At 43.4% G+C, this 129,548-nt stretch overlaps 7 protein-coding genes across 16 annotated transcripts in view; 5 read left to right on the top strand and 2 right to left on the bottom strand.

Moving 5' to 3' along the window:
• Nucleotides 1-11,182: 11,182 nt before the first annotated feature.
• On the top strand, nucleotides 11,183-15,105 carry agt (angiotensinogen). The gene is made up of 5 exons (XM_061228472.1): nucleotides 11,183-11,309; nucleotides 12,423-13,234; nucleotides 13,341-13,611; nucleotides 13,790-13,937; nucleotides 14,219-15,105. The coding sequence occupies exons 2-5, from the start codon at nucleotides 12,487-12,489 to the stop codon at nucleotides 14,393-14,395; spliced, it is 1,344 nt and encodes a 447-aa protein (XP_061084456.1). The 5' UTR covers nucleotides 11,183-11,309; nucleotides 12,423-12,486; the 3' UTR covers nucleotides 14,396-15,105.
• Nucleotides 15,106-17,852: 2,747 nt separating this feature from the next.
• LOC133118144 (piggyBac transposable element-derived protein 5-like) lies at nucleotides 17,853-29,544 on the top strand. Its single transcript, XM_061227931.1, has 7 exons — nucleotides 17,853-18,524; nucleotides 22,838-23,265; nucleotides 24,608-24,742; nucleotides 26,585-26,765; nucleotides 27,078-27,275; nucleotides 28,223-28,328; nucleotides 29,138-29,544. Exons 1-7 carry the CDS (start codon nucleotides 18,209-18,211, stop codon nucleotides 29,331-29,333), a joined length of 1,560 nt encoding a protein of 519 aa, XP_061083915.1. The 5' UTR covers nucleotides 17,853-18,208; the 3' UTR covers nucleotides 29,334-29,544.
• Nucleotides 29,545-34,509: 4,965 nt separating this feature from the next.
• galnt2 (UDP-N-acetyl-alpha-D-galactosamine:polypeptide N-acetylgalactosaminyltransferase 2) lies at nucleotides 34,510-86,794 on the bottom strand. 2 transcript variants are annotated; one of them, XM_061228187.1, is made up of 16 exons: nucleotides 86,584-86,794; nucleotides 60,203-60,293; nucleotides 57,294-57,447; nucleotides 47,472-47,570; nucleotides 46,246-46,313; nucleotides 45,365-45,430; nucleotides 44,909-45,030; nucleotides 44,151-44,238; nucleotides 43,041-43,128; nucleotides 41,085-41,188; nucleotides 40,787-40,913; nucleotides 40,058-40,150; nucleotides 38,768-38,851; nucleotides 38,412-38,556; nucleotides 37,913-38,032; nucleotides 34,510-37,470 (listed from the first exon to the last, which is right to left on the bottom strand). In XM_061228187.1, the coding sequence occupies exons 1-16, from the start codon at nucleotides 86,677-86,679 to the stop codon at nucleotides 37,315-37,317; spliced, it is 1,701 nt and encodes a 566-aa protein (XP_061084171.1). In that variant the 5' UTR covers nucleotides 86,680-86,794; the 3' UTR covers nucleotides 34,510-37,314. The 2 variants fall into 2 exon arrangements, with proteins under 2 accessions (XP_061084171.1, XP_061084172.1); XM_061228188.1 differs by having other exon boundaries at nucleotides 38,430-38,556.
• Nucleotides 86,795-90,211: 3,417 nt separating this feature from the next.
• urb2 (URB2 ribosome biogenesis homolog) lies at nucleotides 90,212-109,966 on the bottom strand. 5 transcript variants are annotated; one of them, XM_061228405.1, is made up of 12 exons: nucleotides 108,710-109,966; nucleotides 107,317-107,632; nucleotides 106,846-106,989; nucleotides 102,559-102,738; nucleotides 101,957-102,133; nucleotides 98,308-101,611; nucleotides 97,798-97,958; nucleotides 96,382-96,492; nucleotides 95,815-96,057; nucleotides 94,462-94,558; nucleotides 92,775-92,914; nucleotides 90,212-92,261 (listed from the first exon to the last, which is right to left on the bottom strand). In XM_061228405.1, exons 4-12 carry the CDS (start codon nucleotides 102,682-102,684, stop codon nucleotides 92,064-92,066), a joined length of 4,557 nt encoding a protein of 1,518 aa, XP_061084389.1. In that variant the 5' UTR covers nucleotides 102,685-102,738; nucleotides 106,846-106,989; nucleotides 107,317-107,632; nucleotides 108,710-109,966; the 3' UTR covers nucleotides 90,212-92,063. The 5 variants fall into 5 exon arrangements, with proteins under 5 accessions (XP_061084389.1, XP_061084387.1, XP_061084388.1 ...); XM_061228403.1 differs by having other exon boundaries at nucleotides 107,527-107,632; XM_061228404.1 differs by having other exon boundaries at nucleotides 106,911-106,989; nucleotides 107,527-107,632.
• Nucleotides 104,400-115,763, top strand: abcb10 (ATP-binding cassette, sub-family B (MDR/TAP), member 10). Of its 3 annotated transcripts, XM_061228408.1 has the most exons (13): nucleotides 104,400-105,360; nucleotides 107,409-107,609; nucleotides 108,686-108,888; nucleotides 110,500-110,634; nucleotides 110,803-110,949; nucleotides 111,034-111,169; nucleotides 111,498-111,593; nucleotides 111,764-111,973; nucleotides 112,066-112,145; nucleotides 112,338-112,518; nucleotides 112,829-112,872; nucleotides 113,008-113,042; nucleotides 113,332-115,763. In XM_061228408.1, the coding sequence occupies exons 1-13, from the start codon at nucleotides 104,835-104,837 to the stop codon at nucleotides 113,585-113,587; spliced, it is 2,250 nt and encodes a 749-aa protein (XP_061084392.1). In that variant the 5' UTR covers nucleotides 104,400-104,834; the 3' UTR covers nucleotides 113,588-115,763. The 3 variants fall into 3 exon arrangements, with proteins under 3 accessions (XP_061084392.1, XP_061084393.1, XP_061084394.1); XM_061228409.1 differs by lacking the exon at nucleotides 104,400-105,360 and having other exon boundaries at nucleotides 107,472-107,609; nucleotides 108,742-108,888; XM_061228410.1 differs by lacking the exon at nucleotides 104,400-105,360 and having other exon boundaries at nucleotides 107,472-107,609; nucleotides 108,738-108,888.
• A 6,054-nt stretch (nucleotides 115,764-121,817) lies between these two features.
• acta1b (actin alpha 1, skeletal muscle b) lies at nucleotides 121,818-125,323 on the top strand. Of its 2 annotated transcripts, none has more exons than XM_061227571.1 (8): nucleotides 121,818-121,975; nucleotides 122,912-123,051; nucleotides 123,245-123,484; nucleotides 123,594-123,678; nucleotides 123,965-124,126; nucleotides 124,357-124,548; nucleotides 124,645-124,826; nucleotides 124,957-125,323. In XM_061227571.1, the coding sequence occupies exons 2-8, from the start codon at nucleotides 122,923-122,925 to the stop codon at nucleotides 125,098-125,100; spliced, it is 1,134 nt and encodes a 377-aa protein (XP_061083555.1). In that variant the 5' UTR covers nucleotides 121,818-121,975; nucleotides 122,912-122,922; the 3' UTR covers nucleotides 125,101-125,323. The 2 variants fall into 2 exon arrangements, with proteins under 2 accessions (XP_061083555.1, XP_061083556.1); XM_061227572.1 differs by lacking the exon at nucleotides 121,818-121,975 and adding an exon at nucleotides 122,235-122,238.
• A 1,690-nt stretch (nucleotides 125,324-127,013) lies between these two features.
• ccsapb (centriole, cilia and spindle-associated protein b) overlaps nucleotides 127,014-129,548 on the top strand; it is a 5,036-nt gene continuing 2,501 nt past the window's right edge. The window contains exons 1-3 of one of the 2 annotated variants that reach the window (XM_061227575.1): nucleotides 127,014-127,141; nucleotides 127,856-128,225; nucleotides 129,546-129,548. The exon at nucleotides 129,546-129,548 is cut by the window's right edge and continues 263 nt beyond it. In XM_061227575.1, coding sequence (XP_061083559.1) covers nucleotides 127,892-128,225; nucleotides 129,546-129,548 — 337 coding nt within the window. In that variant the 5' untranslated portion in view covers nucleotides 127,014-127,141; nucleotides 127,856-127,891. Of the gene's footprint in view, nucleotides 127,142-127,711; nucleotides 128,226-129,545 lie in introns of those variants that run through there. The other variant, XM_061227574.1, reaches the window with a different exon arrangement.

Raw genomic sequence — 129,548 nt, 5'->3', positions numbered from 1 at the left:
ACAGAAAATGTACCAGTACTCATTTCCTTACACTAACTGTGGTGACAATGCTGAAGGCTGAACTTTTTAAACAGAGGAACACGAACACGTGTCAATCAGAAAATGAAGACCAAGCCCTAATTCCTGAGAGGGAACATGTTCAGAGCGCAGTGTTTCCTTGGTAACCAGCAGCAGGACTCTCACAGTGATGACAAAGCCAGTAAGCTGAATAGGGGGGGGGGGGATGCATATGGTTACCAACTATGACAAGTATCTTTTGTTCACAGATTGGCTTTCGGAATGGAAACTCGTTAATACATCATGGGGAGCCTTATGAAGCAAGACCTACCCATCCCTCGCTCGTATCACAGTTGCTGAATGCATAGACAATCATAGCACTGTTGGATCGGTCAGGCTTCTCACTCAGAGGTGTTCCCCCCCCCAACTGGAGCACTGCTGACCATGGAACACCAATGCCCTGTATGCATTGATAACACTTGAGGGAAATAAATCTACCACCTTTGCTCAACAGGACACTCATTAATATTCCGAAAGACGCGTTTCCCCAGTCCACCGCATCATGGGATTAATGGATTCTTCTCTGACATGGTTTAGAGCACCAGCGCTCTGTCGTTGTACACAAATTAATTCCACCGAGCTTGTTTAAAATATGGCTGTCATGATGCGTCTGAGCACAATTCCACCAATCTTTAAGAAGGATATACTAACAAAGCAACACCAGAGCAATATAACATGCAGAATGTAACAGGATGCAAAATTATGCCATCAAGTGAAATTATGTTATGATGTGTCAGGGGATGATCTTAAATCTAAATTACGCTACATGTTTGATTATAAAGGATGCCATTAACTGTTTACATATCAGACAGCCTCCTCTAGGATAGGTGCCCACAACAGAAGCTGCTGATGAGCTACAGAACTCAAAACCAGCCGATGTTGGGGTCCAGAACTCAAAACCAGCTGATGTTGGGGTACAGAACTCGAAAACAGCTCATGTTGGGGTAAAGAACTAAAAAACAGTTGATGTTGGGGTACAGAACTCAAAACCAGCTGACTACAGCGTACAGAGCTCAAAACCAGCCAATAAAAACACTGAGTTCTAGAACAGTTTAGAATCCAATTATTTTCACGCAGACATTGCACTTTTCACTACGCAAGTCACAAAAAATTTGGAACAAACAGCAAATTTGCATAGATTTACATAAAGGAAATGTGAGCACTGTTTTTTGCAGTGATTTTGTGCTGACAGAGGGAGAACTCTGCCAGACCCAATGCTGTTGAATGATCTCACAAGAGTAACGGCTTGACGGTCCCCTGGTGAGTCTGTTTATTTATGCTAAACCTTCCCAACAGAGGGAGAAGAGAAACACGCGTAATTCCATGATGAATAAAGAGATTAGGTTTCGGCGCCCCCTGTTGCTTGGAAAGGCCCCTGTGAAGACGAGGGGCAGATTGGCGGATATTTGGGCACGAGGACATGCGTCGAGCCCGGTCCTGACAGCTGCCCCCACAGTGGGGATTTCTGGTGCTGGGGGGGGGGGGGGGGGGTGAGTGCTGCGTCAGGGCCGGGACAGTCTGCTGGCACCATGGTAACGCTGACACATGTAATGCCACGCCCAAGGCAGCCCTCAGCCTCACTGGCGTCCTGCGTCCTGGTCCAGCCCCCTCCTTTGGGCCAGTTTATCACAGGACAGAAAGCAGCCCCATTACAGGCATCGTGTTGTTTTGCAGGGATATCAATCAACTGGAGTGTGCAGTTAAACACTAAAAGCCAAGGAGAAACTAATACACGGGCGTACTGTCCTCCTGAGGAAAAGATCTAATTAAATATACAATATAAAATAAAATAGGATCAGAGAATAAATTCAGGGAAATGAAAGTGGTGCCCAATTCAAACACTGAAATAAATAACCTGCCCTAGGTCTACCATTCAGCAGAAGCACAACGGCTTATAGTCATAAGAATCTACAGTAGAAACGAACAAACTAACCACCCACAATAGTACCAGCTGTCCCAAACTAACCACCCTATCAGTGCTCTAACTCTCCCAAACTAACCACCCTATCAGAGCCCCAACTCTCCCAAACTAACCACCCTATCAGAGCCCTATTTTATTATTAAGAATTAGAGTGATAGAGTCAACCCACTTGTTCAATCCACCCTCAGAATCAAGGTTTAGAATCAGAGGCCCACATAAAATTGTGAGAGCTTGACTGGAGCTAGTTTCCAGTCCTTGCAATTTTCCAGGCTTTGCAATTAAATCACACTTAAAATAAACTGTTCAGGGCCACAGACAGATGGCTGCTGAATAATTAGGTCTGGAATGCTCTGAATTCAAGTCATGCTGCTGCACCTAGTAGAGACCAAAGGTTCCTGCTTAGATATACGACACTGTAGAGGCCAATTAAAATGCCCTCTGTCCATAACAGCAAGCAGTTCAAGAAACTCAAAAGTTAAATAAAAAATAAAAAATGACAATGCTAAAGGTCATTTCTGGCTACTGTCTCCGACACAGAAGCACGCAGAGAACAACAGTGCAGTCCATAAGTATTTGGACAATGACAAAATTTTAGTTGTTTTGGCTCTGTACACTAGCACATTGGATTTGAAACGAAACAATGAAACTGTTAAAGTTCAGATTGCCAGCTTTAAATTAAGGGTATACATCCATACCATGCAAACCCTGGAGGAATTACTTTACTTTATACAGAAGCACACAGGGATTTTCAACAAATAGCTAGCACCAAAAATAAATATTGGAGGAGAATAAAAGATCAGTAACTCAGCAAGATATTTTGGAGCTAAACCACTTACACTTCTTATACTTCAGGAGTAGTCCATTCCAAATTTAACAGGCTAAAATTTAAGAGATGCAAGCACAGGATAGATATAGTCACATTTTTTAGTTCTCATAAAAACCCTACCAGTCACATTCTGTACAGTTTAGCGATGTTTCATGGCCAAGTAGTGCAACCAGACAATAAAGCATCACAGTAATCCAACCTAGAGGCCACAAAAGCATGAACCATTTAGACCCCTACAGGGACATCTTAGTTAATGACATGTGAAAGAAGGCTACTCTTGTGATAGTATTATTGTACCTGAAAGGAGACATCAAAATCAAAAGTCTGGCCAAGGTGTTTAAACAACTCCATTGGTACAGGCAGACAAGCTATTTAAATCAGGAAGGTTAGAATTTCTCTCTCAGAGACTTGGGGCCTATTACTAATCTCAGTTTTATCTGATTTCAATAAGCAGCCTTTCATACAGGCCTTTATGTCTTTTCAGTCAGGCCTGTAATTTATTGGGTTAATCGATTGTACAGTATACAGTAGCTGGGGTAGTTAACGGCACATCTACTTATAATGACCCCAGGAGGAAATATGCTCAAAGAAAAGAGCAAAGGCACTAGAACAGATCATCATGGTCCTCCACAGTTGAAAACCCAGACAACTCATTGTTTACTCTTACAAACAGAAATCTATTAGAGAGAGGATTTAAACCACAAAAGAGCTTGCCCAGTGACACAAACTAATTCCAGTCTGCAGACAAGAATATGGCGGTCTACAGTTTCAAAATCAGTACTTCTAGTCAAGTTGGACAAGTATAAAGATACACCCACAATCCAGGGAGAGAAACAAATCGATCATTATTAAGGCCATATCTATCACAGTGGTTTTTTAAACTCAGACTGCACATTGTTTGCCTGTATATACGAAGAAAGGTGTTGAGCCAGACATATCTCAAGGATCTTTTAATGGAAGGTTTGAAATGAACCTATAGTTAGACAGGTCAGTAGACTTTATTTTTGGAATAGTTGGCTTGATTTCTGCCATCTTAAAGGATGTAGGAACATAGCCTGACAACAATTAAGAAGAATTAAGGCAGGAAGATGATTTTGAGGAAGACACCAATTTGATCAGCTCACTAAGTTCATTGAGCAAACTGTTCAGGGTATTTTCTAGCCTCAATATTGTCAATATACAGTCAGGTCCATAAATATTGGGACATCGACACAATTCTCATCTTTTTGGCTCTATACACCACCACAATGGAAATGAATTGAAATGAAACGAACAAGATGTGCTTTAACTGCAGACTTTCAGCTTTAATTTGAGGGTATTTACATCCAAATCAGGTGAACGGTGTAGGAATTACAACAGTTTGTATTTGTGCCTCCCACTTTTTAATGGGACAAACTAACAATCATAAATCAAACTTTCACTTTTTAATACTTGGTTGCAAATCCTTTGCAGTCAATTACAGCCAGAAGTCTGGAACGCATAGACATCACCAGACGCTGGGTTTCATCCCTGGTGATGCTCTGCCAGGCCTCTACTGCAACTGTCTTCAGTTCCTGCTTGTTCTTGAGCATTTTCCCTTCAGTTTTGTCTTCAGCAAGTGAAATGCATGTTCAATCGGATTCAGGTCAGGTGATTGACTTGGCCATTGCATAACATTCCACTTCTTTGCCTTAAAAAACTCTTTGGTTGCTTTCGCAATATGCTTCGGGTCATTGTCCATCTGCACTGTGAAGCGCCGTCCAATGAGTTCTGAAGCATTTGGCTGAATATGAGCAGATAATATTGGCCGAAACACTTCAGAATTCATCCTGCTGCTTTTGTCAGCAGTCACGTCATCAATAAATACAAGGGAACCAGTTCCATTGGCAGCCATACATGCCCATGCCATGACACTACCACCACCATGCTTCACTGATGAGGTGGTATGTTTTGGATCATGAGCAGTTCCTTTCCTTCTCCGTACTCTTCTGTTCCCATCATTCTGGCACAAGTTGATCTTTGTCTCATCTGTCCATAGGATGTTGTTCCAGAACTGTAAAGGCTATTTTAGATGTTGTTTGGCAAACTCTAATCTGGTCTTCCTGTTTTTGAGGCTCACCAATGGTTTACATCTTGTGGTGAACCCTCTGTATTCACTCTGGTGAAGTCTTCTCTTGATTGTTGACTTTGACACACATACACCTACCTCCTGGAGAGTGTTCTTGATCTGGCCAACTGTTGTTAAGGGGTTTTTCTTCACCAGGGAAATAATTCTTCTGTCATCCACCACAGTTGTTTTCCATGTTCTTCTGGGTATTTTGGTGTTGCTGAGCTCACCGGTGCGTTCTTTCTTTTTCAGAATGTTCCAAACAGTTGATTTGGCCACAACTAATGTTTTTGCTATCTCTCTGATGGGTTTGTTTTGATTTTTCAGCCTAATGATGGCTTGCTTCACTGATAGTGACAGGTCTTTGGATCTCATATTGAGAGTTGACAGCAACAGATTCCAAATGCAAATAGCACACTTGAAATGAACTCTAGACCTTTTATCTGCTCCTTGTAAATAAGATAATGAGGGAATAACACACACCTGGCCATGGAACAGTTGAGCAGCCAATTGTCCCATTACTTTTGATCCCTTAAAAAGTGGGAGGCACAAATAGAAACTGTTGTAATTCCTACACCGTTCACCTGATTAAATTAAAGCTGAAAGTCTGCAGTTAAAGCATATCTTGTTTGTTTCATTTCATAATCCATTGTGGTGGTGTATAGAGCCAAAAAGAGGAGAATTGTGTCGATGTCCCAATATTTATGGCCCTGACTGTAGGTATTGTCTGAGGTTGGCGCTAGCCTTCCAAGCAGTTAAGGGGTCTTCCCCAGCTTATCTACAAAACATCATCAGACCCTACACCCCTGCCAGACCTCTTCGTTCAGCCTCCACAGGCCGCGTGGCACCTCCCCCTCTCCGAACCTCCACCTCACGCTCACGACTACTGTCTGTTCTGGCTCCACGGTGGTGGAACGAACTCCCCGTTGAGGTCAGAACTGTAGAATCTCTCCCCACCTTCAAGCGCAAGCTGAAGGCACACCTCTTCAAGCAGCACCTCTCCCCATCTCTACCTCCCTGTGAACCTTAATTGTTGTCTCTGTGACTTGCTTTGTGTATCGGTATTTTTAGTTGGCTAGGTAAGCAGTGTTTGGATAGTTAACTTTGGTCACTTTTGCTCTGTTTGTTTGTTTCTTCGTTCAAAAAAAATAAAATAAAAAATAAAATAAAATTTGGCCCTTGTCCTTCTCTTTGTTGTACAGATAGCAGTTGAAATTGTACTTCCCTCTAGGGTCTTTCAGCGAACTTATCCCTGGTTATGGGTATGCACTTTGTTGTACGTCGCTCTGGATAAAAGCGTCTGTCAAATGCCAATAATGTAATGTAATGTAAAAGGTAGTAGCCTGTATTTTCCCCAAATTCCCATTATTTTACCACTATTTGAGGAATTTAAGTTTGTCAAATCTTTATTTGTTAGTTCAGCCATTGTTTTCAAAAGAAACTGGGAATTATTCTTCTTTTCTTGTATAAGCTTGGGGAACTGAGAAGATCAATAGCTTTGGAAACTGCATGTTTGTAAGCAAAGACTCTCTTTCCAGGCCAAGTGGAATATCTGTTGTCATGGAGTGATATCATGATCTGTGGATATTTACAGCTTAAGCATGCGCGTATGGTTAAAAGTACATGAAAACCCCTGTTCATGTACTTTTATTTGCGCGCAATTTGACAACTTTATAAAGTAACGTGAAAATGAGGGGAATGTACTTACCATTGTTTGCGTGTGTTACAGACGCAAACTGTGAATGAATATGAACTGAACTCTAGTGAAAATGCGGGAAAAGAACGAAGTGCGTTTAAAATAGTCCGCAATTTCACAGAAGAAATTGGTGCGGTACATTTGGTTTTTGTGAACAACTCGTTGTAATTTGTTGAAAAAAGGGAGAAAATGTTCAATGCAGACGGCGACACTTGTGTTGAACATTATTTTATTCCTAACAAAAGCCAACCAATCCTTCAGCCGGTTTTTTCTGGGGCCAAACCAAAGGGTTTTTCATGAGGGGGGGGCCTAAATGTTTTGCTACTGTTTTGCATAATATGCAATTCATTATTCTAGTTTATTTGTGTAATTGGTTTTTTTTTTAAATATATTGACAAAGAAATAAGAAATATTGATAAAGGAATCTTTAATGGGATCTTCTCGGGAGGGGCTTTGGCTATATAAGCCTTCTGGGGGTTGTTACATTTGGTCTGTGCTGAGTGGACACGCTAGATATATTTGTAGTGTCACTTCTAGTTCACCTGTACTTATTCTGCATTGGTGCTGGGTTTGCTTGCATGATGTCTGTAAATAAACCTGGGTGAACTGCAGTCTTGTCTCCTGCCACTTGTCACTGCACCAACAGCCGCCGGGCTTCCTCACACCTGTAATATAGAGGAATGCCATTGCTTCCTCATTGATGGGTTCAAGATCAAGAGTTACACAGAGCAGTAGCTAATCCACCTGCCAGTTGACATCGCGCTAGCTGACCATGATTATATGAAGTATACTCTAGAATTGTCCTAAGTGAAATAAGAGACAGATTTATGGCAACTATATGGAGTTCAGCAGGGCAGGACTCAACAGACTTTAACATAACTGGTTGAGAAATCCATTCAAGAGTGGTATCAAAGTATTTGGGCAGGACATCAGCATGATATATAATTGTGTCCTATCATTTCCAAACACAATTGATGAATATATTTGACTGCATGTAGAAAGGTGGCTCTATTTGGGCAAATGGTTCTCGATTGGATGTACCAACCCTCGCCTAGTTCAAGTCCACACCATGACACAATGTGGAGCCCAAGAGTGTCACCTCAGTCTTCTGACCTGCATAACAGCACACAATTATTTTCCTGGACAGTCTATTTCACCACGTTAGTTCAATACCTCAGGCTATAGTCTGCCTAGACACTGTGCGTATTTGCTCTGATAGATTCTCCCATTACCTCCCAATTACCATTTGTCTTAACTATAACTACTGACAAGAGGCCGTTTCAGGCAACTATGGAGCAAGATGCAACCGTTTATGGTAGGGTTTATAGTAAACAAGACTAAATTTAGGTTGAATATACACTCAGCATTTTATTATGTATTTATTAGACTTATTTATTAGGCTTAATGGTCTTCTGCTGCTGTACCCTATCCACTTTTGATGCGTTGTGTGTTCAGAGATGCTCTTCTGCATACCAATGTTGTGGCATGTCACAGTATGTGTTACAGTCACCTTCCTGTCAGCTTTAACCAGTCTGACCCTTCTCCTCTGACCTCTCTCATTAACAAGGCATTCTTGCCTGCAGAACTGCTGCTTGTTTTTCCGCACCATTCTCTGCAAACTCTAGAGACTGTTGTGTGTGAAAATCCCAGGAGGTCAGCAGCTTCTGAGATATTCAAACCACCACTACTGGCACCAACAATCATTCCACAGTCAAGATCACTTATATCACATTTCTTCCCCATTCTGACATCTGGTCTGAAAAACAGCTGAACCTCTTGACCATGTCTTGTATGCATTTACTTGCTGCCACATGATTGGCTGATTAAATATTTGCATTAACAATCTGGTGTACAGGTCTACCTAATAAAGTGCTGAGCGACTGTATTATTCAATTGTGAGAATTAAATGTGTTGAAGACAAATTGGTAGATTAATGTAGTGTTATGCATTTAGTTTGTCTCTTTTATTATGCATCCCTTCACAAAGACTGCCGTCAAATAATAAATGTCACAACTACAGATTTACAGCTACAGGGAATATTCCTACAGGGATTAATCAGTGCTGATGGCTGCTTACCAGCTAGCCACTGCATGGCAGAATGCAAGTCTCCAGTCTCCCAAAGGGAAATCAGTGACAGCGATTTAAGCTGTAAACTCATTAAGCCCTTATTTAAAATGCATATGGATAAAATCAGTTTCCTGTTGTTTAAACAGACTGTGTGCTGGGAGTCTGTTTCTATCCCAATGTCTATACACCCAGCATTACTGAAAAAGGTCTTACTGCAGGTGGAATTGTAACACGTAGTTTTTGAAAGGTAAGAGGCTTTGCTATAGGATGGTGAGCCTGTTCAACTTTTTCAGCTGCGGTCTGAGAGGTGTGTTTGTGGCAGACAATAAATGCATAAATATATTCTGTTTCCATGTCTGCAATGGCACAATCAACCACACTGCTTCCCAACAGTGACTTATACATGTATTTATCCAAAAGGTCCCTCCTGGTCCTTCCATTAAAATGATGAAAATGGTTAAATAAATAATATACAGACCAAGGCCTGTACAGAGGTGCAGGATCTGCCTGCAATTTTTATTCACCACACTGTCATAGCTCTGCCTTTGTGTGGTTACCAGAGTGGGGTACAGTACAAAAATGGATATTCCCTTCTGCACTGATAGTCAATCTCTCTGCCTATTCTGGCATTGAGATCTCCCATTATCAGTACAGAGCCTAGTGATTGGAAATTTCATACAAGAGACAGCTATCTTCTATGTATTATTGAGATTCTAACGCTCACTCTCAATCTCTATTGAGGAGATACTGTGCTATATTTCTTTTGAAAATTGACTTGTTGCAAACTTGCCAGGAAGAAGATGCAAGTGAACGTTGTACCCACGGACAGTGAGGAAGATGGTGAGGGAGAACATAAAGAACTTAAGGATCACAGTTTAAGAAATGCAGTGAGTGGTTGCATCTTGGGGACACCAAGTCTCAAAAATAACCATAAAATCACTCCATATCAACTCTTTGGAAGGGTGGCACAAAGACAGCCCTTACTGAGCACCATAAACAAAACCAAGCATTTTAGGTTTGCCAAACCTCATTGGAATTATAACATACATGAAAATCCAACGGCTACTGAAGAAGTTAAGATAGACTAAAATGAAAACAAATCATCCCAAATAGGAGCATAATTCAAAGGTTCAGTTTTCATAGCATTCACTAGATGGCATTGTGTCCACAAAAGCATTTCTCCTGGAAATTGAGCACTGCTGCTTATTGTCAGTCAGATATCTTTGCTCAGCACGTATTGTTCTGAAAGGGCAAGGATTCATAGCACACTCCAGATTAAAAGGCCTCTGATCCATCTGGAGTGTAATTACAGTCTATGACTCAGGGAGAACCAGAACCAGAACACACTGACACTACAGGATCCACAAGCCCATCAATTAACAAAAACAGGGGACAACCTCATCCACTTCAACATTTTAATTTGGTAAAAAAAGAAGTTGAAACATCGGTTACAATAAATATGAATTGGAACTAGGCTATTAAATCTGGTTCTATTCTGCTGATTATGGCTGATATCTCTGTCCGTGCCAGTGTTACTCCTCATTAATGTCATAAATAAGAATCCATTTTCCCACTCATGTAGTAACATAGAAAAATCCAATAAAACACAAACATTGCACCACAGAATAATCCAATATTAAACAAACATTGTAGCACAGAATTCAAAATGAGACCAACATTGCATAGAATAATCTAATGTTTAACATCAGCATGATAGGCCAGTAAATAAGGTACTATTGGACAATAGTGTCTTTTAACAAATCTTTTAATAATTCACTTTAACAAATATTTTTACACATAAATGCTTAAAATAGTGGTAAAGCAGTTGATGCTCAGGGCTTAACCTTACAGAACAGAGCTTGGCTGCCCTCTACTGGGAACTGTTAAAACTGTCATCTATGGATCCCCGACCTCATTAAACTTTATTATAATTTAGCTATGAAACATTAAGCAGTTTCTAGGAAACAGTATTTTTATGGTCAGCATTTGTTAGTTCCCAAAGTGATGTCACAAAAATGTTCAGATTAGAGTATCCTGTATTATCACAGTCACAGGCTATGAGACGAGACTGGAAGAAGGCGTGGTGTTCTCAGGATCGCCACATCCATCTTGGCGCCGAGGGATGGGTTCGTAAGTGGTGTATCCCCTGCTAAAACCAGTTGGATCAGATAGGGTACAATTAGCTACCAAATTGGGAGAGAAATAAAAAAAAAAAATCTGATTTTAAGTGACGGATGGATTACAATAATTGCTTAGTTATATTTTTGGTGTTTGAACACAGCAGCTTCCCCTTTTGAAATGAATTTGCATCATGGATGGAAAATCTGGCAGTAACAGGTTGCCTCCAAAACTCAGTTTGCTGGAACTCGGACTGATGGAAGCCCACAGGAACGCCCTGAAAAAGGCAACGCAAGACCAGCCAGTCTCAAACCCCAGTTCTTTCCATCTCATGCCTACACTTCCTCACATCGCACATTCCCTACGGGATTCAGGACAGAAGCCCACCCACAGCCCGTAACTATCCATTTATCTTCCCACACAAAGCCCCCTCCAGGCTTGCCTACAGCCGTCACAGTCAGTGTTAATGACTAACCGCAGAGCTGTCCCCCTCAGCTCACAGCACACCACACAACACAATGAAACTGCTCGTCTGAAGGTAAGTTCACTCATCACAAAATGGAGGCATATAACATATATAACCTACAATAATAGTCACAGTACTAAAAGAAAATGTATTTAATTCAGCACTAAAGAAATGAGATCAATATAGTATTAAATGAAAGCAAATCAATACAGTACTAAAGAAAGAAAAGAAGAAGATACTAAAGAAATGGTACTCAGTCAAATTACAAAAGTATTTTCTTTTTAAAAAAAAGTTTAATGACAAGATGTGTCGCTTTATGACATTTCTGAGAAATGTACTTTTATAATGTGATTACAACTGAATGACAATAATCCTGCTATTATTCAGCATTATTTTACAAATAATTTATTTTCTACTTTGTAATAACAGGACCAATTTCATTAGGCCAGCCTATATGAAGTTGTTAAATGTTTAATTTTAAATATAAATCTAATTGTTAATAGCAATACTTTGTTGTTTTTCCTCACTTAATTGTATTCAGCGATTCTTGTAATATTAGGAGAACATTATTATAATACTGTTGAAAATGACTCCATTCTTTTGTGAGCTCAGTGTGCCCCAGATCTTGTCCCTTGCTCTGTAATCATTAAACCTGCTGTGTGTCTCCAGCGAGCGTAGGCACTGTTTGCTCTGTGCGTGGGGGTCTCATCTGTTGATTAGGTTCCAAACCAAAGAATAAAGTACATGTTCGTTAGCACAGGGAAAACACTACGCAACAACCTGACTGGAAAACTGCTGATTGCCACTGGATCATTTTGCATGTGTTTCTCCTCAGATTAAACTGTGACAGCTTGCGAAAAAGGTTGTGCTGCTCTAATTTCCAGTGTAGTTTCTCATTTTTCCAATTTGAGTCTCGCTTCGTTAAGTGGCTCTCTGATCTGTGCCAATCATGTTATGTACAGTAATACAACTGGATCCATTATTCCACTGTAGATATTATTGCCATTTCTATTTATGCATTCACCGTCATGGTGACTGAGAGCATCAGATAATGACAGATAATGTTCAGTAAAAATGACAGGATAACTATTGCACACTAGTAGAATGGATTCCGACAGATACTTGCAGAAGAGGATCTGACCATACAAACAGATTAGTTTGATTTGATTAATACATTTCTTACAGAAAACCTGCAATCCAATTGGCCTCTTAGGTTTATCAAGGAGAATCCCAACCAGAGAGACCAATCATGGTTGAGATAAGCAAGCCTCTCCTCCTGCTCGCTCTTCTGACCGCGGCGGCTGCGAACCGCGTGTACGTGCACCCCTTCGGCATGTTCGCCCTGGGGAACGGCAGCTGCGAGAACACGCAGGTCCCGGCCCGAAGGCCGCTGCAGACCGTATCCCTGCCGTCCATCGAAGACGGCATGGTGCCCGACCCTCCGTACACAGACACGGAACAGAAGGGTAACGTCACCCAGACAACCGCAGTCCTGGCGCAACTCCTCAACTTCCTGGGTCAGCGGCTCTACAGCGAGCTGAGAAAGCACGAGGCCCCCAACGCGGTCTTCTCTCCTGTTAACGCCTACGGAACCCTGGTCACCTTCTACCTGGGGGCCTGGGGGGCCACAGCCGGTCAGCTGCAGAAGTTCCTGGGGCTGGAGAAAGAGACGGACCCGGCGGACTGCCTGACGCCGTTCGACGGGCACAAGGTGCTGCGCACTCTCCGCTATATCAACGGCCTGGTCGACGGGACCACGGACGAGTTATGGACCAAGACCTGGGTCCTCAGCGCCGCCAACCTGTCTGAGAGCTTCGTCCGGGGAGTCAGGGAATTGTCAGACACCTCCCACACCCAAGCAGCGGACCTCTCCCAGCCACTGCGCATCCAGTCCCAGCTCAACGCCTTCATGGACATGGCATCGGAAGGGAAAAACAAACTCCAGGGCATAAACTCCACCTCCGACCTCCTGTTCGCCAGCTCTGTGCACTTCAAGGGTAAGCACAGCCTGCATGCTATATGTGTCTGTAAGGAAAGTAATGTGATCAGCCCTACCCTAGTGCATATGCCCAGGAGAGTGAAATGACCATTTGTGTGTTTCAGGGAAGTGGAAGACGATGTTCAGACCAGAGGCAACCTCCCTGCAGGAGTTCTGGATCGATGACAAGACCAGCGTCAAGGTTCCTCTTATGACCCACACAGGAAAGCACAGCCACCTGGATGACAAGCACACAAAGTGCACGGTCCTCAAATTGGCCCTGAGCAGCAATGCCTACATGCTGCTGGTCCTGCCCCACCAGGGGGCCCAGCTGGACTCCATTGAAGATATGATCATAGTCCACATCTCAGAGTGGTCCCAGCACCTGAAGGAAGGGTGAGCCTCACCTACTGAACCTATTACACCTGCTACTATACACAATATACATGTTACACCCCCTACTATACATGATACACCTGCTACATCTGTGTCGGTCCTGAGGACTTTGCTGTGTCGGTGCCGTGGACCGTGTGTGGGTTCTGAGTTCTGTCTCTGTTGTGTCTGTGTTCTGCAGGCTTGTGGAGGTCTCTCTCCCCAAGCTGTCCCTGAATGTAGTGAGTGATCTGCAGGGCATCCTCTCCGGCATGGGTCTTCCCACTCTGCTGGGCACTGGGGCCGACTTTAGCCAGCTCAGCACAAAGGGGAACTTCACTGTGGGCATGGTAAGCAACCCAGCGCTAACCCCCCGAGAGGAGTAACACCATCTCCAAGATAGACTTCACCTATGAAGAGGACACAAAAATCACTCATACAATATACTGACCCTAAAATGTAACTATTCACCGAAATAATCCCAACATTTCTCATCCAAATATCTACATATTTGTTTAATTGTCATGTTTACAGCCAAGCAAAACTAATTTGGTCAATATAGTTTAACTAAAATGAGTATCAGACCTGAACCCTCCCGGCAGAGCTGAGAGCAGATTTGTGCTGTATTCAGGTTTTAAACGAGGTGGTGCTGGACATGTCTGAGGGTGGATCGGAGCAGCAGGACGAGCCCCAAGGCGCTGAAACAGCACTGAAGCTGACGTTCAACAGGCCCTTCAGCTTCGTCGTCATAGAGGGGAGCTCCGGGGCTGTCCTCCTGCTGGGGAGGATAGGGAACCCTGCAAAGTGAGCTTTCTCCGAACCCCCACGCTACGCTGTATGGCTGAAGACACACACACAGGCCGGGGAGGGCAGGACCGACGGAAGACCCTGTTACACTGCTGTCATTCCACTGAGACAGCATGCAGACACCCAAAGACTGGTTAATGTAAGGCCAAGCCATTCATATTACACATCCAGCACTTACTTTGCTCAAAGTATTGGTACAATCCTTCACTCAATGTTGGACAGACTTCAGGAAATATTATGGATTTTTTAAACAGGCTATGAGAGTGAACGTATTTCAATTTGACTGATCATCTTACATTGTATTTTAACCACTCAAGTGTCAAACTCAAGTGTTGTAGCTACGGAGTACTGTCAATAAGCCACTCTTCATAACAGCACATATACAAATGCTTATAATATGGAATAGATAAATGTGTAGGTTATATACAGTATATAGCTAATGCTATGAATTATCTTCACCCAAAAACTAGTCATATTTAAACATTCGGTGCATTACACATTCAAAGTATTGTTCGTTCATACTAATTTAATAAAAAGCAAAGCATTCATTGATTGTGAAATGTTACAGTAAACAATATTATTCTTGCTACAAATTTTTCCTCTTATACTGCATAAATTATGATCAACAGGACAGGATTCTGTGTCCCAATACATTTTGTGCTTTTCTGCATTTTGTATTGCCTTCCAAAAAAATACAAAAACCTGCAGGTTCGCATTGTCAGCAAAATGAAGTCACTCAACATTCACACCTTGTTCACATGTTCATTCTGCCCTTTAAAAAATATATATATTTCTTAAGTTATATTGGATAAAAAGTAATAACCCATCAGCTTGCAATATTTTGAACATATATACATGTATAAGATCTTATTTTGGGATAAAGGAAGCTAACAGATAAAGCTGAATAAAATACAATAAAACCTGAACAGTATATAAATGTGCTAGAGAATAAATGCTGGATTGGACTGGATTCAAACAGGATTCCTTCCTTCACAGCAATAACCTCCTGCCCTTTTGACAAACGGGTAAAGATGTACACAGCCTAAAAACTTAATCATGCCAACTGTACCACAAGTACAGAGGGCCTCTACCTGTCTGAGGCATACCTGCTATACCTTTCAGGATGATAATTTATAAAATGTTATGTTGCTTGAACAGAAATGTGTAAAGGATGGTGAAAAGTGTGTTAAGCGATTAGTTTATTGACAGTTTATGGCACATCTCTACAGCAGTAACTGAAACAGAATCAATATATTTAACAGAGCTCCCTGTAGAGCTGTCCAGTCAATAAAAACATGGACTCTGGCCAGCAAATCTGGCCACCTCCCACAACAAGTTCATACAGTAGGTATCTACATTACAGACCTTTGAACCACTCTATTTTGACATCATGCCCTTTATCCTCATTGCAGTGCATATGCAATGGCATTCTTACAGGCCTAGTTTTTCAAAGAAAACTCTGAAACAAGCTAAACTACATGTGTCTATTATATATATATACTTGTTAAAACTTTTATCTTGGATTATACGTTCCTGTCCTGACTGGGAATTACAGGGAAATTAGGTGGAGCTCGGAACTGATGAGTTGATTTCAAGTTGCAATCTCTTCATTTTTGACTGTGATCATGTAATGCTGGCTTAATTGATTCAAATGACTCATTCAGCCATATACATTAACAGCAGTTATTAGGCACCCTATACTTTATATATATATATATATATATATATATATATATATATATATATATATATATATATATATGTGTGTGTGTGTGTGTGTGTGTGTGTATATATGCTTATTTGTGTGTGTGTGTGTGTGTTAGTATATTACATATTACTGTAAGCAACTGACTACTTTTTACATAAAAACTTGATCAAGGCTGTCGGAGATCAGAAGCAAGGAGCCAACCAAAGTCTGCCGAAGAACTGTTCTCCAACATGCTTGGAACAACCTCCCTGCTGATTGTCATACTAAATGTACTATATTGTACTATATTGTCACGCAAGGTCGGTGGTTCTAATCCCGGTTCTAATCCCGGTGTAGCCACAATAAGATCCGCACAACCGCTGGGCCCTTGAGCAAGGCCCTTAACCCTGCATTGCTCCAGGGGAAGATTGTCTCCTGCTTAGTCTAATCAACTGTACGTCGCTCTGGATAAGAGCGTCTGCCAAATGCCAATAATGTAATATAATGTAATGTCATATAGAACTGCAGGACAGTGTTGGCTATCTCAGAGAAGTAATGCAGTTTTAACACCGGTGGTCACAAAAATATTGATTTGATTCAGTTTTTAACTATTCTGACAAATTACGCAAATGTAGTGTAAAATGTATAGTACTTTTAGTTAGGACCTTTCACTGAATTATTTTTGAAAGAATCTTATCTGTACATAATGTCATACAGGTGCCTAAGACGTGCAAACAGCCATAATTCACCAAATAATTGAAGCAATTGTATAAGATTTTTTTTTTTTAATGAGTTTAAGACCATTGGCGTGAACTAAACAAAACAAATCAAAGCTGAACATTTGATCCGCCCCAGGGTAAGGTAATTTTGTGATAGGATGCCGGCGACAGTTGTTGCCCATTACATAATAATTGGCTAGATATTCATCACGTAGGCACTACATTCCCCCCATCGTGGAAAGCGACGTGATCTACGTCTGCAATATATCGATGTTTCATTACACACACAAAAAAATCGTCGTTGAATGTGAAAACGCATGTTTACATCACTTTGCCTCCGGTACTCATGGTAAACTACTTCCGCCACCAAGGCCCACTCGAGAACACCAACAAGTACCGTGAGCAGAGTGAACATCACGGCAATATAAAAGAAAGCAGAGCACAATGCGCCACCTGTAGTGCTTTTAACAAACTGCAGCCGGTGTTTCGCTGAGGGAGTCACACGTGATTTTAACAATCACGGCATGACAAAACTTTGTAAAACAAAAAAACACAGGATATAATTTAAAATCCACATAAATACTCTCTGGCCACTGAATATCGTTAGCCAAGTATGGCACCATTACTCAGATGAATCATATTAATGCACTAATTTATCAGTAGCAATGGACAAGAGCATCTACTTTCCAGTTTATACTTTATGCATATTCATTTCTCCAGAGAAAAGTAGGTCGAGGTCACACGCTACTGGCAAACATATTTATGAAAATGTATTTTAGGAAGCCTAATGTAGTTCCTGTAACCTTGTCTGTCATTCTCATGCTTATCATATTGCATTATTTATTCAAAATCTCCTTCGTTGTGTGATTATGGCGACTTGGAATTATCCGTCGAACCCAAAAAAAACATATCGTATTGTATTCGCGTATTAAAACAAATCTACCGAATAAGGCAACGAGCCTTCAAGTTAACGGCATTGCCACTGGACCAAAGCATTGGGTTTTTACGTTAAGCTATACACGGACGCCATTGGACAACATTAAAAAAGAGAGGTCAGGTGATATGCAAGGAGCCGGAGATTTATGTAATGTTATAGGCTACTGTGCGAATAGCTCGCCCATTCCGGATGTCGGGCTGTATGATTACTATTGATCATTTCGGTTTCGCTAGCTGCTCGGGGGGAATTCAGTACCCCTTGAACAGAACAGCTCCACTCCCTCAGCAATCGCTTGGATGAGGGTCGTTCTCCGTGACGTTTCTTTAAACCGGCGTCTGTCGTCTTCGCGAGGGTTGTAGAGACGACTGAAGTGAACTGCGCCTAGCTGCGTGCAGCTTCCCCGTTTGCTCGGGCTACAGTCATTGCGTGCTTAGCCCTGCCAAGTTAGCAGGTTAGCAGATATAACGAACGATGGCTGAGTGCGGGAGGAAGGCGCAGTCTCTTCTGCAGGCTGCCCGCTCCCGCTACGAAAGCTTGCAGATTTCGGATGATGTTTTCGGTGAATCTGGAGAGGACAGCAGCGAGAATCCCTTCTATAGCACCTCAGGTGATTCCAACTCGGATAACTACACATCAGAAAGCAACGGGGACGAGCTACGCGGGTCTGAGACTGTGGACAGCCAATCTGGAGATGTCCCCGATTCGGTTTCAAATGCTCCAGCAGAGGAAGAGGGCTGGAGCGACGCCCTCCGAGAAATCACGATCCCTCCGTACAAAGATACCTGTGGTAAGTCACTTTAAAGAAGGCAGTCGCTGTTGTAATTTTATATTTTGCTGTACATACTATAGCAAACGAATGAATAACATAAAACATTAGGTAAAACCTTTAACGTATACAACAGTGAGAGACTTAGTCGATGTCATGAAAAGAAAGCACGGGATTAATGCATCGTGAGATCCAGCTGATTTGTTATGTCAGTTTTATACCATCAACACCAGACTACCTTCCTGACAACAGGTACATGGCCCCACCTATTGCTCGCTTAAAGTTAATATTCTGTTTAATACAAATCGTCGTAACACCTTCACACACGATTAATATGAATAATTCCCAAATTCCTGGCAATACGCCCAGGTTTTAAAAATAAAAAAACTCATTTTTTGCTTGGTTAAACATAAAATTCATCAGGAAGAATAAACTATTATATAAAGAAATCTCCCTACCCAGCTGAGAGAGAGAGAGAGAGAGAGAGAGAGAGAGAGAGAGAGAGAGAAAGAGAGAGAGATGTAAATGGCTCCTGTCAAATATACTACATTGCTTTTTCTATCTACCAGCAGTGCTTAAATACAGAATTGTATTCTTTTCAGGATACTAAATCAAATTGAATCAGCATCTGAATCAGTGCACTTTTGCTCCTGAGAAACTGGAACAAGGTGGAACAATAGACCATTCTGCCACTGAATGATTTAAAAAGTAGATGGGCTTATATTTCTCACACCTTCTGAATGCATCTTCATGCATTACCTTATCTCTTCATTCAGTAAGGTGGGGAAGTAGCAAGCGGAAGGATCCATCTACAACCTGTAAGAGTTCTCCACAGCGTACCACTTACTACCCGAACCCCAAGGAGGACTTTCTTTCAGCTGCCAATACTATACAATACAGGCATGCTTGTGAACACATCTCTTTTTAATCTCTGGCCTCTGCCGTAATGACTAAAGATGGATTAAGTGCTGTGAAACCCCATAGTACCTGCAGTGCTTGGAGAGGGAGCATGTTAGCTCATGTTCCTGTTAGCACATTTGTTGGAGAAGCACAATGCCATGACCCAGTGTACAGAGCTCTTTCTCCTCTTGCAGGTAATATAGATGCATGACCACACAGGCAGACATGCAGGAAAGAGGGCTCTTTTCAATGGGTCACCTGTACACACTCATCAAGCCTTACTATGGTGGTGTACTGTAATTACTTAGTTATATATACTTATATATATATATATAGACACTCACAAATACTATACTGTATATGCAATCAACACATGAGCATCTTGCATTAAAAGTGGTAGCTAATACACATGACACATACACATGCAGGTGAAAATGGCAGGTGTTCAAGTATATTTCCATTTGCGATCAGGCATTGCAAATGGAAATAGATTTGCCTGGACTGCCTTGTACAGAAAAACGTACACAGATTACATTACGAGCGGCCTATTTATACAGCTGGATATTTTGCTGAAAGTATATTGCACATGGGTACTACAGTCAGATGTTCTGTTGTACACAGAGAATGTCTTCCCACTCTGCAGGCTCTAATGTCTGCTTCTGTTCGGAATACATACTCCTTTGAGTGAAACTTGTTGATACGAAATGCCCTGTTGTAATTGAGCAGACATCACACACACCAGCAATAGTTCACCCAGAAGGGATACAGTAAGCTCAGCGTATTAGCCTTCAGGTTAACAGTCTAAATGACTGCTGTATATGATACTATTTAAAGTGCACCAAGACGGAGAGGGTCTGACACAGGGCACAGAGGGGCACTATTATTTACCCCTTAGAAGAGTGGGGCAGACTGGCCACGGAATAAGAGATTGGTCCCCATGTTCTCCTTACAAAATGCATATGTGCAAATATTGTCTGCTCCAAGTTCAATTTGCATGATATGTAAAGTAGTTGGATTGAATGAATCGCTGCATTTTCATACTGCGTTTCATTTTATTTATTGTTTTTGGCCTTCGCAAAACAATCCCATTGTGAAGGCCACTAAAATAAATATACTTGGGTCATTCATCATTCATTCATTGGTTTAATTCATTCATCGGTTTCTTGGCAGAGAACCTACATCAGTGAATAGCCATAAAGAGTGTCAAACTGAAGAATACAGCTCTGCCTTCTGCGGAGTCCCTTGTACCAAGGTGAACCCTGCCATGTGCAGGCAGTGCAGGCTCATTCTCACACTGAGGCTGTGTTGACTTTAGCAGATAAGCGTAAACGGTTGTGAGGGTGTAAATGACATTGCACACTCCACTTCAGTCAAGTTCACGGAGAAATGTTACTATAGCTTCCACCAATCACGCTGCCATTAGCATCTTTCACAGAGCAGCAGTCAGTGATTATCTCTGACTGTTACTATAGCTTCCACCAATCATGCTGCCGTTTGCATCTTTCACAGAGCAGCAGTCATGATGATCTCTCAATGTTACTACAACTTCCACCAATCACGCTGCCGTTCGCATCACAGAGCAGCGGCAGTCAGTGATTATCTCTCCTCTTATTTGATGAGATTGAATGGATCTGGGAAGAACTGCACATGCAAGGATGCTGAGCTTGGTCATTGTGGACAGATTATTTATTGCGTAACGGTTCCCTCCGGTAATCTAGCTGCAGCTGAAGATGAACAGCATTTTCTCTATCCACACTGAGAACATACTCCACCCATGGTTAGTGAGTAGGTACTGCACAGTGAGAACATACTCCACCCACAGTTAGTGAGTAGGTACTGCACAGTCAGAACATTCTCCACCCATAGTTAGTGAGTAGGTACTGCACAGTCAGAACATACTCCACCCATAGTTAGTGAGTAGGTACTCAACAGTCAGAACGTAATCCACCCATAGTTAGTGAGTAGGTACTCCACAGTCAGAACGTACTCCACCCATAGTTAGTGAATAGGTACTCCACAGTGAGAAAATACTCCACCCATAGTTAGTGAGTAGGTACTCAACAGTCAGAACGTAATCCACCCATAGTTAGTGAGTAGGTACTCCATAGTCAGAACGTACTCCACCCATAGTTAGTGAATAGGTACTCCACAGTGAGAAAATACTCCACCCATAGTTAGTGAGTAGGTACTCCACAGTGTGGGGAGAGGGCTGCTCAGGAGTATGCCTGGGCTCTGGTACAGCAGTGGCAGGTGCTGTTCTAAACTGACGCCATCTCTGGCCTGGATCCATTGTAATGCTCTCTGGCTCTGGCAATGCTAGCCTGTGGTGCCCAAGCTCAGCATGGTGGCCCACAATGCACAGCAGCATGAGTTACAGGAAGTCATTATCAGATTCTTTCACACAGCTGCCAAAAAAAATCCCAGTTAGATAGGAGCCAGTAAGAAGTCTGTAAGTGACACTGTTAATCTCACTATCATGACCAGCATCATTATTCCAGTATACAATAATGAACATTTCAATGAACCTCAATATTTGTATCACTGTTGAGCAAGGCTTCAATCATAAACCTAGCCACAACTTGTGAGTTTTCAATCTCAATCACCACTGGCCTGCAAACAAAGGCCCTGGTTTCTCAGTTTCTTAGCCTCTCCACCTCGATTTTATTTGAGGCATTAAAATGCTCCCACCAATAAAATTGTTTCAGTGCTTGCAGTTCTTTGAAGCAGATGATCCTTTGCAGACTTTAGGAACATCTCCCTATCTTCCTTAATGAGAAATTATAAACTGACTAATTGGATCTGAACTCCCAGCAGTTAACTCTGGCCTCCCTTTTAGAAGCAGTGCCTTTTAGCATAACTGAGTTAAGATCCTGGTGCTGTAGAGAGGAGATGGGATGTGTATAATGTGTGTGGGGGAGGGGGGGGATCCAGGTATAAAGGGTTGTATGGGGTCCCCAGAGCCTATTCTGTAGATGCACAGGTACCATTTACAGTACAAGTCAACTCTGGAAACAATGCAAGCTTTCTCTTTTCACTTTTGTTTCTGCTGTATTTGAATGTTTTGTAGTGTTTGCCTTAGGTGGTATTGAGGTATGTATGTATGCATGCAGTCAGTGTTAAAAGAGATAAAAATTAAGTCAGCTGAAAAATTAATGTGACAAGAATGGTTGTTTTACAGGTGTGGCCAGGTAAGCTAACTGCATTACTCAGCTAGTAGTTTTGCAGGTGCAAGCAACACTCTTGGGCCTGGAAAATGATAAAAATCTTGTTGAACCGGTCTAGTGTTGACAGTTTTCACACATTAAACATTGCCACACAGAATCATCCAATAAAAATTAATGCCTGGCTATAGCCTAGGTAGGAATATGCACGTGTGTGACTGTGGTGCTTGTAAAGTGGTCATGGTGTGATATCTATGGATGTTTGTGTTGTAGGTCCCACACAGAAGATGCCAGCCACTGCCACTGCGTTGGACTTCTTCCAGCTCTTTGTGCCAGACAATGCCATCCACAACATGGTGACACAGACCAACATGTACGCCAAGAAGTACCAGGAGCGCTTTGGGAGCGACGAGAGCTGGCAGAGCGTGACGACGGCGGAGATGAAGGCTTTCCTGGGGTTCATGACGTCCACCAGCGTTCAGCGCTGCGAGTCCGTGCTCAGCATCTGGAGCTCTGGCTTCTTCAGCAACAAAAGCATCGCGCCCCAGATGAGCCAGGCCCGCTTCGAGAGGATCCTCAAGTACTTCCACATAGTGGCCTTCCGCTCCAGCCACGGCAGCCAGGGGCTCTACAAGATCCAGCCCTTCCTGGACTCTGTGCAGCAAGCCTTCAGCTGCACCTTCCGACCCTCCCAAACGCAGGTAAGACTCCTCCCAAACACAGATCAGACCACACCTTCCAAACCCAGGTCAGACCCCGCCTTCCAAACCCAGGTCAGACTCCGCCTCCCAAACCCAGGTCAGACCCTGCCTTCCAAACCCAGGTCAGGCCCCGCCTTCCAAACCCAGGTCAGACCCCACCTCCCATCCATACCCTCACATTTACATCACTGTTCCAAAACGGTGTTATCACATCATTGTGTCAAATCATTGTGTCCTTTCTGCTTCATACCGGAAAATGGCTTTGCAGACCGTCACAAAGATCCAGCCATCACCCCACCCTCCCTCCAACTCAAGCCTGAGGGGAGAGTTTCCGCAGATATTTTTGGGGAAACTGTTATCATTGCCACTGAGTCTTAACTTAAGCCCGCCATCTTATCCCTTGTATCCCAATTCACCCCCACTCAGTTACCCACAGTGCCCTAATATCTTTGTGAGTATGGAGGTTCACAATTCTCTCAGTTCTTACTGGCCCAGTGAGGATCCAAAGCTCTGACATAAATACTGTGAGCCTCTTCCTCCAGCTGGCTTATTAGAGGACAGATCAGTGATATTGCTCTTATCACTCGGTGGCAAGGGGCACATATCAAACCAAACTCCTGCAAGAGCTGCTAATGCTCTTTAGCCTTCTGTGCTTCTGATAAGACTGCATATGGATGTAAACTGCCCTGTAAGCTGTTACAGAAAAGAGATTTCTCTCTCTTATCCGTGTTGTGAGTTTACTGCCCGCCCCATAGACTTTTGAGGGCAGTGGAGGATGCTTGGGTATGCTCTTAGTCTTAGCCATTGCACATGTCCCCAGGGTATCTCCCCCTCAACTCTAATTGTCAAATACACAGACTCCCAGGAGGCTAAAGAGGAATGGAGGAGCTGAGATTTAATCTACAGGGACAGACTACAGTGCTGCAGTTCCAGCTGATATTAAAGGAATGGTTTGTAAATTGGTTTGAAACACACTTGGTCTGTGTTGCTCACCAACACCAATCAAGCAGCAGAATGTCCTAATTTTCCCAGTGGGATCCCAGTCTGAGGTGCTAAATGATGCACCAATGTATCCAGGTGAGAGCCTGTTAATCACTCAAGCATATCCCACTTTGAGTTTGTTAATCACTCACTAAAACAGAAATGCAATGGTTTACAGATTTACAGAGGTGTGATGAAGCACAAGCTTTGGCAAGGCTCAGAAAAAGATTTTTACACCTTTTTTTTCTTTTGGAATGACTTCTGGTGTAAAAAATGTGCCTGCAGTTTATAAAATGGCAGATTATAAATTTGTGAACGTTGTGTTCGCTGTGCTGAGGCTCTTAAAATCAATCCCACCCAGGTTCTCCACGAGCCCCTTATTGACGAGGACCCCGTCTTCATCACCTCATGTACGGAGCGAGAGCTGAGGAAGAGGAAGAAGAGGAAGTTCAGCCTCTGGGTGCGGCAGTGCACTGCCACAGGCTTCATCAGCCAGGTAAGGGAGGTCGCCTGAGAGGCCAGGCGTGGAGGGTGGAGGGCCCCTGTGGAACCCCACTGCTGTCGAGCGCCGTCAGAAAGGGACCAGAACGGAGGCTCACAGCGAGACTGAACACAGGGCGCTGTAGCACCATGGGGAGAGGAAGGAAGGACACAGCTGGGGTCTGGAGGCAGGAGAGAACATCTGGCAAATAGGCCATGTTGGGTCCACTAGACAATCAAACTGTTAGAATTGACTAAGATGCTTCACTGCTTGTCACTCAGTATGTGTGATAAAAAACGTCACGTGTTACTTCAAAATCCAGAAATATTTCCAGTCAGGGCTTACTCAGGCTTGTTTGCAAACTGCACAAACAAGTCTTCCATGTTGCGTTCACGGCAGTGCTCAATATCAAAGAGACCAATAAACAACAAGCCATTTTATTGTTTTGTCTGGAGGGCAGCCTAAAAATAAAGTACAGGCGTGGGTCATGCTATCCTTACTTTCTGAAGCCAAGAATAATTGTAACTCCACCAAGTCATAAGTGTCATTTGGAAATATTACGGGTTCTATGCCACTGGAGACAAAATAAAAGCCAAGGAGAAAGTCACAACGTATACATTATGCCATAATTAAAAATGATGCCTAAAATGTTTTATTTTGTAACAGTTTATCAACCGAGTCACTTTATTGCTGTGCAGCATCATTGCCATTGTTAAGGTTTTCCCAGGATTTCTTCTGTTTAATAAAACTTTGATTATTTAGTCATTATTTCTGAGTATAGCACGTTTAAACAATTTAGCTATAGGGAAATTAAATCTGGGCCATAATAATTATACATTTAGGCATCATTTTATTGAAATTTTAACAGCAGAAATTGAACAAATTTCTCTCATGAGATTCATTCAGCCCTAGTCGTTAATCGCAGTGCAAACGCACTTGGCTTAATTGCACTCTGGAGGGATGAGAAATGTATTGATCCTCAGAAAATTGATTCTGGGAGGTCTAAAGAATAATGAATTGTGATGGAAATGCAGTCTTTTCACTCACAAGCACAGGATAATGGATTTCTTACCCAAAGGCTTCTTGTAAAAAACAAACCACACACAAAGTTTAACAGTTAAGCTTCAGTGTTTTTAAGGTTTGTTGCAAACCTGTCTTAGTTATACAATTAAGCTTGCTAACACAGACAGAAAACGGTTGAATGAGTAAACAAGAGTCAACAACCAATAAGCATATTTTAATTGTTAAGAGAGGTGGAGTTGTAATTCCAGGGTTGTTGATTCCAAGGTAGAGTTGGGCTGGCACCATTGTACCTTACCAAATAACATAATTAACCTGAATTTCTTCCGTAGTTATCTGCCTATATAAATGGACTGTATGGAAGCTCTGCTGTAGATAGGTGTGTCTGCTAAAAGCCTAAAATGAAAATGGCAATAAAAATAAATGTAGCACACGTCACAGGATATCATTGGAATGTTACCTTTTTATGCCATTTTAGCTTGCACAATTAAGCCATGCCTTTTATCTCATAAAATCCTGAGCATACCTGAGCACCTGTACCTGTTCTCAGGTGTACAGTATGCGTACCTGAGCACCTGTACCTGTTCTCAGGTGTACAGTATGCGTACCTGAGCACCTGTACCTGTTCTCAGGTGTACAGTATGTGTACCTGAGCACCTGTACCTGTTCTCAGGTGTACAGTATGCGTACCTGAGCACCTGTACCTGTTCCCAGGTGTACAGTATGTGTACCTGAGCACCTGTACCTGTTCTCAGGTGTACACTATGCGTACCTGAGCACCTGTACCTGTTCTCAGGTGTACAGTATGTGTACCTGAACACCTCTACCTGTTCCCAGGTGTATGTGTACCTGAAGGAGGGCCCTGGGCCAGACGGAGTTGACGCTCTGAAGAACAAGCCACAGCTCCACAGCCTGGTGGCCAAACAGCTGTGCCACAACCTGTCCGGCCGCAACGCCATCATCTTCACCGGACCCAGCATCACCAGTCTCAGCCTGTTCACAGAGTTCCAGAAGCAGGGTGAGCTACAATCCTTCTCCCCCATCAGCACCCTACGCCCCTCCCCCACCACCACCACCCTATAGCACCCTACACCCCTCCGCAGCCCCCCACCAGTAAATATTACTGCAGGTTACTGTGGAAAACATTTAAAATCATGTCAGCTTCTTATACACATAACACAAAACTACTGACCAATGAAACACTGCAAGAACCGCACAACCCCATCAAAACAGGAGAAACATTGCAACTCCACCCTCTATCTACAGTATATGCACACATGCACACACACACTGCTGAATCTGAGTGTGTCACCATCCCTCTCTCACACAGATATCTACTGCTGTGGGCTTCTGAGCACCAGGAAGAGCGACTGCACAGGGCTTCCCCCATCCATGCTGTCCAACCCAGAGACGGCTCAGCACCGGGGCCAGTCCCACATCAAGATGAGGGGCACCATGTCCCTGATCTCCTGGCACAACAAAGCCACCTTCCGCTTCCTAACCAACGCCTATCCACCCAGCAAGCAAGGTAAACAGCTCCGCGCAGTCTCTGCAGCGCTGCTCCAAATGATGGACTTTAATGGCTTACAGAGATCACATGCTGCGTAACTCCCAAGTGGGATGCCGTCGATTAGTGGTGCGTAGCCACGATCACTGGCCAACACAGAAATAGCCCCGTATTTGCAGGAATCGGTGGTGCCATGGCGCCTTGTCGCCGAAGACTAATCTCAGTGCACAAAATCAACATCATGATAGCATTAATGTGCTCAGGTGCACCACTTATCATTTTCCAGTTGCTAGGAGACCGGCTTCTTTTTTTAGCTGCGGGTTTTAATGAACAGCTGATGAGGGAACCATGGGGATGCACTTAAGCCGCCATTTCCTTAAGATGGTGCAGGGCGTGCAACTGAACTCCATAATCATTTCCTGCTCCGTAACAAGAGGGGCTCAGAGGTCAAAGAGAAACCTGATGCCTCTTATTTAACACGCTAGGAACTCTGGGATCTTCCTCCAAGTGAAGCAGATATTATTGGAAATGGCTGCAGGTGGCCTTATTTCATAAAAATCCCTCATAATGCTGAACTAAGGGTGCCTGACATTTAAATAGGCGTTGGGGTCATTCACAGGCTGTTGGAGGTAAACGTTTAGGGAGGATTGAACAAATATCAGAGGCAATATATTGAGTTTACATTTTAAAATGAAAAGGATCCCAAAGTGAACCTGTTGCTCTAATCAACTACCACTGACATGTGTTAGGGGTGATCATTAAGAGGAAGAGCGCGCGCGCGCGCGTGTGTGTGTGTGTGTGTGTGTGTGTGTGTGTGTTTGTGTGTGTGTGCGCGTGTGTGTGATATGCTTAGGTGTGTTCATTTAGAGGAAGAGAGTGTGTGTGCGTGTGTGTGTGTTGATATGTGTGTCTGTGTAATGTGTTTACGGGTGTCATTAAGAGGAAGAGTGTGTGTGTGATGTGTTCAGGGGTGATCATTAAGAGGAAGAGTGGGGAGATTGCGTGCCCCCTCGCTGTGGAAGCCTTCGCCGCACACCTGAGCTACATCTGCAAGTACGACGACAAGTACAGCAAGTGAGTGACACTAATTATACACCAACACGCAATTACACGCTTACACACGACACGCTGCTCACATACTCCGCAACATGATTACAGGGACGCCTGCTTCCGTAAGTAGTATGCCCCGGTTCACATGAAAGCACACACAGCGGCAGATGCCTGTGATCTTTGAAGGACACATCCACCCAACCTCCCTGTGTAAGCAGGCTGTGTGCTGCTAATTTCACAAGAGGCACTTTGAGGCAGTTAATGTAGGACTAGCTGGAGATGCACCCAGGCCGTGCATCTGATATCAGTTACACACACGGAAAAACAGCCAAAACAGCCGTCATGCTGAGAGGAACAAAAAACAAATAAAAATCACCATTCATGGCACAGCAGGGGGCCTTTCTATTCCTCAGGCTTCTGTTTCACTCTTTTGATTTGCACGGAGTTGCCAAAGGGAGCCATTTCGTGGACTTCATTTGCTGTCATTTATCATGGTCACATCGTCATGGCAGCCCTCGTAATCACTTCCTGTGCGGGACGTGGCTGGCTTCCTCCCAAGCCGCACTGTGGCCTGACCAGCTCATCAGCATGCAGCTGGAGCAGAGTCCTCTCATAATGAATGACTGTAGAGCGCAGGCATAGCTTACTGTGAGAGCCATCCCCCAGTGACACACAGTGCTACTGCAGCATCCAGGTCCAGGGTATGGAAGCCATGCATATATATATATATAAAAAAAAAAACTCACACAGTCTCTCACTCTCTCTCACACATACACACACACACACGCATGCCTGTGACAGAACTGTCACGGAAGGCCCATCTTGTTCCACAGGTACTTCATTTTCCACAAGCCAAACAAGACATGGCAGCAGGTCTTCTGGCTGACGGTCAGCATCGCCATCAACAACGCCTACATCCTGTACAAGATGTCCGACGCCTACCACGTCAAGCGCTACAGCCGGGCACAGTTTGGAGAGAGACTTGTGAGGGAGTTGCTGGATCTGGAAGACTGCTCTCCCACACAGTGAAGGACTGGACACACACCAGCGCACTCAATCTCTCACTTTCACTTTCTTTCGTTCAATCACACACAGATATGAACTCACTCATACACACACAAGCACTCATGCAACAACTCACTCACACAACTGACAGTCAGTCTCTCACACACGCACACACAAGCCTCTCTGCTGAAGCACCCCTTTCAGAGCACTTGGGTACGATGAGTTTCCTCCTGATATAGAGAGCAGGTCTTTGTGTCCAAGGGCTCATTCCAATCACTCATTTTATCCGTCCTCGTCTCTCCGGTCCTCGCCTGACCTGATAATTGATTACAACCGCAATCTTTAAGGACATTTCAACCCATTAAGTGCTCTTTGAAGGAGCTATGGAAGCTCCCAATGGATTCTCGCCACCTGCCAATTGATGTGGCATCAAAGTGACGCTTGGAAGAGTAAGGACATTCCATTTTCCTAAAATATATTTCCTCGATTCATGCGTCCTCGCTTGCTTTCCTTGCGTTCTCTGATGAGTGGAGCTAGGAGAGAGGAGAGGACATGTGGAAAGGAAGGTAAAAGGAGGTAAAAATAGCGATTGGAAAGAGCCCACAGTGTGGGAGGATGTACTGAAGAAGCGAGGGCCTTAAAAGCTGAAGGCCTGTGTGTATAACACATACACACCATCTGAATAATGCCGTTTTCTCTTTGTTTGAATTTTCAATAGTTTCAATGAAAAAAAGAAAACATTGTGAACTCTGTTGTTTGGAAGGTCACAAGTGCATTATGTAACCATGTGAAATAATGTCTTTAGTGTGAGATTTTAATGATGAATTTATGCAGAATAAACGCAACAGGTGGAAGCCTATTGTTCATAGCCTCTTCACACAGCCGTTCTGTGTCCCCATGATTCCCAGGAAATGCTAATACTACCAGCCAGACCCACATCAATGGAGATGAACACATTAATTCAGCAGGGATCTGAGGGATCTGTTGGCCAGTCCAATATCAGCTGAGGAAACGGCACATTTGCTGGGTTTAAGCCACAATTGTCAAGACTACTGTCATCATACAATTATAAGTTACAATCCTTACAATTTTATGAGCCTAACCAGGTTAACACTCTGAAGTCCACCAATCTCTAGAATTGTAGCACCTGGGGTTGACTTGTGCTAGTTTCCACTTGTGGACTGAACCTGTATGAAGACAGAGTCTGATAGTCAGCCTTTCCTATGCATCAGAGCCAGTGACAATTAAGAGGGAGATATACACCCACAGTCCCACAGAGCTGCATTAGCATACCAGCCACCAACATTCATAAGAATCTCTGTCAGAGGCCACGCTGAATTTTGGGATGAAATGAGTGAATGTTCGGCTGAGGTAAATCATTGAGTAAATGTGGATTAATCTGGAAGCAGCCATGGGGGAAGGGCAGACCGTGGGATGCTCATCAGTTAGGATAAGCTGGTTCGGCAGCAGCCTTACTGGATGTTGATCTATGACAGAACAGTACCTAATAATTGATGATAAAGAGGAAAGCTGGCAGTCCAATCCACAGCAATGTCTGTTCTGCACTCATAATCACAAAAGAAAAACAGATGACATCCACTGAACCTTGTTAGGATGAGATGTTTTGGTGCATTTAAATAATTACATGAGAAAATAACATTTTGGTTGACGAAATGGACAACAGACTTTCCATGAGTTATAGACTACTCAAAACAAATTATGTCATGTTGTTCAGTAACTCAGTATATTAACACAGCAAATTGAATCAAAACAAAACTGTCTGGCTACCTAGCTAGTTGGCAAACTAGTTTTGACTGCTACATCTTCATACCAGGCTTGATTTCTGTTGTAACCTAGCAGAATTGTTCATGGCTATAATCTGTAACCAACGTCATTAGAACAGGCGTCAGGAAATAGAGCTAGCTACATCAAAAATGCTTGTTTATGGCACATATGGTCATTTAGCTAGTCTAGTCCCACAGTTGTTGAAATATGAACTGAATAAAACATTACTTTTTATTATAGAAATGGTAACATACACTAAAACGTGCTCAGTTTTGAACTATAGTTACGTTACTTGAAAACAAACACTTAAACCAACGTGATTGCAGTGACTAGCACAAAGACAACACGAACATTTGTGGTAAGATCTAGTTCATCAACAAAATTGAAGCAAAGTAAACCATTTCCAATCGAGTCGGATTTTTACCTTGGCTGTGGTATCATTCGTCGACTGTAATTACGACTGCAGTGCTGCTAGTGCTAGCTGAGGGGATGGCAATGGGAGATGGCTAGCTACGTTTTTAATCGTATATTCTGCATTTGTAAGTTCAGCATTTGATTTATTGATCTTGATTTCGTGACTTGGAAAAAGTTGCTTATTTTGGCGGCAATGTATATTCATTTTTCACATTTAAGTTAGCATCACAGAACTGTGGTTAGCATACATAGGCCTACACGTTCGATACAGTGACGTCATGTCCGGAAAAAAAGTCATTTTGGATTGTGAATGGAAAGTTTTCGGCTATTACCGGAATTACACGTTTAAACTTACTGTGTGTTTCGTTCAGAACAGAAGATAAATGTTCAATTATCTATTTATTTATCGGGTTGTGTGGGTTATGGGTTATTGCCCTACAGTAAACGCCCCCTTTAGCCAGCAAGGGGTCCGTGTTGCCTAAACACGCCACGCTATGTCTCAGATTTGTAAATAAGAGGACGTGTGAGAATTGTGTTGTTGTTTCTATCCGTGAGTGCTCTTTGTTCATAAACTTTCTGGTGTAGTTTTTTTTTTTTTTTTTTTTGGCTATGTCCAGAAGTAAAAAATGCAGTAGTAGGCTACAGCCGAGAAGACTTCACAAAAATAAACAATGTATGCATTCAGAAGAGCTGCATAAAACTAATCTAATCAGATTGACAATCTTAAAAGGGTAAATATTTTATATTAAGTTAATTTAAAATAATACCTGGAATCTTTGCACAGGTCTAAATTTGGTTAGCAATATTGTGAAAATTGTATTATATAGGTAGTTATAGTTATATGTAGTATATCGGTATAAATAATGTATAGCTATAACAACTTTTTGAATGTTCTTAATCGAACTCTTAGCCCTACACAAGTTTTATGAACAGATGGAGGAAGAAACCATTGTCTGGAAAATGCTTTGAGGAAAAAATTGGGTTAAAATGCTAGAGGCTGCAGCTCAAGGTCATTATCCAACAACAACATGGATACCAGACTTTGATGCATGCATCGGCCATAAAAGCTTTGAATCCCTCCTGGGATTAGTCTGGGCAATCTATAAATATACATTTGTATCTTTTGTAAAAACAATTTGGAGAAAGGGGTAGTCTGTGCAGTGATGCTGCACACTTGTACAGAATGTGCCCTTTCTCTTTCATGAATCAATTTATAAATACTCTTAACAAGGTCCAGCACTCTAAAATAAAATGTGTATGTTGCACACACTGCCTACTTCGTTCTTGGAGGTGATGTGTTCATTATTCCCTTATATTTATCTTCTCTCCTGGCTACAGGAACAGATGGTCAACAGGTGGCAGTCACATCATGATTTCAAACCATTAACTTTAATAGAGTCACAGCCAATGGCACTCATAAATTATTACTGGAGTTATGGTTCTTCACGGTTTTCAAAAAATCGATGAGACACCTGTTAAAATTTCTACAAACAGTGGCAGATTCATATGTTTGTATATCACATATTCTGGGTGAAGAATAAGATGTTCATATACAAATAATTATTATTGGAAAATTGTAAATAAATAAATGTAAGATGTTTCTGTAAAGATAATGATTTCAGTTTATTGTTGTGGTGGAAACTATTGGTTAGCAGTGGGTTGCTCATGTCACTGAAAATAATTTTTGATGTCAGGGCTCTTCCAACATAGCATAGAAATCAGCCTGTGTCGCAGAAAGTAAGATGGTGTGTCACATGGTCTATAACCAGGAGGGGGTGTGTGCATAGTCTGGGAGGAATGTTGTCAGGGATATTGAAGTTATGGCTATTGTATTGTAATATTATTCTGTACATAATCGGTGGAAACTAAACCAGAATTTGGGGTTTGATAATATCAATACTGTAAAAACAAATCATCAATTCTAACTGAAACTGAAAAAGATGTAATCAAATGTTGTGACGTGCTGTATAAATTCCTGTCTTGTGCTATAGAAGAAATGAGTGACTGTGTGTCAGGTAGTTTGCAAGCATGCAAGTCTCAACTTTATGTAGCCATCAAATATTTGGCTTCACTGTTCTCTACATGATTGATTGATTTCTACACTACATTTGTGCTCCAATTGCACAAAATTTGTATATTTGAAATAAAATAATAAATGTCATTTTTTACACCAGGATGAGAGTTTCTGTGAATGAGAGTGAGAGAGCGAGAGCTACAGCAGAACACACAAAGCTGCAACATTTCCCCCCCTTTACTGGTGCTTTTGGTCAGTCATAGTAGGCCTAAAAATGCATCCTTCTTTTTCCCACTCATGTCCTCCCATCATCCTCCCAAATAGGTGAAGATGAGTGGAAGAAAGGAGGGTACGTATTTATTGGGACACATCCACGCAGTCTGCTAGAGGGTGGGATGTCATAGCAGACAGATGGCCTGGCTAACATCACAGCTCTGTTATACTGCAGAGAACAGATGGTGTGTGCAGCATTTCAGTACCATTATAATCCTCCTCTACATAGTGAATATAGAGGTTTGGGACTGTCATTGCACCCTGGGCTTCCGGATTAAACAACTTTTCCAGCTGGGAATGCATAGAGCTTCCATTTTCTGGTTTATTTTTTATGTTTCCTATACATCTGTGTTATCGGATTGGAATGCATTGTAGCCAGCTTATTATGCATATGGTGTTCTGCTGAAGTACAAGCCACCATGTTTCAAACATGGAATATCACTGGAACTGGGGTCTGGACTAGAAAAGATATTAGAGGTACAGGTTAAACTGGGTTGATGTAATTATATTTTTGCATACTTGCATTTGTTTTTTTGCATTTAAGAAAATTAAGTTGAATAGGAAAAAAGTGTTAAACATAGTAATTCAATATAAACTGATAAAACTGTTTAATTAGGAGTGTGTCAGAATGTGATTTCATTTATTTGAACAAATCCAACAACCTGAGTGCTACATCTTGAAGCTCACAAAAAAATCGAAACCCAACAAGGTCAGTAATGTACAAATGCATTTATTTAAGTTAATCGTTTCTCCTCATTCAAACTTGATCTTTCATCACAACTATAAAACAATGAACAATGACAAGCTCTGTACAGTAGACCAGGTGACTATGAACCCAGTGTGAGTGTGTGCGTGAGGATTTCTGTGTGGAGTCTGCCTCACCTCTTCCTCCATTATACACTTAATGCACATTGTTTTTCCTTCTGTGCAATGAAGGAATATTTTTTTCTTTTCAGAATAACCAAAAGATTAATAAAACATCATCTCATGAATATAGCATTTGGCTCACATATTCCACACCATCCAGAAATAGTTGCACTTTCCTCATCTCTAATATGTACTATGTCAATAAAATAGTAAATAGTTTTGGCACATTTTACCAAGTAAACATGTTTACCAATTAAGAACTACCAAACTACTCATAGTTCATGAATTCAGTTTTATTTTTGAGTTCTCCATTTACCTTAAAATGAACAATATACTTATGTGCACCTTATAAAAAAGACTTTATTCAAAATGCTTTAACACAATGATATCATTATGTAGATGTTAACCACACAAACTTCTTTCAAAGCTTGCATCTTTGTTTACATTTGCATTGATCTCACAACAACACACAAAGTTCTTACCTTATCCTTATTGAACACTGTGATTCCTTACATCTGACAAGCCCCATTTCTTCTGCAGAGTCATTTTCATTAAGCTTAAGTCAGATGAATCCTTTGACTGAGGAGCATTCTCTCAGAGGGGCTAGCACAAAGGAGCCGCGACTGCCTTCTGACCTCTGACACCTTGTTTGAGCCAATCAGGGGAGACATGAGTCCCTTTATACACACTGTACAGGCTGGTGGCAGGGAGAGATCTGGGACTTTTTATGTGTGAATAGAAAATATATTTATATAATACGGCTAACAAAATACAGTCATACAATATGAAAAATATGCAATCATCTCTTCATGAATAAATTAATTGCTGTGATAATGAAACTCCCCTCACCCTAAGAGAAAAGTAATGATAACACAGACTCCTTGTCCATCCCAGAGCAAACCGTAAGACACCATCTTAAACCAGAGATGACAGAGCGAGGCTTCATGAAATCCAAAATGGAAGGTGCTGTCGCATGTGCACTGATACAGACCAATCATTGCATTTTGCTGTGGCATGAAAATGGTTTTGATTGATTTAAATACATCAGTGATCGACAGCTCACTATAGTTCCACCTCACTCTCCCATCACCCCTTGAAATCAAAGCAAGATGCTTCAAGTTGAAGCAGCTACACAGAAAACTGCAAACAGGAAGTCTTATTGCTTTTTCTCCCCATGTACAGTTCTTCCTTTCAGTCTTTCACAGCATTATCCTGCTGTAGCACAAACTCACTTACATTCTCACTTACAGTATGAAAGATATCAAAAGAGGCAATCGTATATGTGGCTGAAGAACTGGTCAACAACAAGAAATGAAGAATAGACTACAATTGATGCTCAAGTTTCAGTTCAACATGCAACACAAACACAGTCCTCTAGTTCACTGCTTTCTGTGGATTTCAAATGTTTGACTTAAAATGATTGCTTTGTTCAACAGACAAAACTGGCAGATCCAGACAAAATGGCAAAATGATGTACATTATTTGACAATATTTCCCCAAATCTTTTTCTCTGAATGCTCAGTTATGTCTTTACCCTGTAATACGCAACAACCAGAGGTCACTTTATTCACGGTTATAAACAATAAGATTAATGGGCCACATAACCAGAGAAGGGGGAAAATGAACCAAAGGTAGATATCTCCACACTCACACAGAGCATAAGGAGAGACCAGAAACAGAAACATCTGCCCATTTGGTCTGGAGCTTGTTATTCTACACAGGGAATCAAACTAAAACATTTCTCTAGAGGAAAAACAACAGCCACAGTCTAATAGATAAGGTAATGGTTTCTGTCCTTTTGATTAAAAAAAAAAAGCGTTGAATATTTCCTGTACAACACTGAAGCGATTGTGGAGTTTAAGCCTGAACAGAGTAGCAGCCAGTGCCTCTTTTCACAGCCTCTGGCAGTACGGTGTCTGTCTGTCCGTCTGTCTGTAGTTTTGGCAGTTCCTCTGACATAGAAGTCCTCAGTAAAAGGCAGTTTTTGGTTCACATTCTGCTCCCTTCAGTACAAACGACTGAAGAGAGGGGCCGGGTGCACACTGCAAAAAAGGAAGCAGGTCTTCTCATTTCCCCAGCACGTTTTATGAACTCCGGAGAAACGAGGCTGAGCACCGCCTGCATCTCAGAGCGCACGGTCCGTAGAGGAGTCCGTTCACTTCCGCCACCAGCAGCTTTCCGTAAACAATTCCAACCAATGTGACCCAAAACCCAGCGATGCTCCCACCAAATCCTGCGGAATCCAAAACTAAAACAGATGCGGTCTGGAGGGGGCTTATCACATTCCACTCAACCAGACATCCCAGAATTTCTCACAGGGAGAGAGATCCCAGAACTTCCAATGAATCTGTTTCAGGATCGCGCAAAAAAACAAAAAAACAAAAAAAACCCACAGAGAAGAAACATTAACAAAAATAAAAGGAAGTTATTTCATTTCACTTGAATCAGAAAAACAAGGATTCACTATGCAAAAGCTGGACCAAGATGAAACACTGAGGTATATAGTTGGATGGAAATCATCTCCATCTCATCATCATCGTCACACCGTTGATAAGTATCCCAGATCTCTTTCTCTCGAGTCTCGTCGGCCGTGTGGCCCAGGGTTGTGGGGCCCGTGGCTCTGCCGTGCTGGGGCCAGCAGGGCGTGGGGCTCTAGGACTGCAGATTCAGTGTGAACTTCCACTGCTGGCTGAGGGAGGGGTTGCACACCTCCACGGTGAGGCCCCCGGACCGCGCGCTCCGGCTGTCCAAACACAGGTTACTGCCCAGGTGCCGCAGCTTGGAGTTACTCTCGATCTGTTCCCACTTCTGTAGCACAGGCAGAATGCAGCGATGAGGCACAGCCACAGTACAGCACTGTACTAAACCCACTCTTACTCTCATTATTTTTTGTTATGGTAAATCTTTTCTCCCCTCTGACAATTTTACAAAAGTAGAAGATAAAAAGCCATAATGTTTTCTCCATCTACTCACACTATCTCAGAGACTAATTTTGTGTTGCACCCAGTTTTGAAAATCAAACACTTGAAGTGATTTAACATCCCAGTTCCACCGTCCCAGGAGGAAAGTTACAGTAGAGAAACAGAAACACTCAAAGCGCTTGCCGCTGTTTTTCTTCAGGGTTTCTCTGAGAGACAGACAAATGAAGGGATGCAGGATCTTTTATCCCTTTCTGCAGATTTCAGCCCTCAGTCTGACACAGTTCCACTGGCAGGGCTTCAGGCGAGAGCTGTGATCCTGGATCACTCACCTGTCTGCTGTCGTTGTCCCTGCAGCCCTGGAGTTTGATCAGAGAGGCAGCGACCCGGTCCACCACGGTCAGGCACAGGTCCATATGCTTCACCGACTTATCCTTGGTTAGAGCCCACTCCTACGAGGGACAGAACCAGCAATGCAATGAGCACACTTCTGACGCTACTGGTGGGCACAAACATCACAGGCATTCCCCTCGCCTGTCAACACCCAGAGTGAGTTCTCACCTACCCAGAGACGCACAGACATGCCTAATTTGGGAATTAGGGTGTGTTCTGTAGCCAGTGTCCAGCAGCAGGCTGAGATGCCGATGACTCTGTTTAACACGCTTTGGTAACGCGCACACACAAGGCTAGTTCACCGTGCCCAAACGAGCCAGAGTGTGTGTCCCATGATGACCAGGTGTGTCGTCGCTATGGCCATCGCCCAGGTGTGCAGTTGCCACAGTTATCGCCCAGGTGCACACCTCAGACCATAGAAACTAAGCCGTACAGTACCTGAGCTCGGAAAGGTACCTGGTTGCCCCCGGCGTTGTGGCACTCGTACACCCCCACTACCCCGTCGGCAAAGTGTCCCAGCGTGTCTAAACAGTTGGCCCCCTGCTGCAGCGCACCAAAGGCGATGTCCTGGTGGTCCGGGACCCTGTGGGATACGAAAGGGTGATCACAAGGGAGGAGAGGAACTGCTGCAGCTCTGTCAGGTGGGTGAGGAACGTGGCCACACCTTCGGAAGGCACTTGGGGACAGTACCTGTCCAGACTAAACCGTGATGACCACACCTTCACCCTAAAAGGACCAGGAGTCTAACTGGTCACACGACCCACATATTAATGAAGGAAGGAGCCCGTTCTTACCTGAGCTCGGGGTAGACGTTATCCAGGTACCACTTGAAAGGTTTGCAGGCCAGATTCTTTTTCATCTCCAGGCGGCTCTGAACGCTGACGGTCACAGAGCAAAACGCACCAATCAAAATGTGCCCCTTTTAAATGCACCAATCAAAAATCTGTGTGCTTGATTTATCTTATGGCTCATACTGTCTAAAGTGACCATTTACGTATGGTCACTACAACTGTGAAACTAAGATAGACTGGAACAATTCATGAGCACACGTTCCTTCCACTGGTGTAAAAACTGTACACTCTAAGAGGGCATTTCACTAAAGAAGGACGTGAAAAAAACTGAGGGGTGTTTCTAAAAAACGATGAATCATGCACAAGTGTCACTGGAACAGATGGGGTGTGAAAATTAAAGGAAGAAGCTGAGGTTTATATGTTGAGGAGTGTTCGTGAAGAGTGACTGATAAGATATACTCTATTGAACCCCGTGGGGTAATTCGTCCTCTACATTTGACCCATCCTAGTTACTTAAGAGCAGTGGGCAGCCAGTGTAGCCCAGGGACCAATTCCAGTTCTGAGGTCAGTGCCTTGGTCAAGGGCAATTGCAGGAGCACACCTAATCTCACACACGTCATGCCTGATACAGCACAAGTAATATGATCATTCCCATCCAATTTCATCTTCTCACTAAAAAACTAAAAAGGGACACAGAAGCCCTGGGGCAATGCACCTATTTTTGTAAGTGGTTCAGTGAACACACAAGGGAAATATCCTACAGAAGATTCTCTGTACCCAGAGCTCAGAGCCGACTGCAGAAGATCTCCCGCAGCATGTGGGCATGGTGAATTCGTAACTATGTGGTTCAACTCGGAAGTGAGGGTCAGAGGTCATTCATATCACTGGGTTAGGTATGCACAGCCTCAGGCTGTAGGCTTACAGCGCTGAACCGGCATGCTTTAACAGGCCTGAGTCCTGCTGTGTCCCAGTATGGCCTGGTCTCCACCCATCTGACGGGTTTTGCTTGGCCAAATTTGGCTAAAGGAAAGATTGTGAGATTTGTAGAGCAGGGAATAAACAGTTTGGTTGTAGTTTCCCTCTCGTAATGCTGCATATTTGCAGGAATTCAAAAGGAAAGCAAAACTAGCATTTTGATTGGCCCCAAGGAACGACCTTGCACACTACTCACAGGGCCTGTGGGAAAAGGGAACGTTCTGGAAGGTAATGTGGTCGCAGCTGAGCTTATGAGGGGTGGTGCACAGGTGTGTGGAAGGGTGACATGAGGGCTGCACGTGTGGGGGTGACACCTACTTGCCATAGGGGACGTTTCGGGCCGAGGGGACAGCAGCGTAGTAGAAGTTCTTATACTCGTCCATCCAAACCTCCGCAGCGCGGCGCGTGTTCCTGCACACACACACGCACGCACGCACGCACACACACACACACACACACACACACACACACACACACACACACACACACACACACACACACACACACACACACATACACTTGCAATTACACACAGAACAAGTGCTACAGCAATCACAGGTGTGGAACACATATGTCACAAGCCATTTAGCATCTCAGTAAAGTGCAACAATCAAAGCCACTACACAATGTTCATGCCAGTTCCCCTAAAAACCATCTTACTTCTGAGAGAGAGTGAGATCGAAAGAGAGAGAGATACAAGTGTCAGAACATGAGAAGCAGTAGCAGTGTGAAGCCACCAGATGGTAGCAGTGGATAACTGCAGAGTCTGTTGAATCCTGCACACATCCAGCTTCATCATGGCCGCCGAGGCCAGACAGGTCTGCTCTCCCCATGAGCAACAGCTCCTCAGAGGCACCCTGCCACACAACTGGATGTCCTCATGTTCTCTTGCATTGTAAAGGGCTCTGGACAAGAGCATCTGCTTAATGAATGTAATGCAATGTCCTTAGAGATCGAGTTGGAAGTGTAGGCAGTGTGAAGCTTGTAGAGTATGTAGGTGGCATTAGGGCTGGTAGAGTATGTAGATGTTGGAGAGGAGAATTTTACCTGGCGAAGACAGTGCCGCTGCCCCCTGGGAAGGTGTAGGGGTGCTGTTTTCGGAAAACATGCCCCACCCTGCTACAGGGGATAATCTCCAGACTCCCTCCACACTGCCAGACCCGGAATGAGATCTCTGCGTACACACATACACTTATATTACAACAGCTATGGCCACATTTGTATGACCCAACAAACATGCAAGTTGGGGTTATTCCTTTCTGTCCTGTAGTTCTTCAGGTCCTTCCACACTGCAAGCACTGCAGCAGTCTATAATTCTTAATATGGAAAAGATTATTTTGCTCACCTAAATTTTCTCCCCCCCAGACATCCATCATCATGTCATATTTTCCCAGCTTTTCGAAATTGTCCTTGTCCATGACGAAGAGGCCTCCCGCAATCATGGGTGTCCTGAGGGCAGAGGAGAGCAGGTGAGCCACACCATACACTGTCCCCTGTGCCCCTGTAGCCTCATGTCATCAAATTTCACTTCAGACTGAACCAACATATCTCTATAGTATCCGATGAGATCACGCTTCATAAATTATTTTCCAGCTCAATTTCATTTCAATCTCCAACCTCCGTCATCTCCATGAGGGATATTCACTTGGATGTCTACATTCATACATATATGAAAAAAACATTAACATGGAAAAAATTATTAATTTTTAAAATAATATTTTCTTACATTTTACCATTTGTCCCACATTTGCTACAGTTACATTCATAAGCAGACAAGCATGCACTCTCCTCTGAAGCACACACTGTCAGCCGCTGCTCTGCAGTTCTCCACTGAAAGTCAACAACCCTTGAAATACAGCTTGTCCTGGCAGTGTGCCTGACTGACCACAGGGGGGTGCAAATTGGCAGTGCAGTGTGCTTAGGGTTAGGGGACTGGGCCTGTAACTGCTAGTTCTCAGGCTCAATTCCCAGGTTAGGCACTGCTGTTGTACCCTTGAGCAGCATACTTAACCAGAGGTGTTGCAGTAAATATATACGTGGATTGTATGTAGAGACTATGTGTAAGTCGCTCTGGATAAGACAGCCTGCTAAATGTAACTCATAAAATGCAGGTCCGGTATAAAACGAAGGCTCCCTCCCTGCACAGCTGCAGTTGTGGATAACACTGCGCTTCCCTCTGGGACTGCAGGCCAGTCAGCACCGCTGCGAGCACCTTGACAGCAGCCATTTTAGAATAAAATATAAAAGCAGTAGATTACAGGAAGAGCTGCTGAAGTTAATCCCTTTTCAATATGTTATTACGGTGGGGGGATTGGAGTTAATACACGTCTTAGTTCTGATCTGGTGCTGCCTGCCAGTAATCACGTTACTCCAGTCGAATTTAATCTCTGCACTCGGGCAGCAGAAGAATAGAAGTGAAATGAAGGAGGAGATTGGGAGAACTGGCAGAGACTTTAGAGCAGAAGGGAGGAGCAGGCCCGACCAGTGAGGTGGCATTTTACTACAGCAACTCACAGCCAGGTGGAGTCTACACCCTCAGCCACATCAGGCTCCACTCGGACTCGCTGCCGTGAATGTGGGCCTATGAGTGGGTCGTGTATCAGGCAGAGAGAGGAGTTCATAGGTACTTTATGAGAGAGGCGTGGATACGTACTTCATGAGAGAGGAGTGCATATGTACTTTATGAGAGAGGCGTGGATACGTACTTCATGAGAGAGGAGTGCATATGTACTTTATGAGAGAGGCGTGGATACGTACTTTATGAGAGAGGTGTGGATAGGTACTTTATGAGAGAGGCGTGGATAGGTACTTTATGAGAGAGGTGTTGATAGGTGCTTTATGAGAGAGGTGTGGTTGCAAACTTCATGGGAGAGAGGTGTAGATATGTACTTTATGAGAGAGGTGTGGATAGGTACTTTATGAGAGAGGTGTGGATAGGTACTTTATGAGAGAGGTGTGGATCGGTACTTTATGAGAGAGGTGTGGATAGGTACTTTATGAGAGAGGTGAATACGTACTTTATGGGAGAGGTGTGGATAGGTACTTTATGAGAGAGGTGTGGATAGGTACTTTATGAGAGAGGTGTGGATAGGTACTTTATGAGAGAGGTGTGGATATGTACTTTATGAGAGAGGTGTGGATATGGACTTTATGAGAGAGGTGTGGATAGGTACTTTATGAGAGAGGTGTGGATAGGTACTTTATGAGAGAGGTGTGCATATGGACTTTATGAGAGAGGTGTGGATAGGTACTTTATGAGAGAGGTGTGGATAGGTACTTTATGAGAGAGGTGAATACGTACTTTATGGGAGCGATGGGGTTGCTTTGTCGGGCCCGTCTCTGTTCTACTGTCATGTAGTCCCACTTGAACACCAAATTCCAGTCGAAACCTGCAGGGAAAGGTTTTACAATCCATAGGTGCACAGCTCCAACAGGAAAATGGTTTCCTTGAGACTTTCAAAGCAGCCTAATTAACAAAAACTAAATCCAAATCCTATGAACAAGTCAATGAAACTAAGACATGCTGATGCCTTAAACCCTGTTATCTGATCGGAGTTGTCATTATATTTGGCACCAGTCATTAAGCACCTTTACGTTTGCTTGGCTATTGGCATGTGTATTAGCCACATGTCTGTCTGAAGTGGAGTGGGTTCAGGGAGTTGACTGAGCACAGGCCGGCGCTGGGTCTGATCCTGAACACACCCTGAACTCTGGGGAGAACACGGACAACATCACACCACAGGGTGGAATTTCCCATCACACATTTTCTCAGAGGAATCTAACGGATGAAACGGGGCCACTTTAACACCAGTAACCCCAGCACACAGTGCTGCCCTGCTGTCAGACAGGGAGCCCTGCTGTGCTTATCAGCTGGGATTCATGTGCACGGCCCTCACCGCCCCACAGAGCAGCAGCAGGTCAGACAGCGTCCACAACCAGCAGCCTTTCCAGTTCACTGCGTCAGCCACAATCCCCGGGACAATCAATTAAACAGCACAAAAGGCCTTCTCATTTCTGCCTGATCTCTCTCACTCTCTCACTCTCTCACTCTCTCACTCTCTCACTCTCTCACTCTCTCACTCTCTCACTCTCTCACTCTCTCACTCTCTCACTCTCTCACTCACACACTCACACACTCACACACTCACACACTCACACACTCACACACTCACACACACACACATAGACATGCACACAGGCACAGACACGCTCACGCAGGCACACAAACACACTCACACACGCACACACACAGACACACACACTCACACACAAACACAGATACACAGACACACGCACACAGGCACAAACACGCTCACACAGGCTCACTCAGGAATTTGGGAGTTTGTTTGATTTGCGAGTGCGGAGAGCAGGGCTAAAACAGTGCAAAGAGAGGGGGAGGGGGGGGTCTTACCTCCTTTGAGGTCAGCTGACGCACCCACATACTGGAAGTTGTCCATGTTGATGACATCAATGATGGGAGACACAACACGACTTTTATCCTGAGAGATGAATCAGAGACATGAGCCAGGCCAGTGCCACCACAGACACGCACACAGAGAAGGCACTGTTTCAGGACTCTCGCAGTGGCGCATGTTTGTCCTGGGGAAAGAACTGCCTGAATAACAGCTCAATATCAGCCAGAATTACCGCTAAGGGCAATGAGGAAATATAATTACATCTAAACAGACAGAAGGCCAACAATCTATTTTTCCAACTCTGGAGTTTAAAGAGGGATTATTCAGCGTAAGCACTATTGGATTTCTCACAGCAAGGGCAGTCAGTGGCATAATCAGTGGATTGCATAACATTATAAGTTCACAGCAAATGTAAAACTCCTCCGATGAAGCTGTGAAAAAAACGGTGACTGAGCCGTCTGTGGAAGGGGCTGGAGCTTCTGGGATAACTGAGTTTACACAGAGTGCTCTGCCAGGAACTACATCACCCAATCACCCATATGCCTGTGTGCAGGGGGGCAGACCCGCATGGACAATGTGAGCCGCAGGGCAGAGCCCTGACGTTCACAGGCAACGCTATAAAAAGTGTGGGATGTTGTCGCGGTGAACGTCTGTAAAATGGAGGTCGAGTCTCTCGGGCTGTCGGACAGGAGTTCACGCGGTGCACAGGAAGGGGCGGAGCTCGCACAGGAAGCGGCGGGTGCACGGGGCTGACCTCCGCCACCCGCTCCAGCAGTGGCTCCAGCCAGTGCTCGTTGCACTCGCAGTGGCTGTCCAGGAAGGTCAGCACGCCGGCCGTGGCTGCGTCCGCCCCTCGAACCCGGGACCGCATCAGACCTGCGGGAGAGGGACCGCCGTCTTAGTGTCTGCACCACTGAGCCTCATGTGGGTAAATGAGCTGTTTAAGCCCTGATATGATCTTGCATATTTAAAGCACAAGATTAATTCAGCTAAATTTCCAGCTGCAAACCGTAAACATTATATTCAGTATTTTATTGCTGAATTTCATTTGCTTCCCAAATTCACTTAATAAATGTCCCAACCAATTATATGGCTGTGTCAGCAGACATTTCTGGTAACAGTGAAATATATACTAAACTGTATGCTATATAAGCCACAAGTTTAGTTTTATTAACATAATTAAAGCTTCTGTAAAAATCAGCACACTCACCTTCTCGACGATCATTCCGAAGAACTCGTACCTTCTCGATTTTGCCTAATAGAGAGCCATCTTCAGCTGGAAACACAAAGCAGAGTGCTGTAATCAGATTTCGCTGGGGAAAGAAACACTCACTGAATGCTCTAAATACAGCCCATGGACATCCTTATTTTCCTCTGTTGCATTAACCCTTTAAAGAGTAGGTTTTTAGGATTTTCTTTCAGTGTTGTAGAACTCAGCAAGAATGCGCAGGTAAAAACCTTCTAAAGTTGAAATAACAATCGCTACTGGTAATAGAAAGCAATTAAGTTCAAGAACACAGACGTGGAATAAAAAATGTAAAATAAAACATTCCAGAATGTTACAGAATACACTTCAATGGGTTAAACAGGCCCCAGTAACCAGAACAGCATGCAGTCTGGGACGAGCTGGCGGTGGAGCTTCATTGAGTTGTTCCATCGTCATTGGGCCTTGCAGTTAGTAATAAAAGATACAGAATTGCAGTGGACAGAAATCCACAGGAGCTACACCAAGGGGCCCAGGCTATTCGGCCTGTGAGGTAGAACCCAGAATCCGTTTGAGTGAATGTACATGGTCTGAGAATGTGTGCGATTAATGACCTGTCCGAGATGAATGCCGTGTGTGTGAGTGCATGTGTGAGTAATGCTATGTGCGGAAGACCTACTATTATTAATATATTGTAAATAATAATATATTATTACGCTATATGCAGGGGAGTAGTGGACATGTTTATAGTTGAAGGCAGTGAACTAAGAGAAGCAGAAGGAAGAGAAAGGAGCCAGACCCCAGTAGGGTACTGTGTGTGAGCTTCAGTCAGAGACAGGCTGACACTAATGGGCACAGGGATATACAGTACATTATACAACACTTACAGTTGTCACTGTAATCGTCCACCAGGATAATCTCTTTGACCAGGTGGGGTGGGCTCTTCTTCAGGACACTATAAAAACAAGAGGGTTACCCGACAGTGACTGACAGCGCACACTCATGTGTATGTGACTACATCACAGTGACTGACAGTGCACGCTGGTGTGTATGTGACTACATCACAGTGACTGACAGTGCACGCTGGTGTGTATGTGACTACATCAGTGACTGACAGCACACACTCATGTGTATGTGACTACATCACAGTGACTGACAGCGCACGCTGGTGTGTATGTGACTACATCACAGTGACTGACAGCGCACGCTGGTGTGTATGTGACTACATCACAGTGACTGACAGCGCACACTCATGTGTATGTGACTACATCACAGTGACTGACAGCGCACACTCATGTGTATGTGACTACATCACAGTGACTGACAGCGCACGCTGGTGTGTATGTGACTACATCAGTGACTGACAGCGCACACTCATGTGTATGTGACTACATCACAGTGACTGACAGCGCACGCTGGTGTGTATGTGACTACATCACAGTGACTGACAGCGCACACTCATGTGTATGTGACTACATCACAGTGACTGACAGCGCACGCTGGTGTGTATGTGACTACATCACAGTGACTGACAGCGCACACTCATGTGTATGTGACTACATCACAGTGACTGACAGCGCACGCTGGTGTGTATGTGACTACATCACAGTGACTGACAGCACACGCTGGTGTGCATGTGACTACATCACAGTGACTGACAGCACACACTCATATGTATGTGACTACATCACAGTGACTGACAGCGCACGCTGCTGTGTATGTGACGACATCACAGTGACTGACAGTGCACGCTGGTGTGTATGTGACTACATCACAGTGACTGACAGCACACGCTGGTGTGCATGTGACTACATCACAGTGACTGACAGCACACACTCATATGTATGTGACTACATCACAGTGACTGACAGCGCACGCTGCTGTGTATGTGACGACATCACAGTGACTGACAGCGCACGCTGGTGTGTATGTGACTACATCACAGTGACTGACAGCGCACACTCATGTGTATGTGACTACATCACAGTGACTGACAGCGCACACTCATGTGTATGTGACTACATCACAGTGACTGACAGCGCACGCTCATGTGTATGCGACTACATCACAGTGACTGTAAGTATGTTCTGTGGTGCGCTGGTGAGGGTCTCACCTGACCACAGTGCGCAGAAGGGCGGATCGAGCCTCGTTGTGGAAGGTAATGACCACGCTGGCGGCCGGCAGGTCTGTCCTCCACTGCTTGTGTCGGCAGCTGAATGAGACAGAGATTGTAATTACTCAGCGGTGATGTGTGGCGCTTTCTGATCAGTTCTTCCGGTGAGATGAATTCAGACAAAGGCCGGTGTGTTTCACCAATGTGTAGCCCGCTGGTTTCGCAAATGCGCAGCCTGGTGGTTTCACAAATGCACAACCTAGTGGTTAGAAATGTGCAGCCTGCTGGTTTCACGAACACATAGCCTGCCAGTTTGGCAAACTGCACAGCACACAAGCACAGCATTCACTCAGAGCACAGTGGGTGGCACAGAGCGAATACAATCACCGCATTCTGGTCCTACAGGAGTCATAAGCTCCTATATTATTAGCACTATATCATATGACCTGGTATTCCAGTGACAGAGCAGTTATGGGGGACAGAATTAAACAGAGTTCTATACTTAAATATAAGTAATACAAATTAATAAATGTACCTTATAACTTCACCATAAGAACAGAACTGCTATTTTCTCCTGCAGAAGGGTCAAACGCTTACCTTCAAAATGCAATTCCTTATGTTCACAATGTGGGGCATTCTGGGAAATGAGTGTGTCCCTGTCTTTTAAAGTGATCTGGGAGAGGCAAACACTAGTGGCATTGACGGAGCTCTAGTGGTGTGCATGTCACAAATGCAGGCTAATGCATCACTGAAGCATAACACTCCAACCTTTACCCTTACCTACACACACTCGGACAAAAAAACATAAAAAATGAAAGACAAAGTGTCCATTTTTACTCTACTTTTGGCCTACCTACCTCTACTTTTGAGACCAACAGTTTGACAACCATTTCACGATTTTTGGCCAACTGTGGCACAGAATTATTTAATTACCTCTTGATCGGGCATTTGTAAAAGCACCGGCTACAGCCACAAACTGCAAATATATTCTAAAGATTTAACTGTGCTCAAGTACAGGAGTAAAGCAACAGTGTTTATAGAGCTGTCAGAAAACAGAAACTAAGGTAATTGTTTGCAACAAAAACCAGAACCGGAGCTGTTACTCCTGCTTTAACCAGTTAATCACCTCTTGTAATAGAGCTGTAAAACAAAATGTACAAGACATCCCATTCTGGAGATTTGTATGTGAATATATTAGACTGCCTATAAAAACATATAAAAAATTGAGCAACATTCAAAAAGTTGTTTTTAGATCATTTTAATTCTTAACACAAACAATTGAGTAAAAAAATATGACCCATGTTTTAGGGCAAGCCTTTGATTAAGACCAAGATATTGTCCTTAACATTTATGGTCATCAAACAGTAGCTAAGTAGAGGTAGGTAGGCCAAAGGTGGAGTGAAGGTGGAGTGAAAATGGACACTGACCCTAATTTTCTTAATAGTGGTCTGTGGTTCTTTCTCCAATTTTTACCAATTGTCATTGCTCCAAGGTTACATTATGGGTGTCAAATATCAGAAAGATCTGAGAGGTCAAGGTTAAAAAGGGTCCATTTTCCCCCGGAATGACCCAAAACCAATATGGATATCAAATCTCCATGTGAGTAATACAATAGGTTAACAAAGGCTCCTTTTAGAAGGTGGCTATATTAGACACAATAGAGAAATCCCATTTCTTCTCTTTCAAATGCAGTGCATTAACTAGATCTGTAGTAAATTTTCAAATAACCATAAAGCAAAGTGTAATCGACACATAGGAACCATTGTCCAAGGCAGGAACAAGGAAGCCACTGTGTTTATCTTTGGGTGTTCCCACAATGCATCTGTGCAGACAACTGTCCTCTTTTACATGCCAATGGCCCAGATATTTTTTCGATTATATAATTCAATAGGATTATCCACACCTTCTTAATTTCAGGCAGGTATACTAGAAAAGAAAAGTGTATGAAATGGCTTCCGAAACATACCGATTACAATGATGGTGTCAGGTGTGTCCTCATAGTTAATTACAATGATGGTGTTAGGTGTGGCCAAACAGACAACTACTTCTAATACTACCCACTCACACCGGATGCATCAAACAAACGTTAGTCTGTACACTGTGAGCTTAATTATAATATGATGACCTTAACATCAATCATTTTAGGGAAAATGAATGTGGCCCCCTTTTCTGTATTTATTTTGCAAGTGAACAGAGATGCCTGAAATGATAAGATTTTATAGACTTAAAGGGACAGGATGTGAAGAGGTTTAGTTTCACAGCACCAAAATGCAGCCGACTACAGAAGGGAGAAAACCAGAACAGTGATAATAACATCTTCCTTGTTTGCTTGCAAACAGGTTCAACGTACACGACTCCCTGCCTGTTCAGATTGTAGGGCTCAGGAAACAAATGCCTGTCCTTGTGGCATTTACTAGACACTAAGCTCTTTGTACCCAGCAACTGACAGGAAAATCTATCGCATCCAATGAATCACAGTAATAATCCTGTTTATTTCACTGCACCATATGTGGTGTGGGTCTTTAACTAGGAACAGAGGTGCTGGGCCCAGAAATGTGAGGATGAATTAATGGCCCTTAAAACCCTGAGCAAGCAGCCCTTGCGCAGCACAAGCAGCCTTTAGTGTACAAGTGAGAAGCTTTTAATCAGACACTGTGGGGATCGCAGGTATCTGGGGCTTGCGCCTTAAAAAACAGCTGCAGGGGGCTGTAACGTGCTTGGACGGGACTCGGATGCACAATGTTCTGAGGAGAGAAAGGGTTGTTTTGCTGAAGCACTAATAGAGGTTTGGTCCACGGCAGGTTCCTGACCACAGCAGAAACAAAATGGAGGGTTATTTGGGGATAGAGGTCTCCAGGGTGATGTGGCCAGCTGGGACGGTTACAACTGCGCCGATGCACCGTGGGGGTCCGGTCGGACTTTGACTGTGCAAAGACGGACAAAACTCAATATACAGGACAGCATTCAAGTGCTCATCTTCAATGTCACAGTATGACATAAACCAAATGCCTTTGTCTGTTCCTCAAAGTTATTTTTATGTACGGATGAAAGGCTTAAAATGGGAACTCTGTACTTAGTGGAATAACGGTGTATATTATCCAACAGCAGTAGAGGGGACTGGGTGGACTAGAGGGAGGGGTTATGTGGATTTTGAAGATGTTTGAGATGCAAATGATTCTGTAACTCCTGACTCTAAGCAAGTAAGCAAGTCACCTGGCCGACTGGATAAGTTGGTTTGTTAAAAATGATGATGGAAGTTAACTTGCAAAAAGCCTTGAAAATAACTTCAAAGAATTTCCATCCTGACCATTTTGCATTTGCGAGGTCATGCAATGCTTGTGGGGCTTGTAATGCATTACATCACAATGAAATACAGTCGTGTGCCAAAATGTGGGCACCCCTGGTCAAAAAGCCTTTTACAATTCATATCGAAGCGAACAGAAGCAAACCTGACCTCTAAGTGGTACAACATTAAACATGACACACTTCTTCAAATTTTAAAGCAAGATTACTTTTTACAGTATAATAATCTTTTTTTTTTTATATGGCCCTGTGCAAAAGTTTGGGAACCCTATCAGTTAGTACTTTGCAACTCCCTCTCAGGCAGCTATAAAAGCCTCTAGCTCAGAAATATTCTTCGGCCTCCTTGCATGTATGGCATGTTTTTCAGATCTCTCCACAGATTTTTAATAATATTCATGTCTGGGGCCTGTGGTGGCCATTCCAAAACCTTCAACCTTCAAAAGCTTTAGCCTTTTTTCTCCAAACATACCTTCTTTGGTGGTGGCCAAAAAGTTCAATTTTGGTTTCGTCAGTCCAAAAGGCTTCAGGCATCTCAATGTTTTCTTTTGCATACTTCAGACGCTTAATTCTGTGTTGAGGTCATTCTTTCTGGCAACTCTGTCATGTAGTTTAAAGTAAGTTGTGTTGTTGTTCTGTGAACAGCTAGACCTGTGTTAGAATGGGTTCTTCTGAGCATTTCTCACCAGGTCTCAGGCCATTCTATATGAAATCCTTCTTGATTTCAACTGTTCCATTTATCTTCCATTTTCTAATAATGTTTCTGACAGTGGAAATAGGTCATTTGAAACATTGAGAGAGTTTTGGTAGCCTTCTCCTTCTTGGTGGAAAAGAGCCATCTTCATTCTTAAATCCTCAACTGTTGGTTGTTGACACGCCCTGGAATTATACTCACCTGACTCATTGAAGCCCTAACAAGTAAATCACCTGGGTCTGGGCCTCAGTAATTATCTTTTTTAAAAGTAACAAAGAATAATCCAACAGGATTCCCAAACTTTTATACAAGGGACCTTGTATAAAAATGAATAAATAGCAAGTTAAATTTTTAACTCTGTACCATTTAGAGTTCAGGTTTACTTTCGATCACAGACCGATTCATTGTAAAACATATTTAAATCACTGTAAGGGTGATGAGCTTTCTTTTGAACACTGCTTCATACCCACTTCATAAAGTTCATGCTGAAAAAATGGCAGCAACATCACTTCCAAGTGGCTTCCCTGTTATGTTTTTACAGTCCATTATATTCAGAATTCTTCTCCCAGATGTTTTCCAATTTCATTTATTTCCCCAGGATCACTCCAGGACATCTCTTCATCTTTTTGGTTACTCTGGAGGGCTTCTATTCATATTTTAGACTGACTTGTATTGTGCTGTCCCATTTAACTTCCTGAATAACTCTTCCTTTAATATATAATTGGAGGCCCCATTCCTGCATTCGAACACAGACATTATTGTGCATGAGGCTCTGTGGGATTGGGGACTCTCTTTGTCAGTCATTCTGGCTCAATTTCAGAGCATGAGGCTGCCTCTGCCTCTTGGACTTTGGAAGACATTCTGGTCCGAGAACATTCTTTTGGTGGAAGGAAATCAAGATGCTGAGTGAACAAATGACATCTCTGTAGAAACTTAATAAAAAGGTCACAGAAAGGGCAGTGTGGGAGTCTAGATTTACCATAGCAGCACACACACTTGGCTTATCCGTCCTCTTATAGACAAATTAAACATACCCAGAGTAAATGTATGGGCAGAAATTAGTGGCAGGGTCCCACTGCAAAGTAGGGGAAACCTACTGAAACTGGTTAAATTTTCCCACATGTAATCTGGACAAAAGAGTTGACAATTTGGGGGTGCTATATTTCGGTTCCAAAGTCAAACCCACAGCGCCACCATGTCATTCATCCTACAATAATCAAACTATAACAATAATTGGTACTTCTTCTTACACATTTTTGCCACGAGGACCAAATAATTTTTGGTCAGCATTTTGAATTACAAAAAACAAAAATCAGCTTCTCATGAACTCAAAGTCCAAATGATGCTAGACTTGGCATATGTTGTCAGTGAATGTGTCACTGATGCAATATTAAATAATTTCAGAAATTCTGTCAATCAATCAAATCTGGCACATCAGTCTGAAATTCATTGCATTCTTCCTTATGGTTACTAATTAGCCTCACCAAGTTAGAAGTAGTCAAATATGACAAAATGGCAGCCGTTTTACTTTCTGGCTGGCATTGTTATATTATTGACAAAACAAATTCTCTCATCAGCAGCTCTCCATCATCGGTCCTGGAATTCTGACACTTGACACTTGGTATGAGGGTGTTATTTTCTTTTAAATGTCCATTGAGTTACCACTGGTGTATTATCATCAGGCTTTATGGTAGCCAGTTGGCTCTGCCATCAACATGTCTGACTGGTAGTGTATGCCTGTAGTGTATTGGCTAAGGTACAAGACTGGGACCCGGAAGGTTAGTGGTTCAAGCCCTGGTATATCCACGGTAAGATAGATCTCCACAGCTGTTCGGCCATGGAGCAAGGCCCTTAACCCCGCATTGCTACAGGGGAGAATGTACCCTGCTTAGTCTAATCAACTGTAAATCGCTTTGGATAACCCACAACAAGTTATTTACACTCTACATTACACTCCATTACACTCTACAAATGTAAGTTATGCCATTTAAATTCAATTTCTGCTGGTACTAACTTTTGCCAATATATATGGCTGTAAAAATCAGAAGACGGTCTCTTAAATGAAGGGTGCATCTAAAGCGGAACAAGGACATAAACATTGATATGATTGCAGGAGCAGGTAAATGATAGAGGTACAGTGATTTCTTCCTCCCCTCCCCACTTAAAGAGCTACAGCTGTCAGTTGCGAGTTTACACAGGCTCAAGAAAAATCTCTCGGTTTAAAGCATTTGAAATTACTGCTTGTCACAGAACTGAAAAATACATTTCTGGGTTCACTACTCATGCTGACTCCAGAAGAAGACATGCCAAATGTATTCAAATATATGCACATTATGCAAATATCTCACTCTGAGCACCTTTCACTGGAAAGGTGTCAGCTGTTGGCATAACAGTGACAGCCGAAAGCAGAGCTGGGAGGAAAAATGCACAAGATGCTAGTCAGGGCTACCCGATGGGGCCCCGAGCACTGACAGGAAAGGAATGAATGGAGAAAGTCAGACTCTGTTTCCAAGGAACATCACTGCCTGCAACCAGAAGCAAGCTGAAAGAGGGTTAAAATTGAGGCTGGACAGGTTGACGTTCAGAGCAGAGGGGAATATATCTACATGAGTGTTTGTGTTGGAGGACATCCAGGGAGAAGCAGAATGACCTCCTGCTCGGTCATTATACGCATGTTAACCCATTGATGCCTTTCCAACTCCCATAGCCAATCAACTTGCCTCTGTCCAACTCTAACAGTCAGTTGGCTCTTTCCATCTCCCATAGCCAATTGCCTCTTTCCAAAAATAATAACTGACCAATTGGGCAAGGCAGTCAAGGTAGCAGCAGTCTGTGTTATGCTTGTCACTTCAAATTCCAAAAAGTTGGGCACTAAACATAAAATACTTCCAATCTTTGTCCGATGCCAAAAATCAGACCTTTGCAAAACACTGACACGTTCATATTTTTATTATGTGTTACCCCCACCCAACCTCCACCTTGCATGCCAGGCCCATCCCAAACCCCCACCACGCTAGTCCCAGGACATTAAAACAGATTAAAATGTTTCCAAAACAATTTGAGATCTCACTGCCAGGAAAGCCCAGCTTCAGTTTAAGCTAGTTGCCTTTTTAACTGCAGTCTTTCATAAAAGACCCATAACTATGGACTGGCCTGAAGTCAAAGACAGAAAACACAAGAACAGTGACTAAAGGTCTCTCCCTGAATTCTATGAACATAGCAAATTGTCCACATAAAGTCAGCTACACTACCTCAGCATGACAGATTTCCCTGTGTGAATCTGTTGCGCTGACTCGAGCATGGATTAAACACCGTACAGCGGACATGAACGCTGAAGCCCAAGAGAATCCACATTATTTATAGGACATTGTGAAATCAATGATGAATGGCAGAAGAAAATGCCAAAGCCATAACAATCTGTCTGTAAGTTTCATTCACAGGCCATATACAGTGGGCTCCAGAATTATTGATAAATATGCACAAAAAATACGAACAAATAATACCGTTATTGACATAAAATGTGTTACGTAGTGTGCTTTACACATGATTCAACTGAATCAACCAAAGTCTTGAGTTTTTCAAATAAAGAATGCATTGACCAGGTTTCCCAATTATTGGCACCCCTGGTTTAATACTTTGTGCAACCGCCCCTGGCAAAGATGACAGTCAAGAGTCTTTTCCTATAACTTGCGATAAAGTTAGAGAACACAGTTGTAGAACTTTTCAGAATCATTGATATCCTTGGGTTTGCGCTTATGGACCCCCCTCTTCAGTTCAGACTACGGGTTTTTCGTGGGATTTAAGTCGGATGACGGCTATTGCAGAACATGGATGTTGTTTTCACTTCACCATTTCTGTGTGGATTTTGATTTATGTTTGGAGTCATTGTCCGACTGGACAATATACCTACAATCAAGTCTCAGCCTCCTTGCAGAGACGATCATATTTTCTGTGAAATTATGAGCGGACTTTCCTTCATACTGGGCTTTAGGGGAGAGAGACGTCTTTCCTAAAAAAAACGGTCACTGATGCTATCCTGTCAACATTATGGAGGGGTTTTTCATAACAGTAGTTACCTGCCACAGTTGAGCTATCCATCTGTCATTTGACTGAACAAAACCCATTATCACTTCCCAGTAGTTTTCAACAAAGTTTCTGTTCTGGACAGGATATTAATTTAGTTTAATTTATTTTGTACTGTTCCAAAGACAATAATTAAAATCCATTCCCTAAAGTGGTACTATTCCCTGCTGACTGATAGCATCATATCAAAACACTGACTGAATTTGTTGGAAATGTAAAATACTTATATACAAGCCATTCATTCAGTTAATCCTGCTTTGGGTTATATGGATAATTATTACCAAAGTCTGGTGAGTGACATGCCAGTTAATTTTGCAAAAATGGCAGGGGAGAATACAGTACACACAGAAAATAAGATGTTTGATAACAGTGAAAGCAAATGGTGCACATAACCAATAACGTTAATGAAATATAGCAGCAGTGTTTATATTCAATTCTGTTTCAGTTATCTAAACACCCTCCCAAGCGCGTTGGGTCTGTCCACTCTGAACAAATATCAGGAACACCAGATGAAACTAACCACATAAACGCCTCTAATCAATGCCTTCAGTGGCTCTAAATGTGAACAGAACTCCATGTTCCCTTATTGTTCCCTGCCGCCTTCTGTCCCCAAGGAAATACGTGTAAAGCAGCCAAGAGGAGCCACATCTCAAGCACATGAAAGGAACTGTCATACTTGTTAAATTGTTAAAAATCCAGTGATGTGGCTGGCCTGTGGCCGATGAAAACTTCAGCCTTGAAGCTGGTGACATTTCTTGTGAAGCTCGGTAAGGTTAAACAAGAGGCAGGGCGAGGGCTACAGAGGCCATGTTTAAGATTGGAGAGGGAAGTCAGCAACATGCTTGCATGCTGGCTCCAGATAACAGGAACTTTCAGACCTCAGCTAGAAAAGGCACTTCTTTTGCATATGCACAGGCCTGTACCTGCTAATACATTGCATTACATTACATTAATGGCATTTGGCAGATGCTCTTATCCAGAGTGACGTATAGTTGATTAGACTAAGGAGACAATCTTCCCCTGGAGCAATGCAGGGTTAAGGGCCTTGCTCAAGGGCCCAACAGCGGTGCAGATCTTATTGTGGCTACACCGGGGATCGAACCACCGACCTTGCAGGTCCCAGTCATGTACCTTAACCACTACGCTACAGGCCACCCCAATAATAACATGGCTGCGATTAATCAGCTGACGTGAGCCACAGTGGTCACACGACGCAGCCAGATTCCCACTTCGGATTCCTTGAGGTAGTAATTAGCCACATGAAAAAGTAAAGTGAAAGGATAGAAAGTCCACAGCCTTTATTCTTAGCACATGCAGGCACACATCTCTTGGCGTTGTAGTAACACCAGTATGTGAAGGTTGAGAAGGCACATCAGTCTTTTCCCATTTCACCACTCATGCGAAGGTGAACTACAGAGAGGAGACAACAGATCTCTGCAGTTCCCATCAGTTTCAGAAACAAGAGACATTATAAACATTACACAACAAAGTGCATAAACCGGCAAAATCCGGGAAGAGTTATCATGTGCAAACAGTGACCCGTGGATGGCACACAGATTATGCTGCAGGGGAAGGAGGACCACTTTGACAAGGGCAGGAACGGTCAACTAAAGCCACGAGCAGGAAGCAGCCGGCTCTCAAGCCCAGCGTTTCTGCCCTCGTGTCAGACAGACCACAGCCACTGCTGGAGGGACGGGGAGTGGACAGGGGGGCATTTCACCGGCCGCTGAGTGGAAGAGACTTACTGGTCGTTTCTGGTGTCAGGAACGCCGCGGTCCATCCGAAGCTTGTCGCTCTCCACCTGGTTGAACTTGTTGCGGGCATAGGGATCCTGCCCCGGTCGCACCACGGTCGCTCCCACATACAGGTCCTGGTCAAAGTCCTGCCACCTCACCTTCCCTGAAAGAGCAAGGGAGACAGATGTGGAACTGCAAGAGGCTGCCACGTTCGGTAAGCGCCAAGAAATAAAATAAATAGTGAGGGAAATAGACAGCAGCTAGTGCAATATGGTTTCCCATTTCAGTCCCCACTTATATTTTATTTCACATATTATGTTTGAAGACTCCATTGCTTCTAAATGTCATTATTGGCTCAGCCCAGCATTGATGATAGATAACATCCATTTCCCAGAATTAATCCAGCAAAACTACAAAAAGCCTACAGTAAGCAAGCATACATAAAAATATTTTGGATAAAACACATATTTTGGATAGAAGCGTCAACCAAATAAATGTAATGTAAAAAGACTGCGGCAGAGATCAAATCACATAAAATCCATAACTGCATGTCACCTCTAATATCCATTAGGTAAAAATATTGCAAAGTGTTTTAACCTCAACAGATATTGATGAGTGCTGCATGAAATGAGGCTGCTAATTATTATGTTTCTATGACACATAAATCACTCTGCAAGGTTCGGCTGCATTATCTACCAGAGGGAGAGAACACAGGAATATAAACTACACACGATTAACCTCAGAGAGCTCAGGCATTCTGTCATCAGCATTTTAATTGGGAATCCGTAATCAGTCACTGAAGCTAATTTCAATGCTGAATAATAAAATGAATCTGTATGCAGAGGACAGACACAATAAACAACATAGCAGAAGGCCTGGGATGACCCTAAAAGCCCAAGACACGGTTTCGTCAGTGAGAGAGAGTACATGGGCATCCATTTCTGACCCGAGACTACCATGTCTACACAAACTGTGTAATGGGAAGTACAGTCATTCTCTCATGGTTCATGCGTTGTTAATGAACAGGAGTTACAGTTAGTGAGAAAGCGTCAAGCTGGTGTCAACTTCTCAGGTTACGCAATGATGATGCAACAATATGTCGGGGGGGGAAAAAAAAAAACAGAAGAAGAAACTAACAGGACCATGGGGCAAGGAGTGTCCACCACCCATAAGCCTCTAATAATGGTGGAGGAGCAGATCGCCTCGGCACATTAAGCAATCAGCCCAAGTGCTTAAAGGTGTGCTCATATCCACAGTAAAGGGTGGCGACCGGGAGAGCCAGTTTTCAGTTTTTTATTTTTTATTAGTCATTTTATTTCCTTTATCCTTCAGTTCAGCACCAAGAAAGGAAGCTGCCGCAGAAAAGCAGAGGAGCCAGCTGCCAGCGGGAAAGCCCCTGCTTTATTTTACTTTTATTTTAATTTATTGTGTTTAGTTTATTCTTTTTGGCCTGAAGCCGTGAGGGGGAACGGCAAAGACCTTTTGTTATTTATTTTGTGCTGGAGTGGGCGCTCTCTCCCTCTCCACACGGCCAGAAAGCCGGAAGTGACGCATCACGCGGCGTGCGACATTCGGCTTTCCCTCAGACGAGACCTCTCCTGATATTTCGCAAACAATAAAGGCTCCTTTAAAGTTGTTCTCCAAAACTCCGTTTTAATTAGGACGTTCAGCAGCTCAGCAGTCGCTCGCTTCTCCTCTCTTTGGTGGCATTATGGGGCCGACGGCGTTCGCCGGGAGCGTTTAAACTGTTATCCTGCTCCCAGCTGGCATGGTGTCTGCCTGATTAGGCCTCGACCCATGGCGAGAGAACGTCTTAATGAAAGAGTCGCACTGTTGCACAAGGATCTCGCCGCAAGCGCGTTAACCGGGCTGCCTAAATCACACACAGCTGGTTACCGGCACCACGTAGCTTGATAAGGAGAACATCCTGCAATAGGGGAAGAATGTTAATTTGTGCTAAGACGGAGGGAGGGACTTTTCAATCCCACAATGCTTCGCCTTGGAGGTTTTGGTTTACTGCTGACTCGGATACAGGCCTAAATAACTCCTAATCGTTCACTCAGTTTATCAGATTATCACATCATTTATGTGTCATTGACTTTTTTTTCTTCTTTTTTTTCTTTTTTTACATTCAAACATTCCAGTTAATTCTATGGCATAGCAGGGATGATGATATTGGCATGCATTACTGCCAGGGGCATGGGGGCACGTTACACATTACTGGGCACCTTGTGTATTGTGCACAGACAAACAGTTGACTGTTAGTGAGATAGAGTGACATATTTCACGTCTCGTATAACAAAACACTTATCCTTTCCATGGGATAGCTGTGAGACAAAGTGTTCATGATAAACGCGAAATAGAACACCTCCTTAGAGACCAACCAGCCAAAGAGCATGTCTTGTTTCTGAGCATAAAAGATGAACAATTAAATGCAGTACGGCCCTTAAAAAGATCATAGGCTTATACTGGAGGAATAATGCATGAAGCAGCTCCTCTTAATTGGATCCCAGTTGGGCCCGGTACAAATGGGGATTCCTCAAGTTTTCACCTGACCTGATCTGTATGCATGGGTCTAAAGTAAACAACCTGACCTGTAAATGTGGCTTTTAAACAGCCTAGCCTGTGGATATGTTCAGAAAATAGCCTAACTGTGAAAAGGGTTGGTAAACAGCCTAGCCTGTGTATGCAGTTGTTAAATTGTGTATGCAGCCAGAACAGGACCAGGTGAGCTTTCTGATGACTCTCTCTCTCCCCCAGGTGAGTTCCAGTGCCTGAAGCAGTGTGGCTGTTCAGAATTTATTTACATAACCTTCATTTAATCAGGTAGTCACGAGCAAAGTCTTATTTACAGGGACAGCCTGTAGCAAGGCAGACAGGAGGACAGAGGGACAGACAGGAACGGGGCCATTTTCTACCTGGAGGCAGTGTTTCCAGGCCATTGCTCCTGTCGGCTGCACTGCTGTGGGCCTGGTTCCTGTTCGAGGAGTCAAACCCATTCCAGATGTCCTACAAAAAAAAGAATGAAAAAAGTTAATAGTTAATGTTTGCTCAGCACCACCCTGTTCAGCCGTTACTCCCATAAACTTATCCTGTTCTTTGTTCCGCATTCCCAGCAGACCAACGCCCCTCTATCTCCCACACCATATTATCCCATCTCTCCCTCTCATCATCATCATCCCATCACTACCTCTGTCACCATCACCCCATTTCTCCCTCTCGCCATCCCCCATCTCTCCTTCTCACCATACCATCCCATCTCTCCCTCTCAGTCACACCATCTCTACCCCTCTCACTATCATTCCAGCTCTCCCTCTCACCATCACCGCATCACTACCTCTCACCATCACCCCATCTCTCCCTCTGACAGTCACACCATCTCTCACCATCACCCCATCACTACCTCTCTCACTATCATTCCAGCTCTCCCTCTCACCATCACCCCATCACTACCACTATCACCATCACCCCATCTCTCCCTCTCACAGTCACACCATCTCTCACATCACTACCTCTCTCACTATCATTCCAGCTCTACCTCTCACCATCACCCCATCTCTCCCTCTCACCATCACCCCATCACTACCTCTCTCACCATCACCCCATCTCTCCCTCTCACCATCACCCCATCACTACCTCTCTCACCATCACCCCATCACTACCTCTCACCATCACCCCATCTCTACCTTTCACAGTCACACCATCTCTCACCATCACCCCATCACTACCTCTCTCACAATCATTCCAGCTCTACCTCGGAGAAGCAGAGACTGCTTTGCTTCTTGCCAAGTAAACTGTGACACGTGAATCACTTCTCGTTAATATAAGAACAAGAGTATAACTGGTTTTGTTAACATACTGTATACAGGTTTATGTTGCTTAGCGACAAGCAAACAAGGTACTTAAATGGTACAGGCAGTGAATGACTACTGAATATTGGGTTAGAGAGAGATTCTTGAGATATGTGCAACAGTGTTATTATATCAGTGGTTAATAGCCATTTTCTCTACTGCTCAAAATGTGAAATTCCACCCAGAGTCAATTATACATACACAAAAGATGACTATTTGGCCTTGTTTTGTATGACCCATTTAATGTCTTAAGAATCCACACACATCAGTTTTACAGTTTTTCCATTAGTGAAACCGTGGTATTAAAAGGAATACATTTGTGAAAAGATTTTCAGATGTTGCAGGCAAAATATATAGCCCATAAAATCCATTCATGCGTCTCTTTCAATGTGGCCTTAAAGATTTGCGTTGCCTTTCAGATGGCTCCAGGTAACTGTGGCAACCAAGTAACCTGCAAATGCTTTTTTAGCAATCCAGAAACAGGATTTTTTTAACTTGAAAAAAATAGCAAGAATAGCAATATTATCTGTTTTGAAGTACTTAATTCTAGATCAAAACCAGATAAAAGTATTATTCAAATAACTGAATGCGACTGCTGAAGGCTACTGACAGCATCATATTGCGGATATGATTCCAAGATACAGACCACAGAGCCGTGTACCGTGCCAAGAGTTCCCTCATCTCAGGTCCCCTGACCCACTCACTGGCCCCTATGACCAACCATCTGCAAAACACGCACAAAAGTTATCTTCTAAAGTTGATGTTTACAGTCAGAAATGGTGCATGAAAACTAGGCAGATAAACACTAACAAAGAGGAGACCTGGTTTTTCTCTTTCACAGTAAGTGGGAGAGCCCTGGCAGTGATCTCAGACAGATGGTGGTGTAACGGAGACCACAGGCTCAAGAGGCTCAAAACCCAGGTAATGAGAGGAAGCTGTTACTTAAACTCGTTTAGGGGAATAATGCATTTCTCCACGCTATCCCCAGCCTGCCTCCGCCACTCAATTCCTCCTCACTTCCACAATGGGGGAGAACTCAGACAGAGTTACCCTGCTGTTACCCTCCTGAACCATACCTCACATTCTACCTAACCCGAGACAATTGAGAATAATTATACAAAACAACCAGCCAGTAATTTAAGAATCCAAGTGGGCCAAATGTAAATTAAGCCTGTTTATTGTTTGTTCGTCTGCTTAGACTGCTTGACTTTGCCATTTCTCATTATACGAGCAGGATGCAGGATGCAGGATGACTTCCAACTGTCAAGAGCCCTGGGGAGACTGATTTCAGAAAAAGGGTACCCCACCCTGTTGTTCCGCAACAGCTTAATGTCAGTAAGCAGAAGGTAGGCCTAGTGAAACTCGGACGGATACGGTTTCCCGACACTGCACCATTCTGAGGGATTATGCAGATCGTAAGAGTACCACCCCGGCTGGCTAATAAACTCCACGCTCCTGTAGTGTAATAAATCTCTCTCTGTGGCCATGGGAACAGGAGGAAGTCCTATCCTGCTCCAGCTGACACGGTGCCAGCCCGTATCAGGAAGCACCACAAGACACGTTGGTTCTTCCTCCATCGGGGGCTTTGTACATTTGAGATGTGTTCACAGCACTTTACGCGTTTTAGCTTAAACAACGATGAAAACAACTTCAGAGGTGCAAGCCATAGTCAGCCAAAGGGCTGCAGCTCAGACAGTAGCTCTCACAGAGGAGAGAACAGAGTACTAGACGCTCCAGTGACTGGAATGAATTGGAAATGTGCCACAACTTGACGCACATTCTCCCCAGAGCAAGTTTCCACCCAGCGGGGCTACACAGATGCAGAAGGTCTCAAAGTGTGAGGGCCAGGGAAGACCTGAGGCACTGGACCCCTGAAAACCGAAAGACATAAACACAAAACCACAAAAACTGTATATCATAAGGAAGGCCTCGAGTGGACTTACTGAGAGAAGAAACTAAACAGCAGCCTCTACAGGCAGAGTGAACAACTGGCAACTGAGCTCTCAACTAAGCTGGGAATCGAACCTACAACCTTAGGTGCAGCTCTTGTACTCTTGAGCAAGGTACCTAACGCAAACTGCTTCAGCAATTATGTAAAATCATATGCTTCCCAAGTCTCTGGATAACTCTGGATAAGAGTGTCAGCCATAAAGCCTGATTTGAAAGTAATGAATATAAAATGTATCAAAAAATAAATAAATAAGTGCCACAACTCCAGGGATCCATTACGGTCTACCAATCTCTGGCACAAATCAACTCCCTGCACATCATTTCTGCTGACACTAGTTTTTATGAACACTGATGCACAGCACATCAGACTGTGCTGGAGACAGAAACAGGGCCTGAGTGTGGCTCAGGGGTGTGTGGCTGGGGAATTAAAGGCTAAATAAATATTGTTACACCTTGGTCCCCAACACTAATGCATGGACAACTACCTGCCAATAAGCTTAGATTTGAATGGAAGTCCTCTTTTTCCAATTGCTCTTTCTACTCTGCAGTGTGTTCGTCTTTTCCACTTCAAGACAGAATCGTTCTCGTCAGGATTTCTGCTTAAGACTGACAGTATAGACTACAGACTCACCAGTTTTATAAAACATTCACCGCAAACTGTAGAAAAACTGGTATAAAAATAAAAAATAAAAGGTGAATTGGCATGGTAAATTAGGCAGCATTCAGACAGATTTCCGCTTAAATTCAGACAGGCCAGCCCAGACAGACTCCTCTTTTTCTGCCAGGCCAGATCAAAAACAGCCCTGTCAGTTAAAAACTAAAAACCGCAAAATAGTACACACTTATATAAAATCTAGGGTGCCCTCATTTCCTGTATATGAGTGTAACACCATCCCCACATGTACTGTAAGAGTACGAGTGTGTAAATCGGAGCGTAAAACTACCTTTTGTTCACGATACTGTTGTATGCACCTCATTGTTATCCAGCCCTAAGCATGAAGGTCACATGGTCCGTTGCCAGGGCGTCTGTTCTGCTGCATGCCTGTTCATGTGCACTTAGCTCATTACAATCTTCACCAAATTAATTAATTTAAAAAATCATCCCAACAATCTGTCTTCTGAAGGGTCCAAGCTTGAGCAGTGAGGAAGGCTTAGGCTACGCTAATCTGGTTTTAGAGAAAGCTTTGAGAAAGATTAGCAGCTGGCATCCGCAGGGCTTCTGTTTATAGAGCGATGTACAGGAAGCCTCAAACTGAACAGAGTACTTGCACAGTGTCATACCACTGTTCAAAAAACTCTCAACCCATAAACCCATGGATTGGAGAATTTAGCCAATTACCTCAGAACGGAGAGTGTAAATATATCCTGCGAAAAAAATATCCTGAGACAATTTCTAATCTGCCCCAAAGCAGTATCTGTTCTGCCGTGTCAGATAAACCAGTCGCACGCGGCAAAGCCTGTCACTTTAACCCCTCTCCCAAGCCAGTCAGCCCAACCCCTCTAATGAGTGCATCACCTTAACTCCTCGACTGACCCCGTCACCTTAAACCAGAGCCATTCAGCTGCTGGTCCAGGGGTCAAACACAGGTTGCCATGAACTGTCTCTTAGAACTGTGGACATTGTCAAGCCGAAAAGTACAATTCAGAATAAAACATCCAAATAATAATTTCCCTTAGACCAGATCTCATCTGCACAGTGTCCAGCGTCAGCATCTAAACCTAGTGACAGAATAAACGCAACAGACTTGGCCTGCACTTACAGTGCAATACCCATTCTCCATAGATTGCTTCATAAATAGTATGTGGAAAATATTTGGCCCAATTGCTGAACAAACCTGGCCATCATTCAACAGCTCATAGCATAAAGCGATCGCACAGAATCCCTGTTCTTAATGTAGCATCTGTGCACTTCCCAAAGAGGTAGATGTTTATGATGATAGATTAAGTGGTTTCATTGAAATATTTTAGAACAGGTGAATCATAAATCCACAGAGGATAATGCAATGGCAGGCTGTTCTGTACAGCTTCCTCCTGCAGCTCATCGTCTGTGACACCTGTTTGTACAGGATTCAGCAAAGGTGTGGATCGAGCTCCAATAAACACCTGGCACAAGAGCGAGACATTTCCATTTACACCTCAGCCCCCCTGCGGACCACAGAGAAAGTAGTGAGTGGACACTTCAAGGGCACTCATACAACACCCTCACTCCTTATAGGAACGGCGAGTGGATACTTAATCAAAGGCACCATTATAACATTCTCTCTCCTCACAGGAATGCTTAGATAAGTAATGAAGGGCACCGTCCTACCAACCTCTCTCCTCACAGGAATGAGTGGATACTTAATGAAGGGCACTGTTATAACACCCTCTCTCTTCACAAGAATAGCAGTTTATGAATCTCACCCCCAGGGTCACTGCATCCAAGTATTGTGTGTGTGTGTGTGTGTGTGTGTGTGTGTGTGTGTGTGTGTGTGTGAGAGAGAGAAAGAAAAAGTAAAGAATGAAATCTTTGAGTTGAACATCATTCCCACAATTCACTTCAGCAATCCCTTTCATTTCCAGGCATGAGCCAGACAAGAGGCCTTGGTGATACCTTTATGCAGCACCATGTTTTTACCCAACACAGAGAGATAAGGATCTTGGGGTATCACTTTCCTCCCAAGTGTCCAGTTGCAGGCTCAGTTGAAATGGGGATTTCAGGGCATAACAAGCCTTCACCGACACTGAATCACATAATCTCAGGACCATCTTTGAATTTGGCAGCGTCACACACACAAACTTGCAGATCCGAAGGCTGAGCTTGAAGGGGAGGGAGTTGGACCAGACCGGATCTCAACGTTAGTTATACTCCAACGAGCAGCAGCTCTTCTGAAATAATCACGAGTCCTTGGGGTTCCGCCGGGCGCTGAACAGCCAGGTTACCATGGTTACAGTCAGTTGATGAACAGCTCTGCACTCTGGTTGGGTATAAACAGCGACATTCCCACCGGTCACCCATCGCTTCTCATTTTCACACAACGCCTCTCTCTGTAGCTCCAGAGCAGCCACCCGCAAAGACTTCAGGGCTGCGCGCTTCCGAGTGCAAAAACACAATCACACATCAAGGACAGAGATAAACTGGATAACATTTCTTCACCCACGGGCTCCAGTTCTTATTCTATTCCAACAATCAATCAATTTGGCCCAAAACCCCCATAAAGCAAGCCAAAGGTGACCGTGGCAAGGGAAAAATCCCTTGGATGGCATAATCCTCTGGGTTTTACTCTCCCAACAAAACAATAACATAATAGGCTATACGTTTGGAGATTAAACCATGAGCTACAAGGTGGGACAAAGGTTTCTGAACTTGTGAGGAAGGATCTTTAAGATACTCGCACGAGTGTACTCAAACACACAAGTGAAAGCCACCTGACGCCAGGTGTGTAAAAGTCAAGTGACTTGGACAGGTACATAATAACTGGTGGTAGAATAAGCATTTCCCAGCAACAGTACCAGTACAATAACATGAAACTACAAACATCACAAATCAGCCACCAGCATCTCTTTCAGAAAGTATGCCAGATATAACAACAACTGTAAGTGGTAAAGTAGTGCTACCCTGCAGGCAATTGACAGATAATATCTATGGGTTTTAGGCTCATTAGTAGAACAATGTATTCACTCTGACACATACTAATTACTTTAGCAACAATCTAGAGTCCTAAACAATGAATAAACTCAGAAATATTTCATAATCTGTGGTGACGTTATAAGCTTTTATTGGAATCAAACTGTCAGCTTCCCCAGTTGGTTTCAATCTAATCGCCTGTGCAATACAACCCTTCTAATAGAAACCATGTGCACCTCACATTTAAATCTGATTTATGTACACTTTCATTAGAAGTAATAGAAATATTTTTGGGATAAGTGATACAGTTGTGACACAAAAGAGGCATGTGGGTTATATTAATTTTGTTATGTTCAAGGCAATGGCTGCTTAAAAAGGGGGGTGAGGGTCAATCAGAACAGCATTTACTGACGATAACAGAAATTAGGAATTTGCAAAACTCTGATTCACAAAATGGCCTGTTTCACACCCCGTTTTCTTTCTTCTGCCGCTCACCAGCTGCTCTCCTGTACTATACCTATTGTTCATCTGTACTGCGCCTGCTTTCTACCTGTTGTTCACCTTGGTTCATAGCAGTTGATGATGGGAAACTACAGCAACACCTCATTTTATGCCTTGCATAAAAGAAATGGGAGAATGACAGATCTGCGCAGGGTGGTACAAAATGTAGCTTATGGGCGCAATAATCATAAAACTATGGAATTGATGTTTGCCTTGCAGTGAACTTTGCCCTGCGTGTGTTCAATAGGATTTTTCTCATAGCCGAGAGGGGCAGAATCCTCACAGATATCAGGTTACTGCTGATATGCAGCTCAACAGGAAAATAATGTCACTCCTACAGATAAATAAAAATAGAAGGGGGTAGAATATTATCTTTAAACTGTTCATTAATCTAAACCTATATCTCTTCCTATTCATTTTCTTTGATAAGAACTCAAAACAAGCAACGATTTCTTTCCAAAATAATCAGTGTAGAAATGCTTCTGCAGCAATTTGCCATATCCACAGATGATTTTAACTTGTGGCTAAGTGCATACTTCATTATCAGTGTCCAGGATCAGAGAACAGTGGCATGAAAAAGATGCGTTAATCTGATGTGAACAAAGTGTTTCGTGTAAATTCTCAGGGCAAAGCTCAGATTTTCCACTGGCCTTTATTTTGCACTACACTCAGAACTGACGTGACAAACAGTAACAGAGGGACATCTGCGTGTGTTCTTTAAACGGTCAAATTGATTTCTTAACTAAATTGACCCCAGTCTTGTTTACATTCTCCAACATGACAGGAAGAGAGAGAGCACTGCAGCATGAGGCACTATGAAGAGAATTCATTACGATCACTCACCGGTAGATTACTCAGATATTTAACGGACTTGTTAATCTAGCATATTAAATGAACACTAGTTAGGACTGACCGGTTAAAGTTGGATATATGCCCCTCCTGTTTCCAGCTGCAGTTAAATATTAATGTCAGAGCTCTGAGCTGCCGGCTAAACATACGGTATGCCAGCGCTCATTTGGCCATATGCACAAATAGGCCTATACTTAAATGCACAATGACACACGGATATTTGCCATTTTAGCTTTGTAGCTCTAACTGAATCTCCTCTTCACAGAACTGGACAAAAGGGTATATGGCACTCTTGAAGTAGGGTTCCATTGGTTTATCTCAGACGTCTCTAGTTCATGTGTGGGTGACATCATTATGACTATGGAGTGGGGGTACATTTGGTTTGGTGCGGTCAGGGTGGGCGTAACACAGCGGGGGATTACTTGGGTTCCCACTGCACATGGCTGGAGTCCCTCAGGATTCTCATAGACAGTGCTGGTCCACTTTCTCTAGTTGAGGCTCATGGCAGCACGTCTCTCTGTGCGGGGTATTTTTTTGCCAAAACACAACAGGAGAGAAATGTTCACTACGGATTCCAAAATGAGATACCCCCGAGTTTTCCTACAACACATCCCATAGTCACAGGCAGAAATACATCCGAGGATAGTCCTAAGGTCTCTCTGTACACCTTGGCAGTTGCAGAAAGATTTACTTGACTTGAAACGGAGGGGAGACAGGCATGAGGAATCAGAGGATGGGAAGGAGACATTGTCAAGATTGTCTGGAATTGAGCTCTTCAGACAGACAGGAGCAGCCGAGTCCCGAGGGCAGGAGCCGGGAGAGGTGGATAAACTCCAAGGCTGAAGGGTAATATTCCCCTGCTCTGCGGCTCCGCCTAGTTGCTTTCAGGAATCAGTTTACCCCATCTTTGTTTCCCCAGTTAATTGAGCTTTGAGCTGTAAATTATCAGTGACAAGTCGTCAGACTGTGTTACTATGGTAATTTGATGCTTGAGGGGTTAAATGGGGGACGTTTAATGATGCTTAGAGCTCATTATGTAAATAAACTCAACTGCAAATTAACTGGAAGTCCACCACAGTATAATTAAGCACTATGCAACAGTGTATGCTACTTAATCAGTGTGATGCGTAGGGTCAGTATAGCTAGCATGGTGCAGGAATGTCACTTAACTGTTCAGCACCATATGCATTCAAAACAAATTAACATCACACTGCATGATTATTTTAGCAAGGTTACCCCCGATGCTCGATCAGTGTGTGGCTGACTGCTCTGTTCTTGCCACCCTTGTGAAATCCACTCAATGCCTTCCACCCCACACTTACGATAATATTCCAAAGAAATTAAATTCATAAAGTGCTAGTGTAATTTAGTAGGGAATAATCTAGCCATAAAAGATACCCTTGCAAGTCAATCCAGACAATCAATAGAGCGGATCAATAGATGCAATTTCATTTGGCTAAATATACAAACCAAAGTTAAATGAATGCCTTAATTGCCTTTTAATGCAAAAGCACAACATAAAGGCTTTGCTGAATGAGAAGCAGTGTGTGCTTGAAAAGGTAACAGACTGGAATACTGAAGAGCGTGGAGGTCTCAGACCGAGCGGCTGGATCATACACTCAGCTCCACCGCTGCTCTGATACTGGATCACTGTCAGTCATCTCAGGGAACCAGATCAGAATCACACAGCTGGGACTGCTGAACACTATTTGGTTCATGGGAGACATGAAACAATCATTGGGAATAATCAAAGTTCTGTGAGTCAGTCCCCCAGCACATGGTGCAAACATTTTTGAACTCAAAGTTCTGCCGTGTCGTCCATTTTAAAGCAGAGCTCTGGACAGCCGGGGGGGTGAGACATTCACCACCCATCTGCAGGCTGCGAGAGTAAAGGAGCGAATGGACATGTGAAGCAATGCGACTCCCCAGCAAGTGAAACTCAAGAGGTTCTCGGGAGGTCACATGGCCAGCAGAGACAAAAGTGCATGTGCTTCTCTAAAATTCCATCAGAAAGCTCCACGTGAACCTTGACGGAGGCATGCGGTCGGGACTTGGAGAAGACAGCATCGCTGGTTACGGTCTCCAAACCTCCTAACCAGACATCCAGGAAACAAAGAGCACCAACTATTACAGTGCAGAACATGAGCACAACGTACTTCACACTTATGTGTAACTTGCCTGACAAGCAGACCAAACAGAAGTTGTAGAAGTTAAGGAATGTGTACTCAACCATTAAACTTTACACAGGGGCTTCATATACACTGACATTTACACTGTTTTTAGCCTCAACAGGAAATGTAAAGCAGTCATAGCTTTCAAAACTGCTCAGTGAAGGATGGTATGAGAGAAGTTCCTGTTTGGAGGCAGAGCTCAGTACTCAGGAGTAGTAAAAACAGTCTTGTCTGGGCATCGTATACCCAAACTGGGCACAACTTTGCATACCTTTCGCAAAAGAAAAAGAAAAAACTCAAAAACAAAGCCGGCGTCTAAAAATAAGTTCAGCCCATAAATGGAGGCAGTTTTGCGGGGTTTTGCACCCCATTTCTGAGTAAAACCTGGACATTCCGTCAGCTATAGAGCACTTCCTGTTGGGGGTCTACTGCTCTCTGATTGCAGTGGCTAATGTTTCCCAGAACCCCTCACAAAACCACACACAGAACTCCTCACAATCTTTCTGCCCACAGGCTCATACAGAAATGACTGGATTCACCAGCGACCGAGCATTGCTAACATATTATTATTATTATACATCACAGTCAATGTCATGACATACACCACCCATAGACCGTTATAGTCAATGGCACCTCCAACACCACAATATAGTCCTCGACAGTCAATGCTTCCACCAACACCACCTGGAGACCATTAGTCAATGCTCTAACCATCTCATGGGAAAATTAAGCAGCTATCCCACCCTGTATCCCACTCATGGGGAGTATTTTTAAGGGAGAGCTATTGGGAAAACTATGTAGCTAGCTGCTGGAAGTGGTGCTGGAGGCCTGAACTCTTCCTCAGGACCAAACAGAAGTCCGCTGCCCCAGCACAGAATGTAGAATCATCTAGAAAACAAGATGTCAAAATCCGGACTCATTGTGATCCTATAGCACTTTGAAAGAGTAGGGGAGTTACCCATAGAGCCCTGGCCAAACTCCCAGGAAATAGGCCCTCTACCTACCAACCCCACAAAAACGTGAGCCGCATGCAACGCCTATGTAAAAAGGAGACACACCATCAGACAGAGTGACAGAGAAAGATCAACCTCCATCACTTTACCTGAAAACAGGCAGTCAACTGATGCGACTCTGCTGCTTCAGTGTAAAGCACCAGGATGCTGATGGAAAATCATTCCTCGAGCCACACACACAGGACGAATGAACACTCTCCCTGGGGTCTTGTAAGTCCACAATCATTCAGCAGCGCTTATCAAGAGCCTGTCACATGCAGTTAACGGTGATTAAACCAACCTTATAAAAACAACAGGCAAATTATTACACACGAGACACGAACCCAAAGCCAGCATGGTTTGAATGTGGCACCAATGATTCATCATCTTTCACAAGGCGAGTGGAGGGGAGAGGGTCCCGATCCATTCCTGTAATGCGGAACTAATGGATTTGACAGAACGTGCAAAACATTTAATTCTTCTTTTATTCACTGGCACAATACAGGCAGTGCTTCATTCACAGGCTTTTGGTCTCGATTTAAAGCTGCTCTGAGTTATTTTCACATGCATTGTGTGTCAGTGGGAGTGAGAAGAGAATTACTGGGCCAACGATGAGCAAAGATTCCTGTTTCTCTCTTGCATCTGTTTCTGAAATAAAAGCATAAATAAAGCATTTCTTTGTCCTCAGTGGTGTATTGAGCAGTCTTGCTCAAAACTTACACATCAAGGGAGCCTATGTGGCATAGTCCATGGGGCAGTAGATGCCCACACCAAACACCAATCCATACCCCAGACCCTGCGCAACCCTTGTGACCAGAGAGTTTGATTCCCCACCATGAGACTTTCGGCACTGCGATTCTATCTCAGCCTGTACCCCTCCCTGCTTTCCCTGTGTGAATAGTTAAAAAGTACATAAGGAGGGCAGACCATCTGCTCACTTTAACAAAGAAATACTCATCTGAGATCACATGCAATTCCTGAGCTGATCTCACAGCCCATCCCAGTGTTGGGGTCAAAAGAGCTCAGATTCTTAAGCGGTCATATGAAGATTTTTCATGCCATTTGATAGGCGTATTTCTAAATCACTCCACTTCTATGTTGCCAGAGGGATAAAGGAAATGCTGTCGTGAACCCCGTGAGAACCCAACTCATTTGCCTCATGCACTCATATTCCAATTCCACAGCTTATCAGTCACAGGTGTGATTCAGGAGTGCAGTCGCACATAATGGACGATCAGCACTTTCACCTATGCCATTCAGATCCATAAATCCAATCCTACACTTATGTAATATTTAACCTTTCTGAGGACAATTAAGCTGAATGACTGACATTTTAAAATGTATTTTGGCAAAGCCCCAGGCACTGCAGGTAAATGAAGAGCAAATAAAAGGGGGCAAGGGCCCACAAACTCTGAATTTAAACCAGCACTCTTCTGGTCAGAGACACAATAACCACATATGATATCACATACAGCTTCCACATTTAGCAGTCAGGAACACACCGGAGAACCAAGCTCCAATTTCACAAACACCCAGATTAAGAGGCAGGCTTCAATACACTCAACACAAATGTCCAAAAAAAACTCATATGTAATTCATTTTAATTATTTATCTTCAAACAGCAGTTCTGTTATTGTGTGATGGTGGTGCTGAATTGTAGCCAACAGTCCTGGCAGTACAGAGGCACGGGCAACGTTACTGTAGGGCTCAAATTTCAGAGTGCCGGATTCTGTATTGTTCTCTGCACACACTCCAAAAATGCTCCCTTTAAAGAAAGCCTCTTTAAAAAGCAACTGCTCTCAGGTGAGACGCCTTCTTCAAATCCCACCATTCAAATACTGACTCACCTCCCACTGCTTAAAGAAGAAAGCCAGCCATGTAAAACACGAAATGAGAGAAAAAGGTAATTAAAATCCCATTACTGGCAATTTGATGCCACATACTCCGAGTGCAGGAGGAGTTTTGAGCGCACAGGAGAGGGAAGAGGCAGCTCTGATGTCATGGAGAGCCTTATGAAAGGATGATATTCTATATTTGGAGGATTCAATGAACGAGCTCTCCAGTATACCACTGTCGACAGTCAAAGTTCTTTTCATATGTTCAGAAAAACCACAGCAGCCTCATAAGTGTACAGTTTCAGTTGATCTCATATCATCGGTGAGTGCCCAGGAGGATGTGTTCTGGTGAGATTTTCAGGAATGTAAAGTTACAGTGTAAGCTAATTTTGGCAGCCTGCAGCGGCAGCAACTTAGGTCAAGAAGAGCTTCACAGGGACACAGCACTGTGTCGGGAAGGGAGGACATGACTACAGCAGGGCACTTCCGTTGGTCTCGCGGTGAAACAGGAACCACAAAACGTTTTTGCACATATAAATCAACGCCACTTGATTTACCATAAACCATTTTGATAAAAAGGTTATACCATTCGGATATAAGGGGGTAAACCATTATGATAAAAGGGGTATAGCTACCATTTAGATATAATGAGTAGGATAATCTATTAGCATATAAAGGGTAAACCATTAGGATACAAGTGGCAAAAGGATATTCACTTGGCAGCACAAGCAGTGCAGTGCTTTGTTGAGAGATGAATCAGCACATGCACACAGAAAAATGCGAATCTCCTTCGGCATTTTATTTTTTAATAAAGGACATCAACTTCCTGTCGGGGTTAATAAAATGGTAGCATACAGAAACCAAGAGGTTCTCAGTATTTTTTAATATTTGGAGGCTAGGAGTCTTCATATGAATTGTAAATCAGACACTTTTAAGCCAGAGATGCATGGGAAGGCTGTGTATGGGAGCATATCAAATACACAGAGTATGACCGTCAGAACATGCGGGTCATATGCATCAATGTGAAATTAATTAATGCACAGAAAGTGTGTGTATCTGAGAGAAAGAACACAAGCGTGATTCTCTCCAGCCTGAAATCCCCTCAGCGACTTTGATGTACGAACAGCAGCTGGCTGTGCGCTTGTTAGTCTCGTGGTGCACTTACGCTTATTTCTGAGGCCACGTATGAAAGCAGCAGGGTGCAGCTGCAAAGGCTTCCGAACACGGCTTCAGCAGGCTTCCTGAGAAAGTGACGCAGCTCTGGGGCACGTCACATCATGTGACGGAGATCCATTCTGCACGCCCGCCGCAGCGCGTCGCAGCAGGAGCCGCACACGCCCAAAAAACGGTCGTCCGAGACGCAAACGCCCTCGTGTTACCACATCAGAAGAGAGAAACAGGCCCGTTTTCCTGCATCGTCTCCCCGGTGTGATGAATCTTCGCCAGGTATGACAGCGAAAGAGTGGTTACGAGTGAGAACCTAAATTTTCACTTTTCAAAGGGTGCCCTTTCAGAAACTAGCCCACTGCAGAGATTCTCCAAAACCTCCAGACTTCTCTTCCCTGGATCACGGGGAAGAACAGATGAGCTGTGGGACCCCCTGAGGGTGAACTTGCGGATCACACTTACAAACCCTGTAAAGTCATCGTTGGTTTCTTGGTTTCTGACAGACATGAGTGGATGGCAGGGGTGGGGGGCAGGGAGCAGGCTCTGCCACTTGTTACAGCTCAAGAGCACATGGACACTCCTTTCTTCCCTCCCCCTTTGAGTGACAACTCCTCACACACCATCAGGACACGCATGTGCACGCCAGCCACTTTCACCAGACGGGGTGAGATATTCACAAAGTCAGATATTTACACACTCACACAAGTCTATGCAGTACAAGCTTCATGTCAACTGGAAAAAATAAAAAAGCAACGCTAGAATGTTCCAGTGACCACAGTAACATAGGGACAGACTAAAAGGCTTGGATACACATTTCATTTCAGCAGAATAAAGCACTGCGGGCTGAAATAGCAAAGCACTGCATAACCTGGTCACAAATCAAGACAAGCTACTATCAACACAACACCATGACACCGTAATAAAACATCAGCATTCGCCTGCAATATTAATAAGCAGCATTGAGCAGCACCAATGGCTTTAAGAATGAGAACATTTACGAACTAGTATTGATTTAATGGTGCGTTTGATTAAACTGATTTAAATAGCCGAAAAGATTTACACAATCTACCCTAAAGATGACATTTCATGATGATAATATTCATGCAAGGTAAAGGGGACATTTATCACTACCCAGAGCCTAAGATAACTAGTTAGTATATTTTCATGGCTGAAAATGATTTAAGCATATTTGAGGGCAATAAAAGAAGCATTTATTGGACACTTGAGCACATAACCACTTTCCTACATCCAGACCTGGTCCTCCTGAGATGGATTGTGTGGAAGGTATCTAATTGGAGCAGACAGGAAATGCTGTGTGGCTAATTCAGTTTGTCATATTTGTCATCTGCATTATCATTACTAGCATAATCATTATTTGCATAATTTATTATTTGTATAATTATTGATTTAATTTATTAACTTACATATAATACTACTGTTAAAATCACGGTTTGCGCAGTGCTGGCCAGAAGCAGAGCTTGGTTCTGCTCAAGGTTTCTTCCTGTTAGTCGGAGTTTTTCCTTGCCACTGTCGCCTTAGGCTAGCTCTGAGGGGGTCTCAGGCCTGGGCTCTTTGTAAAGCTTTGTGACAATCTTGTATTGTAAAAAGCACTACACAAATAAAATTTCATTTAATTTAATTGAACTGAAAACCTTCACTTCAACAAACCTGTTTGAGAAAAGAAGAAGCAGGCTCTAAACAACATAATGCAAGAAACAATCCCATCACACCTTTTCCAAATCTATTCCTTTGCCTCATATTGCCGCAGATTATAGATCTCCTGAGTCTCATATCTACAGTAAACTGGTGCGCTCTGTATCCTCAGGTTGGATCCATTGCGATAGTGCAAGCAAGAATTTACAGCACTTCATGAACATCAGAGCGCACTTTTACACTGCAAAGACAGCGTAAAAGATGCATGAACTGCAGCTTTGTTTTAAAGTCGGGATCATGACATACAGAAGCGGTGTCTGTAATTAGAGAACATGTACTGGAATAAATATGACCTTCACTTAAGTTATGCACATGATAATTACCTAGATTCCGATTACTGCTGTAATGTAGCCATGCCTCAACCCCACCCACTGAATTCAATACATTCAGGCCCTGAAGGAAAAACCACAAACAGCACACAAGCCAACACAGATGACAGGAATGCAGTCCAAATCGGGGTCCAAAAAAAAAAAAAAAAAAAAATTAAATTGACATTTCATGTGACCTTACATTCCAACCTCAAGGTAGCGTGTCTGAAAGGATGTTGTTTCAGTGTATATGTTAATGGTTGAGGTGCGGGAATGTGTCACAGTGCGTTGATGGTCTCGGTATGGTACATTAGAACCTCATTATGATACTGCCCACACTGTGTGGACTCAACAGTCAGTAATGATGTCATTATGATTCTCAAGAGCCCATTACTCCTCTCTCACGGTTCCTACAGTCCTCATCACCCAGCTGATATTTTTATCTCCTATACATCTCTAAGGCTCATACAGGAGACACCGCACTATACAGTGGCAATTCCAGACTTTAGCATGACATTTGGGAATGAGCACCGTGCACGTAAAATGAATGTTAATGAACTAGACACTTAGCATTTTACTTAGCGGATGAATCTAGTCTTGATATTCTTTACTACAGTTGAAATGCATATGAAATAACAAGGCCAAATTCATGGTAAAACAGCTTATGTATGCAATAATGTAAGAAAAGCTTTCAACCTGAAACTTGAAAAAAAACAAAAAAAACATTTGAAACAAAGTTAGTAACCCTTAGACAGATCTCTAAACACAATGAAATCCACTAAAAGTTAGCTTCTTCACAAGAAATGCTAGAATGTTAGTCAAGTTATTGAAGTATTGCGTCAAATCCACTTTCTTTGATAAAAACTAAGTCTGACAATCAAAAGCACTTCAAACACTGTTCTAGAGACTCCCTTTCCAAAAAACTACACAATACAAACATATTAAATCCTTTCTTCTGACAGCAAACCAAAGGACACAGACAAACAAGCAAGCTCTGGCCTGCTTCCCTGTGAAAATGACAAACAGGCAGCAGCAAACAGTGGCTCAGTTTGTAGTAGCTAATGGACAAAGAACCAGACACATGCTCTGGGATTTATTTTATTTTTTTACATTTGCTATTAATGTAGGTTGCACTGTTAATGGAAATGTATCATAATGTCTGTGATTTAAGCTGCAATTACACTATGAAAATTATGGCAATTATCACACTTCATTTAGATTGAATTACAGCTACAATTTTAGCAAAGGCAGAATCACAGTACTACCTACCCTAATATGTTTATGGAGTTCAATGAAGGTAGGGTTCTCAGTCGGCAACACATACTTTCCAAGATGCAAAAAAGTCATTAACACAAGGGGTGCCTTTAAGAAAAACAGGTGCATGTTTATTGAAAAGCCTGGCAGACTGGCTGATCCCGTTATGGCCCAACAATCTGGTGAAGGCACCGTTCCAGCGTGTGGATGGGCCCAATGGTCTGGTATTTGTTAAGGACCATTGCAGTGTGTAGATGAACCCAAAGGACTGAACACAATGGCCAGACAATTTTCTGCTGAATTCTGAACTGGCGGCTTGACCCAACTGTTAATAATGGCACAATCACAAGCAATGCCACCATATTAGAGAATGCTCTAACTAAAGTGACCAAATATCAGCAAGGGCCTCAGGACTAGATATAGCACACCATCAAATACCAACCAGACGGTGTAGCACTGGCTACTCTAAGGGAGCAGGATAGCAGAGAGGATGCCAATAACACACAGTAGGACGTTAAAGTTCACAGGATAGAAAATGAGTGGTATAGACATCAGGAAGGCATATTGTCAAGGGAGTTTTAAAGTAGTTCCCTACCCCAAAGACTACCTAGACTTTGGGATTTTTTTCAGCAGCCATTTGCCTTTTGGAATTCTTCAGGATATGCCTTGCATACCATGCACGCAGCCAAGAAACATTCACAAAAGTACAAGTTAAATAACTCTTACAAGACTCATAAGCATCACAGTTTGTGGGTATATTATCTCATGGGAACCAGCGGAGAGGGTAGCGATCAGCACAAATTAATTATTAAAGGTCTTTGTGCATTTTCGTGCCTTTGATGATCATTGCTCTGGGTGTGGGTCCTGAATCTGGAAGTGGAGCTGGGCCCTCCCGGACCCTTACAGAGCACGCTCAGTCTCTGTTTATTGATACAGGAACTGTGCATCACTCAGAAACCGCTTTTAAGGCTTAATGATCCTCCGCGACTACCACCTTCCAACACATTCAATGCTTTATTAAAATTCATTTTTGATGCCAGCCTTCCATTGAGCAGGGGACAATGAAAAAGAGTCCTCTGTTCAATGGAAGGCTGGTATAAAACTTATTTTTTATTTAACGCATATTTATATTAATAACAATCTAACCTAGAAAATGTAGAAACCTGGCAGGTCCACAGAGACTGTTGCTTATCCTGCCACATGAGTCAGGCCCAAAACATCTCTGAAACCAGAAAGATGTTAGACAACAGCCATCTTTGATGTGAACAGCCACCTAAATGAGCTTGCCCACTTTCTCCTCAACAGTATGGTTTTCTTATCACACAGCAGGGTAACAAAACACCTCAGTTACTTCTGTTTTACTTCCATTCATCAATTGTTTATATGTTTATTATCTGATGGCTTTAAAACGTATGTCTGGAAAGGCAGACAAACCGCAAAAACAGCTGGAGCAGTACTTGAGCTGTATGCTGTACACGCTGAGGTTGAACAGGACTTAAATCACTTGTTTCCAAGAAAAACAATGATTGTTCCTCAGACTTTACATAACCATGATGAAAGATACAAACTGCATATACAATATTCCTTCAGCCAAAGGAATCTGAATGTACCCACTCTATACGTTACATAAAATCAAAGCACTTCCAAGACCGAGTTTATTTCTGTGCAGAGGCATATATGAATTCTGTGAAAGGAGACCCAGCACTGAAGACCAAGGGATCTATGGTTAAAAGGGCTCTTTACGTGCTGTCAAAGGTAGAAAAAGATTCTGAGACTATGTGGAAAGAACTAGCCACTAAATGACAGGCTATAGGACTTGGTTTATAACTTCTTGTGTTTGATCAGTTCTGCACAATGCACTCAAGCTGCAATAAACACAGCTCGCTGCGCTTCATACATTTCAACTTTTAGCTTTGCTAAATACAGGAGCTATCCAGATCAGTTACTGTCCAGATCAGTACAAATATTTAGGAATACCAGTGGATTAATACCAGAGGATTCAAACACTAATATGAATGAATATATTCACTAATAATGGCAGTCGATTAATATTATTGTCCCGCCACTAGGACAATCACAGGACAGTGGTCAAACTGTGTGGACTTGCTGGGGAGAGGGGCAGAGTGACGTTTTTTCCTTCCATCTGTCCAATGCTGTACTGGGTTCTCTTTGTTTAAAAAGTCTGCAAACTGATGTTCCACTGAGTATGGATTTTTAAAAATAGAAGATATTACATCTTGAGCCTGGCACCCTGCCCCACCAGTATGTTCAAATAAGGAAGGAAAGAGCTAATCTCCCTGCACTTTCTCTCATTGCAATCACAAGCTGAATTTAAGCCATTTCCATTAACATGTCCATTATTCACTTTTACCGTTCTTACAATAGGGATTGCATGGAGTACAGAGGCTAATACTGTAATACACCAGTCATCATTGGCCTGCAAAACTGTCATTCTCAAAGAATCTTGCCTTCCTACAGAACGTCATAACCATAAGTGATCACAGACATGACCCATAAAAGATACAGTGTGACCCTAGCAGCTGACATTTACATGTTGTTCAGGCGTTATTTCCTCACTTTACAAATAGTAGCGTTCATATGTGCATGGGACTCAATATAATAAAAGAACAATAGAAAAAAAAGCACAATATAACAGTATTAAGCACGTGTCGCTCTTTGTTCAGAGTCAGGGTTTTCCCTAGCAGCCACTCCCTAACACTGCGTCCTCAAAAGAGAGTCAATGGTCCTACAGACAAAAGGGAAGCAAAACACTACTAACTGGGGTGGAATAAAGTGCAATATTCACTGGGCTGTTTCTGGAGCAATGCCAGGGGCAACTTGGGCAAATGATCCCAGAGCGTAGCGGTACCAGGCAGTCTGCAGATTGATGTGAAGGCTTACATTCATGCCGTGGGCACGTCTGGGACCACAGCTCATCGTCTGAGGTCTTTGAACAAGGCCTCTGCTGCGTAAGCAACAGACCTCCTTCAATTCCACTCGCCTCGAGAGATGCGGTCTTGCTTACAGACATTTTTACCAAATGCACGTTTCAGTAGATACTCACAATAACCACAAGCTTCTCTCGGGTAGAAAAATAAATATAAATATAAAATACAAAGAATATATATTTTTATATCATTGATCTACTGTAGTTTTCTGAAATGCAAGGTTAAAGTTTTCATCTCCAATAGTTTTACCATCAAGATAGAAGTAAAGTCCCACAATACAATTTAGTAAAAATTGCAGCCATTTTCTATTCCTGTGAGTGCCACTAGACGATGAATAATTCCCTTTCCTCTCATTATGGTTTATCATTTGTAATATTAGAGTTACAGACTGAACCCACATAGCTCAGAGACTCGTTTATGAGCTCCTTCCTGCATATGTCATCAGGGTGGCGTGGGGGTTGGGTGCGCCCTGGAAAGTCAGGTTTCAACAGCCTGAGTTTCTGTTCAGTCTGCGCAGTGTAAATGTTTGTGACTTTGCATTTGTCTGGACTTTACCGACAGCCCGTTCTAAAAAATAAAAAAATACATTAGATCAGCCCATAACCGCAGCCCTGCTTTCCTGATAAATGTATAACCTAAAAGAAAAGTACTTGAAATTAAAGCTTCTGCAAACCTACAGCTTTTCACAGATGGTTCTGATTAAAGCTCATTTACTTTCTGCCATTCAGCAAATCAGTGCATACGTTATCCTGGCCACCTCAGTGTGTTAGTACACGGAGATTCAACAATGAACCCCCCTCCCTCCCAATCCAATCCTATTCTGTGGCAACATTTCTTGATAGGTCTTCTCATATCTCACACAATCACCAAAACCTCAGAATGGATAAATGTAGTACCACCTTTGCTTTGGAATGTAACAGCCCAAAGGACTTGATCAGCAGTGTTCAATGGTTTTATTTAAACTAGGTAGTCAGTCACATGCTACCAAAGATCTTGGGATTTTCAGCAAATGGTTTTGAGGAACAAAGGAAATAGAGATACAAACAAACGAAACTTCTGAAACACAGCCAGCAAACCAACTTGCAACAATTCACCAGCATAACTGACAAACCATCTGAGGTCTGTAATTAGCTTGAAGAGTCTGTGGTAGGTGAGGCACCCCAGTATCTTCCTCTGTGCTTCTCCAGAGGAGATGGTCATCTCTTTCATCCTCACAGACAGAGCTAACCACCCTGCCACCCGCTTACAATTTACAGCCTCATAAACACATGCATTAGCTACCTGGTCTCCCAGCAGCTTTGGAATTTCACATTACAATTAAAATAAAGGTCCTGTTTGCGTGGCAGCACACTTTCTACAATAGCATACATGTTTTAAACATTTTTTCTGACACAGTTAAGGCTTACTACATACAATGCTTAGTTTGAAGGAATGAATGTTGGCAGGGAGGCTAAAGTAAAAATAAAATCTGTGTGTGCATGCGTGTTTGTCTGTGTGCGTGTTGTGCGTATGCATGTTATGGTAGAAACATGTTCCAAGCTCTGTCATATTAAATACGGGAAGCTTGGCTAGGAGTGGTGAGAATCGTTGCTTTTCCATCCTACTCTCCGCAGAAAGCACTTCCCCAGTGATACTCTATGACATCACACGATGAAGTGTGCAAGCCACACCACAGCCTCGTCCATCACGCTTCATGCGTCTTCCAAACTCCAAAATAAACTGAGGCAAAGAACACCAAGTAAGAGCCAGGAGGCCAAGGACAACAGCAACTCATCCAGTGAGGCTCAAATGGCAAAGATGGGGGAGTGGGGGGAGAATCGAGTCTCAGAATTCACTCTCTGAATTCACTCACAGAAAGCATCACTTTTTCCTTCATTTCATTTTCCCTTCCAGCTGCAGAACACACGTTTGCTGCATTTACAGCCACATCATCACCTACTCAGCTTGGGCAATGGCATTCAGACACATGGTTACGGTGTCATTAGAGTTACTGTGCATCATCAAAGAGGGTGTCATTTGTATGACCGCCTCATTTGAGTTACTGTGTATCACAGGGTTACTGTGTCATTAGAGTTACTGTGCATTGTGACAGGATCGTTGCATCATTCGAGTCAGTGTTACAGTAATTAGTATTGCCATGTCATTACAGTCACTGTTGTGTGTCCCAATGTTATTAGAGTCAATGTGTATCATCACAAGGCAACTGTGTCATTAGAGGCACCTTGTCATTTGTTTGTGTCATTCGTGTAACTGCATTAACACAGGGCTACAGTATCATTGGAGTAACGATGTCATTCAGTTACTTGGTATTATCACAGGGTTACCTCGTCATTGGAGTTACTGCATCATTAGGTTTCAATGCATTATCACAGGGTTACCACAATACGGCAGTAACTGTGTCCTTAGTTTACCATGTATTATCACAGGGTAACTGCGTCATTGGAGCTACTGCATATTATCAGTTACAGCATCATTAGTGACTTGGTCAGTAGAATTGGGCATCCTGGACATTAGATCTGTGTGTCACTCAGTGTTCCTGTTACCATGAGCTGTTAGTGTCAATGTGCGCATTGCAACTGAAGTACCAGTGCCAAATAACAAAGTTGGAGCTTGTTCCAGAAAGATAAAAGATTAAATGCTCCATCACCTTTTTCCAGAATTAGGCACAGGATTTCTGGCAGGCTGCCAATGCAAACCTTCTTACAGCAAGGCTTGTGCCATGAAACCCTTTGAAGTCTGAAGGCTGCAATCAAAACACTACGGGACTAATATGTGCTTTAGAGTCAAAGATGCAACTACCTCATGCTGTCAATCCAGAGGACAGAGGAAGACACTCCAACCCCCCGAAACATGAACATGAAAATAAACGTTTCCAAGTAGTAGCAGGTCTGTCATAAAATGCAGAGGAATTTCTGCTTTTCCAGGAATAACAGAGAAACATGTTCCCCTCCCCCGTTACCCCTTCCCCCTCCATCCAACTGTGCAGTTTCCCCACTTGGAGAAAAAAAAGAAGAAAAAAAAGATTTCTCCCCCTGCCAATACAGAGCAGCTTCTCTGTTACTTCATTGCACTTGCTATGTTTGTCACAAACCTGAAAATTCACCGACCCATGTCAAAAGGGCCAAAAATGACCAGTGTATTCCAGAAGTAAGACAGTCACACAATGCTGACAAAGCCAGCGCCTTCATGCAGTGCCTGGGAATGCACCAAGAAAGGCAAAGGAAGAAGCATGTAATGGAGTCATTAAACACCTAAACGCTAGGGCCAGGTCAGTGAAATGATACCATGAGATGGAAATCCCACACAGTTACCTTTTTGGCTTCCTGTTTCTTTCTGCAATATTATCTAAAACATTCAACATTTCACACAAGAAAACATTCTTTGTTAGGACTCGTTTTCTGTATATTGCTACTGCACCTCTGCTTTACTGCAGAACCTCTCACACTGCCATGAGCTCCTTCAGAACTACAATCCAACAATGCATATCACTGCTGTGAGCTCCCCCAGAACGATAATCCCGTAATGCAAAACAAAACAAACATTCAAAATGTAAAGGAGGCCTGGAAAGCTGTGATATTTAGTCAGTCATTTATTAAGATTTAATAACTGAAGAAAAAAATAAAATCAATAAGACGAGTTTCCATCTTATCAAAGAAATACATGGAACAGTGCCACTTCAGAGCACGTGCTGAGAGTTTACAACTAAATGAAGAGGACAGTGGCAGATGGCATTCACTATGCCAAAACTACATGCTCAGGACACCAACATCATCCTCTCATGACCACATACATTTTTCCCTCAATTAATGAAGTGCACTTATCCTCGAGTAACCACAGTGCCTGCATGTACACATATTTTCCATTCACAGAGACTGAGAATTTCACATTTATATGTGGACTCAAAGCTGCACAGGGAGGTGTGTGTGTTTGCATTTCAATTCTCAGCTGGTGACAGACTTTCTGCAGTGTGCTGAGCATAAGCAGGACCTGCAGAGACCTTAACTGGCGGCATTCAGGGACCGAAGACAAGCTAAGGATCCTGCTTTCTGAAGCTCTAAACTGGGACTGCTGCATCCTCGGTATCACCTCAACTGCATCTTAAGATACGTGCACTCCTTACCTGACCTCCTGATGCGGAGCGTTTCAGACCAGCACAAATCCTTATACTGCTGGGTACTGATTTAAACTGACACTGCACTCAAAGGCCGGCTTGTTTGCCTGACACTCCATACACAGCTTAAATACAGGACAAGGACAACCACTTTCAACAAGGATGGCAGCAGAGACACAAAACTTGTTGGTGAGCAATCACAAGAATAGAAACAAACCACCCATATAACAACACGCCACATTGTGAAGGGGGGGGGGGAATAAACATTGTGACTATTTATCTGGAATTTTACTTGTGTCCTTGGTTTTAAAACTTCTCAAAAACAACTACAATGCTGTAACCCTAACTACCCTCTCAAACCCTCCATACTTGGCTCATTGTTTAATCTTCCCGTCTCTGCCCGGAGATTGGCTGGCTCATTGTATTTGTCTTCTCCAATGAGGGATCTGTGATCCAGCCTGGTGCACGACGCAGAGTTTGAAACGTGCCAAGGAAACGGAAAATGAATCCATGATATCTGCATTTAATTGAGATCAGGGCTTTGTTAATCAAATTAGCATCGCCACACAACACGGTGTTTCAACGGGGCCCATCAATCTCGTGTCAGACGAGAGACTGGAAACAGACGTGCCAGAGCATCCCACTGACCGCAAAGTGGCTATGAGATAGGCTAGCACTCCACTGATATAAACACACGTAATTACACAGGAATTCACATATACATTTCCTGGACATTTTCGAGCAGAACTTGCCATTTCTGGACCAGGAAGGAACTAAAAATCCAAACGACACACTCAAAAACCATTCACGATTTTGTGAATTCACAGAGTAGCCTAACCTACAGGGCAAGAAAACAGTCATAACTGTAGTAGACCAGCTCCGGGCTGAAAACAAAGAAAGCAACTACCACCAGTAAAAGATCGATTGAGTGAACAAATGTATCATTTTTGTATTTATTTATTAAAGTCAGTGAAATCTGCAGCGATATTATATGTTGCATAGGCTACACGTGACATGGCATACGCTTCTTCGGCGCAGTGATGATCTGACGGAGAGCGCCAAGCTACAACGCTACAACGATTGATGGATATGACAGATATGGGCAAATACTGACACAGCAGGCATTTCAATACACAACACAACACAGAGACGTGTTGAATCTTCTGGCTCCGAAACAGCGAATTTGTTTCTTCGCGTGAAAATCTCGCGGTAGCTATAACCTACCTAGGCTACATTTAATCCACTCTGGGATCACCCTCAAAAGATGACATCAGAGCGAATGTATGCGAAAAAAATGAAATGCCAGTAGTAGCTAATTGCATGCTAACTGTAATGTCAAAAAAGCAAAAGCCAGAAATATTTAATTGGCAAGAAACTGGTGAGTAGGCTACAGACTATATAACAGGAAACAAGCTGAGAACTGGACGAAAAACTCAATGTTTCATTACAAAACCGAATAAATATATGAAATAATCTCAATTTTTAATTCCACAAAAGATCTAGCTACGAACGTGAAAATGTCGCAGATTTTGTGACAGGAGATAAATACAATGTAGTCGTCTATAATGAGTCGTAGGCAAACTGCATATTTCTGACTATGGAACAGTGTGCGACCACTCAGGCGACGACTGGTCGCCGGAGGCAAAGGCAGTTATACTTAGAGGGGCCAAATTAAATACTGGATTTGATAAAGGAGTTTAAATGCAGTTGTCTCATCGGCCAAGCCAGTTGCAGAATGACGCGAACCGCTGACTGCACAAGCTAGTAGCCTAAACTGATACACGAATAAAATACATAGCCTACATAGCTTCAGTCACCATTGCAATTCAGTCATCTTTAAAGCAAATTAAGACGTAACAATAATTAACATCCCATTAGATTCTTAAGGCGACTGAATAAGGTAGGCTATTCTAATCACACATTGTTTCCAAATCCCAAAAGAACTCGCCAAGTCTCCATGATTTACCAAATCAGCTGTGACCTGAATTCCTGTTCTCGCTTAACTATCTACCTTAACACCAGAAAAAATAGACAAATCCTACCTTTCGACTCAAGGTTGTCCCAGAATAAAAATAGTAAGCGATGCCAAGCACCCAAAGAACGGCAAAGCATAGTAGCATCCTGGACTTTTTTCTCATGGTTGTAAATCTGATGCGAAATTGTATGTGAGTTTTAGCGGCTTTGATTGTCTCAGATATCGGAGATGCAGGCAGCGTCCTGTGTGTGAAATCCTACTGCGCTCAACGCGGCTGTAGTTCCAGCAGAATGAGCAGGAAATAGTCAACATCACCGGGTTAGAGGGGAAAGGGTAACCCGCTGTGGTCCAATCACAGCCCGCAGAGATGTAGCCGGAGGAGGGGTGCTAGCCTAGCCGTGCTGTCTGGGGAAGGGGCGGCCGGGGTTTTGGCTAAATTAGTACCTTTGACTCGGTTTTGGTAGTCACCCGTTAGGAGTTAAAACACACTTTGTTGTGAAGCGTATGCTTAGACGACGAATGAACATGGTCTGTCGTTAATGTGGAGCATAAGATACACCATGTAGCCTATTCGTAGAGCTAGGCTAGCTGATGATCACTAACAAAGAGCCCTTTTATTTATTTATTTATTTATTTATTGTTATGGTAACACTCCTGTCCGCGGGGTTTCGGTTCTAAGAACTGAATATATATATATATATTTTTAAAGTGTCAACCCATTCATGCCTGGCTTTTAAAAAATCGGTCATTAGATTTAAGCTGCTCTAATACAACAAAACACAATAGCACAACGCAATTCGAGTTCATAGGTCTGTCCGACAACCAGAGAGGGAAATTGAAAATAAGTTCACAATTATTCTTTACAATGAAGACTTTAAAATGACTGGTCTTTGAAGAAGCTGCTGTTATGATACATCTGGTAGGCTAATGACACGACTCGCTGAAGGCACACGGTGGGAGAGGGACAAAGTGGGACTTTCCCGCAGCACGCTTTTACATCCTACTCTCTGAAATGATTTGAATTGTAGGCCTATACACTGAATGACCACTGTGAGTCAGGGACCTTGGTTTTCCATAGCCTATGAAAGAAACCATTTTAAGCAGTAGCCCACAATGTCCCCATCACCGTCCTGGGACATTGGTCTTTCTAGTTGGCTCACGAGGCCCCCTGGTGGGCTCTAAACACCAGCAACCTTTATTTCCAATTCTTTTCTCAGCTGGAGTCCAATTCACGTTTAATTGACACAATTATATGGGAGTGAATATTTAGCATTTATCATAAGGGAAACAAGGGCTTTACCCATTGTGATTGACCCCACTCCATTAGCAGCCACACAAAATCGCGTTGAAAGCCAATTTGGATAAGGGCAGCTCAAGAAGGATTTTAATTAACGACCTTATCCGTGCCGTAAATGAAAACCAGAACCCTGCACGATGGCTATGATAATGATGAACTATATTTAATTTTGCGACTGCTAAAGTAGCACTACTCCTGAGGTGCGTGAACTTTCCTTACATTAGAGTAGCAAGGAGCGATGTCAATGCTTTCAATTATCTCGCTGCTACATGTGAACATTCATTTGTTTTATTGCGATGTTGATGTCTGCAAGGTGAACAAAGCTACGTCTTCCTACCGCATCCATCCACATTAGCCGGCAAACAGTATCCACCATCCACAACTAAGCTACCGTGAACAATGAGTCTACATTTACGCTATTAACATGTGACAAATAAAAAATGAGTAATGGCAGTATGAATTGTAAAGGTAATATGTAAATATGTAGGCTTCAAAAAAATCGGGCGGAGGTAGACTGGAATTCGTGTGTGTTTTGTTTAAGAACTATGGAATCAGGTTGTGAAACTCTTATTATACATGCCTAATACAACAAAGGTGACAACTAAAATCTGATATCTTTCCTAATTTACCACCTCCTCTGCTGGATGCTTGTCTTGGCTGAAATATGCGCGATTCAGTTCCCCTGGGGAATTCGCCACCCAGTGTCTGCCACGGCATTTCAAACTCATGGGGAGGGGTGGAAAGTGCTGCAGGCAGAAGGATGGAGGTTTGCCGCATCAATCAAAAGGGGGATTTAACGACAGCGTCACGCAGGTTTTAACGGTTTTCAGTGGAGCAAGCTTACGAATTAAACAGGATCACGCGAAGAAACGCTTCATAGCTCCATCATTAAGATGTAAGAAAAATAAATATGGCCGTTAATATACAACCAAAATAAGTATGATCATTATCATATAACCAACATCTATATCACCATTGATATATGACCATATTACCACTAGTATACCATAAATCTGCCAATTTATAACCTTTATATCATATTAACATATAGCTAACCATTATATCACAAGTTTTGTTTGTTAATAGAGATGTCCTTATTGCAGATATTCTATGGAAATTGTGTTCCAATGACAGCAAAACCGTATTAGATGCAATAGACTTCAGTTATTAATTATGTAAAACAAGAGGTTAAATGAGTGCAGTAACGTCAATATAATTTCATAAATATTGATACGGAGAAATTGATATTGATCTGGGGTTGAATAAATTGCAGTGGAGACCACAAATGGAAACTGGAAGTTTGGAACAGCCTCTCTTTCATGGCTGTAGGGCCCCGATTGGCAGCAACGGCACAATAGATTTGCTAATCTATTCTGTAGTCCGGAAGTATTTGAACAGTGATGTAATTTTTGTGGTTTTAGCTCTGCGCTCCAGCATATTGGATTTTAAATGAAACAATGAATATGAGGTTAAAATGCACACGGTCAGCTTTAATTTTACTTCCATATTGGGAGATACAGAAATGACATCCTTTTAATAGTTCCGCCATTGTATAGGAACAAAAGTAATTGGAGAAATTAATATGTGCATGTGTATTTTGGTCCATTAAAATTTGTCCCAGAACTCCTCTGGCTTGTCTCTCTATTCTTTGACTAATTCTAATCTGACCTTTCATTCTTGCTGCTGATGAGGTTTGCATCTTGCAAGATAGCCTCTATAATTCTCCACTCAAATTCTTCTTGCTTGGTGGCTTGCAATATTTCCCCCCTGACATCTGGAGACTGCTGGTGATGTCACTGACCACTGGTCTAAGGTTCTTCATCCATCGGTCATCAACTGCAGGTGTCTTCCCTGAACAGAGTCAGCAGTTTCTGAGATATTCAAATGACCCTGTCTGGCACCAACAATCATTCCACGGTCAAAGTAACTTCACATTTCTTCCCCATTCTGACATTTGGTCTGAAAAACAGCTGAACCTCTTGACCATGTCTGCATGCCTTTATGCATTTAGTTGCTGCCACATGATTGGCTGATTAAATATTTGCATTAATAAGCTGGTGTATAGGTCAATCTAATGAAGTGCTCAGTGAGTGTAAACATGGAATCAGCTGTGGTGAAACAATGACTCATCAAGCCTGATTATGAAATCTGTAGCTGGCACGGCTCATGTTGAAGTCTCCGATGCAGTCAACTGCCACTGAACATCCAGGCTGGGCCGTGGGACGAGAGCAACGTGTAAGACATGGGTGAGGGGAAGTTACTCTACACAGGGGCAATTAGAGAGGCAGTGAGAACGGTATTGTGGGAGTAGAGGGGTAGTGAGAGAAAGATGGTGCGTAGCCCCTCATTCATTCAATACAAATACCTTCCTCTCCATCTTCCACACACTTCATCCAAGTGGTTCTGTAGGCTTTATTGTTTAGTTTAGTTTTTTTCTTCCAGCAAACATCTGCTCAGGGCTACAAGGTGGGTGCTTCCCATTTACACTAATTAAATTATCAGTCTAATTAAATAAATGAGCTGCCATTGGAAAGGACCCAGATGGTCTTGGCGGTGGGTGGATTTAGATGCAAATGTATAAATTACACAGCATTCTGGGCATTCTGTGGCCTCTCATCTTCAGGGATGCACTCACCCTGCATTTATTCCTGAATCCTGAAACAGAACTAGGCTCTTTAAAACAATAAATGCTTCTGCTGTGAGGGCAAAGGTGAAGTATGATGTCTCAACAGCTATTTGTATTTAATATCCTAAGATTGCAATATTACATCATAATTAGCCTCTCCCCTACTGCAGAACAGATGATAAAAAAATACTGTGAATTGCAACAAAGGGAAAAAATAAAAATATATATGTCTTTAACATACCCTGATTTGGAATCAAACATTACATTAATGGCATTTGGCAGACGCTCTTATCCAGAGCGACACACAGTTGATTAGACTAAGCAGGAGACAATCCTCCCCTGGGGCAATGCAGGGTTAAGGGCCTTGCTGAAGTGCCCAACGGCTGTGCGGATCTTATTGTGGCTACACTGGGGAGCGAACTACCAACGTTGCGGGTCCCAGTCATGTACCTTAACCACTACGCTACAGGTCACCCAAACAGCCTTTTACTTTGTGGTGATGCTGAAGGTCTGCTATTCCTTGACATATAAACTAATAAATATTTTTTATTACAAATAATTCAATTTGATGCCAATAAACGCCCCAAGATTTCCTGGGTCTCACATTGCAGTTGGTCATCGGAACATAAAAACATCTGATGACAAGAACTGGTCATTTTGTCATGAACACTCATTAGTTTACCAGCAGTACAGCTTCTATCACCGTATCCAGGCTGGTCTCCAACATCCCAAGTGCTTCTACTTCTACTACAAGCCATGAAAATCTGATGATGCATTACTACCTACTGATAGCCTGCTTCTCACTGAAAGTGTTTGAACTCATTTTCATCTATGTCCCCTTGTTCCACAGAGAGAACTCAATTTGAAATAGTACAACTAATCCACTTTAGAGATCAAATGCATCAAGTCTCTCATCATAATTTGGAAGTTTGATAGCAAGGATCAGTCTTGTAACTGTAGGCATGCGCCTGTAATATCACCCGGTATTCTGACAGTGTGTGACCCCAGTTGAGTGCGTTTCTCAGCCTTTACTAATTTGGAGAAAAAAGGATAACGTGCCAGTATTGAGCAGGACCCAGATGGCTTTCAGCATAGCTGTGACAGACTTCATAAAACAGGATGCTTGCACAAAAAAACACCCAAAACAGCTCAACAGAAACATTGTCCCAATACAAAACGATGAAAAACACATCTCCCCCAAAGACAACATTTCCCCCAAAGAAGTATTTCTCAGAAGGAATGCATCTGTAAATATATAAGTACATACATATGGGAATTAACTCAAGTAAGCTGTAATTAATTAAACAGTTTCATAAAGAATGCATATACAGCACATTAAATGACATTCATCTCCATAAAATATGCATATTTAATTTGTCTTAGTTGTAGGTAAAACCACTCAAGAGAGCAATTTTGGTTGTTATGCATTGTCATAAATTCAAGCAGTCCGTATTATCTGTTGTGATTGAGATCACATCCTGCAAACGTCATCAGTGTAACCTGTCCAATGTTCAGGCTGTTCTCAAAGGTCTGTGGTCCTTCAGAAATATACATGACTTCCACAGGATGACATCATTAGAGACCCACAGCCTGAGTACGTGGCAGTGTGGGGCTGTATCAGGCTTTAGGCTGTGTACTTATCCTCTCCTTGCCTCTGGGTCTTGTGGTAGTGCGTGTAGCTGCTGTACAGTTCACTGAAAACCTCCCGGACGCCAAGCGGCAGGGTGCTGGAGAGGAACTTGATGTCCTGCTCCACACAGAGGTCCAGGATCTTATAAATACCCTCTGTAAGGTGACTCTTGATGTCCGGGTGTAGCGTTACCTTGGAAATACAACAGGAATGAGATGATGGAGGTGGACTGAGAGTGCATCACCTCTGCACAACGCAAAACAGAAAATACCAGGGAGCCCCCGAGGGGGCCCTGTCCTGCTAGAATGGGTGGCAGCTCTGGTTTCTAGTTGTAATTTTTTAACAGCAGTCTGACTGTTAAATGGAGAAACAGAACAGGGCTGTGAGACTGTGTACACCATTCCACTGAGGTTACTAATGCCATCAGGGACTTACTCATGTTTTTCTCCCTTAGGAATCTTCGAAGTCACCGACTACACTGCTGCTGTGTCATGTCCACCCACACCAGTGGTTTTATAAACCCTACTGCCTCTAAGAGCTTTGTACTAAACACAGACTTTCCACTCTGACTCACAAGTTATTCTGTACTGGAGAACTACACATGTGTTTCAGATGTTTGTTGTGCATTACGGAGGCAGAGTACAGGTCTGGTAGATAGAAGGAGGTTTGGATAGGTAGGTAGGAAGGTAGTAGGAGGGTCCTTACTTTCTGCAGCTCGCTGACATACTGAGCCACTATGAAGGAGGACAGCACTGTGAAGCCCTCTGCAACAGAAGCAATGTGTGTGTACATGCGCTCAACCAGCAGAGCGCACTTCATACCCACTTCAGCATCTGCTTCAGAACCTACAGGGGAAGAGCAGGAAAGAGCACGAGTCAGGGCTCTACACAGAACAAAACATTTCAGCAAGGAACCAACCACAGCAGGCCTGAGGTCTTAACCACAGCACACCTGAGGCTTTTTATGTATTAGGGGTTGAAAGCTTCAGCATAGAGCCTTTATACTCTAAATTTACACACAGAGGTGTGTAGGGGGGCGGGGGGGGGGGGGGGGGGGGGTCCAAATCATCTTTCCACAGTACTGTTCAATATACTTCAATAAAATCTCATCAGATCAATTCTCATTTTGCTTATGCACACAGCTGGATTGTAAAGGACATCAATGATCAAGCCCAATGTAATGTGAGGTTTGAATCCAGTAAAATATGCAGCCCGGTCAGCACACAGAACTTACAGGTAGCATTTAATGACACAAGTGGAATGGGAATAATGGCAGTTAAAAAGTGAAAGTCCCACCCACAGCTTTGGGAAACAAATTCAGAAACAAACCCAGCTCGCGCCATTTAAAAATGTACTATTCCGCAGTTCTCTAGTTGCTGGCCTTTCCATGAATGCAACTGCACCCCCATGTGAGCCCATCATATGAAAGTGGACAGGTTTGGTGATATTTGTATTTGCACAAAACAAAAATAAACAACAAAAAAACTGTACTGTGCTGTAAATTTATCTTTACCCTGTGGTATGCATAGTGTCAGTATACACACAGAGGGCTCAGGAGCAAATGCAGGAGTAAACTATAAAGTGCTCCACATTCCTATCACACTGCTGACAGGTTCATTAAAACTACAGAGGAAACTTGGAAAAGAATTAGAAATGCTATCTCCAAGAAATATGAGGTAAAAAAGACATTTAATAATTTAAATTCAGAATTACTTTTTGCAGGAAAAGGGAAGAGATCTGGCTGTTGTGAGACTGCAGCAAATACATTATAACCCTCAGCCAAGCAAATGAATGATATTATCATTTTAATATACCACAAAAAACACATTCTTGTTTCAGCGGATGTGTTGTAGAGGAAGGTGGGGTGGCAAGGCGTTCCAGACCACACCATACAATCCTGGCTTTGTTTTCAATACAGATTTTTATTAAGTCTGAATTTAAATGTATGTTACTATAGCTATTGACAATACCTTCAATAGATATGTGGTGGATGTGTAGTGGATACACCCCTCTGTGATGTGGTTAGTTCACCTACCCCCAGCCCACCTAAACCATGGACCATCACCAGGATATTTCCTGCAGTGAAACACTCAAGGCAGTGGTTTGTAGTCAAATTAAATTACTCTGTGGCTTTGAACCGGGAGGGGGGGGGTTGGGGGGGGCGGACTTTGTCCCTAGTCTGACCCTGTCTGACCCAACCCACAGGGACAGGCACATAAAGTACAAACACCCAAAATACAGGAAACATTCTCCAAAAACAGGATGCAAGCATCATCCATGCCAGCGTGGTTCTTAGGAGCTCTGACTAATAAATATTTGATACATGCACTCAGAGTTATTTTCTCACGAAGCCTGTCTCCTCTGTTGCAGCAGACAGACACCATGAAGCCTACCTCTGTCATTCTCCGGTCTCTGTCGCCCCTCCCGCATGACAGACGCCACCAGCCGGTAGAAACAGTTTAAGAACGAGGGTGTGGCTTTCAGCATCACCTGTGCAGATGTACATTATGCAGAAAATATGAAGGAATTGAATTTGAGGAAAGAACAGTGATCAGTGAACACTAGAACAGACTGCCCATAGTATCCACATATACAGCTGGATATATACTGAAGCAAGTCAGGTTAAGTACAGTGCTGAAGGGTACAAAGACAGTGTACCCTACCTGGGAATTGAACCTGAAACCTTTAGGCTACAAGCCCAGTTCCCAAACCATTACACTACACTACTGCTCTGCTGGAAAATGGCTCCAGGGGACCATCTTCTTAAAATCATATGTCAATATGCAATATTAATGTGTGTCTATATTTTGCTGGGAGATGGAGATAGGAAATTCTCTGTGTGTGGGTATTAAATATAATTGTAACAGCAGCGTTTGTGCAGTCAGTCCCACAGCAGAGAAATCTACATCTGAAAGGTGTTGCATCTCAAACTTCAATCACACTCGCTGCTATAATTTAAGGAGAAAAATAAATAAACGTTGTGCAAATCCCTGACAGGTGGAATGACAGATGCTGTCTGTCAGCAGAATCCAGGCATCTTGGCGGAATGTTTATGCATGCCGGCGCAACCTTTCATTTTAAGAAAATGGAATCTGTGCTTAAGGGGTTGAGGTGGAAACCACAACATCAGCAACTGCATGTCATGACTAACTCTAATAAGGCTACTGACAGACCCAGCTACACAAAGCTGTGTCTGTGGTGTGAAGCATATGTTATATAAACATTTCCAGCATGGTACAGCCACAATGAACACACAGATTCATGCTGAAGCCATTTCCCACAATGTAATTACCACCATTAAGTTCTGACATTTCAGAGGGAAATGAAGATAAATACGGCAATGTTTGTTTTAAGCGAGCAGACCGGCTGCCCTCTTCTTCTGTCTGTTCTTTGGCTCCGCTCACTAGCTAGTGAAGATGTTCCTCATGTGACCTTGTCAAGGACGTGAAGGAACACGGGAGCACAAAATTGAGTCTTAAAGTGCACATCCCTGGATGATCTTTTGGACTCTCCCAGGGAATCAACTTTAATCACTGAACTTAAAAGAATGTACCGGAGTGGCTTATTCATTCAGGCGAGTGCCTTGTAAAGGTAGTAAAGCCATCTGTACAGAGATTAACAGAAGAACAGCCGGGCCCTTCGTCTGACTGCAGAGGAGCAAAGTGTGAGTTAAAAGTGTGAGCTTTGTCCGCTGGCCTCGGGCTGCGTTTCAGGCGAAGGCAGATTTTTGGCCAGTTGCAGCTCACCTGGGGATGGCACTGGATGACGGCGAACAGCGCCTCGTGTACGGCGTGGAAGGCAGAGTGGTAGGCCTCCTCTGACGGGAGCTCGAGAGGGATGAGCTGCAGAGCGCTGAACACGAGGCCCACGTGGTGCGGGTTCGACAGCACGCCCTCCCCCTGCCGCAGAATCACCGTCACGGCTTCCAGAGCAGGCACCGCCAACTCGCCAACCAGCGGCAGGTCCTTCGCACACTCCTGCACCACAAACTGAGGCAGAAGCACAAAGCTCACACTCACACGCAGTGGAGGTCTCTTCCATTAACGAAAACATTAAGGCTACATCTGTAAATAAGGTTAAATATGTCATTCATTTCCATTACTGAATATAATTCACTGCCAGTTAAGCACATTTTCAAATATCACAAAAGTGCGTTTCACTTCAAAACCTATGAAGCCAGTTTTAAGTTTTGTTTGCTAAATCTTGATAAAAGGGGTACAGTAAATATGTATCAATGAAACTGGCAAATGTCATTGAGACATAACTATATGTTCCACTTACACTTAAAACTTAAAAAACAAACAGCAACTTACAATAATAGCTGATATAATCTGAGGTGCCAGAAACCAGAAGGCCTTGTTGCAGCTTTCAGAAAGAGGACAGCTTGCAAGCAGCTTGGTTAATGTCACAGCTGACAGGACGTCCTGAAAAGGAAGTGGAATGTGAGACTACAAACCATTTTTTATTTTTTCACTCCGATGCATTTCTAGCCAAAAGCATGGCATTTATCATGAAAATCTCAGACTGCAAATGCTTCTCGCTATAGAGTATATGCATAAAGCGGTCACGGATGCTAGTTACAGTAATGACAAGGATAGGGGAACTCCCACACTTAAAACCCCACGAGCACAGTAGCCAATTCCCTCACTCTTATTGGGCTAACCTCTTCCAGAGTTATTTAGTGCACACACTCAGTTATTTTGTGCCCGTGGGAAAGTCTGAAGCCTGTTGTGGCCTGGATCCCTAGTGTGGTATCTCTGAGGGAAACCGTACATTTTAAACTGCACACTATGTGTACAGAGAGTACCCAGTGCATCTCTGCAGCCTTGGAGAGCCCCTGATGCAGTGCAAAACAGCATTTCACATACTGTGCTCATGCGACATCCACAGCTGTGACTAACAGCGCCTGAACACATTGATTTATGCGTTTTGCTGTGCTTGTAAGCAGTTTTCTCTTCCCAATAGCTGCTGTAGAAACAGTTCACCTTATGATAACCAGCTGAATGGCTTGAATATGCCATGAGAAAGAGTAATTCTGCTCCAGCAGTTCCAGGAAGAACCACAGCCTAAGAACGTGAAGCTTCTCTGATAGGAACAGGTCAGTCAGCTCATTTTGGCTCATCATTAAGTCTGCCACACAGACATCATTCAGCACTGTCTTAACTCAAACCCAACGTTCTGCGGTATCCACTACACAGGCAGCATCTCAGCAATCATATTGTTTATTTTTGAAGCATTTCGTGTGCATTGCCAGTCAGGGGTGCCAATAATTCTGGAGCCCACTGTATATGTTCTCAGTAAACACTCTGTTAGTCAAGTCTCTGTGTTGTTATGTTGTTCTTTGTCAAAATAAAAAACATGTTTCTGATGCTTGGGTAGCAATCAAATCTGTAAAAAGCCCAACATTTATTGTACGAACCGGTAGATATGTACGATTTCAATTGTTGAAATTACATACCCTGCTGTCTTTTATACAACCACATTTCCCTTGCACTTAGGCTTATAGCTTCTGGGTGAGATTCTTAAGTAGCCTATGTATCACATGAAATTAGTAACAGCAGACGACTTCAGTTAGATTGATTTAAGCAGTTAACCTTAAATCAAAAGCAGTTACGTCTTGATCTGACAAATGTGGTTACTGTTGTCGTACTGTTTTGTGGCGAAATTCGGCTTTAATAGTGGTCTTGCAGCAGTGAAACAGGGGTACAGCGGTCTAATAACGGTCTTACCTTAGAACAACCGTTCCTGACCAGTGCAGCGTTCAAGCCCTCTTTCAGGGTCCCCATGAGGAGGATCAGCTGCTCTTGTGAGCTCCTGCTCACCAGCTGGGCCAGTAACTCCTTCACGGGAGTCTGCAGCTGTTGCAGTTCAGACATTGACAGCCAGGGGGCTACAGGGAACAGTGGGTTCAGCCGGGGTCAAACTGGGACATGTTTACACTCCACTTCCCTTTTCAACAACATTAACATCCGCAGTCTCAAAATACAACAAATATTTAATTTACATGTATTCCTTTGCCCAAAGTTAAAGGCAATTCTTATGGTCATTCTTATGATTTTTTTTTTTTTTTTTTTTTTAGATCATTTTTAAGGGTTCTGGTTCTTCAACAGGGAATCAAAAAGTTAATTAAATTATATTTCTGTTCAAGAATTTCACAGAATTTTGACAGTAGCCTTCATACAATAGCTGTTTGAAGAGATGATAAAGAAACTGGAGATGATAAAGGACAGGTATATTACCTGCTAGCAGCATTCTCAGATTCTGCAGTACTGAGGCATAAAGGTCCGGTAGGTTTGGCTCTGCGGTTGCCATGGCAGCGGTGTAGTAGGCGGTCAGGAAGCGGAGAGAGGAGCACAGGAAGTCTATGGGCCGAGGGGCAGAACAAAGCTCTTTCAGAACCTGCTGGGCGAAGCTCCTGTAGAGCTCCCCATGGGTTAGGTGACCCAGTTTGCTCTGTTCATCCCCATCAGAAGCGCAGGTGGAGATCTGGGACAGCTCCACTTGCACCATAACCGTCACCACATCCACAGAGAAGGACTGGCCCAGCCGCTCACAGGCCTGGCCACTCAGACACAGCCGGACTACAGGTCCCAGGATGCACAGGGCCCTGTCCGAGAGCTGCACAAGGGTTTCATCCAGCTTGCTGCTCTTACCCAAATTGGCCATCATAGTCTGACACAGCTCAGTCAGAGAGGCTAACAGGAGCTGCAGGGAGACCAGACTCTCCGTTTCAAGGTCACCCCTTCCCCGGAGCCTTGACAGCATGCTGACCGCCACCTCACCCTCGACCATGAAGGTTGTGAATTTCTCCAAGTTGAGACGCACGCTCTTCCTCCTGTTAATGATCACTCGAAATAGGCACTGGAGGAAGCCCTGGAAAGCCTGGATGAAGGCCATCCTTGCTGGACTATCCACAGATCGAGTGAGACATTCACTGAGGGAATAAACGGAAGACACACACGTTTCCAAGAGTTCACTTCCATGCACAACTTTTAGGATAGTCCCAAAATTACTTCCCGACTGCAGCGAGGTCATGAGACGGTAGACGTCAGTTAGCAGTCCGATAACGGCCGAGGGTTCCACGTCGCCCTGAGGCTGGACACTGACAGCCATGAAGAACAGGAGAAGGAAGCACTCAGAGTGGTCCTCTGGGCTCATGCCATCTGGGCAAAGAGCACTGGTGACCTGCAGTATCTGAGCCAGGCTCTCCAGCTGTGACCCAGTCAGAGGGACTTTAGAGTCAGCCTTTGCAAACTGCAGGACCGCCTGAGCTCTGGCCTCCAATTTGCTCCAGGGAGACGATGCTTCCGAGTGGCTACCTCCTCCCTCAGAGCCAGCCGCCCCCTCCTCCTTCCCCTTTATGACCTGCACCTCTTCACCAAAACTTAAGAGCACCTGACACTGGGAGCCCTGCTCAGAACGGCATAGAATTCCTACAATCCTTTTGGAGAGACACTGGACTATAACAGAGTACAGTGAGGATAACTCAACAAGCATTGGGCTCCCGAGCAAATGCTTTGAAATGTTGGCGATGGACAGGTGAGCTGCTTCCTTCTCTGGTATGTCTGGAGTGGCTCCATGCAGTAGAGAGTCCAGGAGAATGTTGGCTATGTGAGACAAGTGCTCCTCAGAGAGATATGGGGTAAGAAGACCCAGATTTGAGGTCACTAGGAACCAGTGGGCCACCGGATAGGTTGTGTCAACCACACTGCTCACCTGTCCGTCCCAGACCTCTTCAGACACCTCACGGAAGGACGCCTCTCCTGTCCTGACGATAAACTGAGCATCCCTACAGAGATCATCCCGGATATCAGCATCTGTGGAAATGCTGGTCCTAAGGAGAGCCTTCTTCATTCTCTGGAGGGTCAGTTGCTCCTGGAGGAACTGGCTGAGGTGGCCACATTGCTGGGAAAGGGACAGAACTTGGTCCCACTCCTCCTCACCCACACCGGGCAGCAGGCTGGGGCCCATCTCTGTTAGAGTGCTATTGTACCTGATGCAGTGCATCTCAAACACAGTGTCCACCTCCACCCAGGTGTAGCTGAGGAAGAGCGCCGCCTGGTGGACAGTCTGGAACCACAGGGCCGCTGTATCCTTGCCTGCGAGCAGGCGGAGCAGGTGCGTTATGAGCACAAGCATTTCTCCCATGAGGCTCTGAGTTTGCCTCAGGACGGGGAGGGGCGAGCTGCTATCCAGGGTCCGAACGCTGAAGAGGACCACGTGCAGGAGTCCGCTCAGCGAGAGCAGCTTCAGGGCCACATCGTCCTTCCCCTCCAGGTCCGGCAGCAAGTAGGTCTGCACGTTCTCTAGCAGGAGGCGCCAGACTTCCAGGCTCTGGCTGGGGGGGCTCTCTAACAGGCACTGGCTCAGACTCCGTTGGAGGGAGGCGGTCAGGAGGGGCGGCCTCAGCTCGTCGGCTGCCGGGCGACACATCACCAGTAGGACCTCCTGAAAGAGCCGGGGGAGCTGCCGCAGCTTGGTGTAGGTCTGGAGCACGGCAGTGATCAGAGCCTCCCTGGCCTTCCTCGCCCGCACTTCCACGCACTCATGGTCCACCCAGGCAGAGGACACAAGGTCGTCCAGGTCGGGCTCCAGCACCAGGTGGTTCAGTGACAGGAGGGCCTTCAGGCAGCGGTACCAGGCCGGTAGACCCGACTGCGCACTGTAGAGCAACAAGTGAGCCACCTTCCTGTAGAAGTTAAACTGTGCCTCGCCATGCTGGATTCTGTCTGCCGCCACGTTGTACACATCTCCATTCAGCACCAAATTCAGCAGGTTTTCCAGAGAAAGCAACGCCAGGCTCCAGTTTGCAGGGTCAAAGCTGTCCTTGGGGGCCAGGTCCTCTGTAAGGTCCAAAGCAGTGATGAGCCGTGTCAGCAGGTGGAAGCAGACATCCTTGTTGTCTCCGGAGCGGCAGAAAGTGTCCAGGGCAAATCTGTACAGCAGCGGGACGGAGTTGGAGCGCACAGCAAAGTGCAGCAATGGGTCACAAAGCCCTGGCTCACACAGCCTCTGCAGCACGCTGCTCACCGGGGTCAGCACACCCTTGCGGGCAGGGCCGCGGGTAGAGGCCGACGCTTCCTTCTTTGGCAGCAGCTCCTCCCTATAGGAGAGCAGGTGGTCAGGCAGGAAAAGAGCCGACTGCAGCACTGCATCCACTCTGCTCCGGATCTCCCTGCCCAGGTGCACCTGGGCAGTCAGCAGGTGTCTGAGCAGGAGGAGGGGCTGCAGCAGGTGGGCGGTCACCTGTGCAAACACACGGTTGGGGTTGGCCTGCTGACGTTGGACCAGCAGGTAGCTGCTGAGAGCCAAGTGGAGGAGCTCCAACACCTGGGGGCGTAGGTGAGCTTCGGGTTCTTGGCCAGGCGAGGCACAGGCCAGACCACAAAGTCTGGCAACAAGCTCCACCAGCAGCTCGTACCTGGTGCTGTAGGTGACGGACAGCACAGACGAGGACAGGATGCCATGGCAACATCTCAGCACGGTGGAGGCACTTAGAGGGGATGACCCCAACACAAACTCCAGGATCCTGTCATTGACCACCTGGTGTTAGGGAGTAAAAGAGAACATGTTACACACAGACAACCAGTCCAAACTTATTCCATCCTTTATTTCAGCACATAATATTGCTAATAACCTAAAGTAAAAAACAATCTGGCTTGTTTAAGATATAAAGCAGGTATTGAGTAAAAAAAATTTACCAAATCCAATACATAGTCCAAGATGATGAAAAACAAATAACATATACATTTATAACAGTATAAATGTCCTATAAATTGTATTTCTTACAGTATAAACTTCTTTAAATTGGCATTTGTTTTCAAAGAGACAAGAAGAGGAGGAGAAAGATAAATAAATCCTATAACGAAGATAAGTTGACAGTGAGACCTGTGCTATGTTCGTGCGCAGACTGGGTGTCTTTCCCTGACTGATGGCCTTCTGCAGATGCTTGCTGTGGAGAATGTCATCCAGGTATGCCCACAGCCCCTCCAACACCTGCTGAGGGAGCTCCACTTTTTTACTGTAGTAACCAGTCAAGGCATGACTTGTCCAATCAAACAACACCTACAGAAAAAGAATGGAAGGAAGAAAAACATTTAAAAACTCCAAGCATACTTTGATGTGCATTAGTCAAGGTTTTCTCCTTTATTTGCAATTCATAACTCCCCCCAGTGATCAATTTGCAGCCCCTATATATACAAGATGAAATGTACAATAAAGTTAGATAAAAAAATTAAGAGGTTTCCTTGACAAATGTCCATGTAATAGGTTGTAATTTATTACAGTATGGTCATAAGCAGTTAAGTATAGTGACATGCAGTGATAAGCAGTTACGAGCAGCAACATCCCACAATGCTTAATTTCTCAGTGTGTTCTGTATATTGTACTGCTAAACTAAACTAAACATTTAGAAACTCCGGTTTGGAATCTCCTCTGTTGTGATCTGTCTGGAACTGAAGACTGCAGGGAAGGGGAAGAGAAGGACGTGCCTGTTCCTTGTTTGGGAGGAAGCACTGCGGGGAGATCCAGGCGAAGCGTGCCAGCTTCAGCTTGTCTTCCCATGATGTTTTAGGACTCTTCAGCTTCAGGTGAATGCCTGAATAGATGGCAGCCATGTTTAATGGCCTACCCACAGGAGTCTGCAGCCTTCAGCAATCCTCTGTCTGGCCCTGTTTCGATCATACAGGCAATCACGACTCATAAATAATACAATTGATGACCACAGTCTGAGTTAAGAAATATCACGAGTAAAATTCAAAATAGTACAGCAAAACAAGCATCAGAACCATAACAATCACATGACAGATCTCAAAACACTCTTACAGAAAGCACAAGCATTGTACAGAGTCAAACATTCTTTAGACAAACTTTATTCTTCGACCTCTCCTGTGTCATAATTTCACATAATCCACTGTATTGCTCTAAACTGAATTGTTTTAGGCTGACACGCAAGGCTACAGTAAACCATACACACCGCACTCATCCATACAAAAAAAATGCATGCCATATTTCACCACTAGAGGGGGACAGTCTACCTGACACAGCCAAAAACGTGTCATGTAAAATTTAGAAATGCTATGACATTATAAAATTGTAACTCGTGAAGAAATTAGCAGATCTGGCCACAGTGGATTATCCCAGTCAATGGAAATGTGCGATTCGCTGTGAATATCAGTTTAATATATTTTAAGATGAAATGCTCTATTCATACAGCAAACGCAGTGTAGACCATTACAATATTGTCCAGACTTGAGTTTATGTAAAAACTATGGCAGCTATTTACAGATCTTCAGGTATGTGATCAGTTGAATATCCATGTTAAAAAGGTTTGAAAAAAGAATTCTAAGATACCGACACGCCTCACAGTGATATACGTAATTTATTTTAATAGACGCTAATAGACATGTACAGAAATGTACAGCAACTTCAGCAATTTATTGCTTAGAACTTTACTATAGTAAGTAGCAGTAGTTTCTCCGCATTTATATCAACACTATGGCACGCAAGAGAGATGTGAAATTGTCCAATCATTTTATTTAGCTATATCCTCAGACTACGTTCGGTGCCTACAACAATTTCGAAAAAAGAATGCTAACTAGCTAGCTAGCTAACTGACTGACTGACTGTCAATGTATAATTAGTTGTTGGTTACATGTGCTACAAACGATGGAACATTTAATGGGTATTAGGGTTGATGACATTCAAATAACGTGTTCAAGTTATTTACATGTTGTTAATAGCCATAGAGCAGACAAAATTCTTACTTACAAATTTTAAACACGTGTGTTTAAATTGGAGCGTCAGAAGCAAGCAAGCGATGAACTTTAACCCTCACCCTCCAGACAGAAATAGTCGCTGATCGAGTCGTATGACTATCTCAAGAAGTTCCACATCTAGCATATATTGGGAAACGAAGTTCCAGGAAAGCCAGATACGGTTTATTAAACTTTGTGCGCCAAAAATAAAATCCCACATTGAAGTGCATTCAAAACTGAATTTATCGTGGCGAAATTATAATATTTTGGATTTCTAAGGCGCACAGAAGAAGACATGAGATATGATTTGTTTTATTATTATTTATATCCATCCCTTCGCCTTTAGGTACCCAATGCGAATGATCTCGTGCCGATGAAGCCCCCAGAGTCAAACATGACAGCCTCTATGAAATGGCTTCATGCGCCATTGAACAGCTCCCATATGAATGCATGGAACCGATAGGCGGAAGCTATCTCTGGTTCTTTAATATCTCCACGACTGAACCACAACCAAAGAGCATGAAGGATTTGCGGAAGGGGAATTTCACAGCCAGGCTCTACAAATCAATGATTCCATTTTGTTTAGTAATGTCTTGAGTTACGATTCGTAGTTTGAGGACGTCAGATGGTGGATTGGGGTGACCTGGGTGGTAGGAAGCTGTTCGTGTCGTCTGCTAATGACGAGGGTAACTTATATATGTTTTTGCTAAATGTGCTCATTGGCGATTGTATGGATATGTCGTGGTTATCAAGAAACAGAACTGCGTGCGACGTGATAAACGGAAGCTGATTATGGAGACCTTGTAAGGCATTGACAGACCCTGATAATGTGGAGTAACTAACCGTCAGGAACACCCAGCCTGCTAGTTACAGTAGCTGATGAACATCTGGCTCCACTGGCTTGTGTTGTAGAATTAGTTCGCATTGTGTGGTATCCGGATTTTATGTTCATGTGGCATAGTTTGTCAAACCTCTGCTGCAAACTAACTTGTTAGAATTCCAGCCGAACCATGAGCTCACGGGTTGTTGCAGGGTTATGTGTACATTACCCCAATCTTGGTAATATAACTATGAAAAGAGTGCCATTGGGCTTACAGAGGAAAATGTGTATTGGATCGACTCAACAGAACCTCAAGCCCCTTCACTGCACAGCACAGCGTTTACATTTGTTGGAATACCATGCCTTCGGAGGACCACGAAAGGGACAGCTCGTAAATGGGAAAAGATTCCGTTTACTGAGGGCACCTGTTGCACGTCCTCCGCTTAGTCATAATTGTTCAGGGGCTTCGTCCGCTCTCTCATTCTGCAAATGTAGGGTTTTGGCTCTGCCTCAATATTTGTGGACTAGCTCCGGGAACCGGCTAAACACACAGTGCAGTTATAGCACATCGGCCGGTCCGGACCAAGCGGCACAGCCTGGAGAGGACACCAAAAAGAATCCAACAGCTGACCCAAATAATAAATTAACCCGGATACCATCCGAAGACGTCAAAAGGCTTTTACAGCTGGCTTACCCGGAGCGCTGGCGACTAACAGGTAGGCCGTGTCATTTTAGGTCACGATCATGCCTGGTCCTGTTTTAATGAGAAACTCATAGCATGCACCATATCTGAATTTAAATGGTACATGCCATATACACTGCGATTCAGTGGGGGATAAGATAATTTGGGCTGCAGCCAAAACGGATAGAAAACAGTCAGTTTACTCAAAGTTGTTTACTTGTAAGTTACTGCTTAATGTTACGACAAACATTGCATACTTTTATATATTACAATACTGGTAAATGGCCGACCGACTTCTTACCCAGAGTGACAAACAATGGTAACATTTTGTATCGAGTTCATACAACTGGACATTTATTTAAGTTCAAGTTAAGCACTTTGCTCAAGGGTACAACATCAGGTTTGTACCTATATTGAAGCTGAATCTGTTTGGGGCCTAGTTTGATAACTAATATTGTAATGATGATGCAGTGCCATGTATGACAAGCATCTGACATTTTCCTGGCAGGAACCTGTACACCTTATTCAGAGGTTGCACTAGACTGTTGCCTAATGTTGCCATTATTAGAAACAAATGGCTCTGTATTAGAAGTCCAGTTGCAGGCCTCTGTTATTCTGACCCTTAAACCACTCTACTGCTTTTGGTTACACAGATAGTTACACTACACCATAGCATGCTGTTTACATGGGGCAAATGGGAGCAAACATAGCTGTAAGATGGCTGCAGAATGCCATACACTGGTCAAGGGGAAATGTAGCAAAACTGCTCTGGTCTCCTGGAATAAACCCTATTGAGCAACTCAGGGTTGGGCTGGGCTGTCTGTAGGACTCTTGGTTGAGCGGGACATGGTCTCCCACAGATAAATAAAAGGTGGCTACGCCAACACAGTCTGCACTGGACAGCAGTGCAACCAAAGGATATGCGTGACAGAAATAATTGAGTAACCTCATTATTTAATATTTGGGCCATTCCATGCCAACTCCAGGAGGTTGCACCACAAAACCTTTTTTTTCTGTGTGTTGGTAGATGACGATGAGAGAAGAACTTCTGAAAGAGCTTCATACTCCTTTTTGTTTCGCTGGTAGAGCCATTTAAAGTTCATGTCAAGGCATAAAATGCCATTTTTAGTGGTCCAGAACCTTGTAAGGTAAAACCCTAAATCTCTGAGAATTTTATATTAGATGTAATTTTGTATGTATAATTCATATCTAACCTCAGTATGCATCTACTTTTGTTTTGGAGATATAAAATGAAAAACAATATATATATATTTTTTCCACTGAGGACCAATGTTGGGGAGGTCATATCTCAAAGTCTCAAAGTATTTATTGGTAAATGAGTCATGAGATAACTCATTGAGTAAACAAACATGCTACTAATATAATTAGCTGAGATACGACCCATGGAAAATTAACTGCATTTACCAGTTGATAGTTTGAGCTATTAAGGTTAGATTTATTATTAACCATTGTTTTTTGCTTTAACTTTTATTTTGTATACCCATCCACACAGACATACTCGACAACAGCCTTCCCATTGTTACGGACACTGTAGGGTTGAATTGTTGGTTGTCGGGAAATTACAAGAACCACAGATCAAAGGGGTGTCATCGGCAGCTGACCAGTTGTCCTCGGGAAGTCTGGGTTGCAATGTAATTCCATCCTGGGATTGTTTAAACATAACATTTATTACATGTCTGACCAGGCTATTTAAACCCTCACTTGATTATTATGTTGAGATTCAGCTTTGTCGGACACATCCCTTACAAACCTACTCATATCTCAGCATGTAACATGTTTATATCAGTTATATGAAACATGTTTATCTTTAGACAATGAAAAAGTGCTCTAACAAGTCATTTACACATTTTATGGACCTCTACCTCTATCTTGTGCTAGTCAGCTGTTCTGCTTAAGAAAGGAATTAAGTCTCATCATCCAGGTAATTTTTTTCAATTTGGGTGATTTTCCTTTGTGTAAGGTTTCTCACCATGTTCTGGTGCTTATTGCAGTATGCTACTGGCTAACTGATGGTTAGCATGATCAGCACAGGCCCAGTCTCATATTCATGTTTGTCTGCAGTGGCTGTGGGGTGCCTGGTGCTGTCGAGTGGGGTCACCATGTCGGCTCCCTTCTTCCTGGGCCGAGTGATTGACACCATCTACATGAACACTGCCGCAGACTTCACCTCATCCCTCACCTCCTTGTGCACTATGCTGTGCGGGGTTTTCCTCTGTGGTGCTGCCGCCAACTCCGCACGGGTCTACCTCATGCAGAGCTCAGGTGAGTCCAATGTTGGTAAATCTCTGGAGCAGGGGCAGGTGTTGGACAGGTAAAACACTGGAGCAGGGGCAGGTGTGGGACAGGTAAAACTCTGGAGCAGGGGCAGGTGTGGGACAGGTAAAACTCTGGAGCAGGGGCAGGTGTGGGACAGGTAAAACTCTGGAGCAGGGGCAGGTGTGGGACAGGTAAAACTCTGGAGCAGGGTAGGTGTGGGACAGGTAAAACTCTGAAGCAGGGTAGGTGTGGGACAGGTAAAACTCTGGAGCAGGGGCAGGTGTGGGACAGGTAAAACTCTGGAGCAGGGGCAGGTGTGGGACAGGTAAAACTCTGGAGCAGGGGCAGGTGTGGGACAGGTAAAACTCTGGAGCAGGGTAGGTGTGGGACAGGTAAAACTCTGAAGCAGGGTAGGTGTGGGACAGGTAAAACTCTGAAGCATTACATTTCACACCTCTCCATTAATATTGCTCACAGAATATAGACTGATTCAGTATTCTTAAAATGTTTCAGCCCAGTTGCATCAGATAGTTGTCAAGTTTTCATTCAGCGTCCCCATGTGCCCTCTCTACAGTTCAGTCTGAGATGCTTTGTATATGTTTTTCTCTTGTGCATTTAGCCTTTGTTTAAAATGCTATATTATGTCCTTCAGTGTCAGGCTAGGTTCTAGCTGGAAATCCAAGTTTTGCTATAAAAGGTTACAATAATTGGAATGAACTAATGTAGTTAGACTAATCTAAAATTCAGTAATTCAGTAGTTCAGTAAAGAACCATTTCTTCCATTGATCTGAGTTTGTGTGTTCCTTAGTCCATTCCATTTGTGACCGTAAGCAAATATAATTTTATGTACTTGCATGCAGTTTACAAAATGGTATGTTTGATTTTCCTATGCGTGTTCAGCAACATGAGACATCTGCAAATAGTGGCTGTATGAACAATGAAAATTAATTAAATAGATTGATTTATGATTAATAATGGGATAACTTCAACCTGTATAATTGACACAGTGATGCACGTGTTTCTGTCTGCCATTTTCTGCATGCAATGAATTAAAAATATTTTATCTCTGATAATTTTTTCAGGGCAACAGATTGTGAGAAACTTACGCGAATCCCTTTTTTCCTCAATTTTGAGGCAGGAGGTGGGTTTCTTCGACAAGACGCGCACCGGCGAGCTCATTAACCGCTTGTCTGCGGACACGGCGCTTATCGGGCGCTCGCTCACGGACAACCTTTCTGACGGCCTCCGTGCCGTCGCCCAGGCAACGGCTGGAATCGGAATGATGGTAAACATACGGTGCTTTAGAGCGTTACTGCTGCCTCCAGCTGAACTACAGTCAGTTTAGAAAAAAAAATATTATAACATAACTCTTAACTTTTATTTGTTTATTTACTGGTCATTTCAATGTTGTTGTAAAGGAACCTGCACACCAACTGGTATTGTGAGGTGAACTGAGAAAGGACAGTAAGTTGAAAGGGGAACAAACCAGAACCTCCCGTTGTCATTTTGAAATGTTTTTTAACATTTCAGTATGGTATTCATTTAGGAAGAGGACGCTTAACAATATGTTTATGTTGGGGAAATTTGGATTAAGTAAAATGTGTTTAAAACAAGCACTAACACCCTTGTTTAATGTTTGGCACTCTAAATACAAAACACATGCGGCATCAACAGTTGAAACTTATGATAAAAATATGATAATTAACCAGTTAAATCAATGAAGTTACACTGCCAAATTCACTGATGGGTAGAGCAATTTGTTGGATAAACCTTACGTACAAAATATAATGGTAGCAGGATATACCGTTTGAAAGCATTAAAACCCATGGTTCCATCGGTATAATTTATTTTAAGGGGCAGAAATTATGCCATTGCTTTAGCAACAACAGTTCCTTATTTTGTAACAAAACAAACTTTGTTTTAGTAATAATTAGATTAAGTAAAACCCCCAAAGGGTTAGCTTTCAGAAGAGACTGGGATTACACCTGTCGTCAAAAGGGTTCAAGAAGAGTAACCATTTTATTTGGGTCATTTTCAAGCTTGTGTTCAGGGGGTGATACTTAAGGGGTTAACAAACTGTGAAATGAATACTACAGTCAATTTGCAGTCATAAAAGAAATGAGTGAAGGAACTCGTCTCTCCCAAAATGATCCTAAGAAAAAGGGCCAAGACCAAAGTTAAAAAAACCAACACGCATGTTATGACCCAGAATCTCAAACATAGTGCCCATAGGTGAACTAGGTGTGCAATTTCAAGGTGTTTTGTCAATCCTGAAAGTATTGGGTATGCCAGTGTGAGGTTTCCCAGGCCACCCCTGTTGACACACACACACACACACACACACACACACAGATTTACACCTCTAATGCACCCCCCCCCCCCCCCCCATTGGCATTTAATTGGACTAAAAATAATCAAGTTATCACTGTGCCATTATCAGAGGTTGTTCAGCTACATGTATCTTAAAATTCCTCACCATGAAGGAGGGGAGTGTACATTAAACAGACCTCAAAAATTCCCCCTTTTTGATTCAGGCATCTGTTTCACACCTTGCACACCTCCTTGTTCACCAAAGCGATTGTTCTACTTGAAGCTACAGGGAAACTGTGACGTTGAGAAACTAGTTTGACTAGTTTCAATGCGGGAATTGTTCACAGCGAGGAAGTACTTCCTCATTGTTTGGACCAGAAAAGCGACATTATTTGCCTAACCTGCCAAAGGTGGGTTTACCAACACAAATGCAGCACGTAGATTTGGAAGTAATGCAAATTAGTGACAGTAAATCCCAATTGGCTGTTGCATCAGGAATAGGTTCTGTCAGATGGAAATGCTGGATGTGCTTTTGGTCTAACCTTCTCTCTCTTCCTGACCTTCTTTCTCTGTTCCTCCTCACTAGTTTTACGTGTCCCCGAGTCTAGCTGCATTTGTGCTGATGATCGTGCCTCCCATAGCTGGCCTGGCTGTGGTCTACGGACGATACCTGCGCTCCATATCCAGGAGGATGCAGGACTCCCTGGCAGAGTCCACACAGGTGAGCACCCTGCATAGGTGGACAACGGTTTGTTCTTGCCGTGAGTTGTGATTGGTGTATTAAGCGAATGTCGGTGAAACTGGTGCACTCGGGGGGGCTGTGAGTGAGCTGTACTGATGGGTATCGTCTGAAGCCCGATACGATTTATTAATAATAGGTTTCTTCTAGTTGGCAGAGGAGCGGATCAGCAATCTGAGGACGGTGCGTGCGTTTGGAAAGGAGCTGTCGGAGGTGGAGAAGTACGTGGAGAAAGTGAACCACGTCCTCGTGCTGGCCAGGAAAGAGGCAGTGCTTCGGGCGGGGTTCTTCGGAGCGGTGAGTGGGATGGTCATGGTTCGGGACACAGATTGGCGCTCTGGTTAGGGAGCTTTCGGGCAGCCTGTGTTGTGTCTCCTGCAGACGGGGTTGAGCGGAAACCTGATCGTCCTGGCGGTGTTGTATAAGGGCGGGCTCCTAATGGGCAGTGAGCACATGACTGTGGGAGAGCTCTCCTCCTTCCTCATGTACGCCTTCTGGGTGGGAGTCAGCATCTCAGGTGGGTCCTCCAGTCACCCAAACGGACATAACACTGTGGATCCCATCAAACCTACTGACATTACACTGTGGGTCCAATCAAACCTACTCACATTACACTGTGGGTCCAATCAAACCTACTCACATTACACTGTGGGTCCAATCAAACCTACTCACATTACACTGTGGGTCCAATCAAACCTACTCACATTACACTGTGGGTCCAATCAAACATACTGAAATCACACTGTGGGTCTTCCAGTCACCCTAACGGACATAACACTGTGGGTCCAATCAACGCACTGCACCTTGGCCTGAATACGAGCATTTTTGTGCTCTCTGACCGGCAGGAATGAGCTCGTTTTACTCGGAGCTGATGAAAGGGTTTGGAGCAGGGACGCGACTGTGGGAGCTGCTGGACCGGAAGCCGGAGTTTCCCTTAAACGGTGAGCCCATCAGACACGGGTGTGGAGACAGGTTCATGAACACTGGGCCACTTGTTAAACGAAGTCGAAGTGAAAGCTGAATAGAGAGCTGCACCCCATGATTACCATCCCACAGGTAGCTTCGGTGGTGTGCAATAAAGTGTACTAAAAGCACTGACTCTCCCCCTCAGAGGGCATTGAGCTTCGGCCGGGCCAGCTGAAGGGTGAGCTGGAGTTTCGGAATGTGTCCTTCGCCTACCCGACCCGCAAGGACGCGCCCATCCTTCAGGACCTGAGCCTGCACATTCCGGCAGGATCCGTGCTGGCGGTGGTGGGGCCCAGCGGGTCCGGAAAGTCCACCCTGGTGTCCCTGCTGCTCCGGCTGTACGACCCAGATACAGGTGAGCGTGGCGGACCGTGTCCCTTTCTACTACTGTACTGTACTTCCCAATCCCAGCACTACTGCATGGAAATGCCTGTGATTATCCCACAGGCTTCATCACCATCGACGGCCATGACGTGCGTGAGCTGAACCCGTACTGGTTGCGAAGTCACATCGGCACAGTCAGTCAGGTGAGACGTGTGACCGTTTTTCTGTCTCTAGATACTGTAGATACTGTGGCACACTGCTGTTGAGTGGAAACCTGATGCGTTTCGCTCACACATGAATCCAGCCTGCCCTGTGCACGTCAGCAGGGTGGCAGGAGGAGCAGCTGAGCGTGTTCTGTGCGGTGTTATACCTGTGTCGTGCTGTGCCCCACACAGGAGCCTGTACTGTTCTCCTGCTCCGTGGCGGAGAACATCGCGTACGGAGCTATGGACCCCAGTCAGGTGACCGTGCAGGACGTTCATCGGGCGGCACACATGGCCAATGCCTACAACTTCGTCCAGGACTTCCCCCAGGGCTTCCACACACTGGTGGGGGAGAAGGGGATACTGCTGTCAGGTGAGGCAGCCCTGACCTTCACCCCACACAGCGAGCCTAAACTTAAACCCACCTTACTGTGTGTGTGTGTGTGTGTGTGTGTGTGTGTGTGTGTGTGTGTGTGTGTGTGTGTGTGTGTGTTTTCACACCAGACCTGGGTCAAATATGTAATTGTGGAACCGGGCCAAAAGTGCCTATCACATTAATCTTGGATGTCATCTTGAAATGTCCTTGGCTCAGCTAATTGCCCACCCACAGAAGGTGGGCTGGTGGCTAGACGTGCTGAGCTGAGTGCTGACCAGCTGCTTCTGTGCCGTTCCCCTTCCTGCAGGTGGTCAGAAGCAGAGAATTGCCATCGCCCGTGCACTACTGAAGGTAACCCCATCGCTCGCTAACTTCCGCTGGCCTTGCCTGCTTTATCGGCATAGCCAGTATTTGCCTCACATTAATCGATGCATGAGGAGTAAAATTAATTCATATTCGTAATTTATTCTTTGTTTGTTCATTCAGAATCCCAAGATCCTCCTGTTGGATGAGGCCACGAGGTGAGTTTAGATGTTTTCTACAACGGGCTCCCACTGGGGTGCTTTTGTATCTCCAGGTGACTTTAAAATGAATTCTATTAGATATGTGCTCAATCATGTCTTGCCTAATTTCCCACCGTAACGTCCTCCCATTTCAGTTGGCATAGTTTAGACTGGGCATGTTGGCCTTGTTAAGGTGGAATAGTGTTGTTTAGAGCCAGTTTTGCTGTTGGGAGCACTCAGGCAGCTGGCAGAAACTCCCTGTTCTTGGATCTCCTCAATTCACCCTCTTCCTCCCCCTCTCCACCAGCGCTCTGGATGCAGAGAACGAGTTCCTGGTCCAGGAGGCCCTGGAGAGGCTGATGCAGGGGCGGACGGTGCTGATCATCGCCCACCGCCTCTCCACCATCCAGAACGCCGACGCGGTGGCGGTGCTGGACCAGCGGCGGGTGGTGGAGTGCGGCCGGCACGCCGAGCTGCTGGGGAACCGCCACGGACTGTTCCGGAAGCTCATGGAGAAGCAGGCCTTCCTGCAGGCCGACCGCAAGCAGGTCCTGTGCGAGTAGAAACGGGGGTGGAGAGCCCCCCTCCCCCCCGAGGCAGGAGTGCCTCTGTGCTGATACTCTGTCTGAAACAGCTGTGTTCGAGCAGATATTTTCAATAGCACACTGTTGGGGGTGGGGGGTTCCATTGCTGCCTGTTTAAGGGCCTGTTTCGGCTGAGCAGGTACAACGTCCCCCCCCAACTGCAGCCACAGAGAGTGGCAGCAACACACACATCCGTTGTCCTTCATGAGGGCTGGACGGAACCGCAGTCCAACCTACGATACTTCAAACAACAGTCCACACACTGCAAGTCTCCCGATTTAATCATTGAATGCACCAAAGTGAGTCACGTTTTAGACCCTTCATCAGACTAGTGGTGAGCCTCATTGGAGGGTAGAGGATGGGACAGCACCAGCGTGCATATTCTCTGTCCCGGGGCCTCTGGGATAGACCTGTGATGAAGTACTAACCTTTTTAATTCACTGCACGGGTTCATAATACAGGATCAAAAGCTTGAAGGGTTTTTCAAAGTGCCGATTTGGCACCACAAACAAAGTTGAGGCATAAACAAATTCACTGGTTCTGTAGGATTGCCAGCAGTGTTGTCCACTGATGTCCATGTGATGGCCTGGAAACTTGATCAGACAATCGTTTTGCTTCTCCACTCAACATTAGAAAGCACAGTCACTGGAGAATTACCACCTCACCTGGACATTCATAAATGATTTAAAAAAATTATAATAATAAAGTTAAAGATTGCATTGGTCCCAAGTATTACATTTACAGTATTCTGGGACAGTTACGTGACTAACTTCAGTTACTTCTGACACATATTCACTTGAAATGATTAACCAATTGTGGTCAGTCAAAATGTATTCATGAGTGCAGAGCCTATTGCAAATGATGCACTGTTTCATGCAGAGCCCATTACCCACAATGCACTGTCCAGGACACTGGCACTTTATGGTAATATCATAATGATTATATCAAGTATGTGGATATTTACGGTCTGACTACCAATACTGTGAGCAAAACCATAAAACGTGTCTATATTCAAGCCACAGAACACATAACCTTACTTGTGTTAAGGTTACTTTTTTAAAGATTTTATGGAAAAGAGACAGGGTAACGTACATATAAAGTATGTGCCTTTTATTTAAGAAAATTAGAGTAGTGCTGTAATCATGTTTATAGTTTTATTCTTACAATATATTGTATAACTGATATCCCATGTACTGCAATGTTAAGAATAACATTTTGTATGATTGGAATAGCATATCTTTCTTCAGATTCCTTATTTTCTGTTATTGTAATAACTGCTACACTTTAAACAGTACTTCAAGAAATGTGCTGAGCCTGATTTATGTCACTCCAAGAGCTCAGATTTTGTCCCATATAACATTGGTTTGTCACATTTATGCATATTTTAACATGGTTCTTAAAAATCTAATCAAAATTAATCACTGGTATAGCAAAAATACACTACAAAGAGCACTCATTTGAACTATTTTTTGAAAAGCTATACACTCCAAAACCAACATGTTATTACTGGAAATTCTCACTCATATTACCTTAACTCACCCTTTAAAAAGGACAGATGAGGGACTGGAGTGAACTTGTGTGTTGGCTAATGGGCTGACACACACAGGGCATGAGCATGTGTAATAATGATATCGCTGATGGTGCTCCTGCCTACTATGATAAAGGATGATGATGTCATGCTTTCAGAGCCAGGGAGATGTTTATAGTATATGAGTTTAACAGACTGGGGTCTATGATGGTGGAAACCACAAATTAAATGTCACAAATGCTGGAGCACCGAATCACAGATTCATTTGTTTAATCAGCGTTCAACTTAACTAAAAAAATAATATGCCTGTTCTTTCATAAATATTCATAACAATCAGAACCTGATAACTCAGCATAATTGGTGATAATTCAATTATGTTAACTACTGTCTGTTGTAGCAGAACTGTTGCTGTATCTTGGTGTAGTGAATGGTACAGTGTTTTATGTTTTGATACAGTAATCTGCTATTTTGACACAATCTGGTAAGGTACAGAATGCTGGAATATGTATTTATTGATTCGGTATATGCCTCCCTCTCTTCTTGTTTCACCATGGTGTACTTTTAATTTCTCTCATTTCTAATTGTTGTGCTGTTGCTACAATTTTTCCATTAAAATGAGTTAATATACTGGTTGCGTTAAATTATTGGACAGGAGTTGGCCAACCCCACCTCACTCAACATGAAGTACAGGTTTGTTATAGATGTGTTTTTCATGAATGGAACAGTGACCTACACAGACTGGAATCAGCTTCATACTGCAGGTACCCAGAAGCACACACGCACACACGCACACACGCACACACGCACACACGCACACACGCACACACGCACACACGCACACACGCACACACGCACACACGCACACACCTCATCTCTGAGCTCTGGGTCAGCTGGTCCTTACAGCACAGTTTAAGGACCCAAACACTTTTCTTTGTATTCTCTGTACACTCTGACTTCTGTCCCAACAAAGAGGGTGTGCTGTCCCCACCCTCTCCAGTTCAGTTTGCTGCTGGGTAGATAAGAGAGGTGCGGGCTTCCTGATAAACCTTTACAAGGTTCACGTCTGACTGCCACTAGAGGGAGCAGTTGCTTACACGCTTGTACATTTCAGGTTCCAGTAGGTCAAAATTGCCAAGAGCTTGCCCGATGCGTTTGGTTTAGAGAAATGTTTTGGCGATTCATAGCAACTGGTAAAATCTAAATATTTAGATTTGGATACACTGCTTACTTTTGAGATCGATGCTTTGTATTTGTCGCCAAAGAAATGTAAATCGATAGTATGCATGTAACAAAATATGACAATTATGCACATTAAATTATCTATATAAGGAAATCTACATTGGTCTAAATAGGATGCCATGCTGTAAGTCAACATGTAAGTGGCCAATTTGTGTGTCGCTTTTAATATATTCTAAAAATAACACCGACTAGGTTCATGCCATATTCAGTCATATTGAATCAAGAGCATGTAAAATTGTGCATTGATGTGTCCATCTTCGCCTCTGTTGCGAGGAGAGGGCTAAGTGGGGCTGTTTTGGGGGCCTTCCTCACATGGGTGTATTTTGGGGGTGATATCACTGTTCAGCAACCGTGTTCCTGCTCTCCCAGAATCCCCTCCCATCTCAGTGATCCATCCCGCGTGTCGGGGTCACCTGAATCCCACAGCACCTTCCTCTCTCACACAGAATATACCATGCCCAGTGCACTAAACACAATATGCCATGCTCAACTCGCCAAACACAATACGCCACATCCAGCATACCAAACACAATATGCCATGCCCAACTCACAAAATGCCACAGCCAGCACACCAAACACAATATAAGGGGCGACATTGGCTCAGGCGGTAAGAGCATTCGGAGGGTTGCTGGTTCGATTCCCACCCTGGGCGTGTCAAAGTGTCCCTGACCTAACCCCAAAATGCTCCTGACGAGCCAGTTGGTGCTTGCATGGCAGCCAATCGCTGTTGGTCTGTGAGTGTGTGTATGAATGGGTGAATGAGAAGCATCAATTGTACAGTGCTTTTGGATAAAGGTGCTATATAAATGCCAACCATTTACCATTCTTGCCAAACACAATATGCCACACCAAGCACACCAAACACAATATGCCAAGCCCAACATACTAAACACAATATGCCATGCCCAACTCACAAAACACAATATTCCCTGCCCAACAGACAAAACACGGTGCCATACCCAGCACACCAAACACAATATACCATGCCCAACACGGTAACACTCCGGTGGAATGCCACCCAAATCGTTGGTCATTTGTGCTCTCGCCTTGCGCCTATTTCCACTGTTCCCTTGGTGTGTGTCCAACAGCACAGGGCTTGTGAATGCAGGTATACCTGACCCCCGAGCATTCCCCACAGACGCACAAAGCAGAGCTCTGAAGCGGGTTCCTCCCTACGGTCTGCGCTGTTCCTCTGGGACAGTCACACACACCCGTCAGGATCACACTTCACTTTGGGTGTCCTGCTCGCATTGCAAGCCTCTCATGAAAGAAGAAAATAAATAAATAAATAAATAATAAAAATAAAAAACTTTTTAGTTCCCTTCACACTCCAAACCGTGGATAATTATGGGTAAGGCTGGGTGTTTGCCACAGAAGTCATGGGTGTCCCAGATTCCTTTTTTTTTCCGTTTTGCCATTTCTGCAATTCCCTTCATTTTTAGTGCTTTCCATGATTCTTTGGAAGTATTGGAGTAACTGCCTACCGTGACATAGCCTACAGTGGTATTTGCGTAGGCATATACATTTTAACAACATTACCAAATGCTGGGAGGAACAAAGTGCTCGAGATTCTCAAATGCGCTGGGATCAAGATTCCCATCCTTGTCAGTTGTTTGACAGCCCCTTGTCCAGCACAACTTCCCCTTAAAAGGAAGACCAAATCTAGCAATGTACAACATGTACCAAAACAAGCTTTAAATAAATAATAAAGCAGACATACAGTAACCGTGCTTTATTTTAGTAATGCAATTTGAGAATGCTCTATTTCTAACAACGTTCTGTTAAAGGCAAAATAGCATGCTCTTTCCCTGGTGGAACGAATGAAGTGATTAAATGCACCAGCCTATCCATGCATTTTTCTCATAGGCTTTTTGTTCCAAGAAGCCGGTAACTTGTTATACTATTGCTACAATTGCGGATATTATTTAATTTGTTTCCCACTGCTGGTCTATTCATTGGATAAATACATGTTTAAAAAAAACTCTTCTACTTGCAGTTTTCCATGATTTTCAACGACTTTGTCGTGATTGCTCCATGAATTCAGCCAATATTTTCCGTGACAAACACGCAGCCTTAATTATGGGCCCCACACAGACACAGCCTGTGCACTGATGACCGTCTGGTCTCTTTCTAGACAGCAGGTCTGGTCTGTCACTCACAGGAGTGAGCGCTATAGATAGAGCTCTTGGAGCTTTCTGCTGTGTCAGCATCTGTGAGCTTGAAACACACCCCTCCCCCCTGCCCCCCACACTCTTCATTTTTCTACCCAATTGCTCTCCTTACCCCCCTCATGACTGCCCCAAACAGCTGAATTAACACAAACATGTGCTCTTACAGGAGAACCTTCTCCACATACACTGGTTTTGGGCTGTCCCTGCAAGCCTGCCTCTTCTGCAGAGCCACGTGTGCCTCGGACATGGTGACTCTGCTAAAAATGTGTCTTACCCTCTCAGCTCCCTGCAGGCGTCTGCTGCAGGGACAGCACGCGATAGGCAGGAGTGTGTGTGTGTGCTGGTTCTTAAAAAACGATCTCCAGAATCTAACCAACAGGAGCAGAGAACAGTATGGGTCCTGCCATCAGGCGCCTGTGTTGTAATCTGGCGTAATCAGAGACCTCAGTTCACTCATCAGGTAATTAAAAGGCAGAATGACTGACAGAGCCATGAAACCATACTGGCAGTTAATGTCAATCGTTGTGCTCTTTTGGTTTCAGTGTAAATTAACACTGCCAGACACTAGGACCTTTTCAGTGTAATGCACAGGTGTCAAACTCCAGTCCTGGAGGGCTCATTGGAGGGCTCAGTGGTTCATTAAAGTCATTGATTGGCTAAAGAATCAACGCACCTTGTTCTCAAGGCTTTAAATGACAGTTGTTAGAAAGGAAACCAAAAAGACACTGCGGCCCTCCAGGACTGGAGTTGGACACCCCTGCTGTAATGGCTGACATGCATTTGATACTCTAGTTTTGTTGTAAGGTGGTCGTGGTGATGGTGTGTGTCTGTGTGAATGGTTGGGAGGATGGGAATAAACTATATCTGGGGGGGGGGGGATCAATATGATTCATATTTCCTATACAACAGATTGAATAATGGCATTTTCATTGAGAGTGCACTACAAGAAACATAATTAATTAAAGAAGTCATTAAGCACTAATCTGAATCCTCCTCATAGGAGAGTTACAAAGATTTAATGGACTAGGATAAGAACTGATTTCCCTCTTCGTGTCATATTTTTGATGTGATCAATGATTTAGTTTGATAATGAAAAACAGTATAATTTGTAACTGCACTTTAGTTACTGTGGGACCCCTGATTTCCAAGGCCCAGTATTTCAGAACTTTTTTGGATAGGATTTGAGTAATTGGATAGGATTACATTTAAAAAATTGGGTATTTCAAAACTTGAAGATGTGATCCTGATACTACAAATTGGGATAATTTTGTAATCCAATCCTACCTAGAATCCATTTTGAATCTAGATCTTTTGTGCATTTCACAATTCCATGGTGGAGATTAGAATAGCTTTGATACTCAAAATCTGGATAATCTTGATCCCACTGAAAGGGTGGATTCAGGATAGATTCAAGGTTGATGTAGGGACATGTGGGACACTTGATGCATTTTTAATAAATTGTTTTATCCAGGGATTGCACATGAATTAACATAAACCCTTCCAAAACAATATCCATTCTAAATGGACAATAAAATAGTTTTGTGGGGTTCTTGAAACAAAGCGTGGTCTAAAGAAAACTGCACTTTGGCCTATGTGTTTTGTAGCCTACTAATGCAGATGAATAGGACTAATTTGCAAACTGAATTACATGTTTTACATGTTCACTCATATTTGTCTTAATTGTTGTTTCGACCAACAGATCGAGAGGTATCCAACGGCCGCTAATCTAGATTCTGTAATCTTGATCTTGTGGTCTCTGGACCAGAATGATGCTATCTGAAAATTATTTGAAAAACCGGGACAAAAACAAAAAGATCAATTTGATCTGGTATAGCAAACAAATATATTTCAAAATCCAGATAATTCTGATCGAGATTAAAAGTTTTGTAATACTGGGCCCAAGTCTTATCAGAAAATCTGAATTCTGCAGGGGTTGTGACCTTAGGAGACCTGAGCTTGAGTTGTATATGAGGCTTCCACCACTGAAACTAAATCTGTGAAACAAGGAAGTATGCAGGAGATTTAATTTGCCATTCAAGCCCCAGTACTTCCTGTCTGGATTTAATTATAAAGGATACACTAATCAACATCTGAAAGTTGTACATCTTAATTTATTGTTGAAAGGGATCTTGTACTGGTCGAACATTTATAAACTCATTGGTTATTTCTTCCCGTCAAAATGCATTCCCTTTCAAGGTATTTACCTACAAGGAGTCATTGTGACTAACTATTGTAAATTAGCTACCCATACATTATAACACCTTCTGTCGAACAGGAAATCGTATTACTGTGAATGAAATGCTGAATAAAGATAAACGAGTTTAATGTCTGTTGGGAATTTGCGAAAGTGAATGAGACAGCTTTGTTTGGGAACGCCAGTCCTTGTCCTTCCTTAAGGACATGAAGGCTACTCAAACGCACACACGGAAAAGAACTCGAAGCCCATAGAAGTCAACCCCCGCCCCCGATCATTGAGACACCGACACCCTATTTTCGCCTGCGGACAGCTAAATTAAGATTAAAGATTTGGAGTTGTGCAAGATAACAAAAAGCTGAAAAGCTAAAATAACTCTGCCAATAATAACTGATATAAAAACATACACCATAGTTCATTATAATATCCATATATTCTAACATTTTGTTGAGATCCTAAGATTTGGACGTTTAAAAACAAATGCAGGGGCCTGGAATGCATTTCATTCAAGTGTTGCAATAGTTTTGCTCTCAAAGAAACAGTACTGATAATTCCACCGCCGTGCAGTAGCCCACTGTGCTTTTCTAAATACAAAAGGCTAATTGTCAAACTCATTTCGACACCACAACACCATGCTTCACTCCGTATGTTGGTATGTGATTTGAAGTGAAAGCCTGAACTCAGTCCAGACTCTTCGAACAATAACAAATAAAAGAAGCAAATAAAGTATACCTTCATCCCCCGTGGCACGCTTCGGCACCGCGGGCGATTGTAAATTATATTACAAAAAAAAAAAGAAACACCAGGCGTCTCCCTCATGGATGTATTTTTCTGAGAAGGCGAAAAACTCGGAGGTCAGGGATCCCGTAGACAGTAGCATACGATGCTCAATGGAGTCGAAAGACGGGGTTACAGTTCTTGGCCTTCCATATACGGCCAGAGTAGTGTGGCTTGGACTGGGGACTACCGCTCCCTATATGGACAGTCCTCTGCACTTCGAACTGGGGTGCCTGGCAGCTCGCTCGAGGTACGGTACCCTCCGCTCACCCAGCAAGAACCAAATATGGATGACGGTGGGGGGAAATTCCTATGGAATACAGAGACAATCTAAATGGCTGCCAAGGAAGAAATTTAGGAAGGAGAGGGGTATATAAGCACCCGGTAAGTCAGGGTCCGACCCAGCTGGACCTAGCAGCGATTGCATTCTGCAGAGCTTCCTTAAGCCCCCACCACAGGTAAGAACACTGGAATCGACCCCAAGCATCTACGCCTGGATTTGCAAACGCAGTTGAAGGACTGGATTTTTTAATGGAATCGCGCCGTCGAAATTGCTTACATTACCTATGGAATCGTTTATTTAAAAAAGAAATGAAAGGACGTTACCATTATAAGACCTCACAGATATCTAGCGGCTTGACTTTGTAAATGTAATTTTGGAGACGCTCCCTGAGACCCAAGGGAACAAACTTTTTTTTGCGAAGGACACTCCTGTCACAAAGTAGTTACTTAACTTACAACGAACTGAGATAACTAGAGACATAATTGTAAATAAAATTACATTAATGGTCTTATAGTGATTACAACAAGAGCTTGATTTTAACTTGCTTTCTTAAAGTATTTGCCTACTATATTGCTACGAATATGTCAAATTGCAAATAGGCTACCACTGCTTATGAATAAGTGTGTTTCGTAAAGCAGGAAGTGGAGAAATCCAACCTTAATATGTGAATAATTGAAAAATGAATATATTTTAAAAGGCATACTTACATTTTAGGCATTTCAGATTCCACTTAACCAGACGTTGCAATATTGATTGAATCATAATCGGATTAAGCTAGATATTAGCCCATTATTTAACTATTTTCTTGTCAATGAATACACTAAACGAAAATGTATATAATATTGAGTAATTGCGCACTAAACGCTACAAAAATATATATTCTTCAAGTGCTACACTGAAAGGACAGCTTTTCCCTGGGTGGCAGGGGCTGTCATTTAAGTACCGACGTTATTTTGAAATAATGCATCTAATACCCAACATTTAATACTGGATATTAACAATCTGTGCGTTTGATTAACCATTTTGTAGCAAAGTTTCATACAGTGTGTAGCCATGTTTTTAGAACACGTGACACCAGCCGAAATATAACGTTCTCTCACATTTTCGATAGAATCCATCAAGATGTGCGACGACGAAGAGGTGACCGCTCTGGTGTGCGACAATGGTTCAGGACTGGTGAAGGCTGGCTTCGCCGGAGACGATGCCCCCAGGGCCGTCTTCCCCTCCATTGTTGGTCGCCCTCGTCACCAGGTATGGAAAAATCACTCCGATATTATACATTTCCTATTGTGCGTAAACGTTGTGCGTAAAAACTCTCCAGATTTAAATTGTATTCTAGACACTAAGGCGATATAAAACCTTCGCCAAGAGTTTTACCAATTTAAGCATGAGACAATGCTGTCCTTTTCCCAGTTAATCAGTGGCATGACTTTCCTTCCCCCAGGGTGTGATGGTGGGTATGGGTCAGAAGGACTCCTACGTAGGAGATGAAGCTCAGAGCAAGAGGGGTATCCTCACCCTGAAGTACCCCATTGAGCACGGCATCATCACCAACTGGGATGACATGGAGAAGATCTGGCACCACACCTTCTACAATGAGCTGCGTGTGGCCCCCGAGGAGCACCCAACTCTGCTCACAGAGGCTCCCCTGAACCCCAAGGCTAACCGTGAGAAGATGACCCAGGTATGCCACCCTCTGGCTGCTGCTGCATTGTGCAGCTGATCCTCACCTGCGTGACTACAAAAGTAAGGCAATAGGCATGTAAAATAACACCACTCTCTCTGCCCTGCAGATCATGTTTGAGACCTTCAACGTCCCCGCTATGTATGTGGCCATCCAGGCTGTGCTGTCCCTGTACGCCTCTGGCCGTACCACTGGTGAGGCTCGCAGATGACCATTCCCTCCCTTCCGCTTTGACACATATATAGAAGTAGTTCATTTATTTTTAGAATTGCCTTGCATATTGTTACAGATTCCTTTATGATGAACATTATGATCAATTTAGTCTTAACTGGGCTGCTTTTCATATTACTACTGGAAATTCACACAATCTATTTTTTACTGAAATCATTTAAGAATAGGACGTTTGCGTCATACTTATAGATTAAGTCATTTGCTGTTGAGTTGTACTCTATGAGTGAATGTGCTGTGCTCTCTCCAAAGGTATTGTGCTGGACTCTGGTGATGGTGTGACCCACAACGTCCCCATCTATGAGGGTTACGCCCTGCCCCACGCTATCATGCGTCTGGATCTGGCTGGTCGCGATCTGACTGATTACCTCATGAAGATCCTGACTGAGCGTGGCTACTCTTTTGTCACAACCGGTGAGATGGGAATCCTTGTCTGAACTTGGCAATGGCAATGATGAAAAAATGGATGAATTAGTAATTTCTTAGAGAAAACTCAATCTAGACACCTGAACAAGTCTAAATGATTAAACTCATTTTGGTGTTTTGGGAGTGTTTCTCTCATTCACCCTACTAGTGCTGTGTAAAGTTTTCAGGGCCCACTCAGCCTGTCGTAATGACTAATAATGATACTTTGCCCTTCACAGCTGAACGTGAGATCGTGCGTGACATCAAGGAGAAGCTGTGCTATGTGGCTCTGGACTTTGAGAACGAGATGGCCACCGCTGCCTCTTCCTCTTCCCTGGAGAAGAGCTACGAGCTGCCTGACGGTCAGGTCATCACCATCGGCAACGAGCGTTTCCGCTGCCCAGAGACCCTGTTCCAGCCTTCCTTCATTGGTACGTATCAGTGCCAGAACCTCACAGAAGACATGTGCTTTCACTGGCCGTCTTAAAAGTGGGACTGTCAACAATGGTGTCTCTTAATCCAAACAGGTATGGAGTCTGCAGGTATCCATGAGACCGCCTACAACAGCATCATGAAGTGCGATATTGACATCAGAAAGGATCTGTATGCCAACAACGTCTTGTCTGGTGGTACCACCATGTACCCTGGTATTGCTGACCGCATGCAAAAGGAGATCACCGCCCTGGCCCCCAGCACCATGAAGATCAAGGTAACTTAGCAACGATTACCTTGATACAACAACATGACCAATGAGATGCACAATGCAATCTTCATTTTTGACACCGCTGCTCTGTATTCAAGCTTATTACTTACCTGCAATACATTTGTTCCTTCTCTAGATCATTGCCCCACCTGAGCGTAAGTACTCCGTATGGATCGGTGGCTCCATCCTGGCCTCTCTGTCCACCTTCCAGCAGATGTGGATCAGCAAGCAGGAGTATGATGAGGCAGGACCCTCCATTGTGCACAGGAAGTGCTTCTAAATTCCAGTCATCACTCTTGTACATTCTCAGGATCCTGTCCCTGCAGATCTCTTGGCCGTTGCGGGGCAGCTCTGTGTAAAATGCAATTTTGTAACCATGTGTTACTTGATGAAAATGGAAAAAAAAAACTGGACAACATCATGAAGATTTGGGAAAACCATGTTATCAAACATGTGAATGTAACATGTACATAAATAATAATTTATTAAAGTCCATCATTTCATATTTTCGATTGGAGTCTGTTTACAATGCAAGCTGGGCAGAAGCTCACTGCTACACTACATTTCTCCTTTGTCAAAACAGTTGTTTTCGTAGTGCATACACCCACACTTGTCTGAAAGACCCACAAAATGCATAAAATAATTTATCCTGTGTTTAAAAGAGTAACCGGTCATGTGGCCACGACCATAACAAAACTGACAATGAGAAGCATTTAGGTCTTAATATTTACTTAAGTGATAAGTGGTAGATAGTATTAGACTGCCAAAAACATTCTGTCTGGAGTTGGCTAAACAAACTTGAGACTTATGACCATGGACAGTATTCAAATGTTTAAAGATCCATTAACAGAATGTACACTACATATAATTAGTATACAATGTAATAATATGAATTTAAACAACAAACCATATTAAACCAGACAGAAAAACAGAAGATGAATCTAGATTATTTTACACATTATTTGCATGCCCCCGGGCTGTTCATCTGAGCAGTGTGACCATTATTAGTATAGTCTCAAATTAAATATCACATCACAGTGTAGCCACAGTGCCTAGCTACATGACACATCAATCTATATTGCAAAAGAATAAAACAAAAGTTAAAAAAATGTGTACAGCACAGTCACAAAGGACAGTCACAAGGATGATTTACAGAGAAACAAAAGGAAAGAAAAAGCCAAATACCAGCCCTGAGCCCCCAGATAGCACATGAGGTAAAAAAAAAAAAAAACTCCTTTGTGGGCAAAAAGAAAACAACTCTGCATTGGGAAGAAATCTTGGGAGGAACCCGGCTACAGGGGGGATAACCTATAGGCCAGCGGAGGATGGGTAAGTCAAGTCCATGTGTAGGAATGTAAAGTACGCAGGTCAGAGGGGCGGGGGGGGGATGCAATTGGGGATGAGCCAGGGGAGGAATAGGGCTGTGGTCCAGGTCCTCAGTGCAGAGGACCTGGTTGGAGCAATACATGAGCTCAGGCAGGGAGGGGCAGGAGCCCCAGGAATGAAATAATAAAAAAGGCACTTTAAATGACCAGTCCACATAATTAGATGTTGTGTAGACGCACAAACTCAATTACAATTCATGTTCTGACAAATGTGCCCGATGCACAGAACACCTCATGCAAAGAACGCCTGTACCACACGTACCTCCTCTGTAAAAAGCCAGACGGTGATGTTGAAAAGTTACTGACAACACTTGAATTGTTCTAATGAATGGTGAGAACAGTGCCAGGTCTCTATTGTAGAGTAGGCCTGCTCATTATGACAGTTTACTGGGCAAGGTGAACTGTGTGATCCGGTGTGATATTGGCTTGCCATGAGAAATTTTCCAGCCAAGTACTTTCCTAGAAGTGCAGTACACTGAAGCCATGACTTGTCGTTTATGAATTTAAAGACCAGAACGAAATGTCCAGTGACTATACAAATACCAACATAGCCGGCATTCTTTGGTTATTGTTGTTGAGCTTTATTGAATCAAAGCCAGTTAAGCAGTAATAATTCAATATATCCAAACTTGCCATACAGGCTGTACCAGGGCTATATCCATGGTCAAGCAAAACATACCAAAACATGGGAAGGAAAGGCGATTTAAATTTGAGTCATTTGATTGGGCTATCTGAACTAAAATGAATGTTTGCCAATTTATATTTTCACGTGACGACAATGATTTTTTAAAGCAAAATGTCGTACATTGTAGCTGCGTTCAAAACAAATCTCTCCAATCCTAATTCTCCGGGCGGAGTCAAGTGGAGTGCAGTCTGTGCAGCGCTTGAAGTCGCCGTCTAAACAAAGTTAAATTTCAGTGATTCCATGTGCAGCCTGTAAGTAAAATTTAATTATAATTGACGCACGTAGCAAGTTAAATTCCTGTTATGTATAAAACGCATTTGTCGTTTAGCTAACGTGAAGATAGTAGCATACAACTGTAAACGAAACTTTGCCCTTGGTGAAACAGAATCACAAATCTCTGCAACTGGTATTGTTGACTATAAACAACCTAAATGCACAGTGTGTCGACGTACATCGAAACGGCAAAGTCGGAAATGCCTTTACATTTTTGGGAAACGTTTGATTTAGTTAAATCATTTACGCGTTAAATATAGCATGGTAAATTACAGTGTTGGCTGACACTTAGTACCGATAATAAAGCATGCGTAGATATGTCATAATTTTTAATATGTAGCAAATGAATGTACAATGTAGCAATTTCAAAGGTTATGTGGTTACATATACATACATAGTATGAAACACAGTGAAACGACGTATCTAGCTGAAAGACGGATTTAACCAGTATGGACGCCATTTTAATTGTCGTGGGCGTGGTGTAAGGGGTATGTCGTTGAAGTTCCGGCTGTTTGGTGATTGGTGGCATTTTATGAGGGGTGCGTACTACCTTTTCATGTTTTTGTTTAAATGTCTGGCAGGAAGAGCCGCGGGAAATCCACCCAAAACTAGCTGATGTTTGATACAGTTTCTTGGTGACTGGAGGGGGACCTCTGCGATTCGCCAATGACGTTGTCCCCTCTCGTTCACAGTTTATGAGCCTCTCGTATTATTAAACAACAGAAACGATGGTGACAAAGAAGATACGGACGGAATATATGAAGAAATTCAAAGATCCAAAATGGGAAACATTCTCCAAGTGCTACGAGGATTTGCTAAACTACAGACTCTCAAGAAGGATGTTAGAACAGTCTCACAATCCGATTTTATGGGGAGGCTGCGAAACTGGTTCCGAGTCCAGCGGCAGATCCACTCCACAGAAAAATAAAATCTGTCCTGTGACTGAAGAAGAAACGCGACCATGTGAGAGACAAAAACAGGAGGTTGAGCCGAAAGACGCATCGGAACCTACAGGTCCTGCAGTTGAGAGAGAGCCGGAAGAGGACACGTATCCACATACAGGTGATCTTTAGATGCTGTGAATGTGATCGTGACTGACAGTGATGCTGATTGTCATCAAAATCTAAAAATGCATTTAAACGGGACTTAATCTTGAAAAATTACACTTTATATCAAAAACGTTTAAGGTGATCAACAGTGGACATGCAGTAAAGGCGTTAAATTAATATGCGTTATACATAGGCCATATACATTTTTTGATACAAGAGTGCCTCGGTGATATTTTCAGGATTAACTCTCTGTGCTCCCATTCCTAAGATCACATTAGTCACCATTTTATACGCTGGTGGCCACAGATGGAGGACGAAGGGGAGCCCTGCAGCTGTGGGCACCACTAGAGGTGTCATAACATTTGCTGTGATCTTATTTGAGGCAAATTCAAATCTGCATATTTACAGGCCTAGTAACTCAATACCGACATTTTAACTGAAGCTATAAAGGGCCAGATGTGTACATTATGGAGAATGATCCAGGTAGATTGGGATAATTGGACAGAAAATACTTCAAACTGTTGCCGTTACTTGGTTGTCAATGATACATTTAGGCATTCTCCTGACACAGCACAGTTTCTGCTGGGAGGGTGTTTCTGGAACAGCCTTCTGGAACAATCAGAAAACCACACTCTCAGTCATAAGTGACAGTGGAGGTACATTATTGTTTGTCAAGGCAAAGATTTCCCAAATGTACCCTGAAAGTACAGTAATGTACTCTTTTGGTACAAATGAATACGTTTTCCAAGCAAAAAAGGTACCAATTATTTATTGCTAGGTGTACAATTATGTACCACCCCAGCGACAAGCATTTGTACCTTTTTAGGCACTTTATTTCTGAGTGCGCAGCACTTTACTTATTCTACTGGCCTTAACAGAGCCTCTGACAATGCAAACAAAAACAGGGGCTGAGGCGCAGTAATTCCCTAGAGGGGGCAGCAAGTAGAAGAGTCACAGACTCAATTGAGCACTTGTCAACAGTTACAACCTTGTCTAGGGTCAGACTATAACAGGAAAAAGGATAGGGAAACAAAAACTTTAAACTGACAAGTAACAATGTGCCTAACCAAAACTAAATAAACCTGGCTGATCTTTGAAAGCTTACCAGGCAAGAGTGTGCTTTGAACACTGAGTCTGCAGGCTGCAAGGAGTCCGAATAGTGTAGATTTGAAGGTGACCCAAGGTGGAAATGTAACGAAGGGCATGTGTGTTGACAATTCTGGTTCAAAATGGCTGTCTTGTTTACCCAGGATGCTACCACTAGTGCCAAGTACAGCATAATCCCCACACAAGGCTCTACTAAGATGAACATTTTAAGTTGTTTCTCTTGCAGACA

Source organism: Conger conger, chromosome 18 (genome assembly GCF_963514075.1).
Source record: "Conger conger chromosome 18, fConCon1.1, whole genome shotgun sequence".
Classification (NCBI taxonomy): Eukaryota; Metazoa; Chordata; class Actinopteri; order Anguilliformes; family Congridae; genus Conger; species Conger conger.
This window is presented reverse-complemented; position numbering and strand designations above follow the sequence as displayed.

Coding starts and splice junctions, on each gene's coding strand:
- agt (XM_061228472.1), top strand. CDS start 12,487: ATGGTTGAGATAAGCAAGCCTCTCCTCCTGCTCGCTCTTCTGACCGCG. Junction 13,612..13,789: donor TCCCAGCACCTGAAGGAAGG/GTGAGCCTCACC, acceptor TGTGTTCTGCAG/GCTTGTGGAGGTCTCTCTCC. Junction 13,938..14,218: donor GGAACTTCACTGTGGGCATG/GTAAGCAACCCA, acceptor TGCTGTATTCAG/GTTTTAAACGAGGTGGTGCT.
- LOC133118144 (XM_061227931.1), top strand. CDS start 18,209: ATGGCTGAGTGCGGGAGGAAGGCGCAGTCTCTTCTGCAGGCTGCCCGC. Junction 26,766..27,077: donor CACAGAGTTCCAGAAGCAGG/GTGAGCTACAAT, acceptor TCTCTCACACAG/ATATCTACTGCTGTGGGCTT. Junction 27,276..28,222: donor CTATCCACCCAGCAAGCAAG/GTAAACAGCTCC, acceptor TGATGTGTTCAG/GGGTGATCATTAAGAGGAAG.
- galnt2 (XM_061228187.1), bottom strand. CDS start 86,679: ATGAGAAAAAAGTCCAGGATGCTACTATGCTTTGCCGTTCTTTGGGTG. Junction 44,239..44,908: donor TGCTGGAGCGGGTGGCGGAG/GTCAGCCCCGTG, acceptor TTCATCTCTCAG/GATAAAAGTCGTGTTGTGTC. Junction 38,852..40,057: donor CGAAACGTCCCCTATGGCAA/GTAGGTGTCACC, acceptor TGTGACCGTCAG/CGTTCAGAGCCGCCTGGAGA.
- urb2 (XM_061228405.1), bottom strand. CDS start 102,684: ATGGCTGCCATCTATTCAGGCATTCACCTGAAGCTGAAGAGTCCTAAA. Junction 101,612..101,956: donor TGCGCACGAACATAGCACAG/GTCTCACTGTCA, acceptor CCCTAACACCAG/GTGGTCAATGACAGGATCCT. Junction 92,915..94,461: donor GAGACCGGAGAATGACAGAG/GTAGGCTTCATG, acceptor CTTCCCCTGTAG/GTTCTGAAGCAGATGCTGAA.
- abcb10 (XM_061228408.1), top strand. CDS start 104,835: ATGAGCTCACGGGTTGTTGCAGGGTTATGTGTACATTACCCCAATCTT. Junction 105,361..107,408: donor GGAGCGCTGGCGACTAACAG/GTAGGCCGTGTC, acceptor GTTTGTCTGCAG/TGGCTGTGGGGTGCCTGGTG. Junction 113,043..113,331: donor CTGTTGGATGAGGCCACGAG/GTGAGTTTAGAT, acceptor CCTCTCCACCAG/CGCTCTGGATGCAGAGAACG.
- acta1b (XM_061227571.1), top strand. CDS start 122,923: ATGTGCGACGACGAAGAGGTGACCGCTCTGGTGTGCGACAATGGTTCA. Junction 123,052..123,244: donor TTGGTCGCCCTCGTCACCAG/GTATGGAAAAAT, acceptor TCCTTCCCCCAG/GGTGTGATGGTGGGTATGGG. Junction 124,549..124,644: donor GTTCCAGCCTTCCTTCATTG/GTACGTATCAGT, acceptor TAATCCAAACAG/GTATGGAGTCTGCAGGTATC.